We start from the raw sequence: 144,179 nt of genomic DNA, 5'->3' as shown, positions 1-144,179 counted from the left end.
AGGCAGCCAGTGTAAAGACCTCAGAGCTGGACTGATGTGGTCCACTTTTTTGGTCTTAGTGAGGACTCGAGCAGCTGAGTTCTAAATGAGCTGCAGTTGTCTAACTGACTTTTTAGGCAGACCTGTAAAGATGTTATTACAATAACCAAGCCTACTAAAGATGAATGCAAGGAATAGTTTTTTACAGGTCCTGCTGAAACATCTGATCTTTTAACCTTTGCACATTCTTAACGTGATAGTAGGCTGACTTTGTTATTGCCTTAATATAAAAAAGGTAATAACAAGGTCTGAGTCCATCACTACACTCAGATTTCTGACCTGGTTGGTAGTTTTTAGGTGGATTGAATCTCTGTGGTGACCTGTAATTGTTTCTCTTTGGCTCCAAAGACAGTTACCTCAGTTTTGTTTTCCTTTAGCTGGAGAAAGTTGTGGCACATCCAGTCATTAATCTCCTCAATGCATTACCAAGGGCCTGTACAGGGCCTCGGACTCCTAGTGACATTGTAATATCTGCGTGTCATCTGCATAGCTATGGTAGTTCATTTTGTTGTTTTTTGATTCTTGTCAGTTTAGTACAGTTCCGGAAAGACCTGCCCAGTTCTCCAGTCGTTTTAGTAACATATGTGGTCAATTGTATCAAAAGCAGCACTGAGATCCAGTAAAACTAAGACTGACATTTTTCCACCGTCTGTATTCAGACCAAACTGAGTTTATACTAATATACAGCAGCTATTACCTGCAGTGATGTATGGTGCTTGGAGAGGTAGGTATAGTTTTAATTTCTGGCTGATATATTTCAAGAAGCTCATCAGCACAAGAGTAATCTCCTTTGTGATAAACCAATGACCTGTTAGAGAACCTTTTCTCCATTTGGTTTATCTAAAAAACAGTGGTTGCACATCATACTTCTTCTATTAATTTGAATCAGAAAGCAAGAAATAGTGTAAAATTAGTGCCCCAAATCTCATGGGTGAACCTAACTAACCCATTAAATGCAATCAACTATTATTGATTAGTAAAAGGCAGAGATGGGCAGGTCATATTTTTTGCTTAAAAAAACTTAATTTCAGCACAGTACTGAATGTGATGCATATATTAAGATAAAAACGTCTGCCAAATGCATAAACATTAAACTTTAAGAGGAGATGTAGGAGTATACTCTGTGATGGTCCACACTGCACTACACCACTGATCAACTGTGGTTAAGAGCAATTTAATTTGTATAAGGAAGAAACATTTTAACAGCTGATCATGAATATTAATGTGGCTGATCCTTGGCTGAGGGAATTGTTAAAGACTTGCATCAGTCTTGGATAAATGCACAATTCTTATGTGCTCCAGCCAAGCTCTTAGGAACACATATTAGTATGCAGTTATTCAGTCCAATCGACCATTTATGTTACAGCATAAAACTACAGGGCAAAGTCAGGAGATTCAGTTAATTTCTACATCAAACAACAGTCTGGTGTGGTGGTAACAAGGACTTTCATTAAGAAAAGTTTATCTATTCTATGTACGCGGTGATTAATCACTGCAATGACAAAACACGACAAAGTTGGAATAAATACATATTTATTAACTAGCTGCTCGACAAACACACAGGATGAACAAACATAAAACCTAAAAAAAAATGCTCATGCCTGTGTGTATATGAAGTAGATGAACTATTTCAGAAGGATGTTTTATGAAGCACATTACAATATTTGATTGCAGGAAGGAACCTTATGGAAAAGAGAGTCGATGTGATACACATTTGAGGAGATTACTGTCTAGCTTACTTAGCCTGATAAATGACTAGGTAATAAATAGATGACAAACTTAGACTATGAAACAAATTATTAAATAACCTTAGCCATGAGCCCTGGGGAGGCAGGTTTGCCTCAAAAGGAGGATAGTGTTCCCACTGTGACGAATATAGAAGGAAGAATACGTTGCTCAACTCACCAAGAAAAAGAGATGGGGCTTTAACAATGATTTTAATCATATACATATGTACAGACACAAATATAAATAATATCTATTAATATATATATTTGAATATGTATATATGTATTGACTGAAATATATAGTAACATACCACTGAAAAAATTATATTTCTAAATTCAGAGGAATTATGAGGTAAATGGAGGGAAGTTATATTGCAAGTTGAGGGCTGTATTATGTAGTGCTACCCTTTTGATAATGGTAAATGTACTGCACTTGTATAGCACTTTTCTAGTATAGTTGACCACTCAAAGTGCATTAACACTAGATGCAACATTCGCTGATTCACTCACACAGCACATCTTAGTCTGTGCTTTATTCTATGACGTGTCTTGCCCAAGGACACTGACACGTGGCCCGGGGAAGCTGGGAGTTGAACCACCGACCTGCCGATTGGTAGACGAGTGCTCTACTTCCTGCTTCTAAAGAGTGCAGACGCGTCTCCGCTTCCTCCTGCTGCTTACTGCTTAATTTGCTTTTAAATCATTCTATTTCTTTCCACAAGTCTTGGATATAATTCTATTCTTTTTCTTTTAAGTGAACCAAGACTTTTTAAATAATTTTTAATAATTCTTTATTCTTTTTACAACTTATCTGACGAGCCAGCAACTCAGTGTGCGTGGCCTACACACAGCTGAAGCCTGATTTACAGTGTCCGGGCACCTAGCACTCAGCTAAAGCTTCTCCACAGATGACTACTACAGCCTCCTGCAGAAGATTGCAGTACTGGAGACGAAAATTCATCGCTTAGAAGTAAATGTGGAGGTAAATGGACTATGTGGAAATGAAACAACCTTGCCATTGATTCAAAACAGCGGAGATGAGCAAGCTAACACACAGCTAAGGAGCACAGATAACACAACCAAGAAAGTAGACTCTGTGCATTATAATAAATCAGCTAATAATAATCCTCCCTGGAACTGTCTCGGTGCAAAACCAAAGAGTAAATCATGTCTCCTGAAAGTGGGAGGACGAGAAACCGACTGGCCTTCACTCCCTACGAGACAGAGGAGCTCTTCTACCCCTGTACATGGGAGGAAACAGGACTGGACATCTGTGAATGGGAAGGTTAACAACAAACCTCCAAAACAACAGAGTGTGAAACTGCAGAACAGATTTGCTCCACTATTGAAGGACTTTGGATCTCTATTGGATGACCATCCATCCCAAAGCAGCAAGGCAAGGACTGAAAACCAGTTGGAAAGTAAAAGGCCACAGGGAAAGCTAAAGGCTGGGCCTCAAACTCTGATTGTGGGTGACTCTGCCGTAAATGATGTTCAAAGGATGTGCGGTAAGAACACTAAAGTCCTCTGCTTTCCTCGGGATATGGTTAACGATCTAAAGGAGAGAATTCTTGGAATTGCACATGAATATCCAACTGTGACAAACATCGTTCTACATACAGGGTCAAACGATGTGTCCAAGCAACAATCCGAGGTTCTGAAACGGGACTTCATTGGATTATTAAACACAGTGAGCTCGCTGAATGCAGCTGTATTCATCAGTGGACCTGTACCACCAGTCCGAGGAGGAGAGGAAAGATTCAGCAGGTTGCTGGCACTGAATAAATGGCTTTTATTGGCATGTGCTGACCACTCAGTGCATTTTATTAATAATTTTAACATTTTTTGGGAACGCAGGCATCTTTTTAAGGCAAATGGATTTAATTTTAACAAGTCAGGGGTGAAACTGTTCACCTCCAACATATTTTATTTCCTACGTCATCTGTGCTCGGGGCCAAGGCTGAGATAAACAAGGAGTTATCTCATAGAGAGGAACAAACAAATCCCAGCAGAAACCTTGAGGAGGAACTCCATCTGACCCCACCCAAGAAGAACTTTGGAAAGGAGAGACATCAGAGGCAAGAAGAGAGGTCTTTATTTGCCCCCAACCCTCTCAACAGCACTAATGACCAGGACCAGGGACCAGGACCAGGGCCTTCCTCAGCCCCCCAAACCCCTGACAGGTCATTGTGCTCCTCACCCTCCCTTTCTCCCTCCTCCTCCTCCCCTCACCTGAAATTCACTGAGGAGATGATGGAACGGGTCAATGCTGGGCTTAGATCTACCCCCCAGCCCAATCCCTTTTTATCCCCCATAAACCCCCCACCAAAGCGGCCAAAGGTTCCCCGCCGAGCCCCGCCCCTACTAGAGCAGCCCAAGCGACAGAGCCCAGCCCCACCCCCTTCTGTCCCTTCACGCTGCCACCATGTACTGTCTCCGCAGTCTGATGTGTGATGTGTGAGGGGTCCAGGCTGTGTGGATTCTGACAGTCGTGACTTTTCCCAGGACAATCTGGGAAGATTTAAAAATTTCTGTACTTTTAGGTGACAGAAGGAGAAATGTGACCCAGTAAAAACACAGAGAGTTGCACTCAAAAAGAAATATGAAGAAATAAAGTAAACATACCTTGTGTGCCACAGACTGCTCCCAAACACGAGGGGGCAAATAATACCTCTAAAACACTTAAGTTGGCTTTATTAAATGTTAGGTCTTTAGCTGGGAAAACATTCTTAATTAATGATTTTATCACTGAGCACACCCTGGATTTTATGTTTTTAACTGAAACTTGGTTGGAACAAAATAATAGTGCTGCTGTTCTTATTGAGTCAACCCCTCCTGGTTACAGTTTTATCAGCGAGGCCAGAGTGAGCAGGAGAGGAGGAGGGGTCGCAGTCTTATTCAATGAATCATTTCAATGTAAGCAGTTATCTCCTGGAAGTTTTCAGTCCTTTGAATATATGGCTATACAGCTGAAGGCCTCAACCAGTGTCCTGTTTCTGAATATTTACAGGCCCCCTAAATACTGTGCAGATTTTTCTGAAGACCTCAGTGAACTGCTGTCTATGATCTGTGTTGATTTTGACTGTATAATTATTGTTGGTGATTTTAACATCCATATGGACAACCCTCAGGACAGAGGGACTAAAGACCTGAGTAACACTCTGGACAACTTTGGGCTGACTCAGCATATAACAGAGCCCACACACAATAGGGGGCACACTCTAGACTTAGTGATCTCTAAGGGTCTAAGCATTTCAAAGATTACTGTGTCTGATGTGGGCCTGTCTGACCATTCCTGTGTTTTCTTTGAGAGTACGATCTCAGTGCACACAAATGTCTCAACAGCAGTGATCTCAAAACGGTGTATAACTGAAAACAGTAGTAAGATCTTTAACCAGGTCTTCTCTTTAACACCTGCCCTGTCCGGGGGTTCAGTCAGTGAGCTCGTCAGTAGCTTTAATACTAAAATGTTAAATGTTATGGATACTATTGCTCCCATTAAGGTGAAGGTTATCTCTGGAAGGAAGAAGTCTCCATGGCGAAATTCCACACTGGTGAAAAATGGGAAAAGAGAGTGTCGGAAAGCTGAGCGCAGATGGAGAAAAACTAATCTCCAGGTTCATTATGACATCTATAAAGAGAAACTACACTCTTACAATTTACAACTGAGGAATGCAAGGAAATCCTACTTCTCTGACATCATCACCAAAAACAGTCATAATGCTCGGGCCTTATTTGCTACAGTTGACAGGCTAACAAACCCTCCTGTGTCAGTGGCAACTGAACTCCATTCCACCATGGCCTGCAATGACTTTGCCAAATTCTTCATAGACAAAGTCCAAAATATTAGACAAGCAGTTGGTACATCAGCAGCAGGTTCAGCATATGTACTGTGTCCACCGAAAACCGGTTTAAACACCATGACACTATTTCAACCCATTAACAGTAAAGACCTGGAGGACATCTTACGTCACCTGAAGTCCTCCTCTTGCTGTTTAGACATCCTACCAACAGCTTTTTTCAAAGGGGTCTCAAAGACTTTGGAGTCAGACCTGTTACTGATTGTGAACTTTCCTTAACGTCAGGTGTGTTTCCAGAGCCACAATCTTGACAAGACGCAAATGAACAACTACAGGCCCATCTCAAATCTCCCATTTTTAAGTAAGATCATTGAAAAAGCGGTTTTTCAACAGCTTAATTACTTTTTAACACAAAATAACTGCTATGATACCTTCCAGTCAGGCTTTAGACAGCACCACAGCACTGAGACTGCTCTGACCAAAGTGTTTAATGACATATATCTGAATACAGACAGTGGAAAAATGTCAGTCTTAGTTTTACTGGATCTCAGTGCTGCCTTTGATACAGTTGACCACAATATATTACTGAAACGACTGGAGAACTGGGCTGGTCTTTCTGGAACTGTACTAAACTGGTTTAAAACATACTTAGAGAACAGGAAGTACTTTGTGTCAATAGGTAACTTTACATCTGAGCAAACAAGAATCACATGTGGAGTTCCCCAAGGTTCCATCCTGGGACCTCTTCTGTTTAACATCTACATGCTCCCACTGGCACAGATGATAAAAAAACAACCAAATAAACTACCATAGCTATGCAGATGACACACAGATGTATATAACAATGTCACCAGGAGACCGAGGGCCTGTACAGGCCCTTGGAAAATGCATTGAGGAGATTAATGACTGGATGTGTCACAACTTCCTCCAGCTAAACAAAAACAAAACTGAGGTAATTGTCTTTGGAGCCAAAGATAAACGATTGAAAGTCACCACAGAGCTTCAATCTATAAATCTAAAAACTACCAACCAGGCCAGAAATCTGGGTGTAATGATGGACTCAGACCTAAATTTGGACAAACACATTAAGGCAATAACAAAGTCAGCCTACTACCACCTTAAGAATATACAGCTAAAGGAAAACAAAACTGAGGTAACTGTCTTTGGAGCCAAAGAGAAACAATTACAGGTCACCACAGAGATTCAATCCACCTAAAAACTACCAACCAGGTCAAAAATCTGAGTGTAGTGATGGACTCAGACCTTGTTATTACCTTTTTTATATTAAGGCAATAACAAAGTCAGCCTACTATCACGTTAAGAATGTGCAAAGGCTAAAAGATCTGATGTCTCAGCAGGACCTGGAAAAACTAGTCCATGCATTCATCTTTAGTAGGCTTGATTATTGTAACAGCATCTTTACAGGTCTGCCTAAAAAGTCAGTTAGACAACTGCAGCTCATCCAGAACTCAGCTGCTCGAGTCCTCACTAAGACCAAAAAAGTGGAGCACATCAGTCCAGCTCTGAAGTCTTTACACTGGCTGCCTATCCATCAGAGGATAGACTTTAAAGTTCTGATGCTGGTCTATAAAGCTCTGAATGGTCAAGGACCAAAATACATCAGTGACCTCCTGACCCACTATGAACCTTCCAGACCCCTCAGGTCATCTGGATCCGGTTTTTTATCAGTTCCCAGAGTCAAAACCAGACATGGAAAAGCTGCATTCAGCTTCTATGCTCCACATGTCTGGAACAAACTCCCACAAAGCCTCAGATCAGCTGAAACACTCAGTGTATTTAAGTCCAGGTTGAAGACACATCTATTTTCAGCTACATTTGAATAAGCTTGAGTTTCAAAACGGAATCATGTTTTAACTATTGATTTTATCTTTCATATATATAATTTTTTCAGATTTTATCTATTGTTCTTATTTCCTTCTTTTGTTTAAATTTTAAATCATGCTTTTTATTTCTTCTGTTTTAATGTCTCTGTAAAGCACTTTGAATCACCTTGTTGTTGAATTGTGCTATACAAATAAACTTGCCTTGCCTTGCCTTGCCTCTTCCACCCTGGGCACTGTCACCCAATATATATAATTCAATATGAAACTCCACCAAAGCTCCATCTAAAAAACCCTCCTTTTTAGAAGGAGTGCAACACACAGTTGCACGTTTCATTGCATAAACAATGGTGATGTCCAATTTCTTCACCTGCACATAATTAATCCTGGCAGAAATATAAACTCCTGTTTCCTCTGTGTCCTAAAAAGCTTGACTTTGTGCAGCTTGTATGCGAGGGTGGCTGAAGCTCAGGAGGAAGAGCAGTTGTCTGCCACTTGGACAGTTGGTGGTTCTACTCCGTTTAAACTCACTCCTGTTTGAAAGGGAAGTGTTTTCTTTCCACCATCGCCTTGTACATGTGGGATTGGATCAAAGAGAAGTTTCAGTATAAGCTGTTGGTTATGTTTGTGGTATGTGAATGACACAAATACAGAGACAAAAGCAAAGACAAAAGAACCTTAACATATTTATTACAAACAAAAGGCCACAAATACAAACTTGAACTGGAGAACACAAAATCAAAACGCCGACTAGGACTCTTGGAAAGGAGGCAAAAGTTTGTAACGGCCAGGACTATGAGAAGATGGGGAGCTTAAATTGTGTAAAAGTGAGGAAAAAAGATTTGAATGGTAGCAGCCAGGAACGACTGAACACAGGTGAAATGAGTGGAACTAATGAAAAGGACATGGAAACTGAGGTAACTATGAGTGAAAGAATGGAACAGGAACTAGCATAACTGAATTAAAACAAGACTAATGGCAAGAACAAAAGATAAACCCATGACTTAATCACAAGCAAGAAAATAGAAAACAAAACCCAGAAAATCCAATACAAAACCAAAATAGGGACACCGAGGAAAATTACTGAAGGACAGTATGAACAAGACTGAACTAAGACGAGACTACTGAAAGTCAAAGTAGAAACTAACACAGACAAAACATTAGTGTAACTAGAAACAACTAAAGACTAGACAAATACAGACTGAAGAAACCCAGAATAACTCAAATACACAAAAAACAACTACTAAACAAACAACTGTAATTGGATTGCATCTTTAAAGCAGCTTGAGATGACATTTGTGGCAATTTGACGCTTTTTAAACAAAACTGAATTGAATTAAATTGAAAAACAGTCTGCGTTTGAAGGTTTGTTGGGGTGGCAGGAGGCACTACACACGGGAGACAAAAATGGAGTCCCATCTGGACCAGTTCAACTGACTTCACTTTAAGTAATTGCATTTGTTACTGTCAAGATCTGTAATTTTTCTGTTTTGTTTTTCTTTTTCATGTGGACTCCTGCTCTCCTGTGGGTGTGGTGAATGGTTGGGCTGCTGTGGCTCTAGTCCACTCACCTGCGCTGGATCCTGGGCCTGGTGGTATTTAAGCTCCATTCTCCATTCTTCAGTCTGCTCGTTGCCAGGTTGTTGTTTTCACCTTCGTGGTACAACAAGGCCACTTCATAGTAAAATCAAGTCTTTTCTTGCTAAAAACCTATGAATAAAGTTGTTGTACCTTTGTGATGGCCAGCCACACATGGTAATAGCCACACCCCACCACCAGTGTATTTCTACTTTAATTTAATTTACAGTCCCTACTCCAGACATTTAGACACACTACTCAACACATTATTTCTTTACCAAATTAGTTTATTTTTCTCACCTTGTAGTGTTGATATGGAGTGCACACATACCAACAGTGCAAAGTCAAATTCTGTTTAATTTGTATCAATACTCTTTTCTTTCTTTTGAGTTTCCTGTGATTTGACTTGACTGGTGCAGCAAAATGTATGGCCGAGGGCTCTAATATACTGCCAGCCTTATTGGACTGATCCACATGCTGCATGGTCACAGGGGTGTTTGGGGTTTATTTAGTGGTTTTTTATGTTGGTTTAGAATGTAGCAGCTATTTAATTCATACATGGTTTAGCTGAACCAGTATTTAACTTCCCCTTATGTGTCTGCGTCAGTAGGTTTGTTTGTTATATTCATTTATTTGTTTGAGTTTTTCAGTTTTGAGTCTAGTTCTATTAGGTTGACCTCTTATATAAGCCAGTCTAGTTGGACTTTTGATTTGGCAACATTTTGCATTTTTTTTAGTAAATAAAGAAACTAATTTTTGAACAAAAGCACCTGTGTCCTTGTTGCTTACTCTTTGGTCCATGCCATCCTTTGTTCACAGAATACCTTCTGCCTGGAGCTGCTCTTTACCACCAAATGATTTCTGGATTCTCTGCACCACAGCCAGTTTGCCACAGCTTTTGGTCTTCCCGCCACTGCCAGCTTCAACATTGTCTCAGCCACTATTCCCAGTCCCCGTGTCACAGGAGAGTTTACCCAAGTCAGCTTTTCTTCTTCTGTTCCGGTCAAAACCCTGTTGCCAGGATTGCCTTTTTCCTGGAAGGAACTAACCCTGTCTCGCTTTCTAGAGACCCTCTCTCACCTCGGAAGGAGTTCTTTTGTTCATTGTCCTGGAGCCAAGTCTCTGTGTTTTTTTTGTTATTCCCCAACTCATTGTAGATATTCCCACCTACCTCATACTCACTGTTCTCTGCTTTGTCTGGGTCCAGCCTGTAAAACCAAAAGCAAATTATAACACATTACAGTATACAGTCTGTGTCGAGGTGATCAGAGGGAGACACTGATGTACAGATGCATCATGTACAGATGTACAGATGCTCTTCTCCCCGTACACCAACAGCTGTACCTCCAGTCACCAGTCCGTCAAGCTCCTGAAGTTCGCTAACGTCACCACTCTCATCGAACTTATCTCTTATCTGCATACAGGTAGGAGGCTGACCATCTGGTGACCTGATGCAACCAAAACAACCTGGAGCTCAACACTCTAAAGACAGTGGATATGGTTGTGGATTTTGGGAAGAACTCCATCACCCTCTGTGACAGCACAATTGACACTGTGGAGTCTTTCTGTTTCCTGGGAACTATCATCTCCCAGGACCTCAAGTGCTAGTTGAACATCAGCGCCCCCATCAAGAAAGCCCAGCAGAGGATGTACTTCCTCCGGAAACTGAAGAAATTCAACCTGCCAAGGACAAGGATGGTGCGCTTCTACTCCTCCATCATTGAGCCCATCCTCACCTCTTCCATCACCATCTGGTATGCTGCTGCCACCTCCAAGGGTAAGGGCAGATTGCAGCGTGTCATTTGGTCTGCAGAGAAGGTGATTGGTTGCAATCTTCCATCCCTCCAGGACCTGTACGCCTCCAGGACTCTGAGGTGTGCAGGGAAGATTGTGGCTGATTCCTCCCACCCTGGTCACAAACTCTTTGAGACACTCCCCTCTGGCAGGAGGCTGTGGTCCATCAGGACCAAAACCTCACGCCCCAAAAACAGTTTCTTCCCATCCGCTACTAGCCTTCTCAACAAGCCCCCCTTAACACTGACTCTCTCCCTCTCCGCTACCAGACCTACAAGCTACATCTTCAAGCTCCACGTCTTTTTCATATATATATATATATATGCACATTTATGGTATTTATAGCATTCAACTTGCACTACAGCTCCTTATTTTTTGAGATTCTGTATATATATATAGATTTTGTATATGTCTTTATTGTCTATACTTAATACTCTGCACCAACTACACCAAGTTAAATTCCTTGATTCTGATGGGATTACGGCTGTTTTCTTAAACAGACCTGTGGAAGCCTCTGAGACAATGTTGCCCCCAGAGAACCAGAATGATCTTTAGATATATATCAAGATATCTCAGAGGTCTTCCACAGTCATTACACATGACACATATATGAAGTTGTTTATAAAGCTCTTACTGTAAAAAGTATATTGTGAAAATTGATGATGAAAGATAAAAAGATCCCTGTCATACTCCATGGAATTCTGTTGCGTTTTATGATGAATTATGTGGCCTCTTCTACCATTTCCTTCCAATATTTATTTTGTGCATGAGGTGTGCACATTCTTCCACTATGTAAGCAGGAAAACAGGTACACATGGTTTTCGTGTGTACCTGTTGTTTATACATCTAGGTCCTGGTTTTCTTGTGTGGATGGTTAAATGTCAAATTTTCTCCTTATTGGTCAGTGTGAATAATTATAATTTAAAGTAAATACATTCTGTTCTGATACAAGTTGAGGTCTTCACAAAATGTCTGTTTTGGTCAAAAATACCAACTTGAGTAACTTGACTCCACAATAATCATTGAAGCATATTATTACCATATGACAGAGCATACGGTAAATAGTCTGAGAATTCACACTCGGCAAACCAACCTTAGACCAACACTCACCAAACTCAATGATACAAATACTTTGTTGTCTGTTTTTTCCTCAAGTCCTTAGATTTCCCTTGTTGGTAGCTCAGACACAATTTCTACTCATCCCTGTTTTAGGCACAATCTTGTGATTTGTGTGTTGAAGTGATCCAGATTGTTAAAACACAGCACCACGGGACTCAACGACCAGCTGCCAGGTAAATTCTAACTCCTGTATGTTTCTTCACACACTGGAGTTGGATAAACGTCATTTCAATCTGCGTGCAATGTAATGTTGTAATGCTTGAATGACAATAAATGCTTCTGATTCTGATTCTGATTCTGAAATGTAATAGTCAGTAATTTCCTGAATATCAGCTCCATTGCTCCACTCTGTGTTTAGAGGCCGATTTTAATAACTGTTGCTTACACAGGCCTCTTTTTTTGTACCAAGATTAACACATTTCTTTTTGAAAAAGTGGATGGTGGATGCGGATGGTGCATTCATTTACACACTGGAAATTCTAACTTCCAAATAGGAAAAGAAATTGATAATTGAAGAATTCTACTCTGAGGTGGGAGTGCGATGTGACAGAACCCTTAAGATTGTACAGATCACTGAGTGAGACAGCCCGAAACAAAGGGATATGGATGTCTCTCAAGTACAGAAAAAGTGTTTTCTTTTCATATGCCCCTTTACACAGAATGTTCAGGAGATGTGTGGTTTGTGTAAAATGGACCAAGTATTACAGATACAAGGAGGTGAAATAATCGGTTTGAATCTGTGCTCACCATCAATTCTCTCATTAAGGCCAGCTGTAGCTCTGGAAGAAGAGCAGTCACACACCAAAAGAAAGGCTGGTGGTTTGATTCATGAGTGTGTAAGTGTAGCTTGTAGAGTAAAAGCACTTCGAGTGGTACTAGACTAGAAAAATGTTTTACAAGTACAGTGCATTTACCAAAGTCTCCTTAAGGGGCAGGTCAATGGAAAAAACAATGTGACAGACAATGCCTTAAGTATCTGCACAGACTCGGCACTCCCTCTTTCAACACACTCTTCTCTGTACATCCCTTGTCCTGTAATATCAATAATCCCTCTGAAGACTTCTCCAAACACACACCCAATCTGCCTCCAATCAGCTCAATGAACACTTAGTTTAGTTCTAATAATGCTCACGATGCTGTTGTTACTGTAAGAGATGAAAGTTAAATACAATGTATAAATGTAAAACAATTATATAGACTGGTTCAGATACAATGAAAAATCCTCTAAGTAATCAAGTCAGGGAATCATGCAAAGTAGCTCTTTTACAGTAAAAAATGAACTATTTTCATTCTAGAAGAACGTGAACACTTTAGCCAAACATGACTGAATACTTTGTTTTTAGACTGCTTATTTTAAAGGTTCCATGAATAACACTTACCTATGATTTAAGAATACATATTCACAAGATAAACAAAATGTGATCATCATAAAGGGTTGAAATATACCTAAACAGATGGTGTGCTGAGATAAAAGCGTCTCAAAACAAACAAAACAATCAAAATTCATGAATATACCATTAAACTTATCAGACATTGAATACAATTTTGTACTTTGATCATTTACTCCTGCGCACAGCTAGGTGGAGAGAAACCCCAAAGAACAGTTCTGTAGTGATCCTGCAATTAATGTCATATAACCTTGGAGGAGGTGGCAAATAAAAAAAAAAAATCAGGGTTAAGTTGTCAAATTATTTTGCTGTTGGCTTGTGTTATAAAATGTGGGTATAAGATTTGGCAAAAAGCAACATATATTGTGTTTCTGCAGCGTCATCCAAGGAGTCAGGATATGATACCTCTACTGCTGCCAATTTAGTTCTAAATATATGCTTTCACCTACTTAATGGGTTAGGGTTAAGTGATGAAATAGAAGGTGACTGGATGGGTTTTGATTTATTCTGGTGGTGAAATCCAGGCATTCTAGTTCTCATGGGGTCATGAGGGGTCACACAACTTCAGAGTCAATGAAGTCCCATGGGTGTCACATATGCAGTTCAGTGCAGGGAGGACAGCAAAAATTTACATTTTGAGGAGACATATGTTAGGGATAAAGCAGGAACTGTATTAGGTGTTAGCAAATATTAATAAGTGTCCAAGGAACGTTATTAATATTCAATAAAATTATTCATGAAAATTATTATCTTTGGGGCACCACTGATGTATGTCAGAAGCTTATAACTAACTTCCAGTATCAGTTTTAAAATATTTTGGTCTGTACGTGTCAGGAACAGATATGACACATAAAGAGCATATATGAAGGCTATGAATCCGAGCACTGACATTCGCAACCAGCAGTTCTCACAGTGAATTATCCCTGCCATCCAGGATATACCCTATAAACAATACACATGGAAGGCACATAGCATCTTCAAAGACCCCAGACACCCTGATTAACTGTTCTCCTTATTACCGTCAGGCAAGCAATAAAGATGCATCACAGCACAGACCACATGACTTCAGAACAGTTTCTGTTACCGAGCTATAAGACTTGCACACATAGCTTTTCACTGATACCCTTGATATGTGTACTCCCCCACTACACTGGACTGGATTCTGTATATCCACACTGCAGCATAATGGAAATTGTAAGTCTTTGCAATAGTGTGACTATACAACTCTGAATGTGCAACTGTGCATACTCAACATGACCTTGTGACCTTACATGCTTTGTACTGACAGTATACGAGTGTTATTGTACATGTTTTCTATGCATTGTGCATATTGTGCAAGGTCTTTATTCTGTAAATACGACTTCTACATTTACATTGCACTCCACAAGCCCAGTTCTCCTTCACTGTATATGCCACCCTTCCTATTTGGTACTCCTTTCAAGTTTTTTGCCTTGTTCTTGTCCAATACATTTCATTATGAAGTTGACGCCCCACTATGCATTAACATCCATTTGACAAATGAACTTGAATTGAAATGACTTGAACAGGTGACCTGTCCCTCACTCAGTAGTCACTGGCATAGGCTCCTGCTAGCCAGGACCCTGACTAGGATAAAGTGGGTTTGAATGGTTGAAGGGTGGCAGGGAAGAAAAAAAACAATGTTTGAATTTGAGATGAAAGTAAAGTCCATCCATTTTCTATACCGACAGTCCGTTAATCGGGTAGCGGGTGGGCTGGAGCCTATCCCAGCAGTCATCGGGCGAAAGGCGGGGTACAACCTGGACAGGTCGCCAGTCCATCGCAGTATCGCAGGACTAGTAAAGTCGACAGAGAATGCAGTCTCCATTGCACACAGCCCTGCAGCACCGAGAGCAGTCTAACGCTTATGTCAGGATGCTCTTTGTGGACTTCAGCAGCGCATTCAACACTGTAGTCCCCCACAAACTGGTCCACAAACTCATAAACCTCGGACAATCCAGCTCACTCTGTTCATGGATTATGGACTTCCTGACCAACAGACCTCAGAATGTCAGGATGGGGAACCTGACATCTGACACTGTAATCACGAACACTGTAGTTCAATTTGCAGATGACAAATTTGCAGTGGTTGGCTTTCATTGCAGATCTGCCAGGGCTGTACGGTGTGCGACAGCATATGCACAGCAGAGGACAGAAGGAATCTGGCACAGGTGGTGAAGTCTGCACAGAGGACTGTGGGAGCTGAGGTCCCAGACTTGGACTCTGTGTATGCTCAGCGCATGCAGGGGAGAGTTCGGCCCAACTGTAATGACAATAGCCACCCAGGACACTCCTTGTTTGTCCCACTGCTATCGGGGAAAAGGTACCACAACAAAACACGGACAAACAGACTCAGGAACAGCTTTTTCTATAGAGCTGTTGCCTTCATCAACCCCCCACCCCAAACAAACAAACTGAAATCTGAATAAATGCAATAACAAGGCCTTAAACATTTTTTGAGTGCAATAGAAATAGTGCAATAATCACTACCTCAATATGAAATGTGTAATATTATGTTACATATACTGTGTCAAGGTTTACTTCCACCATACTCATAATTTCACCAATTTTAGAACTGTATATATCTTTTTCTACTATACTTATAACTGTTTACTACTCAACACTTTGGTTTTTTTACAAATAAAAATCCTTAAATCCTTGAATCCTCTACCTGTTTTTAAAAGCATACTGGATATTTCCCTGCACACCTCATTGAACATTGTCATGGCTTTTGACGCAATAACAAGAAGACAATATAATACCTGTTACAGTTTATTATTGATACCATATTGCAGTTAAATTGCAACCACTCTCCTTAACCACAGACTTAAAACTACACAGTGTAACTCATAAACTGCATCAGTGCCAGAGCCCAAACCCCCCCATCCCCTGCCCCCTGATACCTCAGGTTCCCCCCACATAAACTATCAGCACACCAAGTCACTGTGTACTACAGTAAAGTCCTCTTAAATGTGACTCCAGGTTTGTTTACAATGGAGACACACCACACCAGTTGGTCACCAGCTTTGACTTCAAGTTAGATAAAAAACATTAAATATTTTTATCACTTGAAGCTGTTGTGTTTTGTAGTAACGAAACCAAGTTTAGCTTTCATGGAGATAATGATGGTGACATTTGTAGTGGTCTATGGTTGTCATGGTAATAAGCCCATAGGAAACAGCTCTTTGAGTGCTTATGTAGCCGATGTGGCTTAATTTGCTGTTCATTAGACAGGTGTGCTTAAATAGCCACGTTTTCTAACACTTGTTTTTCTTGTCATAAAAAAAAGACTGCAGCTACATCGACTTTGGTCCAATTAGAAAAATAAATATAATTATTATCTATAACTTCACAGTGACCCATCACTGTGCTCATTAGCAGTGTTCTGGACCAAAGTGATAAGAAGATGCAACACCTCCCACTGACTTTATGAAGTTTCACACATAGGGAGAACCAGAAAATATTTTTGAAAACTGGGTAAGACTTACTACCCCTAGTTTGATGTCTCATGTGTGACCATGTCTACAAGCCCATCATATTTCACATTAGAGAAGAGTCTTACAACAGAATCACCTCAGCAACTTAGCAACTTACATTCAAGTGTTTGCAGTGAAACAAACATGGACATAATTAGATACTAGGTCAACCTTGTTTGTATTAAATGTCTTGAAATATAAATGGAAGTTAAAAAGCTGTTATAAGATGTAAAATTTTGGCAGATGCATTTTCTATTCAGAAAACCCACTTAAAGAATTATACTTACAGCTAAATTCGTAACAGGTTGCGTGGGTCATATGTTTAATGGTTCACTTTTATGTGTGAAATCCCAGTTTCATACAAGTTGGAACACCATGTAAAATGTCAAAAATAAAAACAGAACGTAATAATTTGCAAATCTCATAAACCATGATTGTATTGACAGTAGAACATAGAAAGCATCAAATGTTGAAAATAAAAATTTTTACTATTTCATGGAACATATTTGTTCATATAAACAAATTTCATACACTCAAAAAAAGTTGTTGGAGTGGCAAAATACTGAAAAGATTGCTAACAGCACTGAAAAATTCTACAATGAAAAAAAAAGTTTGTGCTAGATTGTAAGGGACTGGTCTTTTGCAATGTGTCTCTTTGCTTTATAGCATACATGAGCTGGCAACATGTTGCAGTTGTTTCCCTGCTCCAACAGGTATCCTTTGAATGGTGTTACGCTGTTTGTTGTCCCCTCTTTTCTGTCTTCTCCAACCCCAGCTGGTAGAGGCGGATGGCCAACCTTCCTGAGTCTGGTTCTGCCAGAGATTTCTTTCTGTTAAAAGGGAGTATTTTCACTCCACAGTCGCCTTATGCATGCTCAGGATGGGAGATTGGACTGAAGAGAAGTTTTGGTGCAATCTGTTGGTTTTCTTAGTAAGGAAATTGCTTTTGAATTGGCTCCATATGAATAAATTGGATACATTTTTAAATGAGTTAATTGGATTTCATTGGATTATGTTACAATGAATTGAACTCCAATTAGCTTGAATTGGACTATATTATTTAAGTGCCTTGAGAAATTGTTGTAATTTGGCGCTATATAAATAGCTTGGCAGAAGCCGTCTAAATACAAATCAGGTTCTGAAGATACTTCTAAAGCTGCTGCACTTGATGATACGTCAGGGATTATAGAGGGAAGGATTCCATCAATCTTTTCTCTGATAGAAACAATTTTGTTGAGATCAATTTTGTAGGAGATGACTAACAGAGCTAACTAGGCTAGTTGGCTCCACACTGGCAAAAGGCGCATGGCTCGCTATCGGGTGGTTTTTAACAGTGCAGAGCCGAGCTTCCAATTCAGATAACCTCACCTCCAATACTACAAAAAGACTACATTTGTTACATGTACCATTATCACTAAAGGAGGCAGAGGAGTAACTAAACATCTGACACACTGAGCATTGTGAGAACTGGTAGTCATGCTAAGCTAGAGAACCCGACACACCACTAAAAAGTGAAAAATAAAGACTAAAGATCTGTAAACGTGAGTGTTAGAATATAACAAGTATGCGATAGAGTAAACTATGCAAGATGTGTAAATTATAGGGAGAAATAAGGTGATTATTAATAGTTCAAGAGGAGCAAGAAATGTTACAGTACACACACAAGGCAACAGGAAGTGATGTAATACATCTTTACATCTTACCTCAAAGCAAAGCCGAAAAGTTGCAAGTCAGTCGTTAGATGATAGATACAAGGTCTCTCCATGAGTGCAATTGTTCCATTTTTGAGCAATGGTGCTTCGATTTGAAAGAGATACCATTTAAGTGCTCTGTGGCAGTGATATTACCTTTCTTCCAGGATCTGGTGGACAGAGGGAAAGCATTTTCTTCCATCATGATGTACCTAGCAATTTCAGCCTGCAATGTTAGTTTTGAGGGGAAAACTGTGGGGCAGCATCCCTTGAATAGTCGATTCATGAGCGGGGTTCACTGCAAGCTCCCCGTCTCCAAACCTTTGGCTCCACTGTGGGACTTTCCTTTGTTATAAGACACTTCTACCGTTCCCCCTTTTGAGCCTCTGGAACGGGTGGATTTAAAAGTAGGAACTTTAAAAACAACGTTGTTGTTGGTGCTTGCCTCGGCCAAGCGTCTGGGTGAGATCCATTCGTTCTCAGTACACCTGATGTGTAGAAAGTTCTATTCAGGGAATGGAAGGTTGAGCCTGCTTCCCAACTCAAGTGTTTTGGCCATGTTCCCCAAATGACTTGGTGTCCTTTCATCCCCCCTTCCTCCTTAGGAAGATTTGGCATTTTTTCCTACAGCAAGGTACGGTGTACGATTCCAGATGCCAACTGATAGGGTTTTTGCAAGTCTTTCTTTAACTTTGCCACATAGCAGGAACCGCTGTCTCCTTTCCTGTCTGCAAACATTCCAAAGCACAAGTCCACAGGAAGTCTGGCTTCTAGGCCAAACATCAAGTCACAAGGTGAATACCCTATCGAATCACACTTAGTACTGTTGTATGCATGGACATGGAAGTACGGTTGACTCCACTGACGTTTCTTTTCCAGTGTCAGTGTCTTGCTCTTTATGTTAGGAACCTTGTTCTTTTTTGAGGACCTCCCTGCATGTGGTAAGGATTGGTATGTGACTTCCGAATCCCCATGATCTTTAGCAGATCTTGGATAAGCCCACTCTCGAAATCCCTTCCCTGATCTAAAATGGATCGTAGCTGGTAGACCATAGTGCACAAAATACTTGTCAACTCAAATCGTGGCCACAGTTTGAACCTTCTGGTTCTTTGTGGGTAAAGCTTGTGCATAAAGTGCATGGAAAGTGATTAGTGACCACCAATACACCACCCATCCCTTTATAGTCTGGTTCTATTGAAAGGAAATCTATACACACAAGATCTATTGGTCCCCTGCTGGTGATCTGGTGTAAGTGAGCTGCTCTTTATCCGGGGGACTTGCGTGTAATGTACTGTCCACAGTTCTTAATGTATTGCTCAGCATCTTGGCCAGAAGAATTGCCACTTCAGCAGGTCAGTTATTCTTTCAATTCCATGGTGTTCCGAATCATAATGTAGTGCCTTCAAAACAGTCTCACGATACTCTGTTGGTATGATGAGCTGAGTGACTTTCTCCTCTGAGGGCAATTTGGATGGACGATAGAGGAGACCGTCTTTCAAAATCAGTTTGTCTTTCTCTCGTTTCAGTTGGGAAAACTCTGGATCATTATTAGCATTTTCTGGGCATTTATGCTGCTGAAAAGCCTGAATTGGTGGTCCAATGACTGGGGCTTCTTTTTGTGCATGTACTAGCTTATCTTTTGATATGTATCTCTAAAACTTGAGCTCCATGTGCTTTGGGAATTAATAGATGTCAAGAATGCACTTTGGGGGAGCTCCAAGCTGACAAACATAGTGGACTGAACTGTCAGAGGATGTTGGGATGCTGACTGTTTGACAGATAGCCTTTACCCCATCCTGTGATATGGTTTCCCAATCCGAGGGCGATCATCATCTGGAAAGTTTCATATAAGGAGGTCAGCATATATGTTGTACCATGTCACGACTAGAAGCCTGGCCGCCTCACAAACATGGACCCAAGAGCAGACACAGGACTCAAGGTGAATCAGAGTATAATTAGCATTTATCAATAAGTGGAGTTTGTGGAGGGTCAAGGACGTGGAACTCTGAGGGAGGAGGGAGAAAGTTAGAGGGATTTCCAGGGTGATGAATAGTCCAAAAGGGGTGGTTTGTGTGGTTGTCTGGCTGGTGAGAGGAATCCAACCATGGACGTCAATACTGGCATGAGAAAACCAGAGTACAGAGAGTAGAGGAGGGAAACGATGCAATGAGGAGACAAAAGGCAAGGTAAGATTTGGAATAACTCGCAAAGAAAACACTGGAGTTGGCCTAATTACCACTAAGGTAGTGAGACAAATTGGCCAAGACTGATGGCTCCTGCAGCTCCTAAATGGTGTCTGATGAGGGCAGATGAGAAGTAGGTGTGGCAACAGGAGCAATCCAGACTCCCAGGAAACCTGTCCAGCCCCAGCTAAGACTCAGAAACCAAAACAACAACATAGCCAAGCATGATCGTGACAGCCCGGTGTGTACAGTACATCAAAGTCATATGTAGATAAAGCAGCAAGCCATCTGTGTCCCACGGCATTCAGCTTAGCAGTTGAGAACACGTAGGTCAAGGAGTTATTGACTCTTCGTACTGTAAACTGGGTCCCATAAAGGTAATCATGGAACAACAGCCCATTTAAGTGACAAAAACTCCAACTGGTGTATTGGGTACCATTTCACTGACTGGCTCAGTTTTCTGCTTGCAAAAGCTAATGGTCTCAAACCCACTGAATGTTGCTGATAGAGAACAGAACCAATCCCCTTTAAGTTAACGTCCACATAGAGAATGTATGGCTTCTCTGGGTGTGCAAATGCTAGTACTGGGACATGTGTCAGACAGTAGATGATCCCATAGAAAACATCTGTGCGGGACTGATCCAGATAGTTGATTTCAGATAGCTCTTGGAGAGATCTTTGTTTTGCTTTCGACTATTTTGTGTGGGAGCATAGGCTTTAGCTAGCTCTATAAAGGGTCTCACTATGGAATTATAGTTGAAAATTAATCGTCTTGAATACCTGCAAAAACCCAAAAATGACCACAGGGTCTTCAGATCAGCCCACTGGGGTCAGTTAGTAACTGCTTCTATCTTTGCAGGATCAGGTGTGACACCTTCTGCTGACACAATCAGTGGGGTTAAATGATGAGATTAACTCAATTATAGCTATAGTTGGGTTATGCTCCTTATTTGAGCAAGGGTAATTATCCTTGGATATATGGCGGTGAATGAATCGAATCACTGGTACGATAAATGGCGCTGTACCCATTCCAACTATTGCCAACAACAACAACAGCAAACTCAGGTAATCGAGAAAGATGGCGAACAAAGAACAAGATGAAGCTACATCCCTCTACATTTGTGATGAGCATGGTTCTGGCACAAACGCGATGCACAATGGCGCATTCTCCATCGTGTTGTTTATTTCTTTCTGACCGCGGCAACAACAACAGTAATATCGTCTCCTTCGACTTCTGGGTGACGATCCCGGGAAAAGATCTCTAGCATGTGCAGAATGTTCCATCCAATCCATCACGTGCTTCTGCCGTCTACATGCATGTTTAGTGTACGTTTGGATCAAGTTATCTCAGGGTCTTAATCCGATCGTGAGTAACCCAATCCAGTTTTTTGTCAGATTAAGGTGTCTACATGAATTTATTAACTCAGTCTTATTGTAATTTAGTCATTAATCCAATTTGATGGCACTCATGTAACCCCACTGAATGTGACCAAGGTACTTCACTGTTGGCTGACAAAACTGACACTTGTCAAGTTAGAGCTTCAGCCCAGCCTCTCCAAGTCTGTCGAGCACCTTAAGAAGTTTCTCCTCATGCTCCTCTAAGGACTTTCCAAAGACAATTATATCATCCAAAAAGACAAGGACCTGCAAAAGGTTCATGTCACCAACAGACTTTTCCATTAATCTTTGAAAAGTGGATGGGTCTCCTGTCATTCCCTGTGGAAGAATTCTCTCGAACTGGAAGAACCCCAACAGGCAAATGAATGCTGACTTTTTCTTGTCTTCTTAGGCCATTGGAATTTGATAATAACCACTTATTAAGTCAAACACTGAAAACCATTTGGTGCCAGACAAGGAATCCAGTGCATCTTCAATGCAAGGTACGGTGTACTGATATTGCGCAGCTATTCAGTATCCTGTAATCAATACACATTCGTATGGTACCATTTTTCTTTCTGACAATGACAATTGTACGCATGAGAAAGCTCTCAAAGGTGCTTTCTTACGTCATCAATGTCAGCAGGAGTTAAACGTCTGGACCACTGCCCAAATGATCTGGAGCTAATCCGACATCCCACTTATCCATAGAAAACAGATGCGATTGTTGGGACAGCTTCTGCTGATAGGGGAGTCTCCAAAGTTAATCAGGTTTTAATCAAAGTCTTGTGTAGCTGTCTTTTGAAAAGAAACAGCATTGACACTTTCAGTGTGATATATGTGCCCAATGACAGTGCCCTCTGGTATAATTGCCTCCCTAAGTGACTGATTCTGGACTAAAATTCTGAAATCTGAGTAATTTTTTATGAAGCCAGGTTTCAGCCAGAAATAGGATGCACCGGTGTCTATATTCTGTAAAGAAACTTAACATTGGCCCAAAGTTTATCAATTTTGTTCCTCATTGATTGCATTTTAGCAGTAATAATGAAGAATGTTGGCAAGGCTGTGCTAATGTGTAATCCTCATTACTGGTTATGTCCACAGATGTAAGTAGCAAGAAGCACATCATGACACATGTAAGGTACATACTGTTAGTGACAACAACAGTAACTGAAAATTGTTAAAGAATTCTGAAAGTGAAGATGAAAAAACAGAAAAGGATTTTTGATGAAAAGAAACTTGCAGCAGTTTGTTCCATCAGTACAACTCTAACATCACAGAACAGTTCAGAGATTAGTTTAATTCAGAATTGGAAGGGTTACATTGCTTAGCTCCCTTTCTTTTTCTTGGTGTTCATTATGCAGCCAGAACTGTGGCTTGAAAAGAAAAAAAATTTATTCTTGTAATTCTTGACAAGCTGCACAGTTGCAAATTAATTTACCACTTAGGTTTCTATGGTAACACTCATTAAGTAAAAGGTTGACTCCTGACTGGTGTTTGTGTTGAGCAAAAAAGGATTGCCCACATTCTTAAAAGAAACATACTAAAAAGCAGATCTATTTTCTGTGTCTTTTGTTGGCGCTGACAGTTTGTGCATTTACGTGATAAGTGACAGTTGACAAGAATGAGTGACAGCTCATGCTTAAAGTAAAGGTTAAACTTAATAATTATTTTGATCTGCTCAAGAATAGCCTTCAACAAACTGAATATAATAAGAAGCTTTTGGAGATAAGACACTAATGGTCTTTGAGATCATGCTCAAAGGTCAGAGTCAATATTCTAACCTAAGATTATAGTTGTGGTTTTTACAAAAAGCCTCATCTATATTTTCATCTACTTTGTTTCCAAAGACTGGTTTACTACTTTACAAAGAGCTTCACTTCATATACAGTAGGAGCCAGGTGATATACTGATATGCAACAGGTGGAAAGTGATGGAGCCCAAGAGGTTGGAAAGAAAGGTAAGTAAAAGTCACACCAAGAAAGGAAAGCAGAATAGATTCTCTCTAAATGAAGAACATATTAATGCATCTTTAAATTCTGGCTAATTTGTCAGACAGACTGGACTAAGTGATAGGACAGTTTTAAGACATTCAGGTTGTTCTGTAATAGTAACCATCAGTCATCGGCCAGAGCCTGAGTGACACAGACTTGCTACATTGATCCATAAAAGGTTGGGTAATTTATCATAGTACCACAGTAGACACACATCAAGCTGGCTCAGTATTGATTTTGACCCCAGCGACTTTTATCAAGTGGATACATTTCAACAAGAATAAAGAGGGGAGGAGTATGATCAGCAAAATCTGTTTTTTGTTTTTCTACAATGTGCAAACAATGTATACAAACAAAAATCATGTGAATGCCTTTTTCTGTGCATAAACTGGAATTCATGAAGGAAGAATGTGAGAAATCCGTATCAGAAAACTAGATGAACTTGATGATTTTTTCATGCTGTTCAGCATGACTTTCAAAGTAATGTAATTGAGTAGACCGTGTGGTTTGCATGTCCAACACATGTGTGTTTAGCTGAGGGGGAAAGATGCAGCAGGCAGCAATCCAGGAAAAATATATTTTGACGCAATACACTGATATATTTTATAAAAAGTCATGATGTTTTCCTAACCTTAACCATCTCAATTTTAATATAACTTTAACACAAGGAAACAGCTATCAAAAACAATTTGAACTTTAAAGTTACTTTCAAACAACAGGAACTAATGCAAACCAGACATCTCAAAGTAAAGTAACATGACGACATTAGGGTTTAGAAATGGACGCGATCTTGAGTCTCCCACCTTGCAATTGGTTGTGCATCGCCCCCTCCAACCTCCAAATGTGGACTATTTGACTTATTAAATGTGATATAAAGGTCCAATTGTCAATATCTTTGGAAATGTTGGACTCTATGTTACTCAATGAATTTATAATAGTGTTCAATAGCACGAATCAAGCATGGAAATCGTTTTAAAAAAGTTTTAAGATGTGTATTACCCTCATTTAACAGTCCTGCATGAGTGTCATAGAGGTAAAGAATTACGGAGCTCATTTTGTGTCATTAATAGGCAGCCTAACAAGCAAACTGCAGATTATAAAAAAGTTGGTCATTACCAGCACCACTTTATCCACCAGTTTGTTTGTTGCTGTTTTAAATCCTTGAGTTCTGCTTTTTATTCATTGTCATCTTAATCTTGTAAAGTTTCTGACACTCATGCTCTTATGGACTGATAATTCTCAACACATTGGCCTTTGCCCCAGAGAATTGTGATGTCAGCAGAAATCCATAACCCTTCAATTGATACATGAAGTCTGCTGGACTCACTGCAGTCCTTATCCTAATCAGTAGGTGTCGCTACATCCGTGTTTGTAACATTTGCAGTAATCGTAGCCAGTTGTGTTTAAAGAACTCTCTTCGACTACAGACTGTATCTTTTCGGGTTTGATGGGTGGCACGGAGGCCTACTGAGTCTGACCTGTTTATACGCTCTTCCCTGCTGCCTTCTTATTTCTTAAATACAACACTTACACAGCATGCAGCAGGTTACAAAAATGGGTACTGCATAAAGTTACAAATCAGGTCCTTTTCTCATAGACAATTAGATTAGTTGTTCACAGATTGGCTTATCATCTTTGTAGATGGTATTTAAGGCGCCCAAATCAACAACATTGGACATTAAGTTAAATTTGGCCCTCTTTATATGTCTTGCCTTCCACATAGCATGAATGTCTTCGGACATGCAAAACCAATACTCCAAACAAGCACAGGTTACATGAAGTAGCCATCATAACCACAGAAGCACATGATCAAAAGCAATTATATCTCTGGCCTTATACCTATTTTTCTTATATTGTGTTCTACAAAATATCACAGTGTCAGATTTTCATGTAGAATGTAGGATTATTTCGAATGTTCTGTTTTTGTTTGGGGCTGCACGGTGGTGTGGCACAGCCGCCTCACAGCAGATTAGACGGTTCCAGGTTCAACTCCCGGCTGTGACCTTTCTGTGTGGAGTTTGCATGTTCTCCCCATGTATGCATGGGTTCTCTCTGTGTACTCCAGCTTCCTCCCACCATCCAAAAACATGTGTGTGTGTGGTTGTTTGTCTCTGTGTACCTCACCTCTTGCCCGATGATCACTGCAACCCAACTGATGTATTAAGCGGGTATAGAAAATGGATTGATGGATGGATGTTTTTATCTGAAAGCTCTAATCAGTGGTTGGTACGACCTGAACAGGTATGTTTGTGTTTTGTGCGGTTTGTGTTTTAATTTTCAGAGCTATGTCATTTGAATTTCCTGCTCCCCACACAGTGAGCTAATATGCTCTTCAAAGCATCATTCAAAGCATGACAAATTACACTCTCATCCAAAAGGTGTTGCAAATATGTTATGTACAACATGCTAATAGCACTACTTGTACTTTAGAATAATCTCTTTAAATAAGAGTACCACCATGCAGTGTCTACAGATTGATCAATTACCTTACAGAATCATCTCTGATGAATTCTCAAAAAAGAAGTTTATTTGGACAAAAGAAAGGAGGAAGGAAGGAGGGATTGGTGAGGAGAACGATGGTGGTTTCCAAAGTGACTCATTTCCAGCCTCATAATTGCAGTGTATGTATGAGGCATGGGGCAGGACGAAGAACCCACCACTGACTCCCTCTAATGATAAATATCCTGCTTGACTGTGAAAGAGATGCTCCATGCATCACATCTGCTCTTTATTGTCATCCTGCTTCCTCTCCCTCGCTACTCTCCTCCCTACTGTCCCACCATCCTCTCACACACTCAAACAACTGTTGTCGTCCTATAAAAGAGGAATGAGGCAGATTACAAATATTTTCCCTTCCGTATAACTCCCAACACAGCGACGTATCCTCTTCAGTTTCCTTGTTGATAATACATGAAAGATCTGCGGTGTGGTTTTGTGTCTTTTTTGCACATAAATTATTCAGTGGGTGTTTATGTTGTGTGGGAAATTAGATTTAGAGTACATGGACCAGTCTGTATGTGTGTCAAGCTGTCCGGAAGATAGGAAGACAGCGAGAGCTACAGTGTATGCCACAGTTGCTCTTCTTTTCACTGCAATTCCCACTCATTTAATCTCTATGGTGAGAGTAAAAGAGATGACCCACCATGTCCCTTATATTGGAGTTTGGAGTTTTGTTGTTGTGGAAATTAGCAATCACTAACTCTACATACAGAAAACTAATCAACATTTTTGCTGATTAATTGAATATGTGTTTTTATTTTCAAACTAATCATAAGAACTCTTTAGGGTCAGGTCTCTGATTCACCCAATGAAAAAGACATGTCTAAAACATCATTGGGGAAACTAGTTGTTTTCAGAATTAAAAATATTAGTTAAATAGGTTTAAATTTTTGTACTATAAAGTAGATATGAGGTGCAGCTCGTAGGAATTATGCAGTAACAGTAACTATTACGGCAAAACCACCCACAAAAAAGTGACTGAAGGGGTTGTTACTCATGTGACGTGTTTTCAGGGCTGTAGGATTTAGGGGCTCTTATTCGTGACACTGTTCGGACAATAGCAACCGAAAAACATGGCTTTGTGGCTATAAGGCTAACAAGACCCTTTGCATGCAGTCTTAACAGTTTTGTAGGCACTCAAACTTGAAGTTACACTGCTGTGTATTTTAAAGTTTGTTATTTCTTAGACATTTATCAGGCATGCTGATGTCCTCGTCTCCTCATTGGGGCAGATTACTTCCAATGAAACAGGGCTTCCAATGAATTTAACAGGGCTGACGTAGAATGGCAGGAGAGGTTTGATCATGGTTTTTGATCATGTAAGTGCAGTCAACAAATAAGAGGAGATTGTTTTTCAGTGGGGGCAGCGCCCGTACTTAAAGAAAATCTGTAAATAATGAGAGGCAAATAGCTCTACAGCCATTTCATGGGAACTTTAATTCAGGAGGATAACCTTGTAGTCTACACAATCTTTTACACTAGGAGCCAATATCTTCCAAATATGGGATGCAGAGCGGAGCAGAGTGAGTAAACCTGACAGGAGCACAGCTGATGTGCAAAGTATCATCAGTTTGTTAGCTTAGTACATTGGGCATATTGTACCACTTTGAAGTTTTGTCAGTGAGGTGAATTGAAGTAAAAACCATTATCAAAATTACCTAAAACAGATTTTAAAAGTGAGAGAACTCAAAGCTGCGTGTGGAAAATATATTGTTTAAACCATTGACACATGAAGACAAAAATAGATGATTCCTGATTCAAAACATTTTTTTTTTCATCATTCAGGTTTACACAGGAATGAATCTTCTGAACTGTCTTCCACAAGAGCTTAATTAAATATCCCCTGAGATCCCATGCATGCCAATAAAAGACTCCCCAAACAGACCTGTCGTTGAGGCCTGATGGGATTCTATTGATGCTTGCAGCTGACAAGCTAGTGATCCACATTGTTATGAAGGTTTCCTCTAGTGGTTCAGTCTCAAATTCACAGTTCCTGTGCGACCTTAGAATTTATGCTCCTGCGCAAAGAAGGAAGCGAACCTGACAGAGACCGCTCCACATTCTTGCTACCCATAAAAATTCATTAACAGATACAATTCTCTCAGATTTACAGTATGCAAATGAGACTAAATGGCAACAAAGAATCGATCCCCTCTCACACACACCCACAAACAGACCCTTACAGTCACCTTTGGGACTGTCAGGTTGGCTGGGATGTCTGTACGTCATAGAGTCTATGCGTGCATTCCCTCTGGCCATTGTTGCTAATGTTTATGTGACAGGCTGTCATTTCAGTGAGCTGAGAGACTCTCAGCCTGGGGTGCTGCTGATAAACCCTGTGTGTGTGTGTGTGTGTGTGTGTGTGTGTGTGTGTGTGTGTGATTGAAAGAGAAGAGGAAAACCTCCATGAATCACTGCTGTTTTCGGCTTGTCTTCTGTATCAAATCAACATGTGATAATTCAGACTGATGGGTCTATAAATGCAGTTCATGATCCCTCATGGGTGTTTGCCTGAACTTAACTTAACTATAGCAGCTAAATATCTTAAACAAATGAAAACAAATTAAGTGAGGTCAGTCTTTTTAAATGCAACAACAGGCTTCCACGCTGTCTGATCTGAAACATACTTGCAATAATTGAGACGAACACTAAAGCATCCGTGTGAGACATTTAGGAAAAGAGAGGTTTGACTGAGCATCTGCACCACGATGGGCTTTGGCAGGGCTGATCTAGTTCTGAATAGCCACATTCTGCATAATTCTAGTGATAACGTGGGTATTCTAAAAATAGAATTATGATAATAGTCAGACTCCTCATTTCATCTCCCCTTTATCTGCCCCAATTGTATGAGGCAACAATCACAACACTGCCCTCTACTGCTGAAACAACACAGTTCAGGACAGAACAAAGAGGAATATGTTTCATTTAAGAAGCTTTTATTGTTCATTTTTCTAACATTACAAAGACTATCTTAAATTAAGTCTGACATGGTGACAAATACACATACATAGCCTACAGTGCATTGGTTGTAAGCAAACCTAATTTATTGATTGTGTAAGAACAGTGCCTATCCTGAAGCTACAACGCACACACTTTAGGTCTGACAACCTTTCAAGTGGGTTCCAGGTACATTTCAGTTTTCAAAGACCAACTTGGTCAGAAAAGTCAAGTTCACACTGTGCACAAAAAGCTCAAAAAGCCTCCTCTCTGCAGGATGAGTCATGGAGCGGGGAAGGGGGGGTTCAGGTCCCCAGCTGGGAGGGGTCACCACAAAAAGAGGCTGAATCACGCAGACACAGTAAAATTATATAGTATATTAACAAATGTTCTGGTTTGTTTCTACTGATTACGGTTGAGCTTGTAATCCACTACCTGTGAGTTATGACAACAAATAACTTTCATCTTTTCTTTTGAAATGTTTGACTGTTAAATGAACATGATCATGTGCGGCCTAACGTGATGTGTATGCTGCTTCATCCAAAGCACAACATACAAAAAATATTGTGTGCAAATACTCCTCTAAGTGGTCTGCAGATAAGAGCTGTCATATCTAACAGTTCTCTTCTTTGTTTCCATCTCTTTCATTGAAAACATACAGCTCACGTTTGTTTATGTAACTGTTAGGATTTAACAGCTGGTGACCGTGCTCTTGGGTCTTTGAATTGCAAGGACGCCTGAGAGCCTATCTGTGAGTTCAGCCCGAATCGTCTGCGCTGTTCTCCGATCCACCCTTAGCGTTCTCCTCCGGTTCCTCCGCTGTGCCGCTATCCGACTCTTCCTCGATAGTGAAGCGCGTGTCCGCGGAGGAGCACAGGGAGCTGATGCTGCTCTGCTCCGTGCACAATGCGCACGCAAGCGGAGAAGACAGGGGGCCCTCATAATGGAGGTGTCCAAATTGTTTGCCATGGTTACCACAGAAAGGCAGAGGCACCTGCACCGAGCGCAGCCCCGATACTGCGGCTGGAAAAGTGAGGCTGTGCTTCTTGGGCAGAGCACCCCACTCCCGCTGCTCCTCCTCGTGCACCAGGCGCGTAAATATGTTTGTTCTCCTTTTCTCTTTCCTCTTGGAGCGGAAGTAGCCCAGCATTATACCACAGAGGAATACTCCGTAAAAAGACATGACGATTAATATATAGAGGTACGCATTCCCGTCGCCTCTGTCTGCTTGGGATTCCAAGCTGCTCGGCGTGTGCACGAAGAGACGTTTGGTTGATGCTGTAGAGTTCTCCGGGTGTTCCATTTTTCTCTGGAGTCTGTGTGTGGGACCTATAAGTGTGCTGAAAAAACCCCAAAACATATTAAAACGACTAAATGACTTTTTTGGCACCGTTACGCGTGTTTTAGCACAAAGATTTGTTTCCAAGGAGCGGAGTGTTTCAGTTAAAGAAATACAACAGGCAGAGTTCAGTTTAGTGTTTAGAGTCATTCCTTTAATGTATCGCTGATAATTAAGTTTAACCAGGTCCGTTAGAAGGGTGCACACTGCGTATAGCCAAAGAAAATGCTGGAGAATTGGCCTGAGCTGCCAGAATCTTCAGTAACACACCTTTTAACGAAGCATTTCATGACTGTTTCTGTTCAAGAAAACGCCCTCCAAACTTCCCCAAATTGACTTAAAACTAACTATCTCCAATCTTAGTAGTTAACTCACCAGACCGATGAGCTGTGTCTCACGTGAACATTTACTTCTGTATCTTCTCGCAGCACTCCTAGAGTTTGGCAAAACTTTTACATGGGGGGAGTTATTTATACAGAGACCCTTGGGGGTCATCATGAGTCACGTGATGGAGACTGGTTGTAAGATGAGCCTTATGAGTATTGGAAGCCCTGAAGAGTTTTTCTGAAGAGAAAAACTGAAATAAAGAACATCTTTAACATAATTCTCACCTCTGGGGGGATTCTTGTGAAATCATGATGTGCTCATCTGTAACTGACATTTTGAATGACATCATGTCCTTAGAGTCCAATATAAAGTGGTCCAGAGGGGAAGTGATGGAAAAATACTTTTTCAGAAAAAACTGTTCAGAAACTGGTGATGAAAAGTGAATTATTCCCTCACTCTGTCAAACTGTGTCAGGATGCAGGAGCAAGCTAACACTTTACAGGACCCATCTCCGTTTTCTGTCAAGCATCTGTACTATTTTTGGAACAAACAATGAACTCATTTCATCCTCTCTCACCTGTTCACACAGGAGTTTTAGTTTCCTTGCAAATGAGCCTTGAAAACCTTTCAAACTTTGTAAAGCTGTGTAAATCCTACAAACAAAAAACAGAGACACACCATGTTCCCACAAGGAGCGTTGTATCTGCACTGATGAAATATTCTGACAATTTATGATTTCTAATCTGCAGATCGAGTATTCCTTTTATTTATTACCAAAGTGTCCATTCCAACTAAAAGTTCTGCATTCAAAATCCTGCAAGACTAAAAAAAGTATTATTGAAAATATTCCGTTTAAAGGTCCCATGGCGCAACATTAAAATTATGTATTATTATCTTAAATGTCACCCAAAGCAAAAAAGAAAAAAAAAGAAAGAAAGAGGTAAAAGCATGTTTTTATATTTTTATGCACTTTCTATTCAGTAGTTCTTGCTCGCCAGACTTTTAGGCAGTAGGTGTCTATAGGAGCTAGAGTGTGCACGTTATCCACTGCAAGTATTTTAAAAGTGGATGTTAACACGCTCAGTGGATATCGTTTGCAGGAAAAGGTTTGGATTTGTTTGCTGCACTTCACAGAAAACATTTTTATGAACAAAGCCCACTGTGACAATGGCTTTGCAGGGAGACTGAAGCTACAAGTCGAGACTGTTAAAACAATAAAAGTCTGGCACAAGTCTGAACTGCAAGCAGTGTATGAAACTGTTTCAAAGATCTGTGTTGTGTTGGCATTAGATGTACAAACAGATTTTAGTACAAACATCATGGTTACGCTGAGGGAAAAGGCACATCCTCAAGAGTAAGCTTTCCGTTGTTCTGAACAAGATATACAGGTATAAAAAGATTGGACTACTTCAAGTAGTAGAAATCATGTTTCTCCAGTTTTAGCATCTCTTCATTGACTCCCTGCTAAATTCAGAATAGAATTTAAGATTCTTCTCCTCACATATAATGCTCTTAATGACCGAGCTCCATCATATCTTAAAGATCTCCTCATTGGATATTCTCCTAACAGAGCACTTTGCTCCCAAACTGCAGGTTTACTTGTTGTTCCCAGAGTTTCTAAAAGTAGAATGGGAGGTAGAGCCTTCAGTTATCAGGCCCCTCTCTTGTGGAATAAGCTGCCTGTAAATGTACGGGAAGCAGACATCCTTTCCACTTTTAAGATTAGGCTTAAAACTTTCCTTTTTGATAAAGCTTATAGTTAAGGATGGCTCAGGTTATCCTGAAACATCCCATAGTTAAACTGCTATAGGCTTAGACTGATGGGGGACCTAATCTGTCACATCTTTGCTCTCTTTTTCCCCCTGTTTAATTTCTCAAATGATATTATGTACATGTGACATTATTGTGATTATTAACTTGTATTTCCCTGTTCCAACAGGTATCCTTTGAATGGTGTCTTTTCCCCCTTTTTTCTGTCTTCTCAAACCCCAGCTGGTCGAGGCAGCTGGCCACCCTTCCTGAGTCTGGTTCTGCCAGAGGTTTCTTTCTGTTAAAAGGGAGTCGTTCCTTTCCACAGTCACAAAGTTTCGGTGCAATCTGTTGGTTTCCTGAGCTAGGATATTGCTCTATATGAATTAATTGGATTATTTTTAAATTAATTAATTGGATTTCAATGGATTATGATTACAATGAATTTAATTCCAATTGGCTTGAATTAGATTATATTATTAAAGTGCCTTGAGATGACAATTGTTGTAATTTGGCGCTATACCAATAAAATTGAATAAACTGAATATAAACTATTTGGAGGTAGGAGGTGTGCAAAGTTAATCTGGAGCTACCAGACCTTAAGAATTAAATTACTGGAAATATTGATGTCATGTACTCTTTGAATATAAGAAGTAAGTGTTACCACTGTGGTTTATTTTGCTTCACAGAACTGTGTTTTTACAGTCTCAGTCTTCCCTGATGACATTAATTGGAGTGGAGCTGCTCAAAAAGAAAAAGAAAACGTACGAAGTTTAGCAGGAAAATAATTTCATGTGAAAAGTTAAGACGGCTGACAGAAGTGGTTTTACCAATGCCTTGTATTTTACAAATTTGTCATCTGTTTCTTGAAATGTAATATTTGAATGGGAAAACTGCCTGATAAGAATATGTAAGCAAAAAAAGGACGAAAATCAGAAGTCCTTTACACACTAAAATAAAGTTGATGAGGCAAAATAATAAAATATCGTGGGTTTAGTTTGGGCTATGAGATAAAATTCAATGGAAGAGTAACAGGGTGTTCATTATAATTTTTTTAATTCATTTTCCATACCATCCCAACTTTTCCTGATCTGCAGTTGTATTTGGCTCTGTAGCTGTTAAATGCTTTACTGTGTCATCAGTTTGTTGCTAAATCAGTCAGTCTGTTGTGTGGGGACGCGCAGATGGTCCAAAATGGCTTTTTAAAGCTTTGTATTTGACATCAGTTGCATACTGTAGAGAGCAGTGTGAGGGTCGTAACTATAAGTAATCCCCCACTTCTGTTCCCTGTTTCATTAATGCAAGGTATGCATAAAAGCTGGGAAAAAAATATAAAACTTTCAGTGTTTTAACATGTGATCCTTGATGCATATTAAGGTGTATTTGTTATATTTCTCCCAAAAACATGATATCCAAATAAAAGAAATGATTCAATTAAAGTAACTCAGTTCCATTTCACCAGAGATCAACCCAACAATTTACACCTCAAAGCTGTAATGAGCACGGATAATTAATGTAACTGAATAAGGTTCCAGTGAGTTCTTAGAGTTATTGAATCAGTGAAGGTTAATTTGCCTCCTCATGACTGAATATCATCATCCGTATGTCTGCTGGTGACACAGGCATCGGATTCACACTCGGATAAAATCCTCTCACACATAGAACACAATCTTTATTCACTTCATTGGACTTTTTTTTTCTAAATGAAAATTAAATTACAAATAAATAGTTTGATGTTAAGAGACAGACTGTCCAAAACAGAAGGGAGTTAATATAAGTCTATACATTAACTTTCTCTGCTTATCACAGCTCCCCATACATACATGGACAATTAATTATCTAAATTATGAATCATTCAGAAATTAACAAAGGCATGTTTCAGAATCATAAAGAAGGCAGCAGGTGTCACTCTGTGGGGTCGTGTCTGTGCCCTGGCAAGACGTGCTGAGTCACACACAGTGTCACAAAGATGACATAAATATGTGGCCAAGCTTTAACCACAATAAATGCAACATACACACACACACTCACACGCACACACACATATCACACTTATGCAAGCATCCTCACCCTCCAACCAGTTCACCCACACAAGCTGAGAGTTTAATTTAGACTTTTCTCTATTTTGCTGCCTTACTTGGGCAGAAATGATCTATCAGATGGATATTGCACTTTGATTTATCAGATACAACAATGATTACACAGTAATTCCATCTGTGTTCTGTAAACTTACAAAATATACTCTGACACAGCAGGAGAATTCAGTAGACTAAACAAATGTGCAGTGTTGTTTCTTCTCATTTTAAAAGAACCCAGTGGTTGCTATTGTCTCATTTTCTTATATCAGCCTAAACGAAAAAAAATAATTAATCTGACTAAAGAAGAGCTTAATATTTAACCAACCTTCTCTCATTTGCCCTAAAATGACTTTGTGCTTTTGGTATCAGGACGTGTTGATGTGAGATGTCCCATGAGCGCTGGAGTCACAGTCTGACAGTGGGTGGGAGACAAAATAAACCAATAACAGAACTCATAACAATTTTAAGACAAAAAGAAAAATAATAACAAAAAGTTAATCCTCTCCTGACCTGCAGGGAAGCAAAGGGGGGACTGGAAGATAACTAAGATCTTTAAGATAAAGTTAAGAGAATCAAAAAGAGCTGATTCCAAGACCTACCGAGTCTGAATCTGGTGTCTTGTAGGTAAACACAAAGAAATGAGGAGACACACTGACCTAAGATTCTGCTGTGGCACTTAGAGTTCGACATCAGCTAAGACCTGCTCCGTTTCATAACTCACATCTGGAAAAATAAAGACCTCCGCAATGAGGTCACACACCTGGATGGAAACAGGCAGGAGTGGAAATGACATCTTTTCTTATAGGGACTTATTCAGTAACTTTCATAAGAAATTCAAGTAAAAGCTGCGTCCATGGTGAAACTTGTTAATCCTTTGTTTGAGATCTTAGGAACATTAAGTTTTAGTTCACCATGGCTCTACTATTGAGGGGCAAGAGGGCTGGTGGTTGGGTAGTGTGAGGGGACATAGGGAGTGTTGCACAATCCGGTGTTGGTCTGAATAAACAATGCTGTGCTGGTCTTGCTTGTTATTTTCCACCATACATTCTCTCTATGTCATCCTTATAATGTGTTTTCAGCTCCTTGCGTTTGAGCTTGAAGGCGGCAGTCACTAATCCTGTCTCAGGAGTCCATGGGTCTGGACTCAAGCAGATCTTACGAGGGATCTCAAAGCGCTCTAGCTGGGCTGCAACAGAAGGAGAGAAGAAGTTAACTTATCTACTCATACCAAATGAGTTGTACTAACCCATATCTGCAGCTCTAACCCCTGTTTGACCTTTTCTCACCTGTCAATGCGGCCTCAGTTATGACCTTAAGAACCAGCTCCTCCATGGCCTCGCTGTTGCACAGCTCCTCCCATGACCCTCGGATACTATACTGGCCAGCCAAAGCCACCAGCTGCTTCTGATTGGGTACCACAAAGCTAATCACGTAGTTCTCATCACTGCAGAATGGGAGAAGAGGCAGGGTGTCAAAAAGGAAGAAAAACAGTGTACTGCTATCAAGGCAAAGCTGTTCACATCAACTGAACACTGGGCCGAATAAGGTGATGGAGCTCAAATGTGCACGCATGTGGAACAGAGTAAGGGAACCATCAATTCTTGACCGGGTAGAATTTCTAACCTTATAAGGAGATGGAAACAACACAGGCCTGATGTGAGTGTGTACAGACTGAAACCTCCAAATCTCATGAAAACAGTATATTGCACTACACCACAGAACTGAGTAAACAGTCAGTTGTAAACATTGTGATTCAAAGCTTACACTATGGTGTCAGCTGTCAGCTTACTTTAGGCTTTGTACAGACAGGAAACAAAAGAATACTTGAAAATAAAGCAAACTTTAGCAAGTCATAAAAAGTGAAAAATACAACCCCAATTCCCCCCAAAAGTTGGCACACTGTGTAAAATGTAAAGAAAAACAGAGTGCAGTGACATGTTATTTTACTCACATTAGAACAAAGAAAACATTTCAAATGTTGAAAGTAAAACATTTTACAACTAATCTGGAATTTGATGGCAGTAACACTTTTCAAAAAAGTCGGGACAGGTCCACGTTTCCCACTGTGTAGCGTCCCGTCTTCTTTTAACGGCAGACTGTAAACACCTGGGAACTGAGGAGACCAGCTGCTGGACTTTTGGGGAGGAATGTTGTTCCATTCTTGTCTGGTATAGGATTCTAGCTGCTCAGCAGTCCTGGCTCTTCTTTGTTGTTTTTTGTGTTTCATAATGCTCCAAATGTTTTCATTTGATGAAAGGTCTACATTATGTAGTCTTACACACTTCACTGTAGCTTCCAACCTGTTGCTACTTCCCCAAAAACCCCATAATGACTGTGTCTGCTCCCTGATCACCCAAATTGAATCATCAACAAACACAAGAGGAACAAATCCTTAAAACCTTTAAAATTGAGACAAAAAATCTAACTGAACAAAAACAAGAAAGTATTGAATGTGGTTTGCTGAATATTAGATCTCTCCTTTCGAAGTCTCTGTTAGTGACTGACTTGATTTGTGATCATATTGATTATTTTCTCTTACAGAAACGTGGCTGTAGCAGGAGGATCATGTCAGCATTAATGAATGAACTCCCTCTGACTATTTAAATGTTCATATTCCTAGAACCACAGGTAGAGGAGGAGGAGTGGCAGCTATCTTCAGATCAGGGCAACTAATCAGTCCTAGACCCAAGACTAGTTTTACCTCTTTTGAATCTCTGATTCTCAGTCTTTCCCACCCAAAGTGGAAATCAGAGAAACCTCTTCTACTTGTTGTTGTTTATCGTTCACCTGAACCTTATTCCGAGTTTCTGTCTGAATTCTCAGATTTTTTATCTTAGTTAGTGCTGAGTACAGATAAAGTCATTGTAGTGGGAGACTTAAATATTTATGTAGATGTTGAAAATGACAGCCTAAATATTAACTTTAATTCTATATGAGATTATATGGGATTTTATTAAAGTACACAGACCTACTCACTGTCTTAATCATACCATTGACCTTGTGCTGACTTATGGCATTGAGACAGAACAATTCACAGGATTTCTTCATAAATTTGTCTTACTTGACCATATTTTGATAACCTTTGAGTTCACATTACTAGACTACAGCATCTGAGAAGGAATTTATATATATAAAAAAGAACAAGTCTTGATCCAGGAGTGTTAGCTAATCATTTACCTATATCCAGTCTTCCTTTTATATCTAAAATTATTTGTTGTAGCTAAACTTTGTGATCATTTACAGAAAACTAATCTGTTTTGAGAGTTTCCGTCAGGATTCAGAGCACGTCATAGCACATAAAAAGCACTGGTGAAAGTTACTAATGATCTCCTCTTGGCCTCTGATAGCGGACTTGTGTCTGTGCTTGTCCTGTTGGAATTACAGTGTTGCATTTGATATGATTGATCACAGCATTCTGTTACAAAGGCTTCAACGTAGATTAAAGAGGAAGACTTTTCATTTATGTGAACAAATCTATCAGATGGATATGAACGGATTAGGCTTCTTTAAATCATATTCATCTGATAGATTGCAGTTTGTTCACATAAATGAAAACTCTTCCTCTTACACCAGAGTAAATAATGGAGATCCACAGGGTTTAGATGCGATTTTGGCTTGTCTACCACCTGCCAGCTGGTTGTTTCATTACTTCAGCAAACATATCTGCAGTGCACGTTTTAACAACCTGGACCAGTTCAACACACAATATGGGACAGAACTGGGAATAAAATATGGATCAGTACCAAAAGCAATTTGGTGTGTGGTGCTCTGAGCTCTCAGTGTATTTAGTGTATGCTCTGTCATGTGGTAATAATGTGCTTTCCTGGTTTACTGGATCTAATTTGTGTCCAAATTCCTATTTGCATGGCAGTGCAAAGCAGAAATCAGAGCTATAAAGACTAGGTTCAAAGGGAGGACAAGTTGACACAGGAAGCTGATTACACTAGTTTAATACATCATGTCTTCTTAAATAAAACTTTATATTTGTGCATCACACACCTGTTGGCATAGATACAGATGTTGTCAATCAGGGGACAGTTCTTCAACACGGCCTCCACCTTTCCTGGGGAAATATACTCTCCCGCCTGCAGCTTCACCAAGTCTTTCTTACGATCTGGAAACAGACCAGAGACAGCTGGTTGTTGCAAAATGTGTATGAGCATTGTTTCCATGTGAATATGTTTGTACACATCTCAGAAGGAAGGGAGGAAGTGTGCGGGGGTGTTCCACAGAACTGAATGTATCTGACCAGTGCCATCTAGATAACAGTAAAGCAGCACTGTGGAGTAATTCTGGGAATTGAAGAAAAATCTGATTTGTTAAAAGCTTTCCTGCCAGCCTGATAAATGGAAGGTTTTCTGGAGGAAATCCTAAGAATGTGAGCCACAACGCCGATAATTTCTCCTTCTGATACAGCTGCATTGAAAAGAAGATAAACAAACAACTTCTTCATATGGTAATCTTTATCTAACAAACTGTGTGTATGGGATCTTCTCTGATCTACACGCTTGATCCACACATCCGTTTTCCCGTGACTTCTCACCAATTACTTTGAGGCACCCATCTTCATGAAACTCTCCAATGTCTCCCGTACAGAACCACCGCTGGCCGTTCTCATCCACAAAGAAGTCTTCTTGTTTTTTTGCCTCACTCTTGTAGTATCCCATGGTTATGCTGGGTCCACCAATGATAATCTCTCCTCTGGGATGCGGCTTGTCAGTGCTCTGGTAACCACCTTAAAAAAAGTGCTGATAGTCAGTTTGAGTGATAAAAAACTGCTATAAAACAATTCTCCTGGCAGTTATAAAAATCTTGTTCTACTTCTGCCCTACATACCAGGCGAGCTATAAACTCAACTTGACAAGTATCAAGATTTAACAGAGCTCAATAAAAATGAGTTATGATGTCTTATGTACACAGATGGAAGTTATACACATGTTGAGAGAAAAGTGGTATGTTTTCCTTACAAGGTTATGGAGCGTAACAGTGATCTCTCCTGCAGGGAAATGTGGAAAAGAGTGCTGAATGGACTGGTGACCACGTGTGTGTTTGGATGAGAGGACAACCAAATAGGAAGTCGAACTCTGATGTGTGTCCCGGTGAATCTGTATGATATTATCATGACATGCGTGTGTATGGATGTAGCACCTCACCCTCCACCCAGGGTTTGAGTTTGATCTCACAGCAAGCCAGCGGTCCTCCCACTCTCCCAGTGCTGTAATCCCACTCTGGAACAGAAGACACCCACACAAACATGACCAGGAAGTCCACCAGCATCAACGTTTATTGCCATAGCAACACGACCTCACTTGCTCCCTCGCCATGGAAACCTAATCCCAAAAGAACTCTCACAACAGAGTTTTCCTGCCTCAAATGACCACAGTGGATGTAACAGGCTGTGAACTGCTCTGTTGGTTCAGCGTGTCTGGGAAAGGCTGACAGCATTTCTACTGCCAGACAAAAGCCAGATGGTTAGCTGTGTACTCCTCTATGCTCATTATAAAATGAATATTTTCAAGTTTAGAAAAAGCTGCACAAAATGTCTGTTTGAACAGTAGCAGCACAAATGTTCACTTTGGAAGTTTCACAACAGGCTGAAAATGGGTTACTCAGTCTACAATGGCTTGTTGCTAATGTTGGTTTTTCCAAACTAGAGAATGGATTGACTTATTTGTTTAATGTGACCCCCACACAGTATTTGCTGTTTTTTTCTCATCCATTCCCCCATCCTGGTTGTAACATAGCCCCTCCCTCTCTCTCCTCCTGCTCTTTATTACCACTTCCAGGTTGTCGGAATTTCATCATTTTGGTGACTTTCCGCAATTGCTCAATAACATGCGACAATTGCAACTAATGAATCCTCACTTTTTGAGCTCTTACACATAAACAAGACCAAAAGTTTCAAGCCCTGACAGCAGATTTGTCACATACCAAATGCACTGACATGAAGTCCTTATTAGAAGGCAAAGGGTTTTATCTATTCTGCTCATTGACTTTGAGTCATTAGTCTCAGCAATTAAAGTTCGACTCTTTTGGTCTAAAAAGAGCTCTTCAATAAAGAGCTATGTTAAATTTAACTGAATAATTGTTATTTAGAGATACTCATACTGTTTAGTTTAGCCTCAATTGCATAAAGATCAGAAAGATTTGTGCCTGAAACAAGTCCAAAGTATGATCCCACTGTTCAGTCAGCATATCTGTAAAAAAAACTAAAAAACCTCTGTATGGGAAAAGATTCTTTTCATCTTGTTGGAGCTAATAAACTGAGTGCAGTTCTGGACCTGTTAGGTTGTAAATAAAAGTATTGAACGAATGATAAAAAGGTCAGGATGATGGTACCAAATGGTAAGCTAGGGGAATTAAAGGTCCTTGCATGAGATCTAATTAATCTGCAGCTGTTTACATAGTAATTGCAAATTGTTTAGTTCTGACTCGATTGGCCACTTCAGCTAAAACTGACGGTGTGCTGAAGCGTATTACGTGTCTGCATAGCACAGTACAGGCAAAGATTTCATCAGATCGCGAAGAACAGATACAAATACATCATTTATACTTTCACAAATAGGAAAATGAAATTAGGAAATGCCTCATAAAGAATGGTACTTATCTTTCTGTAACACATCTAACAGCAAATTAATTTAGCTTAAGAGAAACGCTTTATAAATGCTTTCAATATGAGTGAAGATGAATTAAACATATTTTTGTCATGATTTTTTTGGCTAGTTCTAGATGAACCGCTGCTATGCTAACTGTGTCCTGCTTTAAAACAGTGATTCCTTCTTACGTTCGCAAATTGTTCCAGCCCCGGAGGTCTCTGTCAGGCCATATCCCTGAACCACCGGGCAGCACATACACACATTCATGAAGCGCTGTGTGGCTGCAGAAAGTGGTGCTCCGCCTGAGAACACAAAACGTGTCCGACCTCCAAGCAGAGAACGAACTTGCCTGAACACCAACCTGGTTCAACAGAAGAGGAAGAATTCAAGAGAAAGGACTGGTATACGCTTCTCAATTTCTGCTGATTAGGTTAACTTTTAAAAACTCCTCAAAACTAACAACTCGACTGCATACCTGTCACACAGTGGTGTGCTGTAGCCTTTGGCAAGCTGCTCCAGTTTATATTTGTATGCCAGGATGAAGACTGTTCGCTGGACATAATTCATCTCCTCGACCTTAGTCATCACATTCTTATAGATACGGTCCATGATCTCCTGTAGTCACAAGGTGGAACAGGGGGGACAGAATGAAAGAAAAAACATATAGCAAACGAATAAAAAAGAAAAACCAGCAGAGGTAACATATAAGTTCTCTACCTAAAGGAGCTGTGTGTAGGTTTTAGTGACATCTTTTGACAAAGTTGTAGACTGCAGTCAACAGAGTCCTCTTTAACTCACCCTGCCCACGGAGGAGAAACTAAGATGGCTGTTAAAAATATAAACAACCCTATCTAATGCCAGTGCTTAGGTTAAGTTGTCTGTCCCGGGCTACCGTAGAAACATGGTGGTGCACCAAGGCACGCTCCCCCTGAGAGACTACATTAGGCCTGTTGAAAGGTAATAACATTTTTACATGATTCTTAACTATGGGATCATATCTATGATCAATACTGCATTACTGCCAGCAGATTCCCTCACATGCTACACCCTGGAACTTTAGTTGAAAAGTCACAAGTTGGACAGCTGTGAGGTGTTGGACAGTTTGTATCGTATTTGCAGCTACAAATACAGACTGAAAAAGAAATTATATGCATATGGTTGTTCTTGACCCAGCTCTGGAGGGATTTACTTTGGCTCTGAGCTGGGACAAGCTGGACAATAACAGAACATGCGAAGAAAAACAAATTAGCAAACATGTACCATGTGTGTGCCACTTAACTTTGGATGTATAACAGTAATGACCCCGTCATGAATTACTAACAGTAAGTAACAAAACTAGAATAAAACCAAAGGAGACTGACAAGACTGAACATGTGCTGAAGTTGAATGAATGGATGGGTGAACCACAACTCCAGCTAAATCTGACCCGTGTCACAGTTTTATGTTTTGATAATCTTGTTTCAGGTATTTTTTCAGGTTTTTGGTCATGTTTTTCCCCCTGTCACTTAGTCTCACTCATGTCACCTGTTTCATTGTCATCAGCTGCACTCACTCACTAATCACCCTCCTCAGTATTGAGTCTCCCAGTTGGTTCATGTTCATTGCAGAATCCTCACTACCCTTCATGCCACGGTCGTCAGTTAAGTCATGTTATTTATCCATAGTCCTGTTTTTGTTAACGTTAAGTATTTTTGAATCCGGCTCTGCTGCGCCCTCTGTTTTTTCCTTGCTCCCTGTTTTGTGTTTATTGGAAATAAACCTTTTGATTTTTGAAGAACTGCATCTGGGTCCTACCTCCTCCACCGTTCTCTGACAACCTGAAGCGTTCATACAAGTTTGTTTATTGAATTGGTGAATCACATAAGGTAGAAGTTTTAGCACTGCATGGAGCACAACTCAGGAAACATGAATCAAGCATTGATCATTGATGGCGATCAGTGATGGATGCTATGATTACTGTCGAACTTCACACAGCTTTGTAATGATTTTCAGCTGCAGGCTGTTTGGTGGGTTTAGTTTCCAAGCTTTGCTTCGGTCTCACCACGCTCATTGTGGTGTTTCTGGCCACAGCAGGCACCTGTGGCACCACAGTTTGCTGTGAAATCACTGAGTTCTGTCTACTCAGAAACAAACTTAGAGACTTTCCTCGGGACATTTCCCTCAGGAGAAGGTGGAGACCAAAACAGAGCTGAAAGAGAGGAACTGTGCCACTGACACTTTCCTGGTGGCCAGAGACAGAGTCCATTTAATGGTGCAACAGCTGGATTTGTTTTAAATAAGCAGACATAATCTTTTCACGTGATATTACAAATGAAAAGAGAGAAGATAGTGATGTATGTAATATTGTAAACGTCCGTTGAAATGTTAGAGACTAGGACTTCAAATTAGATGCACAAAATGACTGGAGTTTAAAGACAATGTCGAGCAATCATTTACTTTTAACTTCTGTTTCAACTAACTTTTTGGATCTCTTTTGTTTTGGTTCTCAGACTCATGTGTAGTGCTGGTCGTGTAGAATTCAGCGGGTCCGTCTGAGCTATTTTGCTTAAAACGGCAGCCTACAGGTTAGTGACCAAATATGTTATCAAACCTTGCTTACATATTCATTTTCTTATTTTTCAAAGATAAAACACAAATCATGTGACCATATACTGTAAATGGCACTGTTGAGTGTCCTTAGAAGCTGCACTCTGTTAAATGGGGGAAAGCAGCTGGTCCTGGTGGGTGTGTACGTGTGTGTATTAAGCTAAAGCACTGAGAGAGGAAGTGGACACAGGATTCATCCAGCAGCCTGTTGCTATATCACAGCAAACATTTTGTATGTGTGTGTGTGTGTGTGTGTGTGTGTCATGGGGAGAACCACATGGGGCTTTCTCACGTTCTGTTTACAGCTGTGAATGGTTCCAGAGACTGAGGCCCTCTGCCCTTTCGACCATCACCACTGGGAGCTGGTGGGGGGTGTCTTCATGACATGTGAGAGAGCAGATAGTATAGAAGCTAAGACACATCCTGTGTAAAACTCGCTAAGATGAGCTCAGCTCTTTTTTTTTTTGTTTCAATCAGCTGTTTCTTTGAGAGTGTCCTGAATCTGACTTCAGAGTGGAGACGAACAGAGAACAACCCAGATTCATAATGTTTCTGGCCACCAGGTGAATTTCAGTCTGACATTTTCTGTCTCTTTGTTCTGTTTTGATATCAACATCAACTTCTGATGGAAATGAAAAACCTGGAAAAAATAATGGAATCACCTCATTTTGAGGATTTCGTTCAACGTTTTGTTTTGATATGACTGTAGTAAAGTGAGAGATGCAGGGCCCCACAAGCATCACGCTGGTCAGGAGGTGTACAGAGTACAAGTTGACCTTTATTAACTCATCCAACGTAGCCTTTTAACAAAGGGAAAATGGGGTGTTACTCTTCCCATAGCACATAAAACATACCCCCTTCCAACCAGACAGAACAAATCCCAACAGACATATATACTCTGATAGGCCTCCTCTCCAGTTCAAACGAGCCTATCAGAGCAGATCTGGGATAAGAGGACAGACATCATTAACAATGAAATCATACAAATCTTAATTTGTTTGTGCCAACAAATACAAATTAACTCCTGCAAAATAAAGAAAGAAAATATAGTGCATTCAAAACTAATCCACAAAATGTACAACATAAATAATCCAACTTAATTAACTGAAAATATTTCCACCCATTTTGTCTACCATTCACAACAATCCCCACCTCTTTCTGGTCTCCATAAAGGAAGACCTATAGAGGCGAGCTCCCTCTTTGAGCCCATGCCTAGATGCAAACAGGACTGGAGAGACCAGGTGACAAACCACACCGCTCCACACCTACAATCCGACCCAGCATACAGTGAGAAGGTTAGCACTTCTTTTATTTCATTTAAATGCTGAACAATCCCACTTTTAAAATAATAAAATAATATGGTCAATTATTTATCAATTGATTTATTTCCAGATGAAGTAGAGGAAAAAATGATGGAATCAGGAACCAAAAAAAAACCCCAAAACATCAACAAGACTCATAAAATAAATAAATAGTTTATTTGTGGAGTGAATTATTATGTAATTAACAAATTAATCAATTAGCCAAGAAATCAATAAATATATAAATAAACTGACACTACTACTACTACTAATATTCTTCATAGTCGGTCCTTAGTTCCAGCTCCTCTGTCTTTTCTGTCAGCTTGAATTCTATGAGGACTTCACTAATGGAAAACGACATTCTTCATCGGTCAGGTTCCAACTTTCTTGTACAGCAGTCGACAGATGAGCTCTGCAGGATGGAGCCTTGTCATTTGTCAGATTCAGACTATTTGCTGGCCATGTCACTGAGGTAATATGTCTTTTCTGAAGAAAAGTTTTAACCCTCTTTGATCTGAGGAGAGGTGCATCATCATCCTGAAGAATGAGCTCAGCATCACCAAACCTCCTTTGGATTGATGGAATGAGAAAAGAGTCCAGAATGTCAACCTGTGCAGGCCCCGTAGAGTTACTGGCTGCCATCTTCCCTGGTCCTTTACCTGACATCAACCCCATATCATCAGTGATTGTAGAAATGTGCTTGTTTTCATCTTCATCATCTTTCTGTGTTTCACTGGACCTGCACCAAACTAAAGTTCCAGAATCATCTCCTTGTCCAAAGCAGATTGGTGATTCAAATATGAATATCATATTTTGTTTGTTTGTAGGAGCTTTTACAATCCTTTCCATCGTTTCCACTGACAGCTCTCTTGTTTGGGCCATGTTTCCTCTCAATCAGCTGCTGCAACAGCTCGTTAAACTCCACAAAAACTCTCTTTTAACTGCGCACTCATTTACATATTTAGACTTGTACTGGTATTTTTTTCAGAAATGATGATTAAAAGATGATTCCATACTTATTTTCCTCTATGCAAAAAAAAAAAAGCAAAATAATTTGACATAGATGTTTTAAGGTATGTTTCCACAAAGCCATTATGTTCAGCTGTTAAGAGTTCTGTTTTTGGTGATTCCATAACTTTGTCCAGAGGTTGTACTTTTAATTTTAGCCACTTAAAACTCCACGGAGCGGTTTTTAACTTTGCCTGATGTTTGTCACACTACCTTCCTCAACCTGTGTGCGACACCCACTTAGCTGAACCACTACCACTTTTCCACAGAAAGTCATATCTTTTTACACAGCATTTACCTTTGACAAACACAGTAAAACATTAGGAAAATATCAGGAAGGGTCATTTTCTATCTGATCCTGTCACAGGGAATGTAGATTTAAAAAAGATATTGTTACATCTCTGTGAGAATTGCTTCTCATAAAGGCTAAGTGTTATTGGACGTCAACATAACGATAAACAAAGTTTCTTACTGTCTATTGGAGCTATTGGAGCTGCAGCTGTGTGCTACTTTAATGTGTTAACATGGACCATAAAATGTACAGCAGGGGGATCTGTCAAACCAAGGGTAGTTAGGAAGACGCTATTAAGCTGAATTCTGGTAAGTGCAAATTTTATGCTTTTCATCTCACATTGCTCTCCATTTCCCTTCAGTTGAAATGGCTTTTTAAACTAATAGAGCAATGAGTGGCTCACGGTTACAATGAGTCTCACGGTTTAACGATAAAGGTCAGGACTGAGCAGTGGGGAGTAGCAGAGTATCTATGTCACAGTCAGTTCAGACAGCTGCAGCAGATCCAGACCTGCTGGACTCTGAACCAAGTCAGAGTGGAATCTGATCTGACTGCAGATGAGGCCAAACTCAAGCTACAAAGAGACAGAGAAGAGTGACTCTGGATAACTGGAAATGTTAAGGCTTCTCACACACTGAAGTGAACCATGCTGAGTGTACTCTCATGAACATACAGGAACTACTGTCATCAGGGTGGGCTGCAGGACGCTGATGTCGCCTTTGCTTCCTTTCTTGATCTTGGTCGACTTGGGACAAAAAAATAAAAACACAAAGTCAGTTACTGTACTGATTGCTCACATCAGATTTAAAGAGTCTCAATCGGATCTAAACAAGTACCGACTTAAAACTGGAATCTATTTTTTTCTAAGGTGTGACGTTTGAATTTGATCCAAATCACTTGTTCCTTTCACATTTTCAGATACCATTCAATTGAACAATAATTAACAGATTTTCTTTTTTTTTTTCCAGCTCTCACTTTTAGGGCATACTCAAAAGTAACAATAACGAAAAGGAACTACTCCAAATAAAGAGGTTGGGACAGTATGGGGAGAAAAAATGTGATTGTGACCTCTGTTTCATCGCATCACTTTGAACTCAAGATATGTAATTTTTCTCTCGTTAGCTTAATTTCATTTGTTAATAAACAGTAATGTGAAAAAGAAAAAGAAAACGTACCCTCTGAATTCTGAGCCTCTACATATGAGAGCATGACTGAAATTAAGTAAATCCAACCTCAGGTGAACAACTGGAGAAGAAAACCACCCCTGCCTGGATTCAAGTCAGCGCACTGATCTGAGGTTGCTTCAGTTGATTGGGTCTAACTTCAACAACATTATGATGATGTCAGCTGAATGAGCAAGTTTTCAGTCATTTGTTGGAGTGATGCACTAATGTTTTGCTCCATCAGCAAGATATTGGTGATGATCAATGCTGTTTATGCTGTCGTAGATAATGAAGTCTTAGACAGACCGACGGACTGTTATTTCTACTCACTTTCCAGCCAAGAGGAATCAAAACCACTATTGTGTATTTGGCTGTATGCTATTTAGTTGATCCATAAAACCACAACATTGCAATACTACAGTGATTTAAGTCATGCATGGAAGAGAGAGAAACAGAAATGATTTTATGTTTATGCATTTCGCAGATGCTTTTATCCAAAGCAACTTACAGGTAGGCAGATGGGGTAAAGGGAGTCTTGCCTAAGGACCCCTACTGGAGTTAGTACGTTTCATGCAGGGGATTTGAAACCCTGGTCTCCCACACGAAAGGTGGAAATCATACCACTACACTATCCAGCCCCACCATTTTCATTGGTTTTTGTTGTTGGATTCTTCAATTTAGCCTCAATAGTGTCTCTCTGTACAGTTTTCACGTTTATCTGTGTTTAACAGTTCCACCTGTACGTGCCGCACCCAGACATGACTGAGAATCAACCCTCTGATATAAAGGCAAAAAAAAGAATGAATTCCCAAAATGTCAAACACAATCCACGTAACAAAGTTATTCCCTGATGCTCCATCAAGGAAAACTGCAACTTGTTCAGAGGATGGAAATTTCATCCATGAGTTAAAAGTGTTTTAGGGTTTGTGTTATTTTACCTGGTCAGAGAGTGTTTGAGGTGAGGAATAACCGATCCTACAGCCATAAGAAATACATACAAGCTCTGAACTCAGCTCCAGCACATGGGCGAGAGGGAGGTAACCAATGTAGGTGTCCTCCTCACTGTAAACACAGTCAGTAAAAACAGCTCTGAGAGGTTTGTGTCTTTACACTTCATTGTGTATTATTGCATATGTGGGTCTGCACTGGAAATTTAAAAAAAATCATCTTGTCATTAATCATACATCCAAGGACAGTAGTCTTTAGAGGACTCATCAGAGATAATACTGTAATGCAACTATAATCTGCTACCATCTCAACATGGCTCCTTCTGTATCCTCCATGGTGCAGGAAAAAAAAACATTCACAATTCAGGAGCTGTACATGTAGAGGAGGAGGTTTACACGTCAAGCCATCATTTATATGAGAAGTCTGATAGAGACCATATCAGCTGTGAACCTTTTAATCTACATCCATCTTAGTCCGACTGCCCTCCTCCCAGATTTTAACTCCAGTCATACAGAGCTCTCTCCTGAGCATGTTTACTTCCAACCCCTCTCAGTCCTCAGAGAGAAAGCTGCTTTATGTGCTAATGGAAACAGCTGAGTTGTGTGATGGATCTAAATGCTTCTTTCAAATAAGCAGCAACAAATAAATCAATGACAATATGGAGTGGCTGTAGCTCAGGAGGAAGAGCAGTCATCAACCGGAAGGTTTCTGGTTCAATTCCTGGCTTCCCTGGACCACATGTCGATGTGTCCGTGAGCAAGACACTGAACCCCATGTTGACTCTGATGCACCCATAAGTGTGTGAAAAAAGCGCTGTATAGCCCGTAACATTGTATAGACTGAGACGTTAAGTGTATGTGAATGGGTAAATGCGGTTTGTAGTGTAAAAGCACTTTGGCTGGTCAACTAATCTGGAAAAGTGCTATATAAGTACAGTCCATTTACTATTTAACATAGCTCTTGGCTGTAGCTTCAAATTTTACACACCTATGTGTGAGTATAAAGCTTTTAAACTAACACATGGTAACCAGGAACTACTGGATCAAATCATGAAGTGAATTAGATTAAATGTCTGACTAACAACTGTGTCAGCAGTCTTATAAAAAGTTATAGCTCATACAGAGAACACATGTCCGAGAGTTTAATGTGGTTGTTGTCTTACCCCAGTTTGGGTACCCTCTCAGCCATCCCTGTGATGCCTGCGATGATGTTGCTGTGGGAGATCATGACCCCCTTTGGCACACCTGTGGATCCACTGGTGTACATGATGACTGCAATGTCTGAGGGAAGTGGCCGCTTTTGCTCATGTGTGCCTGTGATGTGAACACACAGGAACATTTAAGCTGAACTGCATTATAATGATGGCTTCTAACACGACACTGTGATTCGTGCAATGCATCTTAAGACATCAACGCACACACCAGAGCACGCACTAATCTAAACAATTAATACAAAGATAAAGAAGAATGAATTACATGTGCTCTATGTTCAATGTAATGCAACTGACCCAGATCAGCTGATTTAATAACAGAAAAGAACAAAAGAAGACAAAAAGGAATATCTAAGAGTCACACATGCATTGAAAAAAGAAAAAAAAATCAACATTGATCTTAAACAGTGAAGCCTTTTCTGTTGTAGTGGAGAGTGTGTCCTACCGTACCAACCGTAAACACCATGCGCAACCTTCAGTCATCACTCTTTGACACATTTCATCTCTTTTTAAATCTACCATTATAGATTTATACATTTAGACTCTTTCTGGTACTCTCTGGCATTCATCAGTCTGACCTCCTTAGTCTTGTCCTTCAGATGTGTTCATTTGCTGGAAATTACTGTATTAATTGAGTGTAAATAAACTGGTGAATTACAAGTAAGTTATGGGAAAAGGTTTACAATCCAGGTGTCTATTCAAGACCAAGAAAGAATGTGTCTCCTGTTTGTTGAAATGAAAGAGTGCACAAGTAAGAGATGAAAAAATGGCCCCATGACAGAACAGCATATATTGAGGTATCTGCTTCAATCTGAGCACTATCTTAAAGACCCCTTGTCTGAGGTGCAGTCAGTTTCAAAGTTTTTAAGTAGAATAAGAGATTATTTTTCCCCTCTCTGATGTCTAAACTAAGCAGACCCCAAAAAAGCAGACAAAGGATGAAGGCAAACTGAAGTACTCTACAGTTACAAGGGGAGGGGAACTTTCATCTTTCCCCTAAATAAGAAACACGTTGAACTGTATGCTCTGAGAGCTGATATATCCTTTTATCAAGACATGAAATCACCAAGTTGTCATGTTTTGGGTCAGTTGGTTCAAGGGGAGGGGTGGGGAGGTGGGGGACTATTCCCTCATCCATCCACAAACATTCACAGTATCAAACTTAATCTGTCGCAGATGTTAGAACTTCCTCATTCACATGACCTACTGGGAGTCTTACCGATCTACCCCAGCTCCCTGTCCATAAGAAACCTCCCCATGACCGCTTTGTTTAGTGCAGGAATTTTCTGCTTCTTGAAGATTCCTTTTAAGATGATATGATGATTGATCTGCAGGGGGGTTTGGAGGGCTGATATTTTTGCATTAGAATAGAGACCAGGTGAACTACTTTTAACACATTTGATGCCTCTGCTTACCCCAATAGGTAAAACAGTTGATTAAATTCTTTATGTAGGTTAATGAAAAAATGAAAAAACAACCACAAAAAAAGAAATACAGATGATGACAAAGAATAACCAACATAAACTGCCTCAGTCAGATGTTGGACCACTACATGCTGACATAAAAGCTTTGATTCTAGTCTCTATATCTGAACACAATTCTTCCAAAGGATGAGCCCTCTGTTGGTGCTTTGACGGTGGATAGCACCATCTAACACGCTGGTCCAAACGCTCTTGTAGGTGCTAGAGTAGGTTAAAATCAAGAAGCTAAGTAGGTCCCAGAGGGTACTTTACATGATTCCGATTCTCATCAAACCATTCAGTGAGCTCTGAGGGACAGCTGTAGCTTAAGAGGAAGAACGGCCAGTCGATATGTCAACACGCATGCATCAGTATGGGAAACTGTGTGATGGAGAAAAAGTGTGTGTGTATGTGTGAATAGGCGAATCTAGCTTGTAGTGTAAAAGTGCTTTGAGTGGTCAACTAAAATCAAGCTACATAGATACAGTCTATTTACTGTCATCCTGACAAAGAGCACTCCCATCAGGACAGAAACGTTTTCTCATTGGATAAAGGAGATCACTCAGAACTTCTTGGTTGCATCGTGACCCTATCTTCAAAGGGACACGTGGACACAAATGCAGTCGGCAAACTGACCCCAATGCATGACCGCCACTTCCAGTAGAGATAAATGTTTGGGATTTCTCTTTAATTTGACACCCATCTGCAGGCACACAATTATTAAAGGAAGGGGTTTTAATAGTCAAACTATGACCAAACACCATGCTTTTGTGTCCTTATGTTTTCCTTCTTATAGCTCAAGTAATTTCAGACATTTCTGTGGGGATATCTTTGCAGTGGTATTGCTGCAAAAGAGCACTGTACTTGAAGGGGGGTGCATTTGTTTCTTTTGGTTTTTGTATACTGCAGTGACATTTTTTGACAGAAAACAATACTGAGAAAGACATCCCCCTCCTCCCCCTCCCACACATCTCCAGCTCAAAACTTTCTGATGTAAAATACACATGTGAAGAGCAACCACAATTAAAGAACTCTCCAGTTATCATGTGAAAATGATTTGTCAGACATAGAGCCCAACTGAACACAGGAATGATGTTTTAGTTAGGTAAGCGACTAATTGTCTTTGTCAGTGTTTAAAACAATTTGAACTAAAGGTTGAGCAAATTCTATAGAGCTAAAACAATGACTAAATGTGCATGCACAATCACTCAACTTACCATTCCCAGTCCTGGTACCCAGATTCTGCACAGCAGCCATGCTGTGGATACTGATACCACGTGGATAACCGGACCATGTGGTTGCCGTGTTGTCCACTACAATGATATGCTGCAACCTTGGAACTTCAGCGAGGATAGCCTGACCCACACGTACGCACACACACCAACAGATGTAAGCATGACCAAAAACACAAGTAAAACACTCCACCGCTCCTCCACAGTTAGCAGCACCACCTCTATTTGTCTATAATCTTAAAAGGTTGTCTTATTGTTATAGTTCTGGTCAAAGGTGAAAGATTTGTGATATCTGGCCTCGCATAACATGGCTAATAACACCCAGTAGTGCTTCCTGAGAAACTGAACTAACACACTGCACCAGGAGATGGATGTGATGTGAAATGTGATGATGCAGTACGTAAGTATGAAAAGTGTGATTACTCATTGTAATTTCTGTGTTAGTGTGGGCTCCAACCTTTAGTCTGGTCTCCAGGAGCTCTCTGCTGGTGATGATGTGGGTGACTTGGGTCTCATTCAGCCCATGAGCAATGGCTAGACCTCCCAATGTAGAGTAAAGGGTGACCACTGAAACATAAAAAGTCACATGTGGAAGCACATATGGAAAAAAACAAGTCTTCAGTCATAATATGTTTAGGAAAATACACTTCATTAACAAGTGGAGTTTTAAAAAAAAAATTGCAGAAAAACCTGTGTCTATGTGTGAACAGAGTGATGAGACAGCGAGACATGTGAAGATGCACAATGTACGTGCACTCAGCACTGCTCACTGGCTTGGACTTGGCTTCCCACACACAGATGACATCTTCAGACACCTCTAGAGGCCACAGCTCAGTAGCTGAGCTGAGTGACACTGCCTGATGAGCAAACTATTGAGGAAATGAAGAGCACTGGAATGTGTGTGTGTGTGTGTGTGTGTGTGTGGGGGGGGGGGGGGGGGGGGGGGTATGACTAAGTATATATGTATGACAGAGTACTGGAATGTGTGTTTAGGAGTGTTAGTCAGAGCACTTTAAGCATTACTGTTCAAATTCTATCATAATCACAGCTACAGGGAAGACCCTAAACTGATCATATTTTATCAAAGTGTTAGACAGTGGATATGGCGGCTGAGACTCAATTCTGGGGGCCTGGCCAGGCTCAGCCTGAAGAAGACACAGGATGCCACCTTCAGCACCTGTGTAGCAGGGAATTCAAGGTTGGGTGTAGTGTCAGCTGGGTGGCAGGGGAAGGCGGGGGCTAGGTTGTGACTATTCTCTGCTTTGCAAACTGGCTCTGGTGACATGGACCGCCACCTTGCTGGTGGGAAGGAGCCTGAGCTGATGTGTGAGGTGGAGTAGTACCAATTATCTTATCCCCACACATAGTGTGGGCTCTGGAACTAAATTGTTGGAGAGGGCTGGACTCTCATAATTTGGAGGTGCACACAGGGAGAGGAGTAAGGTGAGTGTGGGGATACTACCAAGCCCCCGGCTGAGCGCCTTGGCGCTGAGGTTCTGACTGGTCAGCGAGAGGGTCGCCTCACTGCGACAGTGAGACACAGGAGGGAAGGTTCTGACTGTTGTTTGTACATGTACCGAACAGCAGCTAAGATGATCTGACCTTCTTGGAGTCTCTGGGTTAGGAGAACGTTCCACTGTTCTCCTGGGGACTTCACGTATTGGAGGAGTTTGGGGACATGAAATATGAATGGAGAGAGTTCAAGACCACCACTGCTGATGCGGCTTCCTGGTGCCTGTCAAGGTAATAACCGGAGGACCTGCTGGTGGACACCTGTGGCGAGGGAAACCATCAAGATGAAGGAGGAGGCCTTTCGTGCCTGGTTGTCCCGGGGACAAGGATGAATTGGCCAAAAGGGCTACAGCATTAGAGGTTTCAAAAGCTAAAACTTGGGCATGGTCAGGAAAATATCCATCATTGGATTATCATGAGGCTTGATAGGCGAGTTTCCTCAATAGTGTAACTTTTATTTTAGTAGGTGTGGTTTGTGCTCGCTGTGGTCACCATATCGTAAAGTGCTTTGGATCAGTTACATTAGATGTGATGTCTGCATAACCACTTATACCGATGACTTTTGTACACAAGAATATGATGTAGAAAACAACTGACAGAGAGCTGTGGGAACTTTAATGTGATTATGACTCTCTTTTGCCGTATAATCCTGAAGCACAGATGGGTAAGCTTCTTTCTGCAGATCAGAATTTTTTTTGGCTCACCCACAGAGCTGGACACTCAGACCAAACTGAGAAAATACAAGTTCTTTGTCAGGAAGGTCCTGGGTATTTCTGTCTCTGGTGGGGGTGTACGATCTACTAATTAATAAAAAATTTTAGTAGGTGTGTCCAAATTTGAAGTCAAACTGTATATCATATACATACTGCTGCTGTAATCATACTCCATCCATCCATTTTCTATACCGTCAATCCGTTAATCGGGTAGCGGGGCTGTAATCATACTGAAATTTAAAAATGACAAAAAAATACATCCAAACAGAACCTGTAGAGGGCAGTAGTGTGCATGACAGTAATGAGTGGTTTGTGTGTCTGTCAACTTGCTGTTGGAGAAGACAGAGATTAAGTGCAGCTTGAAGTGCTGTATTGATAATGGAGAAAATCTGAACTGAATCTGTTCCAAATATCAATAGTTAATATGTAATGAAATGTTTATGTGGCTGTGTAGGGTTATTAAAAGATGAGAGAAAAACTGGCTTCAGGTCGTTTAGAAAATCTAAAAATATTAGAATAAGGGAGGAAAAGGGGTGAGAGTGAAAGAGAAGGAAAGGAAGGTGGCTGGAGGAAAGAATAGTTGACAGTAAAGCAGAGGGAGCCTGCATCCCTCCTCTGACACAGAGGTTTATGGGACAGGGCTTTATGACGTCTCATTCTTGCGTCATGGAGCTCCAAAGCTTCCTGCACTGTTACTGTGTGTCTGTGTGTGCGCATGAAGGCCATGACACCTCTAGCCGTGAGATCTAAACACTAGATTGGGCCCCAGCTTAATGTGCATACTAACGATCGCACAACACTTACTAAAAGTCATTTTAGTGCAGGAAACTCAGCAAATGTACTGACTTCCTTAAGAACAACAGACGAAGAATTTGGGAGACATCTCACTTGTGTTCACTTGGTGAACACTTCTCTATGCACTTCAACAAACGAGGTCTACAAAGTCTCAAGGGGTAAATTTAATTGACTTTATAGGGAGTTTGTTGTGTGCAAGTGCTGCATGTCATGCATCCTTTGTTTGACTCAGAGGCACATCTGCCTTTTTACATAAAGCCAATGTACAGAGGATTTATAATGTACACATGCACGTACACACTGAGTCTTTGAGTTCACTGGGGGTCTTTGGCTGACTCCTTGATGCCTCTGTCAACATCAGAGGCTCACGTAGACTCTCAGCCCTCTCCTACCTCGGTCTCGTTCCCCTCTGTTCTAAACTAAAACTCTACCCCCACCCACCCCACTGTGTGCTGTCCTCAGCCCCTGGCCTTTCCACTGTCCCAGAGTTTGTGTTTGCAGATACATTCTTGGCTCATACTCATGCCATATTTTAAAAGCATGACACTTTAATGGAGACTAAACCACAGTTCCGGGCAAAATGAAAGGGACTTCATGGACACTCAAAATGATATTATGACCTGCTGTCAGCACTTGTAATAAACTAAAAGGTTCTGTTGGTACAGAACATATTAAAGAGTAAATCAGCACAGAATAGCTCAGTGCAAAAATCTGCTGCTGCATTGATCTGTACGGGCAGCTTCTCTCTGAATTAAACAGTTTCTCATTCAGAAACTCTGTAACCAGCTCTAATAGCTTTGCTCTGGTGTTATATGATTAATTTCACCTGACAAAATATAAAACTAAACTTAGATCCATTTCCCATTAAACAAGAAGCCTTTTTGTTCAAAGTCAAACCACTGTAGACAGTGACAATGTACATGTGTAGAATCGAATATTTGTATCACAGGACAATGGAGAAACAAACTAAGCAGAAACTGTGAAGTTGGAAAAATGGGGACACTTATGTAACAGTGAAGCTGTAGGGACAGACTGATCTTCTTCTGTCTCAGTTGGGCCAAGCATGTTAAAAGTTGTTCACTGCAACCACTAACACATGCACATGCACAAACACAGAAATGGCAATAAATCAGCTGAGTTCAGACACATTTGGAAGCTCAGTCTGTGGGAAGAGTAAACAGAAGAAAACAAGGGGCGATAGAGTTGTCTTCAAAGTAACAAAACAGCATGATGAAACTATAGCTTAAGAACTTTCTAACAAGCTCCTGATCGTCTCTGTGTGCAAATGTTAATAACCCCGTGCGTAAAGTGTGAAATGTCTTAATCAGTCTCACCTTTTCCCCGGCGCACTTCTGCACTATATGAACATGTATGTTGTGAGTTACACAAAAACATAGGTATTTACATTGGGGGTAATCAGAGTCACTCACATGTGCTCCCACCACCCCTGAGAGAGCAGTGTCACACATATTTGTGGGGACTCTCTGTTCAAAGCATACGCCATGTTTCAGTAGGAAATCCAAGTCTTTGTACATGAGGTCCCTGGAGCGTGGCAGGACTTTGTAATACTCCAGAGTTGCCCAGAGGGAGAGACACGGGAAGCCAAATACTCACAATCCCCCAGCTAAGCTCCTTAGTGTTGGAGTTCTCCTTGGTGAGTGATAGGCTCACCGCAAGTCACAGACAGGAGGGTTCTAACTGTTGAATATGGGGTACCGGAGTTGTTTTTGTGGGCTATTTGGTCTCTGTATATCCATAGCAAAAGCAATGTCTGCATATTTGAGAAAAGGTTGAACTCGATTTCAGTGCATTGGACTCTGCCAGGGCTGCCCCTTGTCACTGATCTTGTTTGTGATTTTCATGGATAGGATCTCAAGTCACAGTCGGGGAAGGGAGGGTGTCTGGTCTGGTAACCTCAAGGTCGCAGCTCTGCTTTTTGCAGATGATGTGGTTTTGTTGGCTTCTTCAAGCTATGACCTTCGGTGCGCACTGGAGGGATCTTCTTCATGAGTGATGGCAAGTTTGGGTGAGAGATGGACAGATGGATAGGGGCTTCATCAGCAGTAATGAGGGCACTGCGTTGGTCCAATGCAGTGAAGAGGGAGCTGAGTCAGAAGGAGAATCTTTCAATTTACTAGTCCAGCTTTGTTCCAACCCTTACCTATGGTCATGAAATGTGGGTAGTGACTAAAATAATGAGGTTGCAGATACAAGGTGCTGAAATGCGTGGCTGAGCACAGACTTAGAGATAAGGTGAAGAGCTTGACCAACCAGATGCTTCTTCACATCGAAAGGATTCGTCGGTTTTACGGGCACATCCAACTAGGAGTAGGCCCTGGGGTAGATCCGTTCTGGCCTGGGAATGCCTTGGCATTCCCTAAGAGGAGCTGGAATGTTTCGCTGTGGAGTGGGATGTCTGGGTTTCCCTCCTTGACCTGTTTCCTCCGTGACCCAACCCTCAAATAAGCGGAAGATGATGGATGTATAAGGATGATGTTATACTCCACTTATTTTGAAAAAAAACAACAACGCTTTTACAGTTATGAGATTTTTTAATCCAAATAATTAATTTGGGAAAAGATAAATGAATATAATTGTATACTTTGTAGAACTTCAAGAATAAACATCAATAAAAAAAGAATAGTTGAAGAAACAACAGGAACCTAACATACCTGCACATAACATAATGAACAGAATGTACTATGATTAGGTATCACCTGAGTGTTTGTGGTCAATTTTTGTTTATTAAGCCATTATAATTAAAACTCAGGAAATTAAATTAAAACTGATTAAAACCCTCTCAGTGCTGTGGTGGAGCAATGAGGAGGAAATTATATTATGTTTTGGAGAAACATCCTCTCCACAGCATCTTGGCAGGACAGAGGAGCAGCTGCAATGAGAGGGTCATCTCACTGCGCTGCAGGACTGAGAGGTTCAGGAGGTCCTTTGTCCCCACAGCCATAAGGCTTTTTAACAGTGATTGCTGACTTTGAGGTTTTTCTTACATTTATTTATTTATGTATTCATTTATAATTATTATTGTTGTTATTGTTCTAAAATACAATCATTGTAAATAAATATATATATTATTTTTGTTTGTTTGTTTTTTGAAAAAAAAATTTTTTAAGCTACTTGACTAATTTTTAATTTCCCCTACTGGGGAGAATAAAGTATTTTTCTATTCTATTCTATTCTATTCTATTCTATTCTAGTCTATAATTGTTTGTAATTCTCCCCCTACAATGTCCACTGTAGGTGTAACACTCTTGGTGATCCTGGACTTACGTGGGAAGTTGTATGTAAAGCAGGCCAGGGCAGCTATCATCCACTCTGCTCGTGTCTCACAGAAGATGGCGATGTTGGTTTTTGGCAGCTGCCCCAACGATGTCAAGCCACTGCCTAGCTGAGTTGCCACAGTAAGGACTTCTTTGTAGGAGAGCCAGCTGTACTCACCAAGAATTACCTGCAGAATGTATAGGAGGAGGATGAGATAGAAGAGTAAAAATCTTGACAGTGATGGTTACCAAGGAACTAACTCCTGGCTTTGTTTGGCTGGTATGATATCTCTGATTTTAAAATGAAAACTTCCAGTCTTACCTGGGGCCTTTACTATATCAGGGGCTCCGCATACATGGGTTATCTTTTCTTTGTCTAGTTTTACACACTGTTACAATTAAAAAAGCTTCAGGCAGTGTCATGACGTTGGTTATGAACTCAGTAAGTCAACCAAAGTTGTCTTATTCTGGATATTTTTGTGTTCGTGTAAAAAGTAGTGTTGGTACCTGATGGCCTATCTCAAATATGATTCTAGAGGCACATATTTCTCACAAGAACAAGAAACCATAATTCTAATCTAATGATGAGGAGTTTAAACATTTGAAAGGGCTTTGAAAAAGTATTAAGAGCCTATTTCACTGCATTATAACAACAGGAACTTAAACGGATATGTTTATGGATTTTTTCTAATGTAAATAAAAGTCTTAATTGGTAAACTGAAAACTGAAAAGTACTGTATGCATATGCATTCACTGCCTTTGTTTTGAAACCCCAAATTAAGATCTGGTGCAATCAATTACATAAACAAATTATAGCATTATATCAGGTAAGTCCACCTTTGGGCAATCGAAGTGTTGCCTTTAAAGGTAGTCTCAGATTATCAAATCATAGGTGTGCCCCAAGGTTCTTCACTTGGTCCGCTTTTATTTTCAATTTTTATTAACAACCTTCCACTTGCCTGTACAGACTGCACTATTCAACTCTATGCAGACGATACAATTATTTATTGCTCAAAACTTAATATTGTAGATATTCAGCAAACTCTTAATCATGATTTTGACAAGATACAATTATGGCTTCAAGCCAATAAACTGATTCTCAATAGAACAAAATCTCACTGAAATGTTATTTCAGAAAAAACGTACTACATTTGTTAGTGAGCTTAGTCTTACATGTTTGGACACTAGACCAATTGTTGAACAGTTTAAATATTTAGGACTTTGGCTTGATTCTTCTCTTTGTTTTACTTATCACATACACTCTATCACTAACAAAATTACATATGGTTTAAAATGATTTTATCAATCAATTAATTGCTTTAGTTTTTTAGTAAGAAAAAGAATTGTCACACAATTATTACTGCCAATTCTCAATTACACTGACATAATTCATCAAAATACTACAGCCACTAATCTGCAACCATTTTGTGTTGTTTATAACAGTTTGTGCAGGTTTGTTCTCCGCTGCCCTTTCAGAACTCATCACTGTTTGTTGTATCAACAACTGTCTTGGTTCACTCCATCTTCCAGACGACAATTTCATTGGTTATTATTTATATTTAAATGTATTAATCTTAGTTATCCGGAATACTTAAAACAATATTTAATGCCCATCATTAAATATTAAAAGTGTTTTTTGTTGTCCCTCGAAATTTCAAGGAAATTGAAAATTTTCATTTAAATTTAAAGCACGTTTTGACTGGAACAAACTTCCATCCTCGATTCGCTCCATAACCTCTGTTCATGTGTTTAAAAATAGCCTTGCTCGTCATCTTCAAAATGTATGTAATTGTCTCTGACTCCTTTATATTATTTTTATAATGTTTGCTACAATATTGTGTTAATTTACAATTGAACATGTGTTTTATCTTTAGAGAGCTCTGTAGGATTGTGTGAATGGTCTGACTGGTTTTGTGTGTGGGCATCTGTTTAGTTTTTTTATTAATTTTTCTTTCTTTCTCTCTTTTTTTTTTGTCTTGTTTTGTATTTATATCTGTGTGTATATACATATATTTTCAAACATATTTGTTTTGCATGTACTGCTGCATCTGTCTTGTTCATCTGTTTAGCTTTTTATCTTTATTTTTATCTAGGATGCCCTCGAAAATGAAATGGTTTATTTCAAGGGGTTCATCCTATAAATAGATAAATAAATAAACATGATCTCAGTATCTATATAAACACCTGTTGTGACAGGACTCCAAGTCTGCAACATTTAGCAGACAGCATAATGAAAATCAAAGAACACTGTGAATGGATCAGGAATGATGGGTTTGGATTAAATAAGCGTATACGTCTTCATCTGGCTCCAGGAGTTCTGGAGAAGTATATACATAGAAAAAAAGATTGACTCTGAATATCCTGAGCGCACTGAAAATTTGTTTTTTAAAAATTTACAGAATATGGCACCATAGAAAGAGAAAATGGACCATCAGAACTCAGACAAGATGCATATCATTAATCAGAGAGGAAACAAAGATACAGATAAACCAAAGATAACTCTGAAAGAGCAGCAAAGATGCAGAGATCGCTGTGTCTTTCTTTAAGACAGTCTATGTACAACTAGTGGTCATTGAAAAAAAAAAAAGTTCGCCAAAGTACTAAAATGAGCTTTTCAGCCATCAACAAAAACACCATGTATGGCACAGACCCATCATACAGAGGACTCAATCATAGTGAAGCATGGTGGTTGCAGGATCACAAAACATTGTGTCAGTCTGGCCAAACCCAGACTTAAGTACATGAAAAAATGTTTGTCTAACTGAAATTATGCTAAATTTAGCTTCTCACACCTGGACCAACACATCCAGATCATGCAGTTGGGGTTCAGAGCCTTGCTGCATGTATACGCTCAGCTAGACTTGAACTGACCTGGCTTCTTTGTTTCTTTTGTTAGACAGCTAAGCGTGTCAGAAACTAAAATCAGCTCATTGAGACAATGTCTCCAATCGTCCAGCAGGACCCATCCAACTAAAAGGGGCTACAGTAGTTTTCTTTGAGGAAAATTCCACAGGACACGTGTAATTGACTATGTTCTAGCATAGCACTGAACAGTTGGCAGCCTGCTGCAGTAGTATATATGTGTGTATATATATATATATATATATATATATATGTATATACAGACACATTGTGTATGTGTCATGTCTATTAATTTTTTCATGTATTATGTTCCTGTCTAGCCTTTAGTTTAGCCATGTCCCTGTCACTGTTTTCCTCAGTCTCTCTACTGCCCTGCCATCAGCCTCATTCACGTCACCTGTGCTTTTCCCCTCAGCTGCCTTCACTCACCAATCACCTCCCTTCAGTGTATAGTCTCCAGGTTTTTTCATGTTCAGTGTCAGATCCTCACTGCCATCCATGTCTGTATCAGGTTTGTCCATGTCATAGCTAGGTTCTTTTGTCAGTTTTGGTATTCCGGCTTCGCCACTTCGCTTCGCTTTTGTTTGCATTTTCTAATAAATCAAGTGTTTTCCTTGAAATATCTGCATCCGGGTCCTCCCTTCACCACCACGCCACACCATCCTGTGACAGTATACATATATAACATTTTTGTCACAGTGTAGCATCCTCTTCTAACAAGTCTGTAAATGTCTGAGAACTGAGGAGACTGGTTGCTGGGAGAGGAATGTTCTATTCTTGTCTGATAAAGGATTCTAGCTGCTCAACGGTCCCGGGTCTTCTTTGTTGTATTTCAAATGTTTTCAGTTGGTGAAAGGTCTGGATTGCAGGCAGGTCAGTCCAGCATCTGGACTTTTACTACGAGATCATAGCCGCATTCGGACAGAGATGTTCTAAGAATGCAGTTCTAAGAACTGTCCACCTCGAATTTCGTTATAAGAACTGCCCTTCCCCAGGGGAACTGTTTCATGAGTCAGGGACCTTAACAGGGACAGGGACCTTGACGCAACCGTCTGCGACAGACGTGTTACTTTAGCGCCACACTCAATAACAAAACAAAACCTCTGAAAAGTAAGAATAGAATAAAACAACACCACCAAGAAGCTAATATGGAGAGCGAAGAGGCCACCATGTTTATGGTCTGCAGGACGGTAATATTAAGCATGAACAATCATATCAGATGTCTAAGATCGAGGCTGGAAGAGCACACAGTGAGAGTCAGGAGATAAAGCATCGAACAGTGGGCGATACTTCTTCGTTTCATGAAGGAATAAAGGAGAGCAGAGCGCCGCAGACAAAGGTGACGACATGTAAGTTTAACTTATTAAACATGCGCCGGTTGTGTCCGTGTTGTATGAGTAAACATTTCAGACAAGGGGCGGAGCTACCAACCACCAAACACCTACGTGTTTCCTATGTTTTCCTATTGAACCCAGAAAAGAGCCTGCCTCAGAGAAGGAGCTGAAATGGTTATAGGAACTGAGGGCCATGGTCCCTAGTTCCTGTATGTCTGAATGTGTGAAAAAAATGGCCTTATTCCTGAGAAGGTTATAGAAACTGCAAAAGGTTCCTACAGTGGGAATGTGCCTCATGCTGTTGGAATAGATGCAGTATGTGGCTTAACATCGTCTTTCTGAAAATATACTCAAGGCCTTCCCTGACAATGATGTTCTGGATGGGAGCATGTGTTGCTCAGACCACAGAACAGTTTTCCACTTAGTCTCAGTCCATTTTAAATTAGCTTTGGTCCAGAGAAAATGGCAGGGTTTCTGGGTTTCACATATGGCTTGTTCTCTGCAAGATAGAGCCTTAACCTGCATTTGTGGATGGCACAGACTGTCACAGTTTAGTCATCCAACCATCAGTAATTTTCCATTGATCCTACTTCTGCCCCACTCAACCTGTCAGCCACACACACCTCATCAGTTCACTCCACTCACCTGTGCACACAGCTGCCTCTCATCACATGCAATCAGCCCAGCATATAGTCACCAGCTAGACACTCTATCCTTTGCCAGATTGTTCTTTGCCATGCAAGTTTTTCCAGCGTTCTCCTGCCAGCTTTACCGGTACCGACCTTGCCTGTCCCTGATTCCCTGCTTCGTCTGCCTCCTGGTAATTCGACCCAGCCTTCAGTCCCTGACCAAGAACTTTGCCTCTCCTCTCCTGATTCCTGTTTGCCAGTTTCTAAACCGTTTGTCTGTCTGCCAGAGTCTCAGTAAAGTCTTGAACTTTTTACCACTGTCTTCTGACTCCTTTGTACTGCAATTGGGTCCATACACCACCCGTTACACAGACAATGATTTCTGGAAGAGTTCCTGATCCCATGCAGTGATTTCCAGGACAGCATCATGTTTGATTTTAATGCAGTGCTGCCTGAGAGTCTCAAGATTACTGGCATTCAATATTTTATTTTCAGCTCTGTTCAAAATCTTCATTTTTACATTGAGAAACATTTTTCAGAAACTGATTGACATTTTGTTGACTCTGCCTCTCTAAGGTGCCCTTTTTATACTCAGTCATGTTACTGACCTGTTGCCCATTAACCTATTTAGTTACATGTTCCTCCAGCTGTTTCCTTTCAGTACTACTACTTTTTCAACCTTTTGTTGCGCCTGTCCCAACTTTTGAGTCGTGATGCTGCCATCAAATTCAAGATGAGCTAATGCTTCTGCTAAAACTGTAAAATGCTTCCCTTTCAAGATTTGATTTAAACTTTTTCTGTGTTCTATTATGAATAAAATGTTGGTTTATCAGATTCACAAATCATTGCATTCTGTTTTTTTAATACCTTTTACAGTGTTCCAACATTTTCAAATTCGGGTTGTAAGTTAATAGGACTAGTTTGGCTTAAAAATAATCAATAAAATGATTAAATTTAGCACCAACGGCAAATGTGTTGAAAGACTCTAGAATCTAAAGATTCTAAAAAAGTGACTGTAGTGACATCTTCAGATTTTGAAAGATACCATAAATCTAATTGAAGCTTCATAAGATTTCCCTAAAAAGGAGTTAAGGTGGTTTGTTTTGAGTGACTCATACCTTTGATAAGTACCACTATCCCCAACTAAGTGAACCCTGCATCTAGTGTGTGTTGGTGGGGACAATGTGTTCCATCCCACAGTGACATGCGTGGCCTGTTTCCAAAAGTCCTCTTACGTCAAGTCAAGACAAGACACAGTAGTACTGCAAATCTCATGCTGAACCACAACATTTTCATCATCTGCATGAGAGGAAGACAATCCCAGGCTTCTGGATGTACTCTCAAATAATCACAAGGCAGGAACATGAAACACAGGAGCTGCTTCCTGAGGTTAACACCCATGAGGTTATACTGTCTCCTAATGGTTCATAAATGCTAGTGCACTCAAACAGAGACACACAAAGTAAGTTATTAGGGAGTTATTAGCACTTTTTTTCTGCTTGTTGGAAACAATAATGGGAAGCATAAATAGGTAAGTTATGTAGTCTTGCAGCAATAAGTTTTTCAACAGTGAGGTTTAAGTGGATTAGCAGAATCAGGCTGGTGGGATTTGAGTGGTAATTCGGGGGTAAATAACTGCATATCAAGGTTGGCAAAGTACTGAGTGTGTAGGTTCTGTGCATATCCAGAAATACTGTTTAATAGTGTGCCTATCTTAACATTTCTGGCTGGTAGCTGTGAACACCATACAGAAGAATGACAATCTGTCATGTGAAAGAACAGCAATAACCATGACCTTTCAACTGGAATTCAGAACTACATATATTTCAGGTCTATGGAGGGTAAGCCTGCCTTCTCCCAATTTAAACAAGCCCCTCCTAACTTTTTCACAGAAAGCAACCAGTGTATGGTGCAGTAAAACTATTCAAAATACACAAAGCAGATTCAACCTTTGGACTTGTCCTTGTTTTACATACTATAGCCGTGTCTGTCCTTAATGTCTCGATTCAATTTCAAATCATAATCTTCACATTCTTTTGAGTCACAGTGCAGCATCTAATGATTTCAACCACTGTTCAACTATGGCTTCACACAATAGCTTTTTCTTTCCATTTTCCTTTTCCATTAGTTTGCAATAAAACACTGCTACAGTTCCCCAAGCTGCCACATAGTGTGCTCAATGTTATGTATGGTAGTTTTCAGTCCAGCTAAAGTGTCAAACAGCTCTATTATAATCCAAACCTGATCTTTGAAAAACACATGGAGACACGATCCTTCATTATGCTGAAGACTGGCGCTACAGCTCACAGAGTTGTTTCCACATCAGTCTGCAGCTGTGAAGGCTCACTAAGAAAATCAATTGGTAACCAGAAATACTTCTACATGAATTTACTTAAAGCCAAACTTTATTACAGTGTTTGTCATCTGATCTTGGAATGATTCCAAAAAATAAGGCAGTATTTGCTAGCATAGATGGTTTTGGGGCTGAGAGCCTCTGCTGACACAGTTTTAATGGAGTAGTCAAACATAAAACTAGAATCAAAGCAATAATTCTCACAGTGTAGAGTGTAATTAGCACAATAAAAAGTAAATGAAAAACTGTTTCAAATCAAGGATTTCCAATGCTCCACGGAAGTCTGGGACCTACTCGTGGGCCTTACAAATTGAGATGCTACCATAACTCAGCGAATTCTTTATTTCTTTTCCTGCAGCCATCCTGTATCGCATTGATTTTAAACATCCATTTTTAGTGCAGCGTAAGTGCAATTTAAACATAAACATTTCTGCATTTTCTGCACAACTAGATGAACAAATATTACCATGATTGTTAGTCAGTGTCGAGAAACCTTTATAATGACTCATCTTTGGTATATGTCTTATTAGACTCCGTTTCAGCTTATGTGTTGTGGTCTACGTTGGTTGCTAAACAAAAGGGTTCCCGCCACAGAGTCATCCACCACGTTGCGCTACAATGTTTCTTCAGTGGTTCAGAAGAGACAAACTAATAACTGCTGCTTGAGGGGGACTCCTGCACTTTTAGTGGTCACCACAGAATGAAAGGATGAGGCTCTTAAATTATTTTCAGTTTTGTTCTTGCAACTTCCATCCATCCATTTTTTATATCAGCTTAATATCAGCTTTTTATATAAGCTTAATCCAACTCAGGGTTCCGGAGGGTGAGAGGCAGGGTATGCCCTGGACAGGTCACCAATCTATCACAGGGCCACACAGAGACTAACAACCATACATGCTCACAGTCAGTCCTAGGGACAATTTAGAGTCACCAATTAACCCAAGATGCATGTTTTTGTGCGATGGGAGGAAGCCAGAGTACCCGGAGAGAACCCATATGCATACACAGCATGAACATGCAAAATCCACACAGAAAGGCCCCAGCCGGGAATTGAATCTGGAATCCTCTTGCTGTGAGGTCACCGTGCTCACCGCCACACCACCGAGCAGCTCAATATGCAACTTAAGAATGATAAAGCTGTATCCTTTCCAGTATCTTTTATCATGTGTATAATTTCAGTCTTTCATTTAATTACTGTGTGAAATGAAAATGTTGCTCACACCTTTTTGAACACCTTCCCGTTGCTCTGTCGCTCATCTTCCTCACTGATCACCATCCTCGTCCCGAGACAGTCTCTGTGGGGGAACCTCGTGACAGCGTACTGAAACATCTTATCCAATGTATCCACTCCAGAGTGTAGTGTCATAACAAGCCTTTTGGTGGCGCTCATTGCTCTGTAGGGTCCCTCTGGACGTCCCAGGACCGAGTAAGCCTTAGGTCTCTTGGCTCGCTCCTCCTCTGAGCCATAGACGTCTCCATGACGTCTGGAGACCCAGCTGAGAAGGTATAAAGGCAGGAAGGTGATAGTGGTGTAGATCCACACCATGAGGTGGAAGAGAAGCAGCAGCATGGGGTTCAGGTCCTCTTTCAGCTTCATTCTGGTGAAGGTGTGAGATGCAGGGATGAAAGGGTGGGCAAGGTACCACTTGTGCTCCTTTAAAAGAGTTTTAACTTCTTCTCTGTCAATTAAAGGTCCACTCGTCTGCAGTTCTCCTGGGAAATAAGCATTAACCTGGCATTAGAGCAACAAGCGACATATCTATTTCTAAACTACTTAAAAAAAGATGTTGTAATAACAACCAGTTTTTTGTACTGCAGTGCATGAAGAAAACACAGAGGAGACACTTTATTAACTGAACATGAGTTAACACACCAGATTTGAAATGTTTCTCTGCACTCACACTAATGAGCACGACACATTAACACATCCTCATAGTTAAAAAAAGCTGAAATGCAAGAGAGAGGTAGGGGATGAAGCAAGAAGGAAACTGTATGGAGGAACAAATTAAACTTACTTAGAGAAAGCGATAAAAATACTTTTGTAGAGCATATGTGTGCTGTCTGTATACTTTTATAAATCATCTCAGTCTAAATTTTAATTGTGACACGACGTTTGGCTCACGCAGAACATCAAACGACCAGGTGACCTGGAGACTGGAACATACAGCAGGTAATGGAGGAGCTGTCCAGGGTTCTGAACAGAGATCAGCATGACAGTTATCTCCTCAGGCATCCTGGTAATGTTAGTTCTTTCTTCACAGCCTATTATAGCTCTCATAAAGAATGAAGTAAAAATGTATGGGAGATATAACAATGTCTTATCAACAGGACAAAGTCTGAAGAAGTTTGAAGATGAGATAAGGTCAAAAGTCAGGGAAACATTCCCGTTACAAATGATGAAAAAAACATGACTGTTGGAAAGGCTGCCCTCTTAATCTGAAAATATGGCTGCAGAAGATCTGACAGTAAAAGACAATTTGAACCATAAGGTCACAGTATATTCAAATATTTTGTCACAAATAGTGATTGTCACAATAATGATTATCTTTTATAAAAGGATACTTTATATATTTGTGTATTGTTAGCTTATTCTTGACTGACTGTGGACTCACGGAACTTGTTGGGGACAGTACATCTAAATCTCTCTGAGACACCACCAATCTATCAGATTAGGATTTCCTTTGATCACTTTTATTATCATTTTGCTTCTGGCTAAGTCACTGAATACAACTGTAAAACTGGTCTCACCACTGACAGCTACATCTCTTCCTGTATACTCACCTTCATGAACAGACATTACATCTGTATCATAAGACCCTTAAAGTGCAATGAGACCACCAGAGTGAGGAAAGAAAAACTTGACATTTCTATGCTAGGCACTGGATGTTTTTGCAGCCTTGGAGCTAAAAAAAAAAAGAAAGAAATCCTCTATCAAAAATAATATGACTGCACTCATATCCACCATCTGCATTCACCCAACAGTCCACTTGAATTGCAGGAATTTATTATTCATATGAGGATGAGGCTCATCTTGCTTCCCTAAGGCACCATATTGTTTCCCTAGAACCTCCGAAAACTGCTCCCTGTCACACATGTTCTGTCCCCATCGTCCTCCATCCCCCAAGAGTCAGTTTGCAACTGATGAATATATCAGAGATTTTACCAGCAGAGTTTTCCCAGACTTCCATTTGCTCCCTGTGGAATGTGGACTCTTTTCTTTTTAGTGCTGTTGTTTTAGCTGGTGTTTTGATACCAGAGAAAAACACCTTTCTGTATCAGGGATGAAGAGACCCTTTCACTATTTTCAGTTTTCACATGAAAGCTCCAAAAACATATTTTTCCACTTCTTTTATGTCGGGACAATGCAAATAAAAACATTAAACTGAAAATTCTGAAATGTTTTTGGAAAACAGATGCCAGAAAAATGTTTTAAACGTTGGTACAGGTGCCACCAACTTATGGAAAATTTTAGTCAAAATTGAGAGAAAAAGAAAACACCAGCATCTCTATATGAATCTGGTTAAAATCTAGCATCTGTGGTGGTAAAGGACAGCATCAGTGCATGACATACTGTACATAGCTCACACTGCAGGAAGCAAATAAAATATGAACAGCTTTTGGAGCAATATTTGCTGCCATTCAGATTCCATCTTTTCCATGTCGGTCTTGTTTGTTTCAACAAAACACATCCTGAATTATTTTTAACAGCACAGCTCTGTGATGAGCTCTGATCTGTCATTCAATCAACAGTGAAACAAAAAGTCCAGAAAAACTGTTAAGAAGGGGTACTGATTTACATCAGGGAAACTTCAGCTGAAAGCTAAATGTTTAGGTTTGTTCTTGGTTCCTCTACATGATGAGGTTGAAAAACATTTATAAAAAGACTGATGAAATCCAAAGATGCTTAGGTCAAATCATCCTGAACTACATTTCCTCCTTACCACTGAACATCCAGCTTTGAATATTATGAAGAAAAGCTTTCAGCTCCAAATTGTAATTAGCTAAAGCGAAGCCTGATAACAACATGAGGTGAACCCATCAGAGTTGTTTCTGATTCCCCAGGTTGAAGATAACTCTTTCATAGCAGGAAACTAAAATTCAAGTATAAAGTTAATGAAGCCTTTGAAATATTTGGAATTCTGTAGGATCAAATGGGGTTGAGCCATCTTTAAAAACCAAGACAACAACATCTATCCAGAAGCTTGTAAAAAGGATTTAAAAAAATAAGGCTGAGCTGACTTACTATAATTTTGCAAATTATCTTCAAATAAAAGCTTTGAATTAATAGATAATGCCAACTGCAATATCATAACAAGTTAAGTCTGATCCCCTTCTTTCAGAAGTTAGAAATAGGTGGTCTCGGTGTAGTTGCTCAATGGTTGGTTTTATGCAGCTAACAGGAGCTCTGCAGTCAGCCGCTACTCGCTGGATTAATTGAGTAATATTGTGGCGTGGTCTACGTAGTGGTGGGGTGAGCGATGTATGCGAGGGGAATCGCTGCTTCCTGAGGAGACTCTGTGAATGGGCTCTTGTGTGCTGACACCCACTCAGCTGAGCAGGCAGCTGAAGTCTTGCAGAAACTTCAACATGACTATTGTAGAGACGACGCAGCAACACACGGCTCGGTCCCAAGGGTCAGACTGTGTCAGCGTTAGTGTGTAGGTGCATGTGTGAAGGGTGGGGGGGTGTATGCGTTGGTTTGTATGTGTGGGTGTCGCAAGAAGGATTTTCAAATAGTGACATAATCGAAGCTTGCAAAACAAATGAAGCGTTTTAATTGTGATTTCATCAGGAGAGAAAGAACAACACACAATTGTTTGGATAATGTGTTTAAGACTGCAGCTTTACTCTGCTTTTGTGTGCACTTGGTGACACAAACTGAAGGCAGTCATGCCTGTCACCAAGCTTTCTCTGCTGTAAGCTCACATAAAGCTTCTCAACTGAATCCAAAATTGTTAATACAGCAGCTAGAAAAGCCCTAACAACACATTATATCAATGTTGTAAAGAGACACTTTTACCATTTTCTCTCTTGAAACATTAAAATGTTAACTTCCGGTGTACTTTCAAACACCATAAAAAGGTTATATGTTACCTTCCTTAGTTACACTTCTGTGAGGGTTGGCTGGATGAGGACAGTGTACTGTGTGTCTGTGTACTTTCTAATCACATCAGACCATTCTTGAAAGACAACAGTGTCTCTGTCTGTTAATACAGGAACATTCTAAAGGACCTCGATCCTTTAATGACTGTTACCACCGGCCGGATTACTACAGCTGTTTAAATAGACCGTCAAAGTGACAAGCTGCCTGGAGTTCAACGTTAACCACAGGAGTGTTGTGTGGCCTTTGGTTAAAACATATGTCATTATATCTGGCTTGTATTTCATAACTGTATTTATGTGCACATCAAAAGAAATGCTGATGCCGATGAGAGCTGACTTCCCTGTCAAAATATGACACACTGTTTCAAGTAGGTCCTCATGAGTCAGTGCAGAAACCCTGAGGGCTTCAGGTGACCTATAACAGACACACAGCATGTTGTGTGATGTAGATCACATTACTCCAGCGAGCCACAGATGCTCCAGCTGCAGCATCCAAACGACCAACAAGTGTTAAACACATGTCAATGGCACTCACACTTCCGGTTTACAATTAAAAAATAAAAGATTTGAGCTCAATCTGTCAGGAATTTTAGGGAACAAATTATGTTCTTCCAACAGCACAGTTTGTGTTTGGCGGTCAACAGTAAAATTGTCATTCAGGACACAAAAGTCCCTTAAACTGCACACATTTATCAGCCTTCTCCGGTTAATACGGCTTCATGGGTCACTCTGTAACAAGAAACAACATCTTAACAACATGGAGATACACAGGAGCCACAAAAGCTCGTCGTTATGACAGAGAAAAAGGGGTTACTTCTGTCTCTGTCGGCCACCTGAAGCATCCCGCACGTCCGTGAAAAACTCTGAACTTACCGTCAGTGAGTCCAAGACGCGGCCCGCTCTCTGAGCCCAGTCTGCCGCTGCTCAGCTGTCCGCTGATGCTGAGTCCGGAAGTGACACGCGCGCCGTGCTGTTGTGTGTGAGAGTGTGGATGGCAGGTCGCGAAAGAGGGAGGAGGTTAACTGCGTTGTGATTGGACTGGTGGAGGTGGCGCGTGCTGGGGCCGGATGGAAGGAGGTCTCGAGGTGACTGAATCGGTTACTGTAGGTCATAAGGAATGAGAGGCTATGCGAGCGACAGTCACATAACCTTCAGGTTTTTTAATAAGGGAGATATTGCTTCATGAGGTTGATGGAATAAGAGAATGGATTCTGTCGAGCCTGTAAATACTTACACTTCATTGTTTTGTGTGGTCTTCGCAGTAGCCTGCGAGCTCACATAGTAGAATTGGAACGTCTACTCCACTTAGGTAAAAACTATCCCCACAGTGACCTGATATAATTGGCATGTTATATCATAATGTTTGAAACCAGGAAGTTACTCAGACCTGAATGTGTTTTCCATTAGATTCTGGATGAGGCTCACCTGCCTTCAGCTACACAGAACTCACACCCTCCGTGTACCCACAGCTTCCTCTACAGTGTCACCCTGCACCTCAGATAGACTTGAAACATCCTCTGCTGGAGCATCTCACCACGACTGTAGAACCCTGGGGTTCTTGCTCCAGGCCAGTCACCCAAATGAATTAAGACAGTCAGCCTGTCCTTCCCCTGGGTTACTCTGTAAAGAGCTGTGTCTTAGAATGTTTTTCAGCTGAAGAACTTTATTTGGTGCAGGAAAATCTGGAACTTTGCCCATTTTGACTGCAGGGCAGGGACTCACGTGCACTGTGTGCATAGTGTGCAGAGTTCGCCAACTTTCTACAGAGTCAATCGCTACTGATCTCCAAACTTCATGTGGCCTTCAGATTAACTCAAGAACAGTGCAGAGAGCTTCGTGGAATGGGTATCCATGGTCAAGCAGCTGCATCCAAGCCTTACATCACCAAGTGCAATGCAAAGCGTTGGATGGGTCCCGCCGGGTCCCGCGAGACTCAAATCTCGCGGGAGTGGGCTGTATGAACTTTGCTGCGGGCGGGTGCCTAAAAAAACCCACTGCGGGATCGGGATGCAGTGTTGCCAGGTCACGTGTACGATAATTATCGTATTTGTATGATAATTTTGCCCTGTGTACGATGTATATCAATAATCCCAAAAAAGGCCACATATATGATAATTTGACCGTTCTGTGAATGTGTGTTTGTAATTGGTTGTAATCAGCGTGTTGGATTTTTTTGTGAACCCTGAAGGCATTTCCATTTCCATGTGACAAGTTTCAAGCCAATCGTGCTTTTCTATGTGAGCTACGAGTGACGTGCATGCGTTTGCCTCAGAAGTTCCTAACAGTAGGTGGCCTCCAGGCTCATTATTTGGCATGATTTGGCTCATTAGTTCCCACTTGTCATTGTTTACGGGACATTTAGCCTAACACAACTTCTGATGCAAAGCCGTGAGTGCTTGTTAGACGCTATTCAACCCTAGAGTGGCTATAGCGCATCAATAGACTTGTTATTTTGGTTATGATGGGTGTACGATCATTTTGTGTCTGCTACAATAATACTACATTTACCACCTGGCAACACTGTAGGGATGTATCCTAGCGACAGGATGTCAATAACTGATGTAGAAAGGAAGCTCAAAGAAGGTCTTTACAGCACAAAGACAAAGCAAGGAAAGTCTGACATTTGAAGAAGTTTCATAATTGTCCATGAATCTCTTTATTAATAGCCTATAAAATTACGTGGTTTATCCTGGGGACGGGAGAAGACACAAAATCAATGCATTTCTATTATTCTGTGGGCATAAATTCTCAAAGTTTTGCGGGTGCGGGCGGGAGTGGACATACAAATTGCAGGAGCGGGCGGGAGTGTAACACAGAAGTTGCGGGTACGGGCGGTAATGGTCAGAAATTTAGCGGGAGCGGGATGAAGAAAACAGTCTCGCGCAGGGCTCTAGTGTAAAGCACTCTACAGCAGCTCCTCCATGTGGCAAGCCGATAGATAAATCTGGGTTTGGCGGTATTGTAAAATTTGATGGTGGTGGGATTGTTTTTCAGGAGCTGGGCTTGGCCCCTGAGTTTCAGTGAAAGGAACTGAATGCTTCAGCATACCAAGAGATTTTGGACAATTTCATGCTCCCAACTTTGTGGAAACAGTTTGGGGATGGCCCCTTCCTGTTCCAACATGACTGCGTACCAGTGCACAAAGCAAGGTCCATACAGACGTGGAGGAGGGAGTTTGTTGTGGAAGAACTTCACTGACCTGCACAGAGTCCTGACCTCAACCCGATAGAACACCTTTGGGATGAATTACAGCGGAGACTGCGAGACAGGCCAACATCAGTGTCTGACCTCACAAATGCGCTCCTGGAAGAATGGTCAAAACCTAAAGCTTGTGGAAAGCTTGCCCAGAAAAGTTGAAGCTGTCAGATGCAAAGGGTGGGCCGACGTCATATTATACCCTATGGAATGGGATGTCACTTAAATTCATATGCGCGTAAAGGCAGATTAGCAAATACTTTTGGCTATATATATATAATCACTCACTCAGAGAGAGAGAGAGAGAGAGAGAGAGAGAGAGAGAATGAGTGATTTTCACTGAGGCACCGCTCTCGACAGCTACAATCGGCAGCTGGGGTCCTTTTCCACTGAGCTGTGGACGATTAGCAGCCAACATGCCAACTGTCGGAATAAAAAGGGATCTTCTCTTCAAAGCTTTGGGCAGAACTTACAGTAAGACATATTGTTATATTTACCAATACCGAAACATGACTGTCTACCGTCCTCCAAGTTATTTTAGGTTTCAAAATAGGAGGAAGTGAGAGTTTTACCTGAACTCGCTGCCTGAGAGTTAGCGACCATTGACTCTGTGCTGACTTCAACCAGCCACCATGCTTTATCACGGCTTTCATGAATGAAATATTGAATGTTTAGGGATATTTTGCACCATATAATACTTTTAATATCTGCTCATTTCTATTGGTGTGTTTGTGTGTGTGTGTGTGTGGAAGTAAGACTGTAATGTGCTGTTATCTTGATAGTGGATGTCAGCGTGGTTGCGTCATTTCCCCTGGCTTGAGTTGAATGCTAACAGGCTGCTGTACGGGCACGAATGAGAAGACAGCAGCAAGTGAGTGGCGAATGATAGACAACCCTGGTTCAATAACAATGACTGTTTGGTTCTTGTTTTAGCTGACGAGGAGTTCGACGAGTTGTGCTTTGAGTTTGGGATGGAGCTGGATGAAATTGTAAGTAAACCACTTTGAATTAGATCCAGCCAAAGTGCTTCTTGGTTTGTAGTAGACGATGATAGTAAAGCATTTTGTGGCGTACATCTCAGGAATATAGTGCAGTGAGACCCGTGTAGATGAGCTCAGAATGTCTGTTCTGTAAATGTATGAACAATGAGTTGTAGAAATCCCTTTGCTCTGCCACCATAACAGACCTCAGAGAAGGAGCTAATCAGCAGAGAGCAGGGAGACTGCAAGGCGGCAGCTGCATCTGATGTCATTCTGTACAAGATTGATGTACCTGCCAACCGCTATGACCTGCTGTGTCTGGAGGGGCTGGTCCGTGGACTGCAGGTCTTCAAGAATAAGTGAGTCATATGTTGCTCAATAGAATAATTATGTTATCTTAATTATGTAAATAGTAATGAAAATATTTTTTTACAGCCTCTTGCTGTGTTTTTTGTTTTTTTTTGCAGGCAATCTTGCTTGAATACAAGTAGTTCTTCATTATACATCTAGTGCAGTCAGACTTGAGTCAGTGGTGATATAAAGGTAACATCTGTGTTTCAGGTTGGAGGCGCCTCGTTACATACGCGTGAGTCCAGTCAGTAAAGAACCTCAGAGGCTGATTATCACTAAGGAGGTGTGTGGACCCATTTGTTTTTTTTTTTTTTAACATTTCAAATAGTTTTCAAATAAAAAAAACACACTTGTGTTTTCCCATGGGAGTTGGTGGTTGTTACGATGTTTGTTGTGTGCAGACGGCAGCAGTGCGACCCCACGCTGTTGCGGCAGTGTTGAGGAACATCACTTTCACTCAGGAGCGCTATGACAGTTTCATCGAGCTGCAAGAAAAGCTACATCAGAATATCTGCAGGTTGTGTGTGTGTGTGTGGGCAGGCATGTGTGTTGTGTTGTGCATTATAATTTTTCATTTAACTAGTGAAACTTTTTCAAGAACGCCCTGCCCAAGACAGCGGAACAGTTACAACTCCACCTCACATACAGACATACGACAAATGCATAAATGTATTGAGAATGCATCAACACATCATAAATACAGAAGACAACAATCGCAGGCGACATATCAGTCAGAACATGTGCATCTTAAGTGTCCATCTCTGAATCCACTCCGTGAGATCTGCTTCCTTCATTTTAATGAAAGAAGCTTGTTTTATAGTTCAGGTCGGGCTGTGGGAAGAGATTAGACAGCAGGACATTCTGAGATAAATGTTGAGGAAGCAGTCCAGCAATAGAATTGATAAATAAGAACACACTAACGACTGCCTCTGTGTGTAGACAAGAAAGAGCATCTAATACAATGTACAACAGGCAGTAGTGAGGAAGAGATTTAGAGTTGGTGTATAACAGGCTGTAAAATAACTTTTTATTGTGAGACTGCTTCAGATGAGAACTGTTCGGGAGTTGAAAGGTAATGATGCCTGAATCTACAACGATATTCTGGTCTCTGAATATAAGTAAGGATTTTGAAGAAACATTACTAAACTTATGATTAATGTTCTGTTTTTGTTCATCTGACGTGATGTTGATTAACAAAAAGAGTCAGGAGGCGGGGATGCAGTCTAATGGCAGATATAAACAAATACACTTTGAGCAGTTGATACATAATCAGATCAGTCCAGAGGCATCTTTATTCCAGCTGTAATCTGTATTAGAGGGCTGCATTGGGATTGGGTCCCGCCGGGTCCCGCAGGACCCAACTCAAATCACGCGGGAGCGGGATGTAGCCTAACGACAGGATGTCAATAAATGATGTAGAAAGGAAGCTCAAAGAAGGTCTTTACAGCACAAAGACAAAGCAAGGAAAGTCTGACATTTGGACAAGTTTCTCAGTTGTCCATGAATCTTTTTATTAATAGCCTATAAAATGACATGTTTTCTCCTGCGGGACGGGAGAAGACACAAAATCAATGCATTTCTATTATTCTGTGGGCATAAATTCTCAAAGTTTTGCGGGAGTGTAACACACGTTGCGGGTGCAGGCGGTAATGGTCAGAAATTCAGCGGGAGTGGGATGAAGAAAACAGTCCCGCGCAGGGCTCTAATCTATATCTAGACTTTGCTAACATCTTGTCACTCACCTGCTTCATACAAGCCTGAATGAACTGTTCAGCTCAGGTGAGACGCATCTCTTCTGTTTGCACATCTTTAGTAATGCTTTTTCAAACCACTTTTATTTGCCAACAAATACAGCTTTCTTTGGATCAAATAATGTAGAATGTGTATTTTTCAGATTTTTATGTTGTGCAATTAGTTTTTACTCAACTGAGTCACAACCGAAATAGACTGAAAGGAGACCAGAAGCAAGTGTCCTTGCCGCTAAAGCCTGGTACTGAGGCCCAGTGCAAAAGATGTCTACAGCTACCCCCAAAACTTGATCATTTCCTCTTTTACACAGTGTATATATGCATCACTGACATCTAAAGTCATTGAGCCTGGTATTAACTGTGTTTGTGCAGGAAGAGGAGCCTGGTGGCCATTGGGACCCATGACCTGGACACCATCTGTGGACCTTTCACCTACACAGCCAAACCTCCCAATGACATCAGCTTCAAGCCTCTTAACCAGACCAAAGAGTACACTGCAACGCAGCTCATGAGTCTCTACAAGGTGAGCAGCTGACTGGCTGCATGCTGGTCCAAAGAGCAGCTTGTGTTTGTGAGCAGTGCTGACCCAGTGTTGTTGTCTTGGTTCATACAGACAGACAGTCACTTGAGGCATTATCTTCACATTATTGAAGACAAGCCCGTGTACCCGATCATCTACGACAGCAATGGCATCGTCCTGTCTATGCCTCCTATTATCAATGGTGAGTACTGTGGTTTTATTTTCTGTTGCACACACTTTATCAGTTGTTGACCAACTCTGCGCTTAAAATATTCTCAACACATTCTTGAAATAGCATTTGGTAATTAATTATGTACCCTCTTGAACTAATGAAATCAGTATAAGATCTAGAAGTCGTTTTGAGGATTAACTTGTAATTCATAGTAATTGCTGTGCAACAAAATGTTTGTCAGTGCTAAATATTCACTTCTGTGGCAGGGGACCATTCAAAGATCTCCCTACAAACGAAGAATGTCTTCATTGAGTGCACAGCGACGGACCTTACCAAGGTACGACAGAGGAGAAGAAAATAAATCTGGCACTTTTAACGTTATCACGAGTATCTGACTGGAACTTGACCATATTCCCTCCAGGCAAAGATTGTGTTGGACATGATGGTAACCATGTTCTGCGAGTATTGTTCACAGCCTTTCACGTAAGTCACGCCTATCTCTACACTTCTCTCTGATCCTTGCTCTGCTTTTTAGGGTGAAATATTAAAAACTCACTCTATTGTAAAACACAAGTTAAATAAGTTTTCAGTAAAAGAGGAGGGATTCACATAGGGCACAACCACGTGACTTTCATCCTTCGATTTGATGTCGCAGCAGCTGTTTCTCATCGGGCTTCTTGCTACAATCTGTTTCATCTTCCAGCTCCAAAGATTTGGTCTTTTCACTTTGTCATTAACTTTCTGTTTAGTTTGTCTTGCTGAGCTGGCCCTGCTTTGACATCACGATAAGTTCTTGTAAGAACCTGAATATCTCTTGTGGAGTCTGTGTCATGTTTCCTATGTTCAAGACATTAATTTATTTTCTTCAAGTTAAGTAACATACCTGGTTCCATGTTAAAAGCTCAGTGATTTAGTGCCTCTAACAGTGAAGCAGTGAGTGATATATTTTCTTCTCTCTCTTGTCCTTAAGGGTGGAGGAGGCTGAGGTGGTGTATCCAGATGGCAAAACCTGCATATACCCAGTACTGTATCAGCCTGTACTTTTTTTCCCCAGTTTTTTTTAAGGGACATTAGACTTTCGTAACGTTCAGTAACTCCCTGTTGATGTTACCTGGTTTGTTCTTTAGGAGTTGGCTTACAGGAAGGAAAAGCTGTCCAGCGAGTTCATCAATCGAAAAGTTGGCATTAAGTGAGTCTTTTTGATCTGCTGAGGGTTACTGACTGCATACTGTTAAACATATGTGTAGCTGTAGGGATTTAGTCTGTATGTGTGTAATATGCAACAAATCTATTCTGTAGCCTGTCTGTGTCTTTTTTTTTTTTTTTTTTTTTTTTTTCAACTTGGCTCAGTTTTACATCTTGGCAGCACTTACCTGTTTATTGTTGCATTTCATGCCTTCTAAAGACATGGGAAATGTCAGCACTTACCTTTGTGTAATTTTCTCTTCTGTTCACTCTGCGTCAGATCACCACAGGATGCACCATCAGACCCCTTAAATCCCACTTTGTCATGAAATGTGCTGTTTTTCTTTTTTCTCCTCTGGACAGTGAGTCAACAGAGCGAATTGCTCAGCTGCTGACCAGGATGTGCCTCCTCTCTCGAGCAACTGGTGTCAGCGATGAGATTGAAGTTGAGATCCCACCCACCCGTTCAGATATCATCCATGCCTGTGACATCGTGGAGGATGCCGCCATGGCCTACGGTTTCAACAACATTACCCGCACCACGCCGCGCACCTACACTGTTGCTAACCAGGTAACTTGCTTTGTTTCTATATAAGCTTGTTCTTTTACATCAACCAGTACTGTTTTATTCCATTTATGTTATTTTCATTCCTTTTCCAATGCATTTGTTCACAGTTTCCACTTAATAAACTGACGGAGCTGCTGCGACAAGACTTGGCAGCTGCTGGATTCACAGAGGCCCTCAACTTTGCCCTGGTGATAAAGCATGAACACGCGCAAGTAGCTTTTTTTGTGTGTGTGCACGTCCTCGTAATGTGAGAAAATTGTCATTCTGCTCTCCCTGTAGTGTTCTCAAGAAGATATAGCAGACAAGCTTAGAAAAGACATCTCAGAGACCAGGGCGGCTCATATTTCCAACCCCAAGACAGCAGAGTTCCAGGTAAGAAACCGTATGATTAAAAAGCCAGTACAGTCAGTACTTGTACCGGGTACATACCCAGCTAGTACCACCTTGGACTCATCAAAACATAAGAGTCATGTTTTAGGTTTACCTCACATGTGCAGGACGTTTGTCCATGAAGCTTATTTTATCCCTGACAGACCTTTTGTGTGTGTGTGAAACAAAGACTAATGTTGAACAGTAACACTTTATGCTGCATAAACACAAGATGATTAAGTTACTCTGTTACATCAAATGCAAATGAGTTGATTGCAAAACCCAGTGGAAAGAGCTTTTCTGTTGGCAGGCTGCCAGTTTGCTGTCTGTTAGAGCGGGACGGCAGATAGTAACGTAGACAGAAAGGGTTTAATTTTTTTATGAAGCCTCTGGTGCGGGGACATGTGTATTGCTGAATTATAGTGTAAATGCTTGCTGTATCATCTGAAAATTCACTATACAGCAGTAACTGATGTGAAATCGGTTTCACACTCTAAATAATGTGTAAGGCCTCTGTTAAATGACTAAGAATTTTTCACATCAACTTTGTTTGTAATGTAGCTCATTTCACTCTTTTCCCCCCTTTTTTCCAGCAGTCAGAAGCAGTCATTGAAAAGCCAAAAACCAACCACAAACTCAGAAGCTGTATTGATATTTTCCCATTAGAGGGCGCTGTCTCCTTCTGTATCTAACTGCTGCCACATTTCCAACCTGACAACAGTTTTCTCCACCAGGTGGCGCGCACCACCTTGCTGCCCGGCCTGCTGAAAACTGTAGCCGCCAACAGGAAGATGCCCCTTCCCCTCAAACTATTTGAGATATCTGACGTGGTGCTGAAGGATGAGACCAAAGGTTGGGATCTTAATGTGTGAAATGGTGAAAAAAAGTTATGCTGTGAACCTGTTGGTTTTTATGGGCAAACATTGAAAATGGGGATTAAAATGCATAGCGATCCTTGTGTTCTGGTGAGAACTCCCTGAAATCACATTTAAACACTAGAATAATTAAAAAATGCATGAATGTTAAACAGGTAAATCTACAAGAAAGGCATAATTTTGACCATATTTGAAGATAATTTTGAATAATTGTATCATGATAAGTTGCCGGTGCATCTCTGCTCTTAATGTCCCCCAACCTGCCTCCATCAGATGTCGGGGCGAGGAATGTTCGGCGTTTCTGTGCCATTTACTACAACAAGAGTCCGGGCTTCGAGGTAATCCACGGCCTGCTGGACCGAACCATGCAGCTGCTGGAGGTGAAGGCGGCCCGCGGACAGGGATACCACATCCAAGCTGCAGATGGTGAGAAGCCTGGGGAGGGTGGGGGATGGGAGCCAACCAACAGGAGAAAATCCCAGTAGCAGATTTTAGAAATGTACAATCTGGTGAACAATAATCTGGTTCATGAGAGGTGAAAAGGCAGGTTTGTGGAGATTATGTAAATCCGGTCTGTGACTATTATTGTTGTTGTGTTAGCAGAGCATCTTGTACATGGCTGAGGGGGCACAGTTTCCATGGCAATGACATGCGCTGTTTAGCTTCAGCTCAAAACTGGCTTGCAAAATGAGTGAACAGTTCAAGTTGAGTCTAATTCAAAGCTGCAGAGTTGGATATACAAGAGAAAATCCAAACCCCACATGTGCACAGCTGTAACTCACAGCACAACATTTAAAGAGAATAATAAACCCTGTAGTCTGTGCACTCACTTGGTCTTTTCCCCTCCACCTGCTCTCATCTGTTTTTCTGTGCTTCAGAATCCGGCCAATAAGAGGAACAGAGAAAAGCGAACACTAACTAGTTCTAACCTGGTGAACACAGCTGCAGTCACTGTGCAGGGACAGTGTTAGTTATGAAGCTTCTGCCGAGTGACTTCATGCTGTGGCTATAATCTGTGAACAGTGAAGCAGAGATGAAAGCTGGCGGGATGTTGTTTAGATATGGGCTATCAATGAAAGAATTCAGAGATGTTGCACCTGTTTACATGGAAAAGTGACAGAAAGTTCAGACCCAGTGTACTGTTGACTGCGCATCCTTTTGATAGTTTTCTACCTGCTTAAAGTACAACCAGTTCGCTGACTTCTTAATACCAGGGATGTGGCTCTATTCATTTTAACAGGTTAAACTCACTCACCTGAAATGTGTTTGCTTTAATACAAATTGGGGTGCATCTTCCTTTAGTTGAAAATTCTCTCATGGCATGGCAACATTTTTATACAGATTCTGAGTATCTGATAATCCAGTTTAAATCCAAAGTGAATCCATACACGACCCTCAGACCTGGTTCCAATGCTAAACTTACCATCACTCCACAAGTTAATGCTGTTATCTTCAGAGTCTGCAGCATTGATCATATGTACACCCACAGAAACTGGTACCTTCTCAAATGTTAGCATCAAGCTGTTTTCAAAGCTCTCCTTCAGTCCATCAGGGAAACCAAACACTGTTCTGTCGTCAACAAAAAATCCCACCCGTCTGTCAGCTTTGCGCTTTGCTTGGTTGCGGACCAAGAACACAATTACGCCGTGTCTCTAATGATGAAAACAATCTGCGTAAGAATGTAACTTTATGAAGGCTTCTTTCAGCCTTCATGAAAGGGATGAATTTAAAAAAATCTGTTGCAGCAGAACTCCAAGACTTGATGACTTTTTGGAAGTGGTGCAGTGTTATTTACATAAAAGTTGTACCTAAAAGCAGAAAAGGGTACAAGTCTCTTTATTCCTGCGAGACTGATAATCAGACAGTTTGACTTCAGTGGCAGAAGCATCTCATAAGCCGATCTGTATTCACCCTGGCTTCCATCTGCCAAGAGACTCACACCATTTGAGTGTTGGATTCCTCACTTGCTTCCTGATTATTCTAAACTCGTTCACTCCTCATTCTATCTTACCTCTCCACCCAACTCCTATTTCCCTCTTCCCTTGGCTTGCAGTCTCCAAGGTCGCAGTGTAGAATATCTTTGCTTCCGCTGCCGGCCCGTTCAGACTGCCAGTCAGTGGGCGAATGAAAGATGACTGCAGAGAGGGGGGGGGTGAGCCTGAAAGAGTGGGTAACATCTATAATGTGGGAGGATGCACAGGCGACACATCACCCTCTGCAATACTGAGCAGTGAGACAGACAGACAGGCACATGTCACCCATGGGTGCTCAGAGATGGACATTCTCTTAGTCAAACACACAACATACTGGACACACACCCAGACTATCCTCCTCTAATGTTTCCACACTCTCTGCACCATTAGCACAAATCCCCCACATGTGTCAGCATGTCCCTAACCCCATTATGAGCTTATGCTGCAGTCTGAGAGCTCACCTGGTGCATGTCCTCAGGATGTGTCTATCAGTAGGGTGACGCTGCACTTCAGCTACCGCACGTCACTCATGGGGAGTACGTGTCCACCCAGCGTGGAAGAGGCAAGACGTGACGAGTCAAGGGACCAGCAGCGGCGGAAGAAACACTTGGGTGACAGATGTCTGTGTTTCACTTAACAACTGTGTCCAATGCATGGTCTCTGCCCATTTGTCAGGCCAGAGACTGCGATCATGTGACCTTTTTAGTTGTTTTTTTTGTCAGTCATTGACCGTGTGTTCAACCTGCCGTTATTTTGAAAGTCAGTTATTGAGACTGCGGATTCTAAAGATAAATCTTATTCTCAACATCAAATATTCCAGAAACATAATCCAAGACATAAAGACAGTGATGAGCAGACATTTTTTAAATCAGTCAGACGTTGGAGGTGAAGAGAACATCATTATCCGGCCTGCCGGTGTGAAAGAGGCTGCTCCTCATTCTTCATTCACCCAACAGACTCAGTTTTCTTGTGTAATAATTAATCAGTAAACATTTTAAGAACTCCTAGTTCTGGTTTAGCTCCAGTGAAAATGTTGATTTTGGAGAATAAACTAGATCTTTTGAACAGATACTGCATGTGTATCCAAACTAAGTGTTTACTGGTAAAAGCCAAACGCAGCTGCAATATTGTGAGCTCAAAAAAACACAAATAACAACAAAATCCTGAAAAACAGGCTCACTCCTACCCAAATGAATTGTTTCTTAAAGTAACTAATATTTGTAATAATTTTAGTTGTTAGTAGCTGCTTGCAGGATTAGGCATTATTTTCACTCAGTGGTTTTCTAGCTTCGTTAAGACCAGAGATAACTGACTCTTTGGTTAAATGGTGACAAAGACACCTGCGTTGGTGAGGATCTAACTTTCTTTTCTGCTCTGCCGGAAGTTTGACGAGTGGGTGGAAAGTTCCAGGCTCGTGTGGAGGATTTTCATTGACTGATTGGTTAGTTAAGATATACCAGAGCTATTTATATAGTTGCCATGGTGTCCCGCTTATGGTGAAGTAGGTGACGTGTGAACCGACGCAAGCAAAATCCACCAGTTGGATATCCGGACAGACACTCGGCTGGACTGGCGTCCTCGCTTGCGTCTTATTATCCATCCACAGTGTTGAGTGAACATGTGAGCAGTGGGCTCTGGAACCCATTAGAAAGGCAGCGTGGGAAGAAGCAGTGAATTATGGTAGGATGCCTTGTCTGTGTGTGATGAGGGGGGGTTTGTTGCCACAGCAACACTCCTGTGTCTTATCTCTTGACAAGTCTGTCATTCTGTCCGTTTTAATGCGTTTCTGAACTCAGATCAGGGTCTGCTCATTTCAGTGTAGTTTGATTCCACCTGGACTGAACCTTTACTCCCAAAAAGTTCAGGGGGGGGACTTGCATTTGTTCAAAGTAATCATTGTTAATGAATGTGGGTGAACAAACAATGATCAAAGATAAAGAAATGCCACACGGCATCACCCACACTGTTGCACATCACGGATTTTCTGAGTGAGTCATACAAACAACAGGCATGTCCTCAGTGCTGGAGAGACAAATGAAGGTAAATGCACTTCAAGCAGACATTTAGCACCAGTATGAAGTGACAGAATCCCAGAGACACACAGATGGTCTGTTGGATAGTAACGCAGTGGTCAGATAGTTTGCTTCAACACTCATTTGGGAGTGAGTGAGTGGTTGGGAGTGAGTGGTTGGGAGTGAGTGAAGACGATGATCATTTCAGGAAGGAAGCCACTCTCAGGAGCTTTGAAGCGCAGTGTCAAACTGGACTGTAGAAAGATGAGGAAAGGTCAGAAACAGACAATTATGTTAACCTTGTGTTTTTGGTCTGTTGTTCTCTTAAAGTAACACATTTTTTGCTTTCTTCCAGATTCCACTTTTTTCCCCGGTCGCTGTGCAGAGATCTTCGTCCGTGGTAAAAGCGTGGGCCGTCTCGGAGTCCTCCACCCAGATGTCGTCAACCGCTTCGAGCTGACCATGCCCTGCTCCTCCCTGGAGATGGACATCGAGCCCTTCCTGTGATTTCACCTTCCTCGACCTTAACCTAAAACTCGCACAGCGGTTTTAATTTCCTCATAACTATATGAAGAAAACACCTTTAACATATAGTGAATGTGTGGTTTCTGGCGAGTTGTGATGCAGATAATCTGTTTAACTGGTACATAAGTAAAATGACCAATGTGTACATCATCATAATGTAGAGCTGTTGTTTTATATCTGAAGTACAAGGCTGTTTTGACGTAAGGCAGAAGAATTAAAGCTGAACAAGAGTTCACTGTGTTTGTGCATCTGTGTGTGGGCCTGTGCATGCTGGTCTTAATTTAGGCCTCTTCTGCCTTGGTTAGCACAGGGTTATTAAGCTCAATGACTCATCACCTGTTGCTTTGATTCTTTCAGTGGCCACTCTGCTGAAAGCCTCCTCACACATGACGTCTCCATGCAGGAAATCATCAGGCACAAGTTCCCCACGCAGGGCGAATCCCAGCAAGCCCCTCGCCTCCACCCACCTTCTACAAAAACTGTGTTTGGTGACATGAGCACACAAGCAGGCCTCAAAGAGCTCAATGACTTCCTGGCTGACAAAAGCTACATAGAAGGTTTTGTGGCATCCCAGGCTGATGCCTCCATGTTCGATGCCATCCCATCTCCCCCCTCACAGACCTTCTGCCACCTCTGGCGCTGGTACAACCACATCAAGTCTTTCCAGATGGAGAAGGCTCGTTTCCCACCAGCCAAGAGTCAGTTTGTACGTCCACAAACTCCCCCTGCCTTGACAAACGACACCAGTGATGATGACATCAACCTTTTTGGCTCTGATGATGAGGTCGAGAGCACAGAGGCTGCTAGAATCAAAGAGCAGCGCCTCGCCGAGTACGCCGCTAAGAAGTCTAAGAAGCCGGCACTTGTTGCCAAGTCCTCCATCCTGCTGGATGTCAAGCCATGGGATGATGAGACGGACATGGCCAAGCTGGAGGAGTGTGTCCGCAGTGTCAGCATGGACGGACTTCTGTGGGGGCAGTCCAAGCTGGTGCCAGTGGGCTACGGTATCAAGAAGCTCCAGATAGGGTGTGTGGTGGAGGATGATAAAGTGGGCACGGATCAGCTGGAGGAAGCCATCACCGCCTTTGAGGAATATGTTCAATCTGTGGATGTGGCTGCCTTCAATAAGATCTGAATCACACAGAATAAACTGAGTGGTCCATCTAATGTTTTCTGAGCTTGGCTTAACATAGATTTTGAAAACAGTGTTTGGTAGCGTTTCCCACGTCCATGTACTCTCATTTAAAAAGAGGATTCATGCCGTCAGACATTAAATAAAGCCATTTGAACTTTGACGGGGTGCTGTGGAGCTTTCGTTGGTCTGCATGAGTTTTTAACAGGAGAAAGAACACAGACTTCTACTGTTGAAGCATTATTGGCAATCCAAAGGGAAACTGTTGCAGCCACTGGACTCCCTTATAAAGTAAGCTTAGTGAATAACAAACTGTCTTGTAAGTGAAGTCAAACAGGTGCTCCGGCATTCCTTCTGACCTAACTGCCGAAAAGAAAGCTGAACACTTTCAGTCCTGCACAACCAGGCCACTGTGATGCAACAGACTGCTTGCTTCCACCTGCTGAGTGATGACACTTGAAAGACAGGTTTGTGAAATTGGGTTACCAGAATTCGGTTAAGCTGGTTTTGGTCTGTTCCGGACTCGTATGAGCTTTTAAAGGATGGTTTCCCCCATTCAAGAAGGGAAAAGAAGCAATCTGCTCTAACCTTTGCTACAGAATACAAATGATGATCACACTAAAGGATAAAAACTTTATTGCTCTGTTTTTTCAGCTCAGTCACAAATAGACTATTGGGAATCATTTCCACTGAGGTGTCATACATTAAATTCTATACATTTTAAAAAGGTTAATTTAATGCACAATGAAAACAATTAGACATGTTTTTTTACCTCTAATCATTGTTCAACAGTCGAGCATGTTTAAAGATCAAAGCAGCCCTATTAAAACAAAGACTCTATTGACCAATATAGAATTAACAAGTCCCACGGCTGTGTATGTGCTGAACTTAGATGGCACTTCTATCTCTTTCTTCCTCCTGGCACTCTCGGCATTTTTTGGCACCCTGTACCATAAATATAACAATTGCAAACTCAGTTTTTTCACTATTTGCCGAGTTCCCACCAATGCCACAACTCCCACCAGGAAGCGGCAAGCACCCAGTGCCACTGACAGTGCAGTCAGTGTGGGTAGGGGTACAGGTAACACCCCCTGGGGCTCAAACGTCTGCCCCAGCTGTTCATTCACCCAGTATCCCACTGAGCAACCAGCACACACCCCCAGAATGGTGGTCGTATCCCCCCTTGTGGTGCTGTAATGGTCCAGCTCCGGGTACGTGAAGCTGAGGAAGAGGAGCAGAGACGGCACCACGATGGGCGAGAAGCGGCTGGTGAGCTGGAAGCGGTCGAAGATTTCCCAGTAAGGGTAGGTGAACAAAATGAGGACAGCAGAGATGAAAACACCAGAGACCACATCCTGAAAGCAGAGTATTGGCAGTATCTGTTCAGAAACACTTCCGATGATAACCTGGTTAAACTGTTAAGCTGCTCATCATTAAACGGTTCACCTGGCTTATTGGTCCTGGTCAAAGTATACCTTACAAAACCATTACCTATTTTGATTTAAAAAAAACAAAACATTTTCTTTTGTTCCCAACACTACTCTTCAACTGTCACAGCAGGGAGCAAATGTATCCACCTCAATTCCATGGATCCAAACAGGAAGTAAGTCAGTTAAGCTTAGCTCTTTGCACACTTATCTAAGTGCTTAGGAAATTACTTCATAATCTCACATTTCACAAACATGTAACCCTTTAATTGTATCAACTAGCTCCTGTTGTTAGGAAGTGATTGATGCCAATGGGATGCAGCAACTTACCATCTGAGAGCACCTTGAGATACCAATGATCACTTTCTGACAGTGAGTGGCATTTCAATGTAACAGCTTAATAAATCATAACTACTTCCATACTGCCAGTTTTTAAATGTCTGCTCCTTTTTGTATATTGAGAGAAAAAATGAATTTTTGATAAAAGTTATGATCAGAGTGTACTGAAATGACTGATGCAGACATTACTGTGATAAATAAAGTTAAATAAAGGAAATGTGCAGCACTCTGATTCTTGAAGCGAAGCCTCAGACAGACGCACATATGAATTATAAATTCTACTTTTGGCTTGAATGTTTCATGCCATGATATCTACAGTGTGTACAGCTATACACGAGTGTGTGTGTGTGTGTCTCACCAAAACTGAGTGCATGCCAGTGTAGAGCCGGCTCAGACACACCAAAGACGACAGCGTCACTGCTAGCAGTAGACCCACCTCGAACTGGAACTGAGGCACAAAAACACACATCAGTGACCTACACAACAGAATTCTGTCTGAATGATGCGTGCCTGCCAGACGTCACCCACTGTAGTCCTCTGGGTTTTCATTTAGCACCTTTCTGCTGTTAGTTTGCCGTCGGACTATCCGTTCATCGATCCTCTCCACTTTGACGTTGGACAGCTATCTGCTCAGCCTGGCTGACGTACAGCCCATCATCTGCTCACTGCTCCTTTATTTCTCTGCTGTCTCTCCCTCATCTCCTCCTCCCCTCTTTACGTATGGCAGTAGGTTTTATTTCCCCCCTCCATTTCAATAACAGAGAGAAGAGAGGCCTCATGTATTCATTCACCTCCTCCACCCTCCCCTCCTGTGCTCCCCTCTACTCCTCCTTTCCTTTTTTCCTCTGTCTTTTCCTGTCCTTTGCAGCTGGAAGCCTATTCAGTGGTAGTTCATGAAGAGAAGTTTTTTTATGAATGGCCACAAAGGATGCCAGGGACAGGAGGGGGTCAGTCTGTGATTGACTGTCGTGACCTCTGACCTGGCTCTGTAACAGGCTGAGTTGCCCTGAGGACTTGGAGCTTTTCAGGAGCCTCTTAAAGCCTGCTACTCTTCTGTGGGTATACATATTCTTTTCTGTCAGGGGATTCCTTGAGGATTTTCAGGGCACAGTTATTTGCACTACTGTACACAGTCCTCCTGGGTGTTGATCTGATTTCTCTGACCTTGAGGACAGAGAGCTACTCGAAATGATCTGACTGCAAATCACTCTGACAGCTCCAGAGGCCGTAAACTCCTAACTGAGGGATTTTGCATTTATGCTGTTCTTTACTACCACGAAGTGCTTGATCAAGACAGCCTATGACTGAGGCTTTGAGTGCTTTATTGACTTGGCAGCAGAGTGGGAGCAAAAAGAGGAAGAGTCAGGAGGAGGAAGGAAAGAGGTGGAGAACTGGACTGACAGTCATTGACTCAGTCCAGTCTATCAGAGGATAAAACAGCAGCTCCATGGGTGTGGCTGATAGTGACTGATGGTGACTGCTAGCCCCATGTCTCAAAGCCCATTGTCCAACAGCTCAGTCAGGACTGAGATGGACAGCAGGGACACTCCCATCATTGAAATCTGCCATCGACAGGCTTGCAGTGCCTCAAGTCCAATCTCATTCTACAATGATTTTAACAAAAATACTAACACTAAACCTAAGAGATAATGCATGAAACTTAAAAGGAACTCAACAGGTCTTCTAGATACTTCAGTGTCACAACTATCGTTCAATATCCATTTAGCTAAAGCTGAGCTATAATAAAAGTTGAAGAACATCATCTGTGATCATTTATGTTGATTAATCAGTAATGAAAAACCAGTTACAGTCATGTGAAAAAGGCATCCCATCCTCTCAGGAGAAACAAAAAAATAATCTGGTTCTGACCAGGTCCATAAATGAGGTCAATCCAACCTCAGATAAACAACAAAACTTGACACTGTGTCATTATTGAACAAAAACTGAGACAAAGCACAAGAGCAGTTTGTGAAGATCACCCCATGAGCCAACAGCTTGTAGAACCACCTTTAGCAGCAATAACTTGAAGTAATGGTTTTCTGTGTGATGTTATGGATCTCTCACATGGTTGTGGATGAATTGTGGCCCACTCTTCTTTCCAACATTGCTTCAGCTTATTGAGGTTTGCAGCATTGCTTTATGCACAGCTCTCTTAAGGTCCCACCACAGCATTTAAATCAGGTTGAGGTCTGGACTTGGACTGGAGCATTGCAACACCTTGATTCTTTTCTTTTTCAGACATTCTGTTGTAGATTTGATGCTGTGTGGGATCATTGTCCAGTTGATGACCCAGTTTCAGCCAAGCTTTGGCTTCACATTTGACTCTGGAACACTTTGGTATCCAGAGGAGTTCATGGTGAACTCAATGACTGCCCAGGTCCTGTGGCTACAGAACAAGCCCAAATCATCAGCCCTCCATCACCATGATTGACAGTTGGTATGGGGTGTTTGTGCTGATATGCTATGTTTGGTTTTCTCCAAACATGCTGCTGTGCATTATGACCGAACATCTCCCCTTTGGTCTGGTCTTTGGTCTGCGATGTAACCCCACGTTGCCTCTGATGCATCCATCAGTGTGTGAATGTGTGTGGCAGGGTTAAAGCACTGCGTAGCCTGTAACATTGTCTAGACTAAGACGTGCTGTATGAGTGTGTGTTAACGGATGAATGTGATTTGTAGTGTAAAAGCACTTTGAGTGGTCAACTAAACTAAAGAGTACAGGCTACACTATATGAATACTCTTTTTACCGTTGAAAGATGATCCTAAGAGCTCTGCTGCCATGACTTGAGAATCTACACTGACATTGAAGAGTGAACTTAGTATTTGCTCAATAAATAATGACACAGTGTAATATGACAGGTGTTGCTGTTCATCTGAGGTTGGATTTAACAGATGATTATTATTTCTTGACATGTAAAACCTTAGAATTAAGAGTGTACCTTATTTTGTACTTATCATTGTGATGTTTATTTGCACCATAAATATCAGACTGATGTAGCTTAATCAACTGTAATTGTTGAGTTCTGGTTCTGGTTCTGATGGAGGTTTCTTCGTGTTAAAAGGGAGTTTTTTCTTTCCACCGTTGCCTTGTGCACACTCAGGACGAGAGATTGAATTAAACCGATTGTTGATAGTCTGCATGATACTCACTTACTTACTCGCTTACTTGGCTGCGTTATTTTATATGAACTGTTATTACTATAAATATAGCTATAAATAATTGGGTTGATTTGAACTGAAAATATTTCTTATTGGTTTACAATGAACTTGACTTTTAATTAGATTTAACGGAATTTGTTTGTTCTCTGTTTAAGGAGCATTGAGATGACACATGTTTTGAATTGGTGCTATATAAACAAACTGAATGGAATTTAACTGTAGAGGTCTGAAAACTTTCCATGTAGTAGACTGGATTTTGCTCTCTATGTAAGACAAATTTGTGACCCATTTTCAGCACCAGATGGACTTTGTGGTAAGTCAGGAAACAGACGACAATAAAAACAAAACAAACAAATATAAATACATATAAATATAAATAAACCATAAACAAAGTACTGGTATACAATACCAGTCAAAAGTTTATAAAAACATCTCCACACATTTTGAATGAGTGGATGTGTCCAAACCTTTGGTTTGGAGTGTATATAAATGTGTGGTCAGAGATGAATAAATATGCTGCTTTACTTGAGCAACAAGACTGTAGCTGCCGTCAGAGACAGATTCACAGTTTGAGTTCATTTTATATTTTTGAGTTGACAATTAAATAATTCACGTTGTAAAAAGATCATATTTCTGTTAATAATATATTTTAAGTTCATGCACAGACACAGAGAGATGTGTATTCAATAACGGAACGAATGTTGTTGTGTCGTGGAGGGGCGGGGCATTATTCAGACGCACTCTACACTGCACACGAGCAACAGAGCACCGCACCTGGCATGTTAATTAGATGATGTTGCTTAATAAGGCTACGGAGATTTGGATGTGACTCAACGCTTGAAGTTTCCTTTCTTACTCCCATTGAGTTAACGTGGCCAATGAGTTCTCACAGTATGGCTGACCATAGCTATGTGCAAATAAATGCCCGTGCATAAAAGGAACGACTTGTTTGTGATTTCAATTGGAGGGAGTAACAAAGACAGTCTGCAACTAACTGAGTGAAATTCCTTCTCTCGAAAACAGTTCCTTCAGAACCAAATATGGAAATGTTACAGTAGTCAAAGTCAACTACCCTTTAGGGATGAAAAATGTTTTCAGAAAAATGTAAAAGGAATCCATACAATACTTTGAAGACATATTTCAAGTGTGGTTGTAGACATACAGACAGTGAAAAAGCCATAAATGGAGCAGTGTGGCCAAGTCAGCCCATTTTCTAATGGAGACTCCAGAGAATGGTGAAAGTTTATAAAATCTAGTTTCAGCTGAATATAAACATAGTACATGTTACTTTTATTCATCCTTCGTGGCTCATAATGAACAATGACACCTTGAAGCTGGTTGGCTGTTTCGTGACATCTGCCTGCTCGTACTCACCTGTATTCTGGAGGGAGCGCTGAGTAAAAGTGTGAAGGAGATGGCAGTTGCAGCCATGGCGTGGGTGGAGGGCAGTCCATACTCTGCATCCACACGCGTTTCCAGTTTGACCACAGGTGGTGAGGGAGGGCGAGATAGCTTCAGCACATCTTTCATCACTTGGCCAGCATACATCACCACCTAGAGGAAACAGGTGTTCTGTAGTGACTTTTTGGTTCAACACTGAATCCTATCACTCACTGTAAACAGTGACCAAATGTGAATAATTCTACAGCATCTTTACTTTGAACACAAAAAAAGACCACAGAAGAATATGAAGGAAGAGGATGATAAGATCAAAAGTAAAAAGACTGACCAGTCTGCTTTAAAACTGATCTCACCCTGTCATAAATAAGTAATCACTTACTTATCAGTAATTACAATTTTATTCATACGGCACCAAATGATTCAACAAATTTCATCTCCAGGCTCTTACAATCCAATCCAAGCCAATTACCATCCAACTCATTGTAATACAATTATAATCCTATTAAATCCATTTAATTAAATTCCAAATTAGTCCAATTCTTACATACAAAGACAATTAAAAGAAGAGTGTGAGAAAAGGGTGAGACAGAGGGCTCCTCACACAGTGACACAATAATCGTTGTGTGAGTGTGTGTGTTTGGGGGAGTGCTGCCTTTTCTCTTTCATGAGATCCCAGCAGCACTGGGCCAGGCACCCTGCTCCAGCTCTAGGTTTATTTAAAGCTCTGCCTTGTATATTTAATGAATGGCTGTCTTAGTGAGGAACATGGAGGCAGAGCGCACAGAGGCAGCACGATGCTAATGTGTGTGTTTAAGGGAGAGAACAGAGAGGCTGTTATTACTATATCACTAACAGGAAGTGCTTGTTACCATGGTGAATAAGATTTGAAAGTACATCTATTAACCCACAGTTAGTTTAGTAACTTGAAAAGACAAAGATATAGAGACACAGAGATCTTTCCCTGCAAATGCATCCTGAGACTGGACAGGATTTCACCAGGGCACAGGGATATGTTCCCTTTCACCAAGGTTTAGCATTTATGGTGATAACGATGATAATGATGAGACACTCTACATCCTAGTTCAAACCAAAGACAATGGATAGAACTGGAGTTATGCCAAACATGAGAAAATCAATTAAGGAGAAGAAGAGCAATCTGAAGGGGGCTTCAAAAGCATGGTTTTAAATGGCTGAAGTATGCAATCCAGTGGTGAAATAACTAATACAGTACTGTGAAAAATTGCCATTACCACCATTTATCCTACAATGAAGTAAATTGGAGGAGAGATATTAGTAAACTGTACTGAAAGAGCTGCAGAAAAATGTGGATTATTGACTACCTGACAAACCGACCACAGTTTTTGAGACTGAAGGGTTGTGTGTGTCTGAGAAGGTGGTCAGCAGCACAGAAGCACCACAGGGGACTTTACTCTAACAGTTGCTCTTCACTCTGAGTCCTGTCAACTACAGAAATACTCAGATGACTCTGCGGATGTTGACTGCGTCAGTGATGGAGAACAGGCTGAGCACAGGGAACTGGACAATCACTTTGTGACATGATGTTGGAACAATCACCTCCTCTTCAATAGAAACAAGAGAAAAGAAAAGAGATGATTGTTGATTTACGGAAGACCAGCAATAAGCCAAACACTGTCTGGAAGAAGAGCTGGAGATGGAACTACAATACTCTGTCTACAAGAAGGGACAGAACAGACTTACTTTTTGGGAAAGCTTAGGTCTTTCAATGTCTGCATCAAAATGTTATATATCGTGTACAACTCTGGGGAGGAAAGTGGAATCTGCTTTGCAGCATCTATTGGTGCAGCAGCATCAGAGCCAAAGACTCAAAGAAACTGAACAAACTGATAAAGAAGACAGGCTGCTCTGGAGCCCCTGAGGATGACGGTAAAAAGAAGAATTCTGTAAAAGTCAATGAACATAAACAACAACACTGACAACCCGCTTCATAACATTGTGTTGAGAGAACAAAGCATGTTCAGTCAGAGGCTTTTTCAGCTCTGCTGTAACACAGAATGATACAGAGTTCCTGGGGTTCCTTCCTGCCAGCAGCAATAACTCTACACACTGACAGCTCATAATGATTGTTGAGGGAAAAAAAGATACTTATTTTATAATCCCAATGAAAATTTATATTATTTTCTAATTTAATTTCTCTTATTTTTCCATATGAATTTAATTCTATTTTATTTTGCATAACAACAATCATTCTTTTAACCCTAGTTGCTTATCAGGCAGTATATGCATATTGTCTGATCGTGGACTGATCACCTCTTTTTAAAGAAAATAAAATAAATATATCTGAGTATAGAAACAATCCTGAAGGACCAATATGAATATTAATGGATTTGGTTTTATTGATTGTAACTGGATTACAAGGAATTGTACTTGATTGAACTGGACTGTATCTATAAAGTTCCTTGAGATGTCATTTGTTTGCAATTGGCATGTTGATAATAACAAAACTGAACTAATAAAACGGAATTGAATTGAATTGTTGCACCACTGATGATATTCCATCCGGTCCATAAAGTGTCACTCAATGAGCTAAATAAGTGAAATGAAATAAAAGAGACAGTTAAGCTACAAAGTGAGACAACCTTGTTCTTAGTTTAAAAAATGAGGCAAAAAAAGAAGAAGAAAGACTGAGGACCTGTTTTCTCAGTCATGTTCAAATGTTTCATCACAGAGGCCAGCACACAACACTCTACAGGAAGTCCACCAACTGATTGATGGTTCACCTCTGCCAAAGATACTGCTGCAACTAGACGCACTTCCTGTAGTCTGCCATGTTCATGTTGAACATACATTACAAAAACACAAGTAGACAAAGCTACCTACAACACTGCTAACAGCCTATTCATGTTTCAAAAGTGTGAGACAAACTCCAAACTTCAAATATAAAGTGTGAGGTATAAATGCAGCATACAAAGTCAGTTTTACATGACAAAGCATAGCTCCTGAGGTATTACGGCCCATTAAAGCTTGCACTGAGATATCCATCTGTGTCACTATTACCCAACGCAGAGTGAAGGATTTATGTACAGTCCCCCAAACACTAACAGCTTATAATGATTGTATATCTGATGCTGATTGGCTGACAGTTAACTCAATCATCCACTTTTATATAGAGAGCACATTTAAAACAACAGAAGCTGATCCAAAGTGCTTTACATATAGGATGGTGAAAGAAATTAAATTGTAGCATTTTGAATGCTGCAGATAATTGATAACATAACATTCAAATTGTGACATAGAGTACAAAACAAAACCAGTAAAGGAATAAAACCAATCAACAAAACATTTAAAATATACATGAAATATGAGACATAAATACATACAAATACATTTTAGATAACGTGCCATGATTAATGGTTTGCTAAAGGAAATGAAGGTGACAAAAGGGCAACATCAGAGTTAAAAGCAAGAGAAAGCAGCAGTCTTTAACTCTTCAGCTGCTGGATGGATAAAATGTGCTGCCTGTGAATCTAAACACAAGGCACTTCAAAGATATAGTCTAATTCAAGCCAATTACAATCCAATTCACTGCAATACAGTCATAATACAGTCAAATCTAATTAACTGAATTCCAAATGAGTCCAATTCACACAGAGCCAATGAAAAAAAGAAAGTAGTCCAGCTAAGGAAACCTATAGATAATACTGAAACTTCTCTATGATCCACTCCCCCATCCTGCGTTTGCACGAGGCGACTGTGGAAAGAAAAAACTCCCTTTTAACAGAAAGAAACCAAGCTCCTTCCATATAAACCAACAATCCTCAACTTGAATTCTGAAAAAAAGTTTTTTTCTATTTGCACTTTGTTTTAATATTCAATTCAAAAGTTACAAAGTAGTCTGAATTATTGTGAATAAATGATGACTGAAAAATGAATGAAGCACAGCCCATATCATATAAGAAGGCAAATTATTAAGTACAATTATCAAAGCACAGTCACACTAACACTAACTACCAGTGACAATAATACAAACTCTCATTTTTGGTCTGCTGTCTGTAGTGTGATATCTGACCAAGCAGATCTTTTGGTCTGGTTGTAACATGAATCCAGTTTATTAAGTAACTATCTCCTTAGCAGTGGACAGAGTAATCCAAATGATCTGAAAGGAGAGAACAACAATAAGTGGTTTGTCCTCGAGCACACCCTTTTCCATTCCCTCTTCTTTTGTCTCGCATAAATAGAAACATTATTATTCAAATATTTGCATCAGAACCTACACAGATCCTGACAGAACAAGTGGTACAAAGGAGTGGTTGATAAACAGAGAAGAGACAAGGGTACCCCCTCATTTTCACACACAGAGTCTGCTAACTAGCTCTAGTGCTTCGATGATATGATACACCCCCGTTCCTGCTCTTACCATCTACACAAACATCACATTCAGCTGCCTCCAGAGAAGCCATCTCTCCACTGCCTCACTGGTGCCTTTGTAACATTCACATCAAAAGGGCTAACCCAGAGACAGTCTGGTCACATTAACAGAAGAGTTAAAGACCGTCTGACCTTGTGAATAAGTATATTGATCGAGGCCAGAGCAGCTTTGGACTTTGATCTGTCAACATGAGGATGGGACTGAGTGTTGATTGTGTGTATGTATAAAGAAGGCAGGGTGTTGTGGGTCATTGTTTGTAAGAAAAGAAACATGTGATTCTTTCACAGGGACATGATCAATGGCTGGTTTTGTTACTAGTGGTCTCCACAGTACTGCAGAATAAACCTTTGACAATTGAATTACACTTGAAAATAAAAGCAAAGGACAGTTGGTGATCAAACAACTAGGAATACCATTTTACATCAGAAAAAGAGTTAATTTAACTGGACTGCAGAAAAGCAAGTAGAGCTTGTTCCTCCGTATAAAGACTGACTGACAGGTGCGCAGCAATTTAATCTTCAGAGGTTTTCTTTTTATATTTTTTTTTGCTGAATGGAGCTTTACTTTTTGATAAAAAGAAAACAATACTCAAGACTGTAGTATACGGTTAAGAATGTTTATAGGTCATTCATTATCAAAGACGATTCACATGTTGGCTCCAGATGTAAACACACTCGCTTGGATGTTAATTCAGTGGTGCTGAAAGCTCCAAAATGTGTTTTAGGTTTCTAATGCCTTAACTTCCTGTCAGTGATTTTGATCACCACCAGCTGGTAGCTTCTTTGTGTCAACATTATAAGGGTTCATTTGGCAGCAGTCAATGCACAGGACAATTTACATTCTCAAGGTCGTAATTCAGTAGAAGAAGTGGTGGATGATGGGAGACTACCAAAAGATTCTTCATCATAACCTGAAATCATCAGCTAGACAATCTGGAGCTTTGTCAAAATGAAATTCTTCAACAGGACAATGAGCCCAAACCTGGAAATGGAAGCTGGCTGTGAGCTAGATAATGAAGGTCAGTAGCATGCTTTTAGAACGGCCGTCTTCACCTCAGTCCTCTTGGAAATGTGTGGACGTGTGTCAGGAAACCAATCAATTTAAACTAACTCTGCTAATTGTTCAGAAATCAGTAGACAAATACCCAACCTGGCTTCTATGAGAATCTTTTTGCATGATTTAGTTTTCACATGTGGTCTGTGTTACACTTAAAGCATTTTGATATCTCATTTTCCATTCCTGCAGCCATTCTCTGTCTCTGTGTGGTGATTTTGTATATCTTCTCTCACATTTCTTCTTTTTCTCGTGCTGGTATTTTTGTGCCTTCTTCTGGAATATTACTGATTTATTACCAGGATATAACCTGGGGGCCACCTGACTTCATCCCTTTGTTGCCTGTGCTCAGAAACTCTCTCTATAATCTGTTCATACGTTTGCTCACCGTTGCCAACGGGAACACCTCCAAACCAATAATCACCTCAACAGTGATAATCTGTGTCCCTTCTCTCAGCCTTATCGTAGCTGATGAGTTGTTCACAGTTTTTGTTTAAGTTTCAAGCACCTGCAGCAGCAGAGGACTGTAGTTACTATTCAAATGCAAACTCATCTTATTTATGTCATAACAGCATAAATGACAAGACAGGTTTTATAATGTTGGGCCAACCACAGAAGTAGCTGATCCAGGACTGGGGAGAACCGTACAGCTTGAACAGTTCTATATTCTGGAATATAAAATTACTTTTGATTCTGTGAATACAGCTGACTAACACACCAGTGCTCTGGAATCCAGTGAAAATAGTTTACAACCATATTTTTGAAAAAAAATTGGGACACTGTGTAAAATGTAAATAAAAACAGAGTGCCGTGAGATGTTATTTTATTCACAATATAGAAACATATCAAATGTTGGAAGTTAAACATTTTACTATTTCATGAAAATTATTGGCTCATCTTGAATTCAATGGCAGCAACACGTCTCAAAAATGTTAGGACAGGTCCATGTTTCCCACTGTGTAGCATCCTGTCTTCTTTTAACAGCAGTCTGTAAACATCAGCGAACTGAGGAGAGCAGCTGCTGGACCTTTGGGAGAGGAATGTTGTTCCACTCTTGTCTGATATAGGATTCTAGCTGCTCAGCAGTCCTGAGTCTTCTTTGTTGTGTTCTAAATGTTTTCAGTTGGTGAAAGGACTGGACTCCAGGCAGGTCACAGACAATGATTGCTGGAAGAGTTTCTCAGCCAATGTAATGATTTCCAGGACAGAATCATGTCTGTTATTAATGCAGTGCTGCCTGAGGGATTGACTGAAGATTACTGGCATTCAACATCCTTCTCAGCTGTGTCCCTTGTTCACAGAGATGTCTCCAGACTCTCTGAATCTTTTGATAAAATTATGGACAATAGAGGAACATTTTTCTGAAATTGCTCCACAGTTTGTGGACAGATTTTTTTCTTCAGATTTCTGAACATCTGTCCAGAAACTCTCTAAGGTGCAGGTACTCTCTTTTTATACCCAAACATGTTATTGACCTGTTGCCAGTTGACATAGTTAGTTGCAACATGTTCCTCCAGCTGTTTCCTTTTAGAACTACTTACTTTTCCAGTTTTTTGTCTGTCCCAACTTTTGAGACGTGTCCCTGCCATTATGTTCAAGATGAGCTGAAATCTTTCCTAAAATTATGAAATGTTTCAATCTTTTACATCTTTTATTGTGAATGAAATATTGGTTTATGAGATTTGAATCTATTGACAACTTTGTCTCAACTTTTTTGTGGAATTGAGGTTACACTTCATATGCTAGTCCATGCTCTTTGTTTCATTATGCTAAATTAAACTTTTTTTAAGTAGGTGCATGATTTACATAACACTGCAGTGTAATTAATGACCATATGTTTCATTATGCTGCTGTCTTCTAAGTCAGCCAAAGTCACTCTAAAAGTAAAACTAACAAAGTGCAGTGAAAGGACACAAGGCTACATGTGTGTATATGTGAATGTGTGTGTGTCACTGAGGTTGTTTGCATGAGGAGTTGCCACATTTTTATCTTAATCTTTAACTTCGATTCATTTCTTCTTGTTTTCCTTCTTTTTTTTTTTTCCGTAAAGCCCCTTGGGTGACATCTAAATGAAGCTGCGTGGAGTTGAGTTGAGGTCTCTGTGAACCTTAGCTAACTCTACCAACACAATGCAGAGTGCTGTAAAAAGTCAGAGGTGTAGGGTGATGCTCCCTGAGGGCTGACAGACCAAATGGTTGGTCCAGAGATAAGGGGGGGGGGGGGGGGGGGGGGGGGGGGGCAACACTGTGGAAAGCTGGTAATGTCTAACTAGAGGGCGGGCAATGAGTGTGTTTAGCAGGCGACATGGGGAGTGTGAGCATGTGTGTGTTGGAGTTTATGTGTACGTTTGAAAGAAGTTCACACGGGGGGTCCAAACACGGGGTTCAGACACAGGGCACCTAAGTGCTCAGGGCAGGGACACAAAGAGCACTAAAACACACTGCCCATCACACACACACACTGTGAGAGTGAGGGTGCTTGGCTGTCTGAGCGTCATTTAAAGTGTCATAGTGACTCTTCCAGGGACTGCATTTCAAATGTTGGTCATACTTTACTGGATTCTGTCAGAATAAGCATAGAAAACAGAGATCCAGCAGGCTTTATTCGTGATGTGTCCTCATATGTGGCCTCTTACTATGTCAGGCTGGCCCCTGTGTCTCCCTCGGCCTGAGGATATATGGACTCTGTGGTGTCAGAGACAGGTCACTAGAAGGGGGAGAGGGATGAAAGGAAGCTTAAAAAGTGAAGAGAAGGAGACAGAGCTGCAGATGAGAAGAGAGGTGGCATTGTGAAGGAGATGTACTTCTAACTTAACAACACACACTGACACACACACCCACACACAGCGCAAAGATTGTTACTCTCTCTGACTTACAGTCCATATGTTGACGAGGCGACGGCAAAGGAATGGATCCAGACTCCAGTGTATGCAGGGCAGACAGGTGATGTAAAAGATTTCATGACCTAGGCCAGCTGAGAACAGGAAGAGGCAGTGCAGCAGCCAGTTCCTCACCTCATACTGATGCTTGCTGCAGTCCTACGGGGAATAAATGCAAATGAACACAAAACAAGATGGAACCTGGTGCAGAAAGACAGACTCTGAAATGGTTTCAGAAAAGACCTTTTTCTGTAGCTTCTTCATGATACATTTATTAATTCATACTAAGACCCATGAAAGCAATTCTATAAGACTATTCTACTCATTTTTACTTACTCAATTAACAACAATCCATTACTTTTTTACACTGTGTCATTATAGAACAAGAACTAAGCTGAAATGCAGAAGCAGGATGTGAAAAACTAAGTCCAAACTAAGTAGGCCTACACAGAGGGTATGTTGCAGCCAGGTGTTGCTGATCAATGCACTGATCATCAGTAAGTGTGAGCACCTCTATAAAAGCAGAGGTCTTGTCAATTTGCTGGTCTGGAGCATTCAGGTGTGTGTTAACACAATGCCAAGGATTCCTTGGCAATGATCTTAGAGAAGCAACTGTTGCTGTCCATCAATCTGGGAAGGGTTAGATGGCCATTTCCAAACCATTTGGAGTCCATCAGTCTACAGAGAAAAACATTACTCCCTCTTCTTATGGGTTTGCCTCTTTTCATATCTGTAGTACTTCATAACCCCCAGAGCACCACATGAGAGCATACAGCGAATAGCCTGAGAGCTCAGACTACACAACAAACTGATCCCTCTATTAGGTGCAGTGTCGTCACAAGTCATATGCTGGACTGGTCAAAGTTGTTATAACAGGTACCAAGTTCTGCTGGCCAGTTAAAACTACCACTGATCTTTTGGTCTGGTACCACCATATTTCACTGTTTGTTTTTGTAAGGATAGATGCTGTACTGGTGGTGCATTCAATGACAAACAGGAAATGAGAAATTCGAACTTCCGACTGGTAAAAAAAATAAAGAAGGTCAATTGGAAGTCAGATTTCTTCGTCTGGAAATAAACACTAAACAAAGTCCTGGATTAACATTATTGGATAATTTATTTCTTCAGTTAAATGAACTATATAACTAATAATGAGGCTTTTGACATTAAAAATCAAAGCAAAGACCAAAAAAGTTTAAAACTCCGAGGTACAGTGAATGCAGCATAATCTGAGGTTGAAGTTAGATGGAGGAACAGAGGGAGGAGGCTGGATGACCTTGTAAAATTACCCTTTCCCAAGTTGTAATGCAGACTTTCGGTAACAGACCTGTAGTTCCTTGGCCACTCTGATGATACATCTATGATAGCATCTAGTTTATTTCCTACAACCGTAAAGATAGGATATTTAACAGCTGTTTGGCTCTCACTCACTGTCTCACGCTAAATTATCCTGTAAAGGTTCATACTCCTTAGTAATGCTGCTTTTACACCATAAAGAAATCATACGTTTCTTGACAGTATATTCACCAAACAAGCTGCTTGTCATGCAAGACAGAACATGAAAGTCCCTCGCAGTTTGAAGATCTAGTGACTGACACAAGCACCCTGTCAAACGAGAAAAGCCAGTCACGTGTTGGTCAATCTTCAAATAAATCTAACGCTTTGTCTAAGGATTCTATTTGATCTAGTGTGTGTTTAAATGCGACTTCCTCATTTCTAGTAATGACAGACATTGCCAGTTGAGGAGGCTTTTTAAACCAAGGCAGAGGCCTGATGTTTAAATCGTATCTGAATCAACTGCACATGAACTCTTCTGAGCCATATTGCAGCCAACATTTAGACTGGAGCATTTTCATTTAGCTTTGAATGACTCACACCAGCAGTACATCCGTTCCCCTTGTATTGATGGTTCCACTTGCTGTCCTGGTGGTCCCATCTTCTCCTCAGGTGCCCACGTGCTTTTTCCCAGGTGGTTGGAGCTCCATTTGGAGCTCGTGTCCTCCCCCCGCAGTGACACGAGGCTTCGACGAGGAAGAGTCCACATAGTCTCTGGAACCGAGCCACGAGCTCCGGGTCCTGGAGGTAACCCAAGAGTTCCTGCATGTCGAGGGAATTAGGCAAAAGATGGGAAGTGTGTGCGATTGGTGTGTGTGTTTTCAGTGCAAGGCTGCCATGGAAATGACATATCTGACGAGGTAGGTGCGGCTGCCGTGTTTCACAGGTGAGCGGGGCGGGGCTACAGCAGGGCTGAACAGGTAGTCACGAGTAGTTTGTCTGTGCGACCTTTATACTGTGAAGGTTCAGATGCTACCATAAATTCTTCAAGGTGATTGTCAGCGATTGTATTGCACACGAATGATAGCAGGGTTTGAATCACGTTAAAGTGCTGAACAAATTCATGCAGCTCACTGATCTGAGACCAGCTGATGTCAGATCCAGGTGCGTCAAGATGTTCAACGTGGGATCTGACAAAATTGTTAGCAACAGTAGGAAACCAGATTATGCAATTCAGACTCATGCTGTGACTGTTTGCATCAAAATGCATTCAATCCGAACATCTGCAGCACAAATCTCATTTGTCTTGCAGCCCTGGGATTCTGTAACCTGCTGCTTCTCATCCTAGAGTTGAACCACTACAGGATGCGACAGATCCTCACCGAACATGTTGAAATCATTTTTGTACAGGACTGAATTCAAAACCAGTCAAAGCAGACATTAATGCCCCCAAAGCGTCCTGGTGTATACATACTTTGATTCGTTACATTTCTCTTAAAAAATGCTTAATCTCTCCTGGAGCTTTGACATATTGAGAGACTGTGTCGAAATCAGATTTGAGCTACTTTGTAATTGCTATATCGAGCTTAGTTTTCATAAAGTTGTGTTTACAATTACTTGCATTGTTTTATATGTGTCAAATGAATCAACTCAAGCACATGGTTAAATATAATTACCCATATACCAGATAATTATTTCTGTAATAAATTACTGTCTTCATAAATGTCATAAAATCTGGTTCCCCAAAGCTCAAACTAACATAATGAACTGTCTTTTTTGGGGGGACCAACCCTTGTTTAACATGCAGAATGAGTAGAAGAATGCACCTAATAAACTGGTTCCAGTCATTTTCAAACAATAATTCTGTCAGCTTTAGAGTGGTAGATTTCCTGATGTTTGATTTAATTTAAAGAGGAAAAAGCAAAGGTTTTTGGGCTCTCAGCATGTGCAGTTGGGTGTGGACATATTTATATTCAATTCAGTTCCGTTTTATTTATAAAGCGACATATCACAACAAATATCTTCTCAAGGCACTTCATATACAGTCTAACTCAAGCCAATAACAATCCAGTTCATTGTTATACAATCATAATCTAATATATTTTAATTTGTTAAATTCGAAATGAGACAATTCATACTGAGTCAATTTTTAAAAAGTTGCCAAGCTAAGGAAACCAACAGATTGTGCCAAAACTTCTCTTTGATCCAATCTCCCGTCCCGAGCGTGCAGGAGGCGATGGTGGAAAGGAAAAACTCCCTTTTAACAGGAAGAAACCTCCATCAGAACCAGGGAGGGTGGCCATCTCCCTCGACCAACAGGAAAGGGAACAACAAGTACCACAACATCAAGCCAGGGATACCTGCTGAGAAAGATAAACACAAGTTAATGAGAACAATAATGTCATGTGCATAGAGAGTAAAGAGAGAAGAGTGAGGAGAGGTGCATCATGGGAGGTCTTCCAGCAGTCTAGGCCAATAACAGTAAAATTATGGGATGTTTCAGGATCACCTGAGCCAATCCTAACTATAAGCTTTATCAAAAAGGAAAGTTTTAAGCCTAATCTTAAAGGTAGACGCTTCCTGAAACCAAACTGGCAGGTAGTTCCACAGAGAGGGGCCTGATAACTGAAGGCTCTGCCTCCCATTCTACTTTTAGAAACTCTGTGAACAACAAGTAAACCTGCAGTTTGGGAGCAAAGTGCTCTGTTGGGAAAATATCCATCTATCCACCATATCGTGAAGACATGGTGGATAGTTGGATCATCAATATGATGTCAATAGAGCGACTCGTCAACTAAAAACGGAAGTCATCACCTGTAGAACACACAGTGAAGCTCAGAGTTTCAAATGGTTAAAAAAAACCATCTATCAACCCATAAGTAAGTCATTTAGGGCCACACAGTATCTCCCGTACGTGTGTGTTATGTCTTCATTTGCGTTGAATAGTCCGTTACTGTTTCTGGCTTATCTGTGTCAGTTTAGACTGAATCACCTGTCAGCTGTTGTTCATACTGAACTGATTATTATTTTACTAAACTGGAACAAAATAAGCAACAGTGAAGTATATTCTAACGTGTATCGTGACCCGTGGCAGTGGTAAATGTTGGATTTCCTGATGAAGCCTGAAATATGTGATATATAAGTCATACTGACTGCGTTTCGGTGCTTATTGTTACAGGGACAATGAATCGACGCCCCCAGTTGACCATATGAGCGCATCCTTTGTACGCCGGTGTCTACGTATTGCACGGCTGTCATAGGCAGCCTGCACACGCTGATCTCTGAGAACAACACATCCTCTCTTTCTTCAACGGGACTTTTAAGCGGCTCTTCGTCTGAGTGTGTCAGAGTGTGTGTTTGTTGGATGCTCGGAGTCTGGATGAAGAGCTCACACCACCATTACATCATCAGGTCCCACTCAGTTTTTTAATCCGTGTCCCGGTGGTTGCAGTGAGCAGCAGAACAGAGGACGCTGCACGGATTATTAAAATACATCAACACTGTCTGCGGAATGATGGCGTTTCAATGAGAGGGGAGGGGGCAGAGGAGGAGAGACGTGCGCCGTCATCTGCATCTGTCCGCCAGCTCCCTTTGTGTTCACCGGAGAATGTGAATGGCGAAAGATGACATGGCAGAGGTAGATTTGCCATCAAACGGAGCGGAACCCCCCGGCGAAGCCTCCTCGGCGTTCCCCTACGAGGAGTATGAATGCAAAATCTGTTACAATTATTTCGACCTTGACCGGCGAGCTCCTAAGATCTTAGAGTGCCTGCACACGTTTTGCGAGGAGTGCCTGAACACGCTTCACCTCCGAGAGGAGCGGCCATGGCGCATCAGCTGCCCCGTTTGTCGCCATCGGACTCCCGTGCCAGATTATCGGATACAGAATCTGCCCAACAACACCAAGGTGACGGAGGATTTTCCACTCTACATCGACTCAGACCCCCTGCCGCAGGACGCTTTGCCACCGTATCCTCCCCCGCTGCACCCAGCTCTTGTCGCCCTCCGCCGGGAGGAGGCATCCGGGGCGTCCAACGCCAGCCAGGCGACACCATCCACCACCGTGTCCACGGCTACGACCCTCTCCCAGGACTCGGTGCGCTATGACAGCTGTCAGAGCTGCAAAAGAGTGGCGCTGACCACCGGCTGCGTGTGCGTGATCTTTTCCTTCTTGTCCATGCTAGTCTTGCTGTTCATGGGCCTGATCTTCGTGCACAGTCACAGTATTCCTCCCTCGCCGGCGGGACCCATTTGCTTGTCAGTAGCCAGCATCCTGGCCATGTTCTCGGTGGTCGTCACATGGCTCATCTGCTGGCTCAAATACAGACCGGACCATGAGACAGGCCGCGCGTCCGCCACCAGTAACTCCCGGAGAAACGCCTGATGAGCTACTGGCTCTGTGTATTGATGGAGATGTTGTGATGTGGGTGTGTGATTATGTACATAGGATCCTGGCAACAGATTCTCCTGCTCCCTTTACTTTTTCTAGGGATAAATCTTGCCCAAAATGGCCTTTTACCAGTAAAGCAAACACCCAAAGGCCTTCATGTTGTTTGGAGCAATAGGCCAACATGATCTTCGATTATCTTTTCCTAATGTGATGCACTTGAATCTGAAGAAGGCCCAGCTGACTGGGCATCTCCATAAGGGAACTTCAGACTTGAACCCCCTGCTGTTGGTTGAGTCTGTGTTTGCTTTGATGACTGAATGTGAAGTGCTTCATCCAGGGTTTGATATTACCCCACCCCACAGTCCTACCGTACCCTTTTAAATGATATGCATCTCCTAAAGGCCACTCAGTGTATGATAACTGTCCATGTTGATTCACTCATATCTCAACAAAGCACTATTGTATTGTACAGATCTTCACATCTGAGTTGTCAGGGGATGGGATTTGCTTTTTTATGGGGGCTTACTGTATATGTTTATGTGGCAAGCCATCAATCTCATTCCATCACTGATAAGCTGTATCCATGGTCCAAATGTGTAAATAGTTCACAAGAACAGAGAACTGCTGAGCAGGTGGGCGTGATCAACCTTCCAGTACTTTGTGTTTTAGCTTCCTCCTTCAGGATGGCACTGTTTCCATTGTCACTATAAAGCTACACTTCTTCCTAACAAAGAGATAGCTTGTGATTTTGAATATGTGATTTGCTACTTTGTGCATGCTTTGCTACTGAAAGATCAGTTTTTTTGTAACAGAAGGGACAGTGTGTCTCCTGACTCGTGTGCCTCACCTTGTATCTGACTGAAGTAAAGCCTCACTGTAATCATAAGCCAAGTCATGCATGGGGCTCCTGTCACAGACGGCATCAAGTCTGTGCAGTCAGCAGGGATTCCCCTCTCTGCTCACATCATTCATTTACTCATCAAAAGTTTAAAACAGGGTTTCCAGCATTTAGCACCTTTTTTATACTTGAGAAACAAATGTCACATTTTTGCATTTGCTTCAGTGAAGGAGAAACAAGTATAACCCAGGATCCTACTTTTCTTCAAAACCATAATCCAGATAGTCACATTCACTGATTAGGTGAACAAGTTCTAATCAGAGTCACTGGAGTCTTAAGGACCCTCATGAGCTGTGAGGCTGCGATTAGACAGACGGACATATGAAAGAGAAAGGATAGAGACAGGATAAAGACACTAGGATAGATCTGTGAGAGCTGGTGTTATACCAGCACTAACACTTTGCATATGTTGAGTTTTGCTCACCTAAACTTTCTTATTTACGTTTTTGCACACTGAAATATGTTATGGACCTGGTATAAAATTACAAAAGGACATAATTTATATGAAATCAGCATCAAGTATTGTAATGTAATGAAACTAAGCTGAACTGAGGGGCACAGTGGGCAGATGTCTTATATATTTATTTTGTTATTGTTGCGACAAGTGCTGTTTTAAATATTCAGTCTGGCAAAAAGGGACTTTTTTTTGTGGTGCAGTTTAAAACCTTCTCTCTGAACAATATGATCCATCAGGTATGTACATTTGAACTCATAGCACTTATATGATTAATAAACTTGGACTCCAAAGTGTTTGTGTTTGAGCCCTCATGTCCCAGTGCACTTATGGTGTCCCTACCTCGCAGTTGGGTGGTGGGGTGGGGGCAGCAAAGGTAGTTTAACAACTATCCCTCGACCCCAATCATCTGATCGCTTCAATCATCCTGCTCAACCTTTTCCCAACTTCGATATGATGCACTTTCAACCTCTTATTTGACACAAGTACTGGGATAAACTTTGACCAATGTAAACATATTGTATTTTTTATTTCAGAGGACCTAGAGAATCGAATTTCTTTTTTTTTAAACGAGAATCTGTGGTTGTTGTTAAAGTACCAAATGTATTTGCACAAAGAAATGTTCCTTATGTGCTGTTTTACATACATAAACACATTTCAGTAATAAAGGAAACATGAATACGAATGTCGGTTATTATTGTGTCTGACTGTATACGGTGAAAACAATAGCCCGTTTCTAAGGCTGAGCTTTATCGTGCCCGCTCTTACATAACGCCTCGTAATAAACTGAATATGATCCAACTTGACAGATTTCACTCCCTGCTGTGCATCAAATGCGCCCCCTACTGGGTGACAGAAGATGCTGCATGCTGTAGAAAAATGTATAAAATCCCACCTTAGAGTGGCAGCCTGCCTGGTGCATTTCTCATGTAGGTCCAGTTGTGTAAACTTCTGGTGGCTTAAGCTTGATTAAAAGTAAATACATTTTCAGTATGAGCTGGAACCTGATGTGCCGTTAATATCATGCGGGGAGATTTGTCCCATCCGTTCTTACAAAGCTTCCTTTTAGTTTGGATAAATTAAACTATTCAGCAACAACATTTTCCCTGAAAAACAAGCAGCAGAAGAGATAAAAGCCAATGCTGGCTATTCACCAGATGATTGCTGTTCTCTGTTAGGTTCACGCATACTTCACACCCCGTGTTAACCAAAAAGTTCCGTGTCCAATATGAGTCATAAATCAATGCTGTCAGACACCGTTTTTTCCCGTAAAATAATGTACCTTCCGGTCAAAACGTCAACGAGACTCTGTTCACTGACACTGACGGCTGTTGTATCGCCATCAGGCTGCATTTTTCTGTGAGGTTCCGTTACACATATCACAGGAAAGCAGTCAGAGAAAATAGGAGCTAAAAAGTCGGAAAGCCAACAAACAAAAATCAGACATGCGATTGTAACGTCTGCCTCGTGAAACCTAAAGCCTCTCAGGTCACTGTGTGTCCACGTTTAATTTTCTGCTTTACTTTGAACAAATTTAAATACCCATCCACTGCTCTCGTGACACATCGCGTGACTTTAACCGACAACAGAAAGCTGGGCTACACAAGCACAAGAAGCCGTTCAGCCAAGCTTGATTTATGGTGTTTACTGGATTCCAAAACTTTACCTGTTTCAGACAATAAAACAGATATTTGGAGGGTGGAGCACGTGACTCTGAAGCACTCAAAGAGCTGAAATATAGGATAAAGGCTCTTTAGGACGATCACCGAGTACTTTTTACAAAATAATTTCAGACATAAGCATATTCAATTTCCCATAGAGAGTAAAAAAGGTCAATTACATATTTTACGCTTAATTAGGTTGAAGCATAGATAACAACAGTAAAAAAATTCTCTAATTAACGGTACTATTCAGGCCTGTCAAGAGGATAAAAACACACATACACACTGTGCTGTTCTTTCACATTTTCATGGTAAAAATGGTCGTTAGCCTGTCAGTTATATTTGCGTGTATAAAGTGATAAAAAAAAAACAGCTTCACATGAACAGTTCAGTACACCTTCATGGAAGCTTTGCGTTTCCCTGACAGACCCAAACTCAGAAGAGAGGCCCAGATCCTCAGCATGTAAAACTGCGGCAGGCCCTATCGTGTATGCTGTGTATCAATCAACCACTTTTCTGATGGACTGAGCTAAATCAGGATTCAAGGTAGACCCAACTCAAATCCCACTGGGCGGTTTGATCGAATGCTTCGTGTTTAGTTGCCATATCTGCAGCTCATGTTAGGTTTCAAACTGCAGAGTGGATCAGCGAATTTCACAAGTAAAAGGTCGATTTTCTTAATTACAGACGTTTAGATATTATGTGTCCGCTCCTCTGCATTTTTGTGATTTATTACACGGCGGAAAATGACTAGATTTGTGTTTGAATGCCCTCCACGCAGAGCATAAGATGCAGCTAATTTATTTCTCATCAGGAGATATTTCTGCCTTTGAATTTCGTCCCCGGTAATGGATTAGACACGGAGATTCAGTGTCGCTTTAAAAGAAAAGGCCGAGGTATGCATCATGCCTCTCTCTGTTTTCCATTTGCCCCCTCTTTTTTTTAAGTCTGTAATATCTTGTTTCAATCAGATCGCTCCCAACTCGTCTCATTTCTCCCCTCTTTAGAAGCCATGGGTTTTGGGACATATTGCTGTTCAACTATTTATTATCAGTTGTTGCAACAGACACACACACACATTAATACTCAGCCCACGGTCTTACCTCTTATTTGATGATAATAAGCCTAATCAAATGACGCACTAGGGGCTTTAAAAAGACACAGAGCAGCTAATAAATTTATTACAAATGTAAAATCAGCCAAAACAAGCTCACGTTTCCATCCTCTTTGAAGCTAGGTAAAGATGGAAAACCTGCTGGATTCCTTCATTCACGCATGATAATAATCCTCAGCCTGAAGATACGCCTAATGACACCCTCTTTAACAGGAGAAAGACCCCCGTTTGTCCTGCTTATTTTTAAAGCTTTCAACCATTGTCCGCGCGCGTTTGTGATGGCGAAGACAACATTTGAAGTGCCTTCCCACTCACTGCCAATAAAAGATGCCAATGTTAATTGAAGCCTTCTTATCCTGTTGGATATCTCCTGCCTGCGTAACTGAGGTGAATGACAGTGAGCTCCCGCCGAGGCTCTGTTTCTGCTCCGTCCAGCCCGCAGGTGAGTTCACTCACACATTACAGGGAAGATCAGGTGCTCGGGGTGCTTTTTGGCTTTAGTTTTGCATGAGTCACATGAGGCTTTCAGGGTTTTCTGCGGATCCTGAGCAGTTTTTTTTTTTTTTTAAAGTTTCTAACATGGGTCCGCGACTCATGATATATCAAATAATCATGGTTTTCTCCTGTAGGTAAGGTAAACCCCACCTGATCCACAGAGTTTTCTCAGCTCTCCGTGTAAATGTCTTAGCTGTGTCCAAAACCAAAATTGAAATCATTGAGATTTTAATTTATTCTGATGAAGATTTAATAACAAAGCGGCTCCATAAGATTTTTGATGATGGAGTTAATTTCCCGTGACTATTTGTGTCATTTCAACGCAGGAGCGCAATTATTGCTTCTGTGACTGATTAAGGCCCGGACGATGGCTTAACCTGCAGCGAGGGATAACTGAACTTTGACTTTATATTGATTGTTGGACGTTTAGGGGTGTAAATACTGCCTCCTCTCCACAGAGGCCCAGAGATAGACCGCTTTACGGCCGCCCTGGCGTCGTATCCTGCTGCGGCGCACGTCCCCCTTCTGACTGATCTGAGCTCAGTCTGAAAACCACAATAAATTCCTTGACGTACATACTCTTTAGCACCATTTGTGTCATATATGAGGCCAGGGGTGTAAACAAATTAGAGGTCGTGTGCAATAGGATGTGTTAAATCCTTCAGAGATGATATTAGATGACAGATGATATTATGCTGAAATTGCCAACAAGTTGCCCTGGGCCTCTCCCTCCGTAGATTCTGGCCTTGAATAAATTATTTTTTTAATGAGAGCTGCTATGACGCCACATTCATGAGAAAACAGTTAAAAAGAAAATGATCTCATGAGTGTTTGTTATATGACCGATTTATAAGAGAAAGGAACAGTCATTTACCAGTGGAGTTTACGTGCTTCAAATGAAGGTGGGTCAGTTAAATATGATAAAAAGTGTGTTGCAAAAGTTTGATCCAAATGTCATATCACTGAGCGGATTCCGTTAGTTCTGCTGCTACATTTAGATTAAACGTGTTTCGGATGTTTTATGCCGACTTCTGGTATTTTGCCCACATCATCATACATCTTTCTTAAAGGGGAAATGTTCAGCAATCCAAAGGTACAGAAGAAATGTAGCAGTCATTATCTGCCATTACGAAACACTTGACAATGTTTTCTGTCTGCGTGGTGAGCTAACGTGACATAAAGTCTGGATTCTTTTTTATTTTTCAATTCACAGACTACACTCACTGAAGATGACGAATCCTCTTGCAAATGTAAAGAGCGCGCGCACATCAGCACCGCCGTGTTTAGAGAGAACAACCAGAATCTGATCATGCCAACCAAACAATCTTTCCGCTCCTACCATCTCTACCCTGCAGTGCAGTCAGCGCACGGCCCGAGCGGCTTGCCACAGTTTGGGTTCATTGAACGGTACATGCGCCGACCCTGAAGCCGCTGCTCCGTCCGAGCGGAGCTGCGACGGCGTTTCTGATAGGACGAAAGTTTTCGGCTTCACCCAATCACCACACCCTGCTGCGTACCTTGTGTATGCGCTCAACCAATCAGAGCGGGGAGCGCTGTCGGGGCCAGAGAAAAGCTCCGCTACTTTTGACGCTCTCCTCTCACTTTGAACCGGTGTCAACAAACAACAACAACAACATCTTCGTGTTGCCACCCAGCCTCAGCGGACCGAAAGACCAGCTCCTTTAACGCCCCAAAGCCCACTGTCTACTTCTTTTGTCGACACATCGGACTTCTCGGAGGTGTTGTGGCTTTCGTGGAGCTTGTCTGTAGCCCGGGCGCGGCTAACCACGGCCGAGGCAAACATCCACAACACGGGAGCGTTTTCTCCGCGAGGAGGCGGTTTCTGCAGTCAGTGGGGCGGTGGAGGTATGACTGCGTTGGCGGGGTCGGTGCCCAGGATGATGCGACCCACGCTGACTCAGAACTACCCCCGCAATGGCTTCCCACTGGAAGGTAAAGCTTTGATGAAAACCTGATTCCAACCTTAGCTCAGGGAGGGGAAAATTTGATTAAAAGAATATATATATATATATTTAAAAATCAATACAAATCATGTTGATAGAAAAGTTTAAAATGTTTCCATAATTCTGTTATTTTTAGCGCTACAATGTTTTTCTGTTTGGCACCTTGTAGAAAGTGTGTTTTGGTGTGTGTTCAACGGTCTGTGTTCCAGGACAATCAGCTATAGTGCGGGCTCGCATATAATTTAAATGCTCATGAAACTATTGTTTTCTCCTGTTTGCGGTGCACTCACCGTTTTACCTCCTCTCGGTCTCTGTGCTGACTCGTTCCCGTCATATTGCTGTAATGCAGTGTCCACCCCGCTGGGTCAAGGCCGCGTCAACCAGCTCGGAGGAGTTTTCATAAACGGCAGACCTTTACCCAACCACATCCGACACAAGATCGTAGAGATGGCCCACCATGGAATCAGGCCGTGTGTCATCTCGCGGCAGCTCCGGGTCTCCCACGGCTGCGTGTCCAAAATCCTGTGCCGGTACCAGGAGACGGGCTCCATCAGACCCGGGGCCATCGGCGGCAGCAAACCCAAGGTACCGAACCAGAGAGCGCGGGGCAGGAATACTGCACGAAGAGTCGTCACATATAACTTTTACGGACTGTGTTGAGGCAAAAAAAATATTCACCTGTTGATTTTCAATTGAGAGTGTCATTGTGTCTTTGTGCCAGAGGAGCCAAAATGAGTGAATTAACGACCCGACTTTTGTGACCTTTGAAGCAGGGAACGACGCCGGACGTAGAGAGGAGAATAGAGGAATACAAGCGGGAAAACCCGGGTATGTTTAGCTGGGAGATTCGGGATAAATTACTGAAGGATGGGATATGTGACCGCAACAACGTTCCTTCAGGTAAAAAAAGGAAGAAATGAGTCGCTGCACTACATTGGCAGAAATCATAACCAGTTACATTTAATTTGATTTGAGTGTAGAAATGATCAATTCTATTTTTTTATGTGGAAGAAAAATTTCCCATTTACCCCCCCCCCCCCTCATGAAAAAAAAGATAAAGCGATAATGTATTATTCCGTTTTCTCATGTGTAGTTTTTTAGGCCCCTCGCCTTTATGTTGTAGTCTGTGTGAACCACTGCTTTACCAGTTATCATTTTGTTCCTTGACAAACCTTTTGCTTTTGTGGTTTTTGACCGACGTCCACAGTGAGCTCTATCAGCCGCATCATGCGGAGTAAGTTTGGGGGGAAAGGCGACGACGAGGAGGATGAAGATGAAATCGAGAAGAAGGAGCTGGAGGACAACGACCGCAGGGCCAAGCACAGCATCGAGGGCATCTTAGGAGACAGATGTAAGTGAACACCTGGCGCTGTTGTTAATCCTGTTCTGACTCTCAGTGACCCTCTGTAGAACCAGCGGAATGCTGCTCGGATATCCTCTCCATGAGTTGGGCTCGGTTGTTTTTTTTTTATGAGACGGGAAACTCTTTTCTGTGAAATGAATTATCAGAGGAGTCTCTCTGCAGCAACCTCCTCCCAGTCTCCACTCCTCAAACGTGTTCAAGGCAGAATATATATATATTTTGGTAGCGTGCTGTAAAGTTGTGGGTGAAGTGTGTCATCCTTTGTCAGGAATTCTTATCGACCGTGTCTCTCCGGCTAATGCGTTTCCCATGAGGCCGCACCGTAAATCAAACAGCAGGTGATGGAGCTGCATGTGCGGGTAGAGCGAGATGAATGTGTGTGTGTGTGTTCAGCAAAGGTTATAAAGCAGTGTGAGAATGAATGACCATGTTACAGCGTAGTCAAACATGATAAATTCAGGTTTATTCATTATCAGCATATAAAGCCACTTCCATTAGTTGTTAGTTATTTAGTCGGTTGTTTATAGTTTGATCTACATTTTAAAGAAAAAACAAACTTATGTGGGGCACGCGAGAGCCGGAAATCCTTTATGTAACAAGTAACTCATTTAAATAATTAAAAAAAAATATTATTGGTGAAATTAACGTATCAAAATTCAGAAAAGGTATTTGTGTATTTTAGAGTGAGGCCCAAGCCGAACCTTCCGAGGAAAAAGAGTGTGACACCTTCAGGAGGAAGAATTAATCACGCCACGTTTTCTCCGTTTGTACACACAGAAGTCTTATTTTAGATTTGTGGAGTTTGCTTTACATCTCAGCCTCGTTAAGCCTAACCAGCCTGCTCTGAATTTCATCACTTTATTTTTCACCTGCATGCGCAGTCATTGTCGGAAGCTCCGTTAACTGGGTGCTTAAACGCTCACACCTTGTGACACTGACAGCGCACCTCTGTGGCGATATGAAGTCACGTGGTCTGTGAGATGTCGCGATTGGCAGGAGGAAATGATCACGAGTTTCACAAACTTTCATTGTTTCAACCAGCTGGAATAAATTCTAATTTCCAGTTGAACTTAAACGAGGCCTTTAATTCAGAGCAAGGTGACGCCTGTTGGCACGAACCTTTTTGTTTCTGTTGTTTTGACACTGAAGGATTTAGTCACATATGATATTATTATTGGCACAAACATCGGTCAAATAAGCGTTAAACTGCGTTGAAATCCTTCTGCAAACTTTTCAAGCCGCCAAAAGTCAACATTTAACCCGCTCTTTCTATAAGCAGCGGCGTGGTCTCTGCGTCAGTAGGGGAGGAGAGATGAAGGACTCTGGTTTTAGGAGACAAAATGTCCCCCAGATGAGTTGATCAAACATTTGTTCAACGGTTTCCATCTCGGCACAAAGACACGCCTCGCGCGCACAACGGGAAGCTCAGGGATGAACTTGGGAGACAAAAGAGCCTGAGTCTATTTGAGGCTCACGCTCGGGCTGCGCGTTGACAAAAGGCCAGCTTGGAAACAGCTTTGGCCGCTAAGAAGAGGGCGACCTGCTTAAAATTCAGCCCGAGCAAAAGAAGGGGAGAAGACAGCTTCAGCACAGAAAAAAGTCCGACGAAGCACGTTATGAGAGGGATGAATAATTCAGGGAGGCTCCGGCGCGGCTCAGAGGGCCCGTTCACCGGACACTTTCACTGACGAAATGTTTTTTGTTGGGCTCGCCTAAAGAAGCCCACTGACATTCAGAAACACAATTCAGGCCTCTGAAAAACACTCATGTATTGGCTCCTAAAACCTGCGCTGACGCTATCACATGTGCGCGCATCGCATAAATACCTAACGAGGAGAAAGATTAGTCACTTATAGCCAACCTGGAGCATTATGCAGTATCATTGTGTGATCAGAAAGGCACGTGCTGAAGGAAAAGGCGCACACGAATTTGAGAAAGTATTACTGTCAGTATCATGTAGATGATAGAGATCCAAACAACACATGCTGAACTTTGCTTAAAAGTTCTCAGTAAACTTGACTAACTCTGCTGCTGCTTTATACAGCAGAAGAAACACTATTTCAGGAAGAAACACCAATGAAGCCTGATTGTTGTTTGTTAATATTGTTACAGCATGTTTGTCGTGATATTCAGACTCTTTCTGCATACAAAGTGGACTTTTTCTTCTCGACTGAAGACGATAATCACAGGGAGCCGTTTCAGATCCAACTCGTGATATTGATTCTTTGATGGGTCCCGGCTTTGCCCCTTCAAACATTATTAATGTCCTCTAAATGGTGTCGATAGTGTGCTATGACACATCTAATGACGAGGGAAGTGTATTAAATAGTGTTTTGGTGAATAGGGACCAATGTTCTCCCCAGAGAACCCCAGTCTGGCCCGGAGCGCAGATTCACAAAGGGGGCCGCAGCCACCCGTCCTGCGCTGCGCGCTGCTCCAACCCCCCCCAAAACACCTCCCCTCCTCTACACCCACTTGCTCTCAAAATCTCCTCAAGCAGATTAAATCGACTCTTTTATTTCACCCTACTTTCATGTGAAGAGCAACGCCGCCCCTCTGCCTCTGTTTCTGTCTGCGTGTCGCAGCCTGCGGCGCAAAGCTCGTTTAATATCTGAGCCGCGTCCTCCGGAGCCCCCAAAGGAAAGTCAGTCCACTCTGTAAAGTAACCTGATTAAGGTCTGTATTCACTGTTTGTGAGTTGATCATTCATACATTTAATTACAGTTAGTTGAACATTAAACCAGAATCTTTTTAATATGGTGAAACTATTTGATGTTCAACAAAACTTCAAATCTCATCTACCCTCGGTTGTTGCGAGTTTAATCTTGTCAACTTCAAACAATGAAAATAACACCACTATATAGACTCCGGCAGAGACATTATTTCAATAATATGGACAAAATATTCATAGTAGAAAGTACAATCCACGTTTGTACTTTTAGTATTACCTATTGACAACTGTTCTTTCTTTCCTTTATTTCGAACAAGCACTCTACTTGTTTCTTGGTTAAACAAGGAAAAAACCGTCAAAGGTTCATATTCTGACATAAAACACATGAATATAATTAAACCACATCGTGTTCCAGATTCTTTATTAGATGGAAGAAATTACTTTAATACCCCTTCTCATTTTCATTTAAAAGTGTATTTATTTGACAGCTGTGTTGCCCCCCTTCCCCCCCCCCCTCCCCCCCAGGCCTGTTGCTGCTGCTGCTGCTGCTGCTGCTGCTTTACCAAACGCCTAACGTCATAGTAATTAACCCTGGAGACAAAGTTAATGATTAAAACAGACAGGGTCTGCACACCTCTCCCCTCATCGTGCTTCACATGTTCTCAGTGTATCTTTCAGACTCCATACTTGGTTAGGTGAAATTAGCCAGATAATACAGAGGAGCCTTGTTGAGGGCCAATACATTTCCATTTAGACCAGCCATTTGTGTGCACACATACACACGACCACATCCATACACACACATTCCACTCTGCAATGCAAACAGTCAAAGGGATAACTTTATTTTGGTGAAAGAGGATCCTGGAAAGGGCTAATTGAATAAGCCCGGGATCTTTGAAAAACCCCTACCATGGTGAGCGCAGTCATCATGTCATAATTAGGTTTATTGAGGCGCATTCCTTCAATCTGCCTCCATTCTGCCGAGCTCATTGTATCACAGCCCAGGCTGATGGCGAAGGGACAAAAGGATACCATGAGTAGACAATACATGAAAGAGCCAGAAAGATTTAACTGGCTTTGTCACAGAAACAGAGCTGGACTTTGTTTGTGTAAATAATGTGAGTGAATGAGGAACTTTGGTTCTTCTGCCACAAGGGGTGAAGGATATCGTGCTGCAAATGTAATAAGGGGCACACCCTGGATTGGTGCCACAGCAGAGGATCAAGAGGAGGAAGGAGCAGAAATGGAGGCAGAGCACAGAGAAAAGTCTCTGGTTTTAACATCTTGAATGGGAGAATTTAGAGCGTGCTGAATATATTTGGGTTTTGCAAACATGACAGCTGTCTGCTTGGATTTGACTTTTAGCCTTTTTTTTTATCGTTTCACAGACTGAATATCACTGAACTGAGAAAGTTGTTGGCATGTTAAAGGACAGTTGAAATTATGGGTCCTCATCTGTTCGAAAGTTTCTGTTTTTGTCTGTCAGAGACAGGACCAGTAAGTTCTTGATGGATCCTATAATAGCTATTGGCTATATGTGGCCTGAGCCGAGTGACTCGTGAAGAGGGCTCTGTGTGTCTATTGAAAGAATGAATGTGTCACTCAGTGAGTCCATGGGCACGAGGGCAAAGGGGGTTATGAGGGCCAAGTGGCGAGCACCAAATCACTCTCCTCTACCCCGGGGCTGTCTCACTCTCTGTCTGCACTCCTCCCTCTCATGGGTTTTTTTCTAATAAGCTCATGCATGATGACTATCCAAGCATGAAAACATAGTTATCTGCAAATGAATGGCTGCTCTATGCTTCATTAAAGCCTCTTTTTCCTTTCACACTCTTGTTGTGACCCTCAGATATCAATTCAAAGGGCAATTAATGAATGCACACCAACTTTGATGTCGGTGATTTCTGAAAGGGCGGGGCTCTATGTTTGTGGTGTGTGAGCACATGTGTGTGCGTACGGGGTAAAGGGCAGGGGTATTTGGGGTATTCCCCCTTCAAGACATGCAGTAGCACCCCAACTTTCACCATGATGGAGCAGCCACATTGATCTGAGAGTGAGTGCGTCCTAAAGGGCAGTGAAAGAGTGAAAAGACTCAGCGAAGGTCAAGTAGAATGGCTCGCCTTAGAATAAGGCCCCTCTTTATTTGCTGCAAGTATGCACTATAGGCACAACAGCTGAGGGGGTTGGGGGGTGGGGGGGCGCGAAGAGTGAGAGGTTGTTTTTTAACGTGCATGAGTGTGTTTCTGAGAAAGTACGAGAAAGGAATGTGTTTTCCTCCCATATTTCTCTGCGTGATTCTTTTTAATGTGTGTGCGTGCATGTGTGCACAGTAGGGTCAGGCTTAGGTGTCAAAGTTTAGAGAGGCCAGTAAATGCAGCATATATGCAGCTGATGGGGGACAGGCAGCTGTCAATCACTTGACTGATGAAGCCTGACTTTCTTTCAGAGCTTTGTTAACTAATTACCCCAAATTGTGTGGTGCAGAAAAGAGGCTAAAAATGTGTGTTTATGCTGTAGTTGTGCCATGTGTGAACATTTTTCTGATGAGAGGCGTGTGCAGTCTCAAACTTGAAGGCATCCAACAGACAAAGAGTCATGCTTCCCTCTTAAATTCATTATTACGGATCAAGCTACATAAGAAATAACGTCATGATGGAATGGTTTAGTTGGTATGAATGTACCACTCTGTGGAACTTTATTACAGGTGTTTCCTTGTTCAAATTGGGATTCACTGCCAAACCAGGAGTTCCTTGGTAATATTTACCATCTGAGACTTGAGGGAACAAGTAGGAAAATCAGATCTAACATGTGAAATGAATGCTCCATTATACAGTGCATTTTTGTGTTCGAAATTGAAATAGAAATAGTCACATTAGATCCTGTGGAAGATAGCAGCAGTTGTTGCTGCAGTAAGAAGAGGCAGTCTGTCAGTGAGATTAAGAAGGATAAGTTTGTTAAACCTCCTCTTTGTCGACAAAAAAAATCTGTGAATGACAGCAACAAGTTCCCACTGACTGCTGCTGAAAGTCTTGTTTTAAAGTTAAAAGACAGAGAAGAACGGCAGGGTCAGTGGGCCACAGAGGGTCATTCTACCCCAGCGCCGCACAGGAAACAGGGTTAGAAACACATTTAGTTACAAATGACAGGTACCCACTTCCTCATACCCTTCAACATGCCTGACTAGTCCCCCAAGTCTTTACTCACAGCTTCAGACTCCTTATGACTGTGGTCATGTCATGTCTTTCACCATAACAAAGCTTTGATTGATAACATGCTGCCTATATATGGCAGCACATATACATGTTTATGTGTGTGTGTTCATGTACACACACACACACACACACTTATATACATATGCATATATATGTGTGTATGTGTGTTCATAAATATATAGATATCACTACATTTATATGTATATATAAAAGTATATTGATGTTTTGACCAACATAACACCACACACACATAAACACACACACAGAGTTCAGACACAGTCTCATTTACAGGGCAGCTGTGAAGGTTGACACTCTTTAACAAGTTTGACATCACACCCCCCCTCCTCCCACACACCCACCCACTCACACACACCAACCCACACACATCGATATGCACACACCATGTTTTTCTTAACCCGCCAGAAAGAGTCGCAGATGGGTCCGTAAGCTGTCAGTAAAGCCTTTATCTGGGCCAGCATCTGCCTGCCTTGACTTCTATATACTGTTTAATGCAGTCGGCCAGTCACTTAGTTCCACAGCTCCTGAATAGGAGCAGCATGGTTGGCCCGCCCAAATAAATGCTGCATTTGTCTCCTCTGCCTTTTGTTTTTTTGTGGTTTTTGAGAGGGGTAGCTTGAGAAAAGAGGAGGAAAGTGTCAGAGGTTCGATTTACCCTCACCAAAGCCCCAGAAGATTTAGTGGGATGTCCTGAGAAGGGTGTAAATAACCCACATATGGTCAGTCAATTCCCCACAGTCCCAAAATCTACGTTTGACTTGTCCCCCTTCACTCTTTCCCTCTGTCTCTGACACACACACACACATGCATGCGTGCTCAGTATGTACTGTCCCACCCTCCCTGCCTGTTTCAGACTGTTTCAGCTAAATCCTCTCCTCCTCCTACTTCTCCTCTTCGTCTTCCTCTCCTCTCGGATGGCATTGCATGGTGGGAGCCATTTTGGGCTTTCTTGGCTATGGAGAGGTTGTTTTGGCTTGCAGCCCCATGTACTGTGTGCCTCTTGGGCCTTCAGTTTGGTTAAATTAAACAGTTTTCTTTTCTCCTCTAACCTGCTCCACCCCCTCCAACTGCTCCTCTCTTATTTTGCAGCTTAATGCTCCCCAGCTCCCCATCGGTCTTACCGAAGTTGCTTTTCCAGGCCTACTCCCACTCAGATAATTTGACCCTTTTAAGGCTCATATTTTCTCATATAATGGTAAACTGACAAGAGCCAGAATCACATCTGCAGTCCCTGCTGCTCTTTTAAGCTGAGGCGGAGCAAAAGTATACAGAGAGAAGTCGAGTGTTTACAGCAGTTCTATTCTAAGATATAGCCTGTGTATACATGCAGGGACCGATATATGGGTAGAGTGGATAATTTGATTGACTGAAGCTATTCAATGGTGCCAGCGTGATATGATCAGATCTTAAGGATAGCGAGGCGATGATGGCAAACAGGGCACTCTGAAACCACAGGTTGGAAAAGATCAGGGAGGCAGCAGAAAGCTTTCACCATCATCTCTCCATCTAAACTTCCTCGACCTCAGTTATAGAGGTAAAGTACTGCTGCTGATTTGACATTATATTCTGTCTTTACAAAGATTTTTTCGGAAAGTGTTGTGTGTGTGTGTGTGTGTGCATGTGTGTGTGTCTTTGATCACGCTTGAAGCCATGTGAGAATAAATTGACCCTAGACGCCTCAGGGCTGACAAGCTCGATTAACGTAGCTTTAAAGTGCCTGTAGAATGAGGGGAAACCCAGTGTATGTGTGCGTTGTCTCAGATGTGCTTGGAGTACATGTGCCCATGTGTGTGTGTATTCTTGTGTGTTTATGAGCTCTTTAACCAAGCTGTGTGGAGTAGTAAACTTTAGGTTGGATTGGGTGTCCGTCCTGCTATTTTAAAGTATGTGTCTTCATATGGTAGATTTTAAGACATGTGGTCAGAAGACATGCAGGTAAAAAAGGTTAAATGAGCTATTTATTTATTTTGTTACAGCATTACACAAACTACAGCGGGTCTGTTTTTACTGACTCCATCCCAGAATTTCTTCCCACGGAAACAAAGACACTAATCCCCTTTAGTCAGGCCACAGTCTGGTCCATAAAAAAATCTTCTTCCAAAGCTTGATAACTTTAGTTGCAAATTTATTTTTAAAAAATAACTCTTTTGCCTTTCACAATGAATTTTACTTTCCCAGACAAGGCCCAAACTTGACAGACTCTATAGTGATTTTCCAAACCATCTTTGCATCACTGCATGAGCAGAAACAGCACGGAAGAGCTGTGACAGAGAACACCTGAATCTATTAGAGGAAATAAACAGTTTAAGTTCACCTCAAATAGTGTCAATTAATTAAGAAGGGCCCATAAGTCTGTGGGTGTAATTTGCTTCTATCAGCCTGAACTACAGCCAACACAGATGTCCAGACTGTCCCCATGGGGATATTTACAACTACAACAACGGTCCCTGTTTCCCCAACTCACCCCCTCAGGTGCTCTTACAGTTCCCTCTGGAAACAGTGTTTTTTTTTCTTCCTCTTAGTGCAGTAAGACCGGGAAGGGTTATGCCCAGTCTACCCCACCCCATCCCCAAGCCCTTTGCAGAGCCTCTTTATGCTCCCCCCCACCCCCAGCTCCCCCATGGGGCAGGTGACAGGCCTCCACTGTGAAGGGCTGAGGCAGCCATGACGGATTCCACAGATGGAGCGTGGAAATTGCCAGCAAAGACCTCAGCTCTGTGGAGAAACAAAGAACCCGAGAGTCAGAGAGAGAAATATGGGTGGAAAAGGGAGAGACAGGGGGACAAGGGACAAAGACAGGGTGAGAAGGAGGGAGATGGAGAGGAGGGAGGAGAAGGTGGTGCTTGTTTAAGGAAGGTTGTGTGCCAAAACACAAAAAGTGTGTGTTTGTTGAGTGAATTGGGAGTTGGCTATTATTTGGTATAAAACAACGTGAACATATGATGTTTTCTCTGTCATTTTTATAATACATACTGTTATCCATCAGTGTTTTACCCCTCAGTGTAATTTATTCACTGTCTTGTCTTCCTTTCTGAGATCATCTGTTAGCTCACCATCTTATCTTGTTGTATCGTAAATTCATTTGATCTAGCAGTCCACCAACGAGGGATGAAACTAATGAGCTGATTTTGGTCCTGCATAAAGGACTGTATCACAACTTCACTCCCAAGACTGAAGAGGTGCCACTCTGTCGCTTCTTTTGAAAAGTCCCAGAAACCCCGGTAGCAGTCATAACTGATAGATAATTCCAAAGTGATTAAGGATTTCCAGGGCTGCCTCGGCTTTCCCAAGGCCCAAATCCCTGTGAAATGCTGAGGAACGTTCATGCTGGGGGTGATAGGAAGGGGGAGGCATTCCTAGTGGCCCTCCTCTGTGCAAGAACTGGAGGGGGAGGCTATAGAAGGCCTCATCTCTTGTTTTTCAGCCGTCCTATCCAAAACTCCAAAGCCCCAAACTCCACACCCTGAATTCCTTCCTCACCATCTGAAACACAAAGTCATCCTACCCCTCTGGTCAAATTAAAAATGTGGCTAACAGATCAGAGGTTTTTTCATCATACTATTGTGACATCATCTAAAAAGTAAAAAGAAAAAAACAGCTGATACTGTAAAACTGAAATCTTAAACCATAGTGGACATTTTCACTTGTCTTTTTCTGCACCTGTTTGAGAAGCTGCTCATGTTTCAGTCCTGTTAAAATGCTAAACTCACACGCTGGCTGATGACTGCAAAACTGCAAAATATTCAACAGCAGGCTTAAGGCAATGTCTCAATTTCTTGCTCTCCCCCTTTGAAAATATTTTACTTATTGGCTCCCTCATGCTAGAATGTTTCTTTACCAATTTGCTCCTAATGCATGTTAAGTTGACTCCCACTGATGTTGGTGTTGTGAGGAGAAAATCGCCAGAGGGGGAGAGAGGATCAGTTTCACATGAGGGGCCCTGAGCTATTTGGATTCTCTTGTATTTTATTGTTGCTTCTGAGGGGGGAACTAATACAGTGTTGCACACAAAACTTCCCCTATGCTGAGGGGGAATTAATTAAGTGTAACACAAAAAGTAGGCTCTCTGGCCTCAGCGATCTTAGAAAAGAGCCAGTGGAGTGTTTGAAGTTCTTTGAGTTAAAAACTAAGCTGCTGGCTTATAGAACATAGTTCACAAGAGTTTTAATACTGATCTGAGACAAAGATGAAAAGCAAAAAAACACAAAAGCTGGCACGACACATACCATCTGAGAAGTTCAGTCAGCCTGAAAACACTGGATGACAGGTCAAAATAGACTTGGAAGTAAAAGTTGTGTGTTCCTAAATTGAAGGCATCAATGCTGATTGATTATATACTATTTTAATTGGTCAACCTATGTTAATAAGTAATATTTTGATAGAAAATTATGTAATTTCTCAAAAACGGGAACTCACTTTCTGGGATTCCACTTTGGCTGATGTGAGGAGCATCAGTTTGGATGTCTGTGGTTCAGTCTGTGAAATGTGCTGATTGACGCATTTTACATGAAAAATGTCAGTTCTGTTTTAAAGTTGAAGGTTTCTTGAGGGTTTATGGTGTGTTCTCATAAATCAGAGGTGAAATTTCACACCAAACTCTGTTCTACTTGAATTAAAGTGTAGTAAATTGGCACAAATCTGGCTTATCCATCTGTCACTTTTAGATACATTTGTTCATACTGTACATGAACAAAAAAAAAGAAAAGTTAACCCTAACATCCGACCTGACTGGAAAGATTCTCGGCCATCAAGTCAACTGCTCCTGGGTTGATTGGCTGCTCACACCTTCACACACACTCAGAGAATGACCACTGGATCCAAATGAGCCTTTTGTGTAGCTTTTAGTTAATCAATGCCCCTGTAGTGCTCAGGGAATCTTGTCCAATGGGATTATTCCCGAGGCTTAAAATATTCTTTCTGAATGAAGGTCTGTTTGGCTGATTACATATGTGTGTGTGTGTGTGTGTGTGTGCGTGTGTGTGTGTGTGTGTGAGTTTTTTGACTAACATCAATCTGATCTTTAGCAGAGACTTGAGAGTTCACTTTAGATTTTCTAAAGTGATTATGATGAAGCCGCTGAGTCACTCTGAATGTCATCATTTCAGGAGTAGACACACCAGCTTGATCCTGATTAACCAGCTGATATTAAGAGAAAGTGCCATTCAGTTCCCCATCTCTCTTTTCCTATCTAATGTATCTGAACAGCGAGTCACTCAGACGACGGTTCGGATGTGGAATCGGAGCCTGATCTTCCCTTGAAGAGAAAGCAGCGGCGCAGTCGGACCACCTTCACCGCAGAGCAACTGGAGGAGCTGGAGAGGGCCTTTGAGAGAACACACTATCCTGACATCTACACCAGGGAGGAGCTGGCTCAGAGAGCCAAGCTCACCGAGGCCAGGGTGCAGGTATGCAGAAACGATTTAAGATGGTTGAACACCAGAATACATAGGATTTGTGTTAGAAAAGACTAAATGAAATCAAAAGTTGCAAATGTTTTATGAGTTAATGTATTATTATGATTGTTAATATTATTTGATAATAATAATTATATTAGATTATTATTTAAAGTATTATTATTCAATAATGTATTACTGAATTCAAACAAATTGAACTGAATGTCATTGCTGAAAATAATTATCAAAACAAGGGGCCAAAACACCAACACACACTTATTGACAACCTGCTAATTGTTTACTGTCTTAGCATTTGAAGGCAACCTGCTGGTCTCAGTCTGCTCCCTGTAATAGTACAAACCCACACTCATCATTGGCTCACAGAGGCCCAATCTGGACATTCCTATTTGTGAAATAGAGTTAGAACAGTTAATTCTCCTCCATACGCTCCATATGGGAAGTAAAGTCACAGCAAGAGCAAGAGCGCCATGCATATGCCATTCAGTGCAACCAGCTGTGAAACACACACACACACGCACGTATACGCGTGTGCATACACACAACACCGTCTGTCCCCTTCCTTTTTAACTTCACAGCCTGATAACAATGTCAGAGTAATAACTCGATCCCCTTTTGTTTGTGTCTGTTTACCATTGAAATATGTTGCTAAGTTACCACTACATGTACATCACTGCAGCTTATAATATTTGTAAGCGTCATACCTCCCAATATGGCTGCCAATAAAGCAGACAGGTTTCGTTAGATTGAACATGATCATTGTCTTTTTTCTAGGTGTGGTTCAGCAACAGGCGAGCCAGGTGGAGGAAGCAAGCTGGAGCCAATCAACTGATGGCATTTAATCACTTGATCCCTGGAGGATTCCCACCCTCGGCTATGTCCAGCATCCCACCCTACCAGCTCCCTGACAGCGCCTATCCCCCCTCATCTATAGCCCAAGGTAGGATCAGGTTTACAAACACTCATTAACACAGTGGTTGAAATTTCCTGCAGAAAATGCAGAGAAACTTATCTTTAAAATCTTATGAGATATATTTTGCATAATTTTTCTTTATGTGCTCATTTTGGATTTTTTTTTTCTAAACTGAAATCACCTGGTACACATAGAACATGTAACACTGGATGTCACTCACAAAAACAGGGAGAGGAGAAACAGCAGCACATTCTCTCTATAACTGAGCGGCATCACTGACGCCGAGTCAGTCCTGCACAGCTGCTGCAGCTTCATTTGTCCATTATTCATCAGTCGTGACTTTGATAATTTTTTTTTTACCAAAAATTATACTCTTCAACTAAGAATCCTTAAGAATTTTTCCACGCTATGTATCCTCTCTTTGGTAGTGTCGGACCCTCCCAGCACGGTGCATCGTCCTCAGCCGCTGCCTCCCTCCACAGGCCATCAGGCCTCTGGTAGTGCAGGTCAGGGAGAGGGAGGCTCTCCCTACTGTCTCGCCTCTGGACGCCACACCTTTTCAGGCTACTCCGACAGCTTTGTGGGCCCTGGAGGACCAACCAATCCCATGAATCCTGCGATAGGAAATGGGCTCTCTCCACAGGTGAGACAGAAATATTTAGAAAGTACACGTCTGCTGCTGACAAAAAATTAGTTAGGTGATTTTGCTGACTTGCATGTTTGCAACTGGATTTACATTTAAAAGCACAGGTGTAGTAATAATATCCATTCCATGGCACAACACAACTGAGCAAAAATAAGATGTGAACTCTGAAATTAGTGGAGTATGGGTCACTTTCCTGTGGAGGAGAAAGAAAGATGATTTGTAGGACTGGATTCACCCCAGCGTGTGACAAATGAGGATTTATAATGCAGTCAATTATCCAGGCATGAAGTCCCAAGGTCTCCGCTCTAGGACAGAGGAGTGGGGACACACTGGCGCCTAGCGTAGTCCGACTCCTTAGAGAGTAAGGACAGTCACTCACACAGGTTCACATAATTACAGGGACACACACACACGGTGTAGATAATTGATGAACTCTATAACATTCAGAGGATCAGTCAAGGATTTTGCAACATCTTTTACACAAATGTTACATGACACATGTCTAAGTCAGCTGTTCAGGCCTCTGCTGAGATGTGACTACAGATTACTGAGATCTTTATCGTTTACTTAAAAACAGTGGAAAAAACGTTTATAGATGAGGTCATGCTTATTTCACATGTTTGTCAATCTTGTGCGAAACCATGTGTTACAGCATGCTTAACAAATAATGCATATACCGTGCACGCAATACACCGCAAACACAAGCAGCTTGCCATGGGATTGTCATGCCCTTGCATATGCCCACAATTATTGCTATACTCTTTATAATTTTTAATATATTTTTCATACAGTGGAAATGGAATGTCTTGTCTCAGATGTTTTCCCCAACATTCTTCCCTACAATGTCCTGGATGCACAGACTTAGGCCACTGGCTAAGCAGCAGTTAAGAAAAAGCACAGGCAGCAGGGCCTGATGGGTGTTGGTTTGGCTAAAAAGAGATAAAGAGACCAACATCCATGATATCAAATAAATTCTGCAGGCTGTTGCTTGTTGCAGTCACATTGCATCTGTCATCTCTTTCTTCTCAAACAAACCCCTCCAAACATTTTTTAAGGAAATATTACCAGGCATGAGAGGAAACACAACACTCTTTCAGAATCAACATGGACTACCCCACTCTCCTCCCCTGCTTGGGAAATGATTTAAGCAGGACCATGTGTGTGTGGATGTTGAATAATATGTCACTTAGAGGGCCAAGAGGACACACAGAGCAGAGTACCTGCTTCTCATTAGGACAACTAGAAGAGCCTTAAGGCCTTTGCTTTGTTAAGAGGAAGGTGGGATATAATACATTTAAAGGTAGCAGATTCAGTTGAAGACACTTTCATACGTCAGTTTCAGCTCCATGTGAATAGTATGATGATGGATGAGTCAATTCAGCGAGGTTGTTGGTGGTACTGTTGGCGGTTGTAGGTCTGTTGTGAAGCAGCTGAAATACTTTGACCGATGGCTCTTTTCCGTCCTTTGTGGGCCAGAGAACATTCCCCTAAATTTGATTATATGGTTGCTAATAAAGACCAGGTCAAGAGCTAAAGGATTTCTGAGTTTTAAAAGAGCCTAGCTCACACAGACCTTTCCCTTGTGTTATCTTTGTCAGCATATCTCTGTTGGAGATAAGTTGTTGTCTTGTACCATGGGTTTTTGGAGTAGTGTCAAAAATGAATTTTAGAATAAGTGGAGCCATGAATCAGAGACAAATTGCTTAATTCTTCCTTTCTGGTGCTATCTCTGTCTGGAACAGGCTTGCTGGGAGCCGTTTGATGTCTGCAATAGGGGGATTTCCTTTGTGTGTCTGACCTATTGTGTAGTGTCAGTGGTGGTACACACTGTTGTATTGTACACTAAAATAAGATATATTTATTGTAATATAAAGGCTTCCCAGAAGCTAAAAAGAAGAGCAAAAACACATCTTCTTCGAAACATGAAGTTGTCTGACAGAATACAAAATACAACCTCACACTCACTTAACTTTCCTTTCTCTACCCCTCTTTTCCTCCTTCCAACCAGGTGATGGGCCTGCTGAACCCAGGTGGTGTGCCACATCAGCCCCAAAGTGACTATGCCATCTCCCCTCTGACGGGTGGCCTTGAGCCCCCTGCCGGCATGGCTGCCAGCTGCAGCCAGCGCATGGACCACATCAAAGGCCTGGAAGGTCTCACCAGTGTTCCCTCCATGTCAGCTCTGCCATCCCTGCCCAGCTCACAGTCCTACTGTCCCCCGTCCTACAGCTCACCGGGCTACACTGTCGACCACGTCGCGTCTTACCAGTACGGCCAGTACGGACAAAGTAAGGTCAATAAACTTCACTTTTTTATTCTCACACCCTGACAAGGATAAAAGCGCAGTAATTATTAACTTTCACATTTATTCAACAGTCCTAATCAGATAGGTGTATAAAAATTAAACTATATATGATGCTGAATGGTTCATTTTAGTTAATATTAATACTATACTGTTAATATCATTCTATGGTCTGATTATTTTAAGCATGTAAAATCTTAATCTGCAAAGTAACGAGAAGCTATAGCTATCAGTTAGGTAAATTGGAGAAAGATGATGCAGTACCTTCCTCTGAAAGTTAGTGTTGAATACTGTAGGAAAACATATATCTTGAATAGATTAATTCTATTTAGTTCCATAACTGTCGCTGACAGCTCACTCCATCCACACCGACTGCATTTGAAGGATAACTAAATCATGTGAGATTACTTTTTTCCTCTGTATATTAGGCTAGAGGGTATCCTAACATGAAACCTTTAATCATAATGATAATGAATCTTAATGATTAAGCAAAGCTGTAGTTCTGCCTCTTACAGTTTTGATGTAACTTATGGAGCCAACTTTTTAGTAAGGGTTTTTTGGACACTAAGGCCTTTATTTGACAGTAGGAAGACAGGAAAGGGGACAGTGGGGGAAGACATGCCACAAATGCCCCCAGGCTGGGTTTTGAGCCTGTGCCAGCTGCATCAACGACCTACAGCCTCTGTGCATGGGATGCCTGCTCAACCAGTTGAGCTATACAGCCCCCAAAATGATGTATTTTTTCTTTAAAAGAATTTGCTTAGAGATTGTGTGATCATACAACCAGAAAGCCACAGAATTATTTTATTCAATCTTTGACCATCAGTCTATAGCAATCTGGATTTTTTTCAATAAATTTTAGTTGAAGACTTTTGATGAAAACATTTGAGGCTAAAGCCCAATCTGATTATCAGGTGCTCTCGCACTGATCTTCAGTGTGCAACCACACATTCCCTTCTTTCATGCTTGTATATTTAGCATGCAGGTTGCTGCTTCTTAAAGGCAACTAATATTCTCTTGGTCCTATCATGCATCTAAAGTGTTGGGCTTAATTGTACAGGTCTGATTTCATATACGGAGCGACTGGCTCACTGCTGATCCTGAGCTCTGTGCTCAGCTATGCAGCAAAGTCAGCTCCCATCAGCGTGAAGCAGAGCTGCAGTGGTGTCTGCCGGCCCTCCTCGGAGTGTTTGCCCTCAGATGGTACCTGCAATGAGAGGGTCTTTTCACTTCACATTAGTGTTAATTTAAAACCAACTTCAAACAAACCTCCGTCTACCATTGGAGGCCAATGTCACTTTCTGTCACAGCATGATTACAGCGGCTGGCGTTTCCAAATTTGGTCCACTGGGGGTTGATCAATCAGGTTCATCCACTGACCCTGTGGCAACCTCAAGATAACTTCGAGTGTGTCAGGAGCCCAGTGAGTCTGACTCTTCGTACCTGTGTGGCTGCAGGTATCAAATAAATATCTAAGTTAATATCTGAGAGCATCAAATGTCTAATGAAATATCTTGGTCAAATATCTTAAAGTGGTTGGACAAAGATCGAGAGCATGTGGCATCGTACACACACACACACACACACACACACACACACAGGCTCAAAGGCAGAAAGCTGGACAGCACACACACTCACACACACTTCAGCAGCATTACAAGGCTGAACGGTCCATCTTGACGTGATTAATCAGTGCGACTGAATAGCTGGTGTGGAACTGGGTTTGGAGCTGCAGAGGAAAGGTTCTCTCTGGGGGTGGACAGATCCTAATAGCCTCTGGCAGGACGGTTATTAGAAACAGGTGCTATGACTGAGGTCAGCTGGGGAAGCAGTGTAGAACAGTGCTGCTCCGGGTTTCAGTGCTGCACAGGGCACTGCTCCACACTGCTCCACACTTTGACGACACTCACTGTAGCCCTCACTGTGTGACTCGGTGCTAACAAAGAAACACTTTAATGTTTTTCTTTCGGCCATGTTTCTGTTGCCTGGCTGACACTGCTGTGGTGTTTTTACACTTTGCAATGTTTTGGAGCCAGTGTGTTTCTCTCAGCTGGGCCCTTCACTTCTCCTGATCAGCTATCACTAAAGCCTTCCAGAAACCAGAGGCATAAATTACACCTCTTCCTTTGCACGAGAGGACAATTCTTCGGGGTTCTCATTAATCCATAAAAATATCCTCAGATTGTTTTGTCATGTATGTTATCCTGATTTTAATCAGATGACTGCTACAGAATCCCAGTAAGGAATGCTCAAATACTGTAAAGTCACCTTTATTGCCCTGTGTGTCCGTGACTGTTTACACAGACCAGCTCATACTCAGTTTAGTTAATGTCTATTAAATTATACATTTCCATGTTTCATCACTGTAAAAAATTATGCAACTAGTCACATTGTGGCAAAGGAAAATCTTTCACTTTAGTATTTTTCCTTGTATCAGTTTTTTTTAAAGAAGGCTGGGGAAAATCATTTTTGAAGGACTGGTCATCAAACTATTCACAACATACAAAATTAGCATTTGAAGCTGATGTCAGCTACCAGTGAGTATAAAATACTGTCACCTTTTGTCAGCAGGGTTTGGTGGTTTGTGTTCTTCTTGGATAAAAAATATTATTTTTTTTCCTGATTCCAGTATCTTAAGTTTTTATATGAACATTTTTTTTTCCAAAATTACTGGCAAAATATTTGTTTCTTTTTTTTTTGGTGTTCTGTTTTCTGATGGAGGAACTTAGATAATGTTTGCAGTGTGGAAAATGAAATAGTGGCTTCAGCCCTGGTCAGCATAAGACTTTTTCTGTACATGAAATATTTGATTCATATGTTCCATATAAGATTTCTTCCATTTAGAATTTTCCGTTTAATGATGCAGATTTTGCCTCGCAGTGGCATTTCTTCACACCTCTTAGATCACCCTGCCCTGACCCTCCACCTTAAATCACTGTTGTCACATGCTATGCTAACAACAGCCATATGTTAACAAAACTAAAACATATGCACAAAAATCATAGCAGTCATATATCACTTTTATCATCTTTCCACCTTATTTTCCATTGCTCTGGTAATACTTAAACAACTGTTTTGTCCATTTTTTTCACAGGTGCCTTTCCTTATTTGAGGCCTGAGATCACCTGATCGTCTGTTTCGTTCTTCACAAAGAGATGTGTGTGTACAGTTATGGAATAGTCTTAATGTTTGGACCAAAATTTTCTACCATTTATCAGGACACTTTCTCTAATGGAAGCCATTACGTAATATTACTTGGTGGAGAAAAGGGATCACAAGAAGGAATGTCAGAGCTTAAACTGTTGATTGACCGTGAACACTGCTGTGTCAGTGTTGTAGTTGAACGGCAGAGATTCCAGCGCTTAATGAGGTTGGCTCAGTGGAGTTGTGACCATCTACTGTGCCACAAAGAGGCACTTTCCCCAGCAGATGCAGTGACCTGACACCGTCTCTGCCTGTGGCGTCTTTGTAAGGACAGCGAACCCAAATCTATCATCGCAGACTTCCTTTGAGCAAATGCTCAAAGTGACATGTTTACATATCTAAAAATTCCATGTATCTCCAAATTAATACCTCAGTTGTAGGGGGAAAATTAAAGGGTTTTGTTGGTTTTTATTACATTTATTTGAGATCTTCACATCCCACATATGGAAAGGAATTCCAGAGTGAAAGAAAACAAACGCAAGCTAATGAATCTGGCTCTTTATTATATCACATACTCTAATGTACACCCCAGCTGTGCTGCAGAGTTCATTTAAACATTTCTCCTCTTCTGTCTCTCCCTCCCTCTTGCACTCTGTCCCGCTTTCTCACTGATGTTTGGGAGGATGAGGAAAAGATCTTGGCCTTTTGTAAGTGTTCTAGAACAACTCACAGGAGGTCAAAGGGGAATTTTGGGGAAAGTGACAGATGAGAGAGCAGTGGAAGAGGGCAGCAGACAAGTGGCTTTAAAGAAGAGTGGGAAGGGTCGGAGGACAAGCAAGATCGATCACAGTGTTAAAAAAATCTTTAAAGATCCTCTCTCCGAGAAAAAGTCAATGGGTCACAAGTCACGACTGAGAGACATTTGAGAAACAGAGAGGATTTAGACTAAAGTCAGCCATTCACAGAAGAGTGCAATATCATGTGTCTTAGAGTTGACAGCATTAAAAAAAAATCATTTGTGCATCTTGAAGTCTTCTGAAATGCTTTGGATTTACACTCTGGATCCAGTTTAAGACTCTGTAATGGAACAACACATGTGTCTTTGAAGGCTTTTGGGTCCAAAACAAATAGAAAACATTGCTAATATTACTGTGATAGAACACTGAGAGGACCATATTTGTGAGGACTTAAGTCCGTGGAGTGGAATGGGAGATGGACTGAATCAAGGGAATGCCAGTGTAAAGAGAAAATGAAGAAATGACAAAGCCAAAATAGCGTTGCTTGGGACCATTTATTTCACTTTGGTTTGCAGAAGCAGGAGATGCAAACGAGTGTTCTGATGTGAACATATTTATTGTCACAAGTGTACTGTGTGTCAGCTGTGTTGTTGAAGAGCTTTTCCACGTGATAGAAAGAAAAATACTTTATTCATCTAATAAAGAGCATTCAGGCAGGAAGACTCTTGTTTTGTCCATCTTTCGACACAGACTGAACCAGTTCTTTCATTCCTTTGATATATTTTTTGTATTATTTGACAAAGCAATATGGCATAATGTCATGTGTACAAGTGTATTATCATTGCTATTTATATTCAAATAAAAACCTCTGAAAATAGCTTCTGTTTTGGTCTTTTTTGTTGTTCATCCAGTGGTAATTACTAAATGAAGTCTTTGTATTTATTTTGGCTGCAACTTGAGAAGAAGGCGAGTGACTGTGATTCACACAAGAAGAAAAGTACAAATATGTACTTTTGAAGGAGCTCATGTGAACCCTCTAACCAAAATAGTTCTGGCCAAATGGGGATCACCAGACATTAGATTCGACACTGAACACAACAGGCTTTCACACAGATGGCAGTAAATGCTCAGACATCTGCATTAGTGTGTATTAATATCCCCGCTGCCCCCCACTACTGTAACAAACTAACTTTTGTTTAACAATCTCTCCAATGAGGAGAGAAGCCTTAAAGCGTTTTGCACAAACAGCTCAGGCAGGCCCTCTAAAAACCTCTGCAACCCATCCACCCTGCACACACACGGGGCCCCCTCTAAGTGTGTGTGTGCACTGCATGCATTCATACATTATGTTCATGCTTCTTATGGTGTTGTTTCTGTGTGCATATGTGTTCACGTAGCCTAAGGGTATGAAGCCTAATTATAACATTCATCTGATTAATCGTGTCTGCTCGCAGGCCTCAGAGGGATGGCGCTATGTGCAGCTCATGCAGCAGGACCACACACTATAAATAAAGTCTGAGTCAATATCAACGCTAGGGATCACTCATAGTCTTGTCAGCTCTGTTTGCTAAGCCCGAATAATTCAGCCAATGAGAGGACTCTGAGACACACACACACACACCCTCTGGAAAAGTACAAGCAGTGGTACTCTAATCACCTGCGGTATACCTAAACACTCCTGTGGATACACACTTTTTGCACAGATGCACGTACACACACACACACACGCACACACACACACACTCTGTTTGCTTTGTTAGTCAGTCCATACCATTAAAGATGAAGACAAATCACACCTGCAGAGTTCCTAAACTAAGACATTACTTTTATTAATGAACACTCTCCTGCACTGAAAAGACTGTTTCTTTAATGCACCCCAGAGTGTAATTATAAAGATCTATTTCAATGACATTTCATACTGCCAGATAATGATACATTTTTGGACAGTACGTTTTGCCCAGAGACATCCATATCAAATAACCAGAATTTTCTCAGAAATGATAGTTTAATATTTTGTTTCTTTGTGTTTTTATGAAAAAAACAAACAAAAAACACTGGTTAGTGTCTTTATATATTTATATAAATCTAATTAAGAAGCATTATAATGATAATAATAATAATCATAAAGTTAAAATTAGACATAAAGTAACCAAATTCCCAATTGGCTCCTAAAATTGATTGTTTCTATTGGTTAAAATGTAATTGATTTCAGCTTTCTTTCTTTTCTTTTTTTTTTTGTCGTGCATTCTTGAAGTTTTCTGGTGAGACAAATAAGCTCCTGCTACACTTGTTTAAGCTTAAATAGAGGAAGTAAGAAAATTACGAACACACACGCACACACTTGTTTTCTCTCTTTCCGCTTCTCACACAGATACGCACATTGATGAAACACTCCTGGTCTTGAATTAACATGTGATCCACTAACTCACATCTTAGACAACCCCCTGGGTTAAAGAATTTGTTTTTTCCTCAGTGTGATCTTACATGACCTCTGGATCAGGTCAGCAGCTGCCTCTGTCATTCTCATTCTGTGTGTGTGTGGACCCTGATTGTCTATGTCTTCACGCCATGCAATCTGTGGCTTTCTGTGATATTGTTTGTGTAACTTTAGACGACCATGCAGTCAAAGAGAAAACTGTAAGAACACTGACTGAGCTCAGAGGAGTTTCAGAAGGAATCTGATGCCAGTCTACCTTTGCATTTGTGGGTTTAATCCACATGTTCTTGTCTCCTTCAAAAGTCCAAAGAGAGTGGGTACAGCAAACATCCCTCTGGGTGATAATGTTTCTCTGTCCTTATGAAAGTCCAAAACAGGTTCTTTGAAAAAACCTTATTCGATGAGGATCCTCAAATTAGCAGATCAATGTAACTCCAACTACAAAGTAAAAAAACAAACAAACTAAGCAGACCCTTAAGTCCTACTGTCCACTTTAATATTGAGAACTTGTCCCATCACTGCATACTTGTACTCTCTGTCATTTGGTAAAAAAAAAATACCAGTCTTGTCCATTTTGTGCACCAGGTGGAAGGAAATGTTTGAACATATCCTACTTTGCCATACAACCCCTGTACTTGACACTTACCTGACACTTGCCTGCAGTCACACAATCTGTCATCACAGGTCTTGGCTGCTGTTGACCTGAGCACTAATACATGCTGGGGACAACTTAACCTCTGGACCCCCACACAGAAAAACAGAAAGAGAAAGAGGGAAGGCATCCAACCAGGACGAAGGAACAAAGACGGATGAGCGATCAGTGTTTGCGCGCTATTCCTACATTGTGATGGTCTTTTGGGCATCTAGAACATATCCTGTTTATGACTAATGTCCACAATTGTGTGTACATTAAATGTTTTCAACTTACCTGGCCTTCTTCGGCTATTGGGAGAACCTTTTGAAGCCCATTAGCTGAAGAGAAAAAAAGTTTTTTAAAAGGTTATATTCATAAAACATATTCAGGGACAATAAGAGTTTTCATGTTTTCATCCATCCGTTTTGGAAATGTTGGTACTTGATGATTAGTCAAACAATTTCTGTTGATTACTTAATTAGGACACAGGCAACGAACATTTAAGGAAGACGATAATGGACGTGCTGTAACTTTAAAAAAGGATTTGTAGTTTTATTGTAATACCCAGTTCCATCCCAAGATGTTGTTTAATAAAACAGGGTTATTAGCCTCTTTCATAATTTCCTTTTCAAGCCGGGGACTGATGTGCCTTCACTGTGCATCGTGTCATATGTTTAAGTACAGAGGCGGAATGAGGGTCAAAGTTGATCTGCCGCTGATATCTGCGCCCGCAAAGGTTGTAGTAACAGAAGTGAAATGATCCCGTCTCCTGTGTGCCTACACAAGTCAGGCATCATGGACTTGTCACTTGAATCAAGGGAGCTGTCGTCATTCAGCTGATTCTGCGTTGCTGGCTTGATGCGTGGAAGAACACCTTGATGCAGGGCTGGGCTGCACGTTTGGCATGTGTGACTTGCAAGGAGGAAAAGCAGGAGGTTAACGTCCGATAAGGCCCAACCCACGTGCGAAAGAGGCTGCATTTAGTATGTTTCTATGCACAGTTAAGTTGAACTATGGTTAGAGCTTGAATTGTCAATTTCGCTGGACAACTGTCCTTGTCCCAGTGTACAAACATCAGAGTATGTCCGATATATATATATATATATACTCCCTTTCAGTTTGTTAATATCTGGCTCTTTCCAGTTGACCTATTAGTCACAGAGCAAAACGCCTGACAAACAATTCAGCTGGTGGCTACAGTAGAACACCTCTTGGCCAACAAGAGGAGACTAAACTTCTGCAGACAGGTTGATGAATGCTGAATGCAGCTAAATCTCAGGAAATTTAGAACAGTGCTGGCTCAAATAAATCTGCAAGTGTAAGGATGATAAAAATGAGGCGATAAAGAATACAAAGAAGGGAGTCTCCGACTGTGTATAGATTTTTGTGAAGTGAACAGAAAAACCCTCCCTGACTGCCAGCCTATACCCAGAGTGCAAGAGATAATGGATGGACGAGGAGGAAACTCATGGTTCTCTCTTTTGGGAAAGTGTTCCACCAGGATTTAATGGCGAACAAGAGCCGACCCATAATTGCTTTTGTCACACCATGAGGTCTCTATGAGTGAATCAGAATCCCCTTCGGCTTGATGAATGATCCGGCCGTCTTTCAGCACTGTATGGAAGAGTGCTTGGAGGGGCTGAGGGATGAGATCTGTATCCCATATTTAGACGACACCCTGGTCCTCAGTAGATCCTTGAGATGTTGAGAATTTGAGGACAGTGCTACAGAGGCTACGGCAGCATGGGATAAAGCTGAAACCAAGTAAGTGTGAAGTGTTTTAGCATGAGGTCAGCTACTTGGGGCATATTGTGTCTGCTGAGGGCAATAAGATGGATCCAGCTGATACTGTGTGTGTTAGGGCCTTAAAGGAGAAGAGGCCATGGACTGTGGGAGAATTGAGGGCAGTCATCGGGCTACTGAGCTACTACTGACAGTATGTTAGTGACCTCTCCAAGATTGCTAACCTTCTTTTTGGCCAAATGGAATTAGACCCTTGTCCAGATAAGCAGAAGGACTGGAACATAAGGACAAAGAGAGTGAAAGGAAAGTATAAAGGGACACCGTCATACAAGCCAATCACATGGACTGACAAACATCAACAGATATCGGAGAGATTGATTGACTGTCTGGTTGAGCCGCCGATACTTGGATTCCCAGATTTCAACAAATCATTCATCCTCCACACAGATGCTTCACAGCAAGGCCTAGATGCAGTGCTATATCAAGATCAGGAGGGGAAGCTTTGCATTATAGTCTATGCATCTCGTATTCAGGGAAACTTGAATTTCTGTCCTTGAAGTGGGACGTTACATAGTGCTTTCGAGACTACCTAATCAGCTCATCTTGCACTGTATATACAGACAACAATCCACTAACCTACGTGTTATCAACGGCCAAGATGAATGCAACAGGACATAGGGAGATTGCTGAATTAGCAGACTTTGACCTAACAATCAAATATCGCCTGGACAAAGAGAACTGTGATGCTGATGGCCTTTCAAGAATGCCCTGTGACATAGCGATGATAATTGAAGGATGCTCAGAGGAAATGTCCTCCCTTTCTATGCAAACTGCAGTACAAGCTGTAGTAATGAGTGTCTCACACACTGTGTGGTCCATTATGGCTTCTGGGTGTGCGGAAATGGATGAGGACATGCCTACGCCCCTTTCAAGAGCAGCTCTCTGTCAAGCTCAAAAAGATGATCAAGACATTAGCCCGGTCATCGTCTGTAAACAATCAAATGAGAGACCTGTAGGACTAGCAGTTGAAATAATTCAGTGCACAGAGCAGAGGCCTCAAAGACTTGTGTGGATTTCCAACTGAAACATGGCGTACGCTCCAACCAAAATGCCCTCCAATGTACAAAAATATCCGGATGTATCAATGTGTGCGCATGCTTGAATCCAAGCACATTTCGTTTGTACATCCCAATCAACGGAGAATTGAGCGCACATGTCGGTGTACCCGACTCCTTCCTGTCCAAGCCCCTACTTAAATATTTCATGCCAAACTTTGCCAAGGGAAGCTTTATAAATGTAAAGCTCCCCTTGATGCCCATCAACCGCCCATTTATTTATTTTTGTTTACATTATATAACATGTAATAGAGCTGAACCAGACCGGGGGACAAGGAAAGAAGAAGAGAAACAGAACAAAACAAAAACAAAAACAATCCACGACCTCTGTTGGGAATCCAGCCTTAGCGCCTCTAGGAGCACCTGAAAGCAGACAAGCAGAGAAAAAAAAGCACACAAACAAACAAAAACAAGCACAAGTAGAGGCAATCGCATACAACACAACTGTGGATATAGATAACCTGAAACCAAAGGATAACACATCACTAATGAATGAATGTGTGTGTGTGTGTGTGTGCCTACATGATAACCGTGCTTAGTTATGAGTGTATAAATGTACAGAACCACAATCCACAGCCAAAACAACAATCACAAGCAGGCAGAGAGGGCCACAAGACCCAGGTCACCAGCAGCCCCCACAGAGCACAGAACCCAGGAAGCCCACCGCAGGGACAACCACGCATCCACCCAGAAGACCGCAGAGGAAGCCCCCGGACAGAGCCCCCATAAGCATAGGGCAGAGGCCCCCCGGGAACCATCGGCAACAGCCCACCAACCCCACTAGACCCCAGCCGCCCAGACATGGGCCGTGCACCAGGCCGTTGTGATGGTAAATTTTATGTCTCAGGACTGACAGACTCTCCAATCCACATTAACCATTTGTATCACCCAGACACGCTAATTGTTTTAAATCATTTACTTCTTAATTAACACTCAGACAAGAGAATTGTTTTAACCTCCTGTTTCTTAATCGTCAATACTGCATCCTCAGGTAAAAATGCTCTGTATTCCTTTTGTTTGTATCTTTTCATACCATTGCCGCTGAATGGTGTGGACTGATCTTTTTCCTTGCAACGAAGAATAAAAACTTAGCCGGCCGGCAGAAAAAGTAAGTTTCTCTATTTCATTGCTCATCAGAGGTATTAGGAAGGAAGCGATTGAAAACTTCCATAACAATTTGGCGTTGTCGGGCAGGACCCCGTGAGCAGCCGTTCAGGATGAGGCACGGAAAGCGACAGGCCATCCTGGAGAAATAGATAATTTCCAGCCTCCAAACCTCAATTAATTTGTGATACGGGAGGGCTAACCGGTAACACGTCCTGAGTCGCTGCCACCGGGGTTCCAAGAACAGAGTTCAGTGAAGCTCGTCTGGTGAGTGTTGAAATATTGACTTAATACATTGTCTTTCAAATTTGGGTTTTAATTAGGCACATTTGAGTTTTTTCATGGTCTCCACAGTTGGCCAGCTTTTTGCCACTTGTAGCGTTGAGACGAAGTGGCCATGCTTTTTATTACTTGTAGCAGTTTAAATAAGACGAAGTAATGTTACGGTGCTTGGATAAACAAGTAATGGGGCTTCTTTTTTATTTTCTTTATTTCTATTCTTTCTCTTTTAAAACGAACACGTAATAATTCCGTTTGTTGCTTGTATCCTTTGGATAAAGAAAAAGAAGAAAAGAAAACACAAAAGGAAGGGTTTTTTTGCTGTTTGTGGCCAAAATATGAAACAGCTAGCATTTGTGACTTGGCATTTGAAAAAAGCACCCAGTACAGAGACGTCTGGACTGGATTTGTCATACGGCCTCCCCATCCCCATTTGGCATGGGGAGATTTTCCGTTGAGGTGATTGAGCCTCCGGAGGGGCCCATCGTGGAAATCATGAAAAAGAAATTGGGGGATAAAAGTCTAAATTATTTAAATGTATGGACAAATGAGCTCAGATTCCCATTAGGGGGGTCCGTTAGTTTAAAAGAAAACAAAAAAAAAACAAAAAAACCCTGAAAAACTAGAAGAGAAACTGAAAAAAAAAAAAAAATAGTTGCTCTCTACAATCTGTCCCAGTAACCTGACAGGCAGGAACTGGATGTGCAAATCAAGCCTTTGTCTAATCCCAGACAGAATTTTGGACAGAACATAAATGCGCTGTGTCAGTCTCTCTCACACCAGCTCAATGTAACACACCATGGACTATTCAGTCCCACACATCCCACTAGCAGAACACACATCGGATAGCTGGGAAGATTTGAGCCCAGTTATGAAATTGGGTAAGCCTACAGCCGAAAGGCAACAAACATCTGATAAATCTATTATTTTTTCACCTTCACTGCAATGCTACTCAAAAAAGGTGACATCTTTTGTGCACACACAAAGAACAGTCAACAGAAAGTATGATGTTAACCTCACCAAAGATTGTGAAAATGTTGTCATCACTCCAAAATCAGACTTTAAACCTTGCAAGGCTCAATATTCACTGAAACAAAAAGCCATTGATAGTATACCATCATTCTTTGAGTCTCTTAAGGCAGCGGGAGTAATTGTTCCATGTAACGATTCTCCAATACGCACGCCTTTGTTTCCTGTCATAAAATCAGAGGCAAAGATCAACCAACAGACTGCCGTTATATTCAGGATCTGCAAGCAGGTGATGCAACCAACTAATGCAAAATTCTTTTCAGTGGTCAACCTTTCAGACACCTTCAGTGTTCCAGGTCACCCAGGAAGCTAATTCTGGTTTGCTTTCAAATTCAATAGGAGGGGCTACACATTCACACATCTGTGCCAAGGATACTGTGAAAGTCCCACCATTTGCATTGAAGCTCTCAGACAGTCTTGAACCCTTTGTTCTCTCCCCAGACACTGCTTTGTTACAGTATGCTGATGACCTCATGATCTAAAGAGCAGTGTGAAGCCAACACAGTCACACTCTTGAAACATCTGGCAAAAACTGGTCACAAAGCCAGCTTGACAAAACTCCAATTTGTCCAGGAAAGGGTTGTCTTCTTAGGTCATGTCATCACTTCTGAAAGGAAGACTCTTTCACCAAAAAGAGTTGATGCAATTCAGAACCTTCCAAAACCCATCACAAACAAGCAGATGATGTCATTTCTTGGTATGTGCTCTTACTGTCAACAATTAATTTCTAACTATGCCATTCTTGAAGCTCCATTTGCCTCCCTCATTCATGGCAAAGGCCTGCAAGCAAAACATGAGATCAAATGGACTTCTGAAGCAGAACAATCTTTCACAGAACTAAAACTTGCTTTACAAAGCACTCCAACTTTGGGCCTGCCTGACCCTACCAGACCATTCACTCAAACAGTAGATGAAAAATATGGATGTATGACTTCTGTTTTGTTGCAGGATCATGGAAATAACCTGCGGCCTGTAGCTTATTTTTCTTTAAAACTGGACCCCGTGGCTGCAGATCTCCCAAGATATATTCAGATATGTGGCGGCAGCTGAAAAGGCAGTTATGGTCTCCGGAGATATTGTGGCCTATTCTGATGTAACTCTCCTGGTCCCACATGATGTGTCCATGATTTTACTTGAACAAAAGACTTCTTACCTCTCCACAGCACGATGGCTACGATACAACACAATACTTTTAGAAAGGTCTAAGATCACTGTCAAACACCCTGTGTTAAAACCTGCCACCCTCCTCCCCACACCAGATGACAGAACACAACATAACTGTGTTGCTGTCCCCCAACCGGTTTGCTTGCCAAGAATCACCATTTACAAACCCGGATTTGGTTCTCTTTGCAGATGGATCAGCTTCACGTGACCCACAAACGGGTCACAACAGAGTTGGTTCTACTGTTGTCACTAATAATGAAACTCTTCTCTCCAGCTCACTCCCTCCTCACCATGACAGAGGCATGCAGACTAGCTAACAACAAAGCAGTAACCATCTCCAGATACGTGTTTGGGTTGTCCAGGATTCTGACACTGTGGAAACACAGACAATTCCTAAAATCTAACGGCA

The 144,179-nt window shown here is 41.4% G+C and overlaps 6 protein-coding genes across 10 annotated transcripts; 3 read left to right on the top strand and 3 right to left on the bottom strand.

Moving 5' to 3' along the window:
- Positions 1 to 29,457: 29,457 nt before the first annotated feature.
- On the bottom strand, positions 29,458 to 31,229 carry kcne4 (potassium voltage-gated channel, Isk-related family, member 4). The gene is made up of 2 exons (XM_072393013.1): positions 31,176 to 31,229; positions 29,458 to 30,801 (listed from the first exon to the last, which is right to left on the bottom strand). The coding sequence occupies exon 2, from the start codon at positions 30,762 to 30,764 to the stop codon at positions 30,219 to 30,221; it is 546 nt and encodes a 181-aa protein (XP_072249114.1). The 5' UTR covers positions 30,765 to 30,801; positions 31,176 to 31,229; the 3' UTR covers positions 29,458 to 30,218.
- A 3,306-nt stretch (positions 31,230 to 34,535) lies between these two features.
- acsl3a (acyl-CoA synthetase long chain family member 3a) lies at positions 34,536 to 72,260 on the bottom strand. Its single transcript, XM_072393000.1, has 15 exons — positions 72,200 to 72,260; positions 67,446 to 67,936; positions 59,056 to 59,233; positions 53,208 to 53,317; positions 52,736 to 52,874; positions 50,011 to 50,161; positions 48,839 to 48,962; positions 47,411 to 47,482; positions 42,026 to 42,165; positions 41,739 to 41,911; positions 40,108 to 40,182; positions 39,498 to 39,689; positions 38,954 to 39,068; positions 36,241 to 36,398; positions 34,536 to 36,140 (listed from the first exon to the last, which is right to left on the bottom strand). The coding sequence occupies exons 2-15, from the start codon at positions 67,818 to 67,820 to the stop codon at positions 35,983 to 35,985; spliced, it is 2,160 nt and encodes a 719-aa protein (XP_072249101.1). The 5' UTR covers positions 67,821 to 67,936; positions 72,200 to 72,260; the 3' UTR covers positions 34,536 to 35,982.
- Positions 72,261 to 74,890: 2,630 nt separating this feature from the next.
- On the top strand, positions 74,891 to 87,094 carry farsb (phenylalanyl-tRNA synthetase subunit beta). The gene is made up of 18 exons (XM_072392999.1): positions 74,891 to 74,995; positions 75,455 to 75,510; positions 75,706 to 75,860; positions 76,063 to 76,135; positions 76,254 to 76,369; positions 77,973 to 78,123; positions 78,214 to 78,322; positions 78,559 to 78,629; positions 78,714 to 78,775; positions 79,263 to 79,314; positions 79,420 to 79,481; positions 79,841 to 80,048; positions 80,153 to 80,233; positions 80,325 to 80,417; positions 81,149 to 81,266; positions 81,563 to 81,715; positions 85,630 to 85,777; positions 86,157 to 87,094. The coding sequence occupies exons 1-18, from the start codon at positions 74,938 to 74,940 to the stop codon at positions 86,932 to 86,934; spliced, it is 2,544 nt and encodes an 847-aa protein (XP_072249100.1). The 5' UTR covers positions 74,891 to 74,937; the 3' UTR covers positions 86,935 to 87,094.
- A 611-nt stretch (positions 87,095 to 87,705) lies between these two features.
- Positions 87,706 to 103,794, bottom strand: sgpp2 (sphingosine-1-phosphate phosphatase 2). Its single transcript, XM_072393006.1, has 5 exons — positions 103,473 to 103,794; positions 101,595 to 101,756; positions 93,232 to 93,411; positions 89,056 to 89,145; positions 87,706 to 88,286 (listed from the first exon to the last, which is right to left on the bottom strand). The coding sequence occupies exons 1-5, from the start codon at positions 103,698 to 103,700 to the stop codon at positions 87,741 to 87,743; spliced, it is 1,206 nt and encodes a 401-aa protein (XP_072249107.1). The 5' UTR covers positions 103,701 to 103,794; the 3' UTR covers positions 87,706 to 87,740.
- A 2,691-nt stretch (positions 103,795 to 106,485) lies between these two features.
- On the top strand, positions 106,486 to 109,278 carry LOC140314679 (RING finger protein 228). The gene has a single exon (XM_072393007.1). It carries the CDS (start codon positions 106,486 to 106,488, stop codon positions 107,254 to 107,256), a length of 771 nt encoding a protein of 256 aa, XP_072249108.1. The 3' UTR covers positions 107,257 to 109,278.
- A 4,188-nt stretch (positions 109,279 to 113,466) lies between these two features.
- pax3b (paired box 3b) lies at positions 113,467 to 135,142 on the top strand. Of its 5 annotated transcripts, none has more exons than XM_072393002.1 (9): positions 113,467 to 113,837; positions 114,198 to 114,433; positions 114,622 to 114,748; positions 115,056 to 115,199; positions 126,318 to 126,517; positions 127,298 to 127,463; positions 127,865 to 128,079; positions 130,091 to 130,370; positions 133,479 to 135,142. In XM_072393002.1, exons 1-9 carry the CDS (start codon positions 113,753 to 113,755, stop codon positions 133,511 to 133,513), a joined length of 1,488 nt encoding a protein of 495 aa, XP_072249103.1. In that variant the 5' UTR covers positions 113,467 to 113,752; the 3' UTR covers positions 133,514 to 135,142. The 5 variants fall into 5 exon arrangements, with proteins under 5 accessions (XP_072249103.1, XP_072249105.1, XP_072249106.1 ...); XM_072393004.1 differs by having other exon boundaries at positions 114,619 to 114,676; XM_072393005.1 differs by having other exon boundaries at positions 114,619 to 114,676; positions 130,091 to 130,375.
- Positions 135,143 to 144,179: the final 9,037 nt, after the last annotated feature.

Source organism: Leuresthes tenuis, unplaced genomic scaffold (assembly GCF_036924035.1).
Source record: "Leuresthes tenuis unplaced genomic scaffold, fLeuTen1.0.hap1 SCAF_9, whole genome shotgun sequence".
NCBI classification, from domain to species: domain Eukaryota; kingdom Metazoa; phylum Chordata; class Actinopteri; order Atheriniformes; family Atherinopsidae; genus Leuresthes; species Leuresthes tenuis.
This window is presented reverse-complemented; position numbering and strand designations above follow the sequence as displayed.

Bases quoted from the DNA above. Each gene is read 5' to 3' on its own strand.
- kcne4 (XM_072393013.1), bottom strand. From the start codon at position 30,764: ATGGAACACCCGGAGAACTCTACAGCATCAACCAAACGTCTCTTCGTG.
- acsl3a (XM_072393000.1), bottom strand. From the start codon at position 67,820: ATGAAGCTGAAAGAGGACCTGAACCCCATGCTGCTGCTTCTCTTCCAC. The intron at 41,912-42,025 runs GTATGCAGTCGA...CTGTTGAACCAG, and splicing joins AGCACACCACTGTGTGACAG to GTTGGTGTTCAGGCAAGTTC. The intron at 39,690-40,107 runs GTGAGGTGCTAC...ACTTTTTTTAAG, and splicing joins ACTCAAACCCTGGGTGGAGG to GTGGTTACCAGAGCACTGAC.
- farsb (XM_072392999.1), top strand. From the start codon at position 74,938: ATGCCAACTGTCGGAATAAAAAGGGATCTTCTCTTCAAAGCTTTGGGC. The intron at 75,511-75,705 runs GTAAGTAAACCA...CCACCATAACAG, and splicing joins GGATGGAGCTGGATGAAATT to ACCTCAGAGAAGGAGCTAAT. The intron at 80,418-81,148 runs GTAAGAAACCGT...TTTCTCCACCAG, and splicing joins CCAAGACAGCAGAGTTCCAG to GTGGCGCGCACCACCTTGCT.
- sgpp2 (XM_072393006.1), bottom strand. From the start codon at position 103,700: ATGCAGGAACTCTTGGGTTACCTCCAGGACCCGGAGCTCGTGGCTCGG. The intron at 101,757-103,472 runs GTGAGTCATTCA...TATTCCCCGTAG, and splicing joins GGAACGGATGTACTGCTGGT to GACTGCAGCAAGCATCAGTA. The intron at 89,146-93,231 runs GTGAGTACGAGC...TTTGTGCCTCAG, and splicing joins GCGCTCCCTCCAGAATACAG to TTCCAGTTCGAGGTGGGTCT.
- LOC140314679 (XM_072393007.1), top strand. From the start codon at position 106,486: ATGGCGAAAGATGACATGGCAGAGGTAGATTTGCCATCAAACGGAGCG.
- pax3b (XM_072393001.1), top strand. From the start codon at position 113,753: ATGACTGCGTTGGCGGGGTCGGTGCCCAGGATGATGCGACCCACGCTG. The intron at 113,838-114,197 runs GTAAAGCTTTGA...GCTGTAATGCAG, and splicing joins CAATGGCTTCCCACTGGAAG to TGTCCACCCCGCTGGGTCAA. The intron at 126,518-127,297 runs GTATGCAGAAAC...TCTTTTTTCTAG, and splicing joins TCACCGAGGCCAGGGTGCAG to GTGTGGTTCAGCAACAGGCG.